Below are 127226 nucleotides of genomic sequence, written 5' to 3'. Positions count from 1 at the left end.
ATAAATATATTTTGCTATCAATAAATATATTTATTATTTAATAAATTTAATAAAAAATAAAAAAAAAAAATATTTAATAAAATAAAAAATAATAAAAAAAAGTCTAATCATTTTTTTATATCTTAAATATTTTGCACAAAATAATTTATATTTAAAAAATATATTTTGCCATCAATAAATATATTTATTATTTAATAAATTTAATAAAAAATAAAATATTTAATAAAATAAAAAATAATAAACTTAATAAAAAATAAAAATTTAATAAATAATTTTTCCAATAATAAATATACTTTAATTCCATTAAAAAAAAAATAATAATAAATAATTAATGAACGTTAAATTTATTGCGTAAAAAAGTCGTTGATCTGACGTAATAAAAAAAGAAGTTGTGTGTTTTATAAAAAGGTAACAAGATGTTACACGCGAAATAGAAGCAAAGCAAGAAATCTCGATTAATACCATACTAACACACGAGTAAGGAAGATGCAATCCTCTCGATCACTTTTATAGCTAGAAAACCTTGTTGTTACATCTTGTATACACGTGTCTTAATGTCACTGAATAGTAGAGTATTTAAAGCTTCTTATAACATATAACACTCAACTTTATCTACTTAACATAATTTTATTATTATTTAAAATCATGAAACATTCAAACGGTTGTTTTTATTATTAATAAATATATTATGATAATTAACTAGATGGCATTGTTGCTCTTCTGATTAATTAAGATTAAAGATAAAAGATTTTATTTGATATGAGTGTAATCGTGACTCAAAGTTATTTATTTCCTTAAAAAATAATCTAGCCTCATTATTCATTATTAATATAATTCAGTTATAGTTTAAAGTGAAGGACAAGCAGTTAGGTGGTTATCGTGGTATTCGTTCCACTCTCGTAGCGTTTGCTGGTCACCTGAAAGAAGTCACTATGGCCAATTAACCATTTGAAGAGCTTACGGTTCTCTCAGCAGTTACTTCCGACAATCTCATTTTTTATTTATTCTTAAAAAAGATCAAAATGTCACAGATAATAGTGACAATAATTATCCTATTACTGTTATTTTTATTTTTATTTTTTAATTGCTTTAAGCACTAGTTATACCTAAAAATTTTTTTGGTTCAAGAGAGAAAATTTAAATCAACAACATTTTTTTTTTTTAGTCAAAAAATTTTTCTCTCACCATATAGAACGATTTTTAATGAGAGTTAATGAAAAAAATCCTTCTAACTATATTAAAAATGTTAATTTTCGAAGAAATATTGGATTTTTAAGTTAATGATAAAGCCTTTGAATAAAATAAAAATAAACCGATGGTATCTGGATGAAACGGACAGAAGATCTGAATGGAAATGGTTAATAGAAATAGATAGGTAGATAGATAGATTGCTGGATAGGTATAGGCACAGATATAAAACATGAAAGGTCACTGATGACATTTAGAATCGGTTAGCTCTTTAAAATGAGGTATCATGGGCAGATATCGAAGCCGGAAGTGACGCTGGAGATCGTTCGCCACGCCTCATTGGAGACCAGAGACTAGAGACCAGAGAACGGGGCTTAGTTTTTGCGCTTGAGCTCGTCATTCTGGGGCGTGCCAAGATACAACCACCGAGAAACCGGGTATCGTTTATTTGCGTGACATCGATTATGCAATTTATGGATATCTGTGTCAAAGTCACACCCTTAATCTTTTTCCTTTCAAGTCCAAATTTTTACTTTATTTTCATTTAGTCATTTTTTTTCTATCTCGCACTTTGCTGTACTAATATAATTAGTTAAAAATATTTGTTAATATTTAACAAATCATTTATTAGAGGCCACTTTTTATGCCTTAACAAATATTTGTTAGTATTTAAAAATATTTATTAATATTTAATAAATGAATATCAGATTTATTAAATATAAAAAAATCATTTTAAATACTAAGAAATATTTGTTTAATTTAATACTAAAAAGTGGTCTCTAATAAATGATTTGTTAACTATTAACAAATATTTTTTAATACAAATAAATCCTTCTATCAGTGTGGGAGAAAAATTTACTTCAAATAAATTTCGAGACGATCCGTTGCATCTACATATACATTGCAGTCAGAAATGTACACTTATTTTTTTAGCTTTTTGGGGTGTAAAATGACAGTTTATGAGTCGACGTCGACAAAAACTTTATTCAAAGAAATTTGAGGTTTCAAGAAAATTATTTTTTTTATTAATTTTAATAAAAGTTCTTACAGAAAAAAAAATTTTAAAATAGGAAAAAAAACTTCTTGATTCAGAAAAAAGTAAAAAATAAAAAATCTCTTACTTCAAAAATTTTTAAACTCAAATAAAGCTCCCAAAAATCATTTTTTTTTTGATTCAATGATTTTTCTTTTAAATCGTTAATTTTTTTTTCAGTGTTTAAAGACAAAAATAATCTTAATATCGATGTTCTAATTAGCAAATTGTCTAACTCGATTTTAGAGAGTCTTATATTTGTACCAAAAAAACGATTAGTTCAAAATTTATTATCACTTTAAAAAACCATTTAATATCATTAGTATTTAGTGAAGGTATAATATTTTGGTTTGAATCATTCAAATAATTTATAATTGGACTATTGCTACATCATAATGTTAAAAAATCACCTTCGAAAAAAATAAGGAGTTAGACAAATTGCTAATTAGACCTTCGATATAATTTTCTTGATTCATAAAAAATTAACTTGAGCAAAAACTATTTAGATAATTTTTAAATTAATTTTCTTGGTCCAATTAAATTTTTTTATGCTAATATTTCGACTCGGATATTACAATCATTAATTAAAATAAAGATATTTTTCTACATTATTAATTAATAATTATGATTATGACTATAAATAATAAAAAGAGAAGACAGCTCATGAAGAGACGTAATTTGGTGCCCTCGCGTGCCGGTTTCTCGTAGCCTGGTAACTCCGCGATGAGGTCGCGACTCGCGAATGCACCAACTCCTTACTTTGCCAGTGTAGTACTGATACTCGAGTTTTATTATTATTATTATATTACATTGCATTATATTAGTAAAGAGCGAATAGAATGTATAAAGCAGAGTGCAAAGTGCAGAGTGAGAAGAAGAGTGCTATATATAATAGTAACGAAGACCTGAGGACTTAGACGACGACGTACACAAGACGGTGAAGAACCATCGTTGCCAGTAAGCTGGTGTAAGTTGGTACTCCAGGATATTTCGTCATTTCCTGCTTCTCACGCGATACAATCTAAATTAACTGTGTTCGCTAGACCTCCTCCCTCGCTGTAGAGTATACTCGCATCTCAGAAAATTTCTTATTTCCTAGCGAGGGCACCGGCTTATATGTATAAATAAATAAATAAATAAATATATGTAGAGTGGAGTGTGGAGTGTAGAGTCTATGTATATATTTTAAAAAATGTACATCAACAAGGATATATAACATATAACCTATGCTCGGCTTTCACAATTCTCCATTTTCGCACCCGACAAGCTTCAACGCACCTCGATTATTAAATCCATCGTAAACTTGTGATTTATATTTAATATACTTGCCAATCATTTTGTTTCGCTAGTTGTATTATGAATTTCAATTTTTATTAAATTCGATGGGAATTTATGTTGAAAAAATTAACGAGATTTTAAAGGAAGAGTTTTAAATCGAGGAAATTATCTTTAAGATTTTTTTGTTTTAGAAAAATTTTGTTAAAGGGAAAGAAATTTCTTAATTGGAAATTTTTTCTGTGAAAATTCTGTATTATCAAAATGAATAGACAGCTATTTTTTAGAATTTTTATCATAAGTATACTGAAAAAAAAATTAATTTGATTCAAGAGAAAAATTTTTGAATCAAGAAAAATTTCATTAACTCGAGAATTTTTCTACTCAAATCATGAATATTAAGTTCTTCAAAATTATACACAGAAAAAAAATGTTCTTGAATCAAGTATATAATTTTGTAGAACTTAATATTCTTGATTTGAGTAGAAAAATTCTTGATTTAAGGAAATTTTTCTTGATTTAAGGAAATTTTTCGTCTTGATTCAAGACAATTACCCTCTTCAAAATTCTATTCTTGGTTCAAGAATTTTTCTCTTGAATCAAGTTAATTTTTTTTTTCAGTGTATACTTGATTCAAGAACATTTTTGTCTGTGTACACACTGATAGAAAGATTTGTTTATAGTTAAAAATATTTGTTAATATTTAACTAATCATTTATCAGAGACCACTTTTTAGTCCTTAACAAATATTTCTTAGTATTTAAAAAAAAAAATTATTAATATTTAATAAATGATTATCAGATTTATTAAATACAAATAAATCATTTTAATTACTAAGAAATATTTGTTTAGTACTAAAAAGTGGTCTTTAACAAATGATTTATTAACTATTCACAAATATTTTTTAATACAAATAAATCCTTCTATCAGTGAATTATTTTTAATAATTCACTGAAAAAAAATTCTTGAATCAAGTAAGTCACTTAAATTAAAACAATGAAAGTGCTTCCAAATATTTTTATTGTTTCCAAATTTTCTTCTTGAATCGAGTTAATTTTTTTTGCAGTTTTTGTATTTATCCATGGGGAATAAATTAATTAAACTTTTTTCTCAATTTAATTTTTAATACTTTCGTTATAAAAGTCCTGAAAATTATGAGAATCTTAAAAATTGAGTTCTTATTTAAGATTTCTTCCTTGAATCAAGTTAATTTTTCCATCAGAATAAAATTATATTTAAGGTTTAAGATTTACACATTTTAGTTGTAATTTCTGATTTTTTACGTGTTTGGATTTACCAAAAGTTTTTTTTGATGTACCGTGATAAAAAAGGTAACAGGTAAACAGATAAAAGGATGTCACGATAATTTATAATTAAGACGGCTGAAAAAAACACATGTAGTAGCGAGTTGCGAGCAGTGAGCGTGTGTAAATTATAATGCGTAAGTGTGTATAGTAAAATAAACGAATAGAAGAAGAAGACAGATGAAAAAGCCTCGGATAAATAATAAAAAAAAAAAAAGTGTGTTAAGAAAAAAAGTATTCTAGTTTCACTCGAGGATTTCGAGACTTCTCATTTGAGCGAGCGGAAAGGTTCTCCGGTACCGTGCCTCCCACGAATACTTCTTCCACGACCCAACAGGCACGCGGTCACTTCCGGTTGCGTATAGAGGTAGCTGGTAGAGTTCACCTGGGTACATCTGAGGGCCGCAACGTCGTTTCACCAGCAACCAGCAAATGAACACGCTTAAATACTTGTACTTGTACTCTTCTCTTTAATCTTTTTATTAAGACTCGCTGGTCACTGGATTAGATTCCAGATGCCTTAATAAATATCAAGAAAAATACCTGCTTACATTTTGATTTTATTTATTTCCTTTTTATGCATCCTTATTTCGACAACTTTTTTACACAAGTTATCTGACGAATCTAAAACTATGGTAATTTTTTTCCTCGGAATCAATTGTCGTTGAATTATAATTTTATCTTCGGATAAAATTTTTTTTTTTTTTTAATTATTTCTTTAATGTTCTTCTGAGAAATTTATTTTAATTAAAAAATTTAAAAAGATTTTTTTTTTAAATCTCAATTTTCTAAATCTAAATCCTGAAAATTTTTTTATGTATTAAAATTAACTTTATAAAAAAATTTATACTTATTTAAACACATAATTTTTTATCAAAAAAAAATTCTATTTTTATAATTTTTTCGTCAACTAAATATTTATTATAAAATTATCTTAATTATAACAATTAATTTAGAAAAGTTTGATTATTTTTAATTAAAAAAAAAAAAAATTTTTTTTTTAAATATTGACTTAATTCCAAAGAATAAATTGTTAATAAATTACAAATGCATTTAAAAACTGACGAAATAATTATTTAAATTTCCAAAAGTCAATTGAATTAATTTCCATCAGCTATAATACATAAATAATAACATAGCTTTAATAGATAATAAATAATATAAAAATAAAATCAGATATCATCATCTCAAATGTTAAGACCACACGGCAGGATGAGTTGATAACTTTCACATTATTGGATTGAAATTCATGGCACCGTAAAGACCAATGCGGAACTAAGACTTTCGGCAAGTCACGTTTGAAGTTATGCTATATATATATGTATACATATTTAACAAAACAAGATATAGATTTATCCATAAGTACATGTGTGAGTAACTATGATTTCTCGATGTACTTTTATTAGATGGTACACTTGATCGGTATTATATGGTTAATCCCCGGAGTTAATAATTCTTATTCCAAGTCACAAGTCAGCATCGCCATCGAATGGTATCTACGGCGTTTACTTACTTCCATTACATTACACTTTACACATTAGCTCATTTACTGAACTCTCACTATCTGTCGATCAGAAGCTTTAACTCGACTAATAAAATTTGCACGTAACACGTGTGTACATGCAATGTAATGATAGTAAGGCTTATAGAGACACGGGGACTTACTCTGAGCGCACATATAGCTTCCTTTTTAATCGGTATATAATACGTGCCTCAGGACTCGCTAATGATCCCTCGTCAATCAATCTATCACTTTTAATTTCAAATCATTTTGTAACTATTTATATATTAGTCACAGGTTTTTATTTTATTATTATTTCTAATGGGAGTTTTTTTTTTTTAATTTTTATCGTTTAGATACGGCCGGACTTTATTTTTAAAATGCCTATTTTAATTATTTCAAGACTAATTAAAATCGATGATTAAAAATTATTGTCTTATGAAATTTATGCGGAGAGAATTAAAGAGTTAAAATAATTATTAACATCTAGTTCTTGCAGAATTTTTTTAATTTAACTCGATAGGAATTAATTCTTCTCAGGTTATTAATTAATAAATCTTAATTAAAGTATTTACCAACCGTATAATTAAATTTACAATTTTTGATATTAATAAAAGCAAATAAATTTTATTTTCAAAAATATTCATAAGCATTAAAATAAAAATTGACTACAATTAAAATGAAAAATATTATGATAATTTACTATATAGAAACTTATATTAAATAATTATAAATTCTAATTACAAAATTTTAAAACTAATTAATTTAACACCGGAAAATTTCGTATTGCAGATGATATAATTTAATTTTAATTGAATTTTTTCCGGGTAGGTAAAGAAAAATGATTAGTTTCTATAAAAATAAAATTGACAGAATCGAAAAATATTTAATGGTGAAAAAATGAAAGAGAATTTCTGTCCAGATGGCATAATGTTTAGCGAAGTAAATTTATGGTATCTTAAATAAAAATTGAGCTTGAGTATCCAAAAGTTTATGGATATCTCTGGTTGATTCACCAGGGATCTTATAAGTATTTCGATATAAAGCAAAACCTCTCGGATTGTCTTACGCTTTGCTAGAATGCCCGTAAATCTCAGATCTGTCGTCGATCTACACGCCGGCAATAAATCCATACGCGGTCCAGCACATAGAAAATAGAGAGAGGAATAATCTTGAAAATCACTCGGTACTACACACGTTGTGGCTGCTCCTCTGAGGGACCGCGCATTCAACACCGAGCTCCCAGTTTAACTTGCATTGAATATCATCAAATAAAGAGAACGAAAATGCGAACTGATAGTGGTTAGGAACCAAGTTATTTTGTGCAAGCTCTTGATCTACATATCCTCCTCTAAGTCGCTGAAATATTTCAAAAAGTGATAAAAAATAAACAAAATAATGTTCTAATTAATCCAATGATCAGGTTTTCAAAATTAATAATCTAATATTAATTTTAATTAATATTCCACAGTGTCTTATTTTTTTTAATTTTATAATTAAGAAAAAATTATCGATTACAAAAAAATTAGCAACAAAATTTTTATGCTAAGAAATCTCAGAATTTTTTACAGCTACAAAGTTTTTGTATATATTCACAAATTTTATTTGTAATGCTGAAATCATTTTTATAAAAAAATAATTGCTCACTTGTAGGATTGAATTTTTCTAATAACAAATTGTTGATTAATGTATTCCAAAAGTAATGCAACAAAATATGATATTAATAATTGTTGGCCGAATTAATCAGGGTGACAACTGAACACTAATTTCAAAATTCCCTGACTTTTCCATGACTTCTCTAAAATTCCAGAACCTAGAAAAAAATAATTGTTATTCAAATATTCGTTATAATTGCAAATTATTTTAAAAATAATTTTTGTATGCTAAATTTCATATCTAATATCCAGAATTGAGTAAAAATTTTGAACTATAAATTATGTTATACTTTTTTGCAGATTTTCAACTATTCAAAAAAGATCAGTTTCTTTCGATTAAATGTTTATAACTTTTGAAAATACAATAACTGATATTATTATTAATTATTATCATTAATCATTGAGAAGTTATACTTCTTTTTTATTATTAACTATCCATATATTTAGTTTTTTTAATATTATTGATCACATAAAAGAAGAAATATAAATTAAGAAATTGAATAACATCAATTAATATTAAACATTATCTACAGATTAATAATTATTATAACGTGAAAGTTAAACAAATATTAATAATAATCGATAGAAAAATAAAAATGACTAATACGATCTCTACAATGTACCAAAAAGATGAATAGAATTAAACAAAACATTGAATCAGAATGTGACTAGTCTAGTACAATAGTAAAGTTTCAAGTCAGCGTCTGTAACAAATTAACCAACCAAAGTAAAGAATAAGTGAGCACAGAGGATCAGTAATGTACTCGGTTGTTGCTGTTGTCTCTCACTTGACTGAACATTACTCTAGTTGAGCCTTTACTTGTTTACTCTTCCTTGTCTGGCAATCCATCTAAATCTAAATATGTATAAATGCAGTGTTACGTATTCTAATACATTTATCCATACATACTTAGAAGCTAATGCTCATAACGTATAGTAGCAAGTGAAGTAAAGTATCGAGTGCAATGCTTAACTTAATACCGAGATTAAGCAAATAAAAGTAAGAAATACTGAGGCTGAGTGCCGATCTCTGGCAGTCTGGTCTCATACCCGCGGTGGCTCCACCTCCCAGGGCATCTGCCGGCACAGAGATCATTTTTGCCGCGTATTTGCAAACTGAATAATAATAAATACGCGGATAAGCGAACGTGAAGAGTCCGCGTTCCGCCTTCACGCAGCTCACTCGCAACGCGGATTGGTCGCACTGATCGCGAAGGGGACGGCGATCTTCGTCGTCGGCTCGCGGACCGCCACCGCGGACCTACTTTATACTTGCTCACCGACGCGTCGTGATACGTACACAATATTCCTTCTCTTTTCCCTCGTATCGTACAGTACGTTCCTCGGTTGCTGCTGCTGCTTACTTATTTATCTCAACTTAAACTTTTTCCTTTTTCCTCTTTCCTCTTAACTTTAGCTCGACGGTTTACCCGCGGTCCCAAGTACGATGTAATGCCCCGGGCTGCACGCTGCATGTGCATGAGTGTACCCGAGGCGCCTCTACTCTTCTTTCGCCGTCTTTACTTGGAGTTTAGCAGAGTTGAGTTGCATCCAAAGACTCACTACTTGGCTTAGCTCCATTATATAGTATGCACCATACAGTATTGATGCCAAGAGCTTAAAAGTCCCTTATATTACTTGCATATACACACAACAAAGTACGATCGGAGGCTGTTTATTTTTTTTATGGCCTCGTAAACCCACAGCCAAAGATATTCTATGCCTTGTTTCCCGGATTTAAATGAAATAAATGAAATTTAAATATTTTTTTTTCTTTCACTTTAGTTTTCCGTAAGGTAATTATTTACTTTAAGGAGCGAGAGGTATTTTAAATCTTGCACAACAAATGTACTCCAAAGTTGAGGAAACAATAATAATTTTTTTTTGTAGGAATTTATTTCTTCATTTTATATGAGGATAAGTTGCGAAAATTTTAAGGTAGAAAATTAATTTTCTTTTTACTGAAGAATTTATAATTTTTTTTTCGTGGTGAGAATTTGAAGACAGTAATTGAGATATATGTTAAGATTTTTATCTTTGATTTTTAGGTAAAAATATTGTCAACAGAAAAAGGTATCTTGATGGTTTAAAAATAGATTTTTTATAATAAATTTTAGGAAATTATTTTAAGAGAGAAAAAAATTTCTGGATGGATTTACATAAATTAAAGTTTTTATTTATGCAAATCTTTTTAAGAAAAATGTAACCCTGATTGATTTAATCAAACAGAATTTTTAGTTCAATTTATTTAATAAATATATAATCAACCATTAGTGTTATAAAAGTTGGAAATTCTTACGACTAATTATTATTATTAAAAATTAAGGATGATAAGGAGATAAATAGATTTAGGTTTAAAAATAGATTTTTTATAATAAAGTTATGGTTAAAATTTTAGGAAATTATTTTAAGAGAGAAAAAAAATTCTGGATGGATCTACATAAATTAATTTATGTAATTTAATTTATGCAAATCTTTTTAAGAAAAATGTAACCCTGAATGATTTAACCAAACAGAATTTTTAGTTCAATTTATTTAATAAATATATAATAAACCATCAGTGTTATAAAAGTTGGAAATTTTTACGACTAATTATTATTAAAAATTCAGAATGATAAGGAGATAAATATATTTAGGTTTAAAAATAGATTTTTTATAATAAAGTTTTAGTTAAAATTTTAGGAAATTATTTTAAGAGAAAAAAAAATTCTGGATGGATCTACATAAATTAATTTATGTAATTTAACTTATACAAATCTTTTTAAGAAAAATGTAATCCTGATTGATTTAATCAAACAAAATTTTTAGTTCAATTTATTTAGTAAATATATAATAAACCATTAGTGTTATGAAAGTTTGAAATTCTTACGACTAATTATTATTATTAATTGTTATTAAAAATCAAGGATGATAAGGAGATAAATAGAGTACAAGATAGAGGATAAAGGTGAAAATAGAGTAAGTAAACGTCGTACGTTTAACAGTGAAGGTATAGTATAAATATAGAGTATCAGAATAATCATGATGTCCATGCAATTTATTTCTCTCTCCCTCTTCTCTACTATGAGGATCAAGATTTAAATTTATTCAAGTTATCTGCTCGGTACACTGGTATCCATTAGCTTGTACAACCGGCGTAGTTTCATGGTTCGTTACAGAAAGACCGACAAAATTCGATATGAATGAAGATAAACTCCATATACATACGATAAAATTATTTACAACTCTCTTTTTTATTTATTTACATATTTTTTACGAGAATCCCACCCCCTCCGAGCCTCCCTCGGTTATTTTTCACCCGAGCTACTTAACCCGATACAATATCGTTGAGGCTAGGAAAATAAAATCGGCAGAACTGGAGCGCTATTAAAGGAAGCGTAAAACTTTAACGAAGCGTTAAACCGAAGAAATGTTGTTTAATGTAATTTGTGTAATTACTAAATGGATAATGCTGAAAAATAACTTTGCTTGAGAACTATTATCATCGGCGATGCATTTCATACCCTGTTGTTTTGATAAAGATATCTAATTTCATTATTCACTTGCTATTTATTTATGTTCTGTATAATTTATTCATTTTTTATCGCTGACATTTCAATTAGCAACTTCATAACTTTAGAATATTCATTTTTTAAGTATTAATTAATAATTTAAAGCTTTTAAAATAATTTATGATACAAAAAAAACATCTCAAAATTTTAAAGAAATTGTTTTTCTTTAATCAAATTTTAGTCACAAGAATTTTTGTTTTTTAAAATATTTTTTTTGAGTCAAAAAAATTCTCTTATGATGAATTTATTTTTCTTGAATAAAAATTGAATTAAAAAACAATTTCTTTGCACTAATTTATTTATTAAGAAAAATAAAAGTTAGTCAATTTTTTGACTTGAGTTTTATATTTTTTGACAAAAAAAAAACTTTTTTTAATTCTAAAATTGAAAATTTTCAAAAATTATAAATGGAATTTTTTAAAAATTTTCTTAGCACATGTTAAATAAAAAAAAATAAACATGATTTCTAAGTAGTAACACAATTAAGATGATTAATACCAAAAGTCATCGATTAGCAACTTCATAATTTTAGAATATTTATTTTTAAACTAGTAATTAATAATTTAAAGCTTTTAAAATAATTTATGTTACAAAAAAACATCTCAAAATTTTAAAGAAATTTTTTTTCTTCAATCAAACTTTAGTCACGAGAATTTTTCTTTTCCAAAATATTTTTTTGAGATATAAATTCTCTTATGATAAATTTATTTTTCCTGTATAAAAATTTAATTAAAAAAATTTTTTTTTGAACTAATTTATTTATTAAAGAAAAATAAAAGTTAATCAATTTTTTGACTTGAGTTTTATATTTTTTGACAAAAAAAAATTTTTTTTAATTTTAAAATTCAAAATTTTCAAAAACTATAAATAGAATTTTTTTTTAATTTTCTTAGCACATGTTTAAAAAAAAAAAACATGATTTCTAAGTAGTAATACAATTAAGATGATTAATATCAAAAGTCATCGATTTCTCGGTTTGGAGAGCACGCTCCAGCCTCGTTACCGAGCCCAGTAACACATAAACAGTACAGCTGAAATAAAAGTACAGATATAGAGCTAGTTGTATCAAACGAAATGAAAGAGGGTATCTATCCTATCTCGGCTTGGTCTAAAGACCCCCGCGGTGATTCATATAAGCCTTCGGCCAATCCACCACACACTTCTTGCTCCATCTCACACTTATATCAACTCTTCTTACATTATATACATATTATTATATTGTATTGTATGGTCTACTCTACTCCTATCCACAGCTAAACATAACACGGCTATCTGCTATGTACAATGCTCTACGATACACACTACGCTGTACTGTTCACTAGGAGACGGCCTTTCTCTTCGTGTGCTAATCGATCCGCTTCCTACGCTTGTAATTATGTAATGTTAACGGCGACCTAAGGATAGACCTAAGGCGTTCCAAAATTCCCCATAACCTCTTGAATTTTTTTTAATGTTATATTTTATGTTTAATATCATATGAAACTCATATGATTCCCATGTCAGTACAAATACTATCCTTACACTCTTATAGTTAATATTAATTATGTTTATAAACAAACAAGTTAGAATAATAAATATAAATTACAGTATCTCACACTTATTGTGGAAAAACTTTTACAATTTTCTATAAATTTTTCATTCTTATAACTTGAAATGTTTTTGTTGGAATATTACAGAAAAGTTTCTAAAAAACTTTAACTTAAAATTATGTCTAAGAGAAGGAAGGTAAAAAAATTTATAGAGACCTTTTTTATAGAAAATTAAATTTCTTATCAAAAAAATCCTTTACAATTTTTTCGTATCTTTATTTTTTAGCTTAGAATTTCAACTTCAAATTTATACACAGAAAAAAAAGTTTACTTGAATCAAGTAAATAATTTTGAAGAATTTTATCTTCTTGATTTGAGTAGAAAAATTCTTAAACTAAGAAATTTTTCTTGGTTTAAGTAAATTTTACTTGATTCAAGAATTTTTTGTCTTGATCCAAGACAATAAAACTTTTCAAAATTATTTTCTTGGTTTAAGAATTTTTCTCTTGATTCAAGTTAATATTTTTTTCTGTGTACAAACAATTGAAATGTTCTTTAATTACAAGAAAGTTTTCAAAGAATTTGAAATTAAAATTACATCTAAAAGGCGCAAACTACACAGAAAGAAAAATTTCTTGAACAAAATTCTTGGCTCAATAAAATTTTCGGGTGCCTGAAGGAAGACCGAAGTTGTGTTGGCCGAAGTAAAAATTTTTTTTAAAATTCTATTCTTGGTGGAGGTAATTTTTTCTTAATTCAAATTATCATAAATACTTGATACAATAAATTTTTATATTTGATCAAGATTTTTAGATACTTTAGGGAAGCGGCGCCACTTAATACAGCTAAGAAAAAAATTTTCTCACCTTGAGAAAATTTTTCTCTTGAATATTTGATACCCATTTTATATTATTTTAGCGTACAATCATACATATTGAATGAAAAAAAATGATTCAATATTATTTGATCTTCACTGAGAGAAAAGTGCATAGTTAACTGAATTATAACATCACAATTATGAAAATATAGTTTTCTGAACTTTTTTTTTGTAGTTACTTAAACTATGCATTAGTTTAAGTAACTATTGATAAATAGTTATATCGACTATATTTTAATAAATATGTTTTTGTTATCGCGTTAAACAAAAAGTTATTAGGTGACTGAAAGGTTTTTACGGACGGTTTTACGGACCGGTTTTTACGGACGGTTTTTTTTCTCAGATAGCTAAACTGGAAGAGCCCTTAGTGCGTAACCAAAAGATCCGAGTTCGATTCCCGGTCCAAGCTATCTGAATTATTTTTTCTGTTTTCTGAGTTAAACTTAATCAAGATGGCTATTAAGCTGATATTTAACTGAAAATAGTTTAAGTAACTATCTACTGAGGTTCAATATAATAAATAATGTTAGGTACAAGAACTGCAATTAAATAGTGGTGATACTATTTAACTAGATTTTCCTAGTTCAGTTGACCATATTTTTCTCTCAGTGTTCCCATTTGACATGTTAATCAATAAAAATATTAATGAAAATTTACTTCTATCTTTATATTTAATTGTTTGGAGCAAGAAAAAAATTTTCTCAAGACAAGAAAATTTACTTCTATCAAGAACTAAATTTTTTGGAGCAAAAGGCTGAATTTTCTCAAAACAAGATTTTCTTGACTCAAATAAATTTTTTTAGATCAAGATACGTATTTTTTAAAGCAAGAGACTTAATTTTGTTGGAATAAGTGAATTTCTTGTCAAAAAAAATTTTTTTTTGCTCAAAAAAATTATTAGAAAGAAAAATATTTTCTTGGCTCAATACCTTTTTTTTTGCCCTCCGGGCGGAAAGTGGCAACTTTCGTCCCGCTGCGCTAAACTAAGTTGCCGCTTTCCGCCTTCGTCGGACAAAAAAATAGTATACACTCCTCGGGAAGTAAATAAGAAAGCCTCAGATCACATGTTTGTTGACCTCGGCTTCGCCTCGGCCAACAATTACATGTGATCTGAGACATTTCTTACTTTACTTCCCTAGGTGTGTAATATACTATTTCTGTGTAGGAAGAAATTGATCAGAACCTATTTTATAGAAAATTAAATCTGCATCAAAAAAAGTCACTAATTTTTCCGAATCAATATTTAACCCAGAATTCAAACTCTGAACTTACAAAAAAAATTTCTAACAATTTATCGTAACTATCTTCCGATTTTCAATCATTTTTTTTTTTTAATGTTTGCTAGATACTCTAAAAATTACCAAAAAAGTGTAGCTCAAAAGTAAGACCCTTGATCCGTTCAGTACTCGGCCTTTTAATACCATTACACACATATCGTGGGTGCGCGGTAGATCTCGTCTCCCTCTACTCTCTCCTCTATCACTCTTTCTTTTGTTGCATCGTCCTGCGGCTGATTTCGCGCCCGAGTGGCGCGCAGTCGCGACGGGCGCCTCCTCGATGACGGACGGCCTTAACTTCTTCAACTCTTAACACTCTACAATATTTACGTCGAACCAGTAATCAAAACAGTGACTAAACAATTAATTCTTTGAATAAAAAAAATTTTTCTTGTTCGAAAATTAGTGTAAAATAATTTTTAATAAATGATTGCTCATTAATCACAATCATAATTAAATTGATAAAATTTTATAAAAGTGCAGTGATCGTTAATTTAAATTTTCAATTTTTATCAGACTTATAAATTTTTTTTTTCCATCTAAACTAATGAGTTTTATCCGAGGAGCGATGAATGATTAATCTCAAGCCCCGATAATTAAATAAAAAAATTTTTGACTCACTGATCGCCTACCCGATCGCCACAGACACACGTTATTATGTCACACTCCCACACAACCGACGGTACATTTTGTCGCGGGTGTATCGACGTCGTTTGACATTTCCGCCGAGATTTAACACGCCTGGATGAGTGTCTTATAGTATTACAACCCAAAAAAAGTCGATTTACTTACCGAAATAATTAAAGACTCAAATTAGCAATTGATTGTGTCGAAAAAAATTCAAATTTAAAAAATATTTCCAGCTTGGACTGTCAATCAAATCACGTGTTGTGTAATCCCTAGTTGTGATTCATAGTGGTAATTTATTTTACATCACAAAATAGTGTCTGAGAATTCAGTGGTAAATTAATTAATTAATTTATTATTATTATTATTTATAAAAATATTATTATTTAATTGAAAATTATAAATTTTTTCTTTATTGGAAGTGAGTGAATATTAACAAGTTTTAATTTAAAATTGAAGGAGTATTATTTGACAGTGGATTTTACTTTTAAGGGAATGAATGAGGAAAAATATTAAAGGTAATTTTTTTTTTATTATGCTGGATTGTATTTATTTATTTTTTTAATGTTTAATGGCTAGATCATTAAATAGGAAAGACGACGTCAGTTAATGCGCGTTCAGACGCAAATAATGAGCTTGAGATTCTGGTTAATAAGACGGACACACGTGAGTTGCGGGAGTACATTTTTTGATAGTAGAATCGACGTAAGACGGCTCGGGAATTTTTATTAAATAAATTACAAATTTTTTTTAATTAAGAAAATTAATTAAAAATTTTCTGAAGGAAAAAATATTTTTTTTAATTACATTAAACATTTTTTAAAAGTACAAAAAGATTCTAAATTATTGAATTTATTTTTGGTAAATTTTTAACAATAATATTATTATTAAAGAAAAAATAGATAAAAATCAGAGAAATAAATAATAAGTTTTTATTTAATTCGATAATAAAAATCGATGTACATATCAAATGTGATTGTCATTACTCATTACAATAAAAAATGATGGTAGTATATACATAAAGAATGTCTGGTGTCAAGGTGTCACATAGCACTACTCGGAATAAAAATAATATTAATAAAAAAATAATAACAATAATAATGACAGTAAGACGAAGAAGAATTAATACAATAAAAGTTTTACATCAGTTAGCAGCTAACTCATCGCAATATTAATTTACTTGTTTAAATAATTGCAAAATTATAATTTAGTATCTGTTATTAGTTTTTTTGATATTCCATATTGGTTGAAAAAGATGTAATGCATGACAAAGTGATAATTAAAATAATACGAGTTGGAAAACTTAGACTGACATTTAACCTGATTTTGTCGTAAATAACAGACAATTAATTAAATTGGTTTTAAAACTTCGTTTTTATTTTTTTTCATGATTTTTTAAGTTATAAATATTTATTAATAAATATAATTAGATAATAAAAACTAACATTAGGTTGTATGAAATTATAAAATTTCTCAAGACATAATCTAATATTGAACCCTGCATTACGCTGAAACTATTACATATATATTGACTATCTGAGGATAGAAGAGGTTGCTTATAATGTTTGAACTGACGGTATACCCGTGAGTACCAGATGCTGGATCAATAATCAATTTTCTTCGGCCCGTTATATTATAGTAACTTTAAATGTCCAATTCAGAAGTCGATAGTCATCTCGATCTATGTTATTATTTAACGTAATGTTCCATTACCAGTTTGTCTGTACACATAGATAAATAATTGCTAAAATCAAATAAATTGACAATTAAATTTTGTTCCCTAATTTTTGATCCACACTGAAAAAAAAATTAACTTGATTAGAGAGGAAAATTCTGAACCAAGAAAATAATTTTTAAGAAGGTAATTGTCTTTAATTAAGACGAAAAATTCTTGAATCAAATAAAATTTAGTTAAGCACTGATAGAATGATTTATTTGTATTAAAAAATATTTATTAACAGTTTACGTCATTTATTAGAGACCACTTTTTAGTATTTGTTAGTATTTAAAATGATTTGTTTGTATTTAATAAATCTGATATTCATTTATTAAATATTAATAAATCTTTTTAAATACTACGAAATATTTATTAAGGACTAAAAAATGGTCTCTAATAAATGATTTGTTAAATATTAATGAATATTTTTAACTATAAACAAATCTTATCAGTGAGCCAAGTAAAAATTTCTTAGTTTAAGAATTTTTTTACTCAAATTAAGAAGATGTTCTTCAAAATTATAGACTTGATTCAAGAAAATTTTTTTTTCTGTGCAGGCAGTACTGTCATTGAAAACTGACGGAGTGGGTACGGATGGATGGTGGATGGTGCTAATTACGTGTGGTGAAATGGATGGCGCGCCACTGAAAGAAGTTCCTTGGATATATGGATACTCATGGGTGGAATTTGGCCGAAATGTGCCAGCGTTATCATCAAGCTGTACCTTCACCAGCCTCGTCCTCAGCTGGAGCTGCAGGAGCCCAAAATTCGTCCCCGAATAAGGATCAGTCTGGTGGGATACACGGTTTATCTAATAATCAACACGTTGAGCAAACAAGTCCGTCCTATTCGCACTATACGTAAGTTTTTTTTTTCATTTCTTAAATGATTAAAAAATAAAGGGAATTTTTAATTTTATTTTTAAAGCCATTTAAAAAAATTTTTTTTTCAATAAAAAATAATTTAGTTTTTATAGTTATTTATTAATATTTAACAAATCATTTATTACGGCTACCCAATTTCAAAACACAATAACTAAAATTTTAAAATTTTTCTTATTAAAAATAAGTTTGCCTGCCAAATTGATGAAAAATTTGATTTATGAATAGAAAATACTTGAATATAAATATTTTTAAGAAAAAATACTTTAAATTAAGGTTTTAAAGTTATAAAAAATTCAGCAATATTAAAAAAAAATTAGGTATAAAAATTTTGCAGTTACTGTGTTTTAAAATTGGGCAGCCGAATTAGAGATGACTTTTTAGTATTAAATAAATATTTCTTAGTATTTAAAATGATTTGTTTGTATTTAATAAATCTGATATTCATTTATTAAATATTAATAAATATTTTTAAATACTAAAATATATTTGTGGGGGTCATATCTTCCACCCACTCCCGGGTAGTTTAATTATTATTATTTTTAATTATTTATTATTATTTATAATTATTATTATTAAATAATATATAATTATTTAATTATCATTATTTATAATTAGTGATATTATTTAATTATTATTATTATCATTTATGTTTATTATCACTATTTAATTTTTATTATTATTATTTATTAATAATAGTTAATTAATATAGTTATTATTTAAGTTGAAGTTTTTCTACAACGATATTAAGTATTGTGTTAGAAAAGTCTTAGTTGTGTCGCATCACCATAAATTATACCAGATTATAATTTACTTGGTGATGCCGAACAACTGATAGAATCTCGTCTGCTGCAAGAGCATTTTTGGGAAATTTTATTTTATTGTAATTGTATTGCAAGTAATAAAATTCACATTTGCAGCTGACGAGACCCTAATAAAATTTATTCTAATAGGATTAATAATATTTAAAATTAGTCGATAAGAAGCTTAAGGATTTTTCCCAAATATTTCCACAAAATATTCTCAATAACATACCTTTTTCTAAAGAGCAATTAAGGGATTAAAAACTCTTGTCGCCTGGCCAGCGACCGGACCCAAGACTTCACTAATTGCTCTCTCTACCTATACCTATATATCTATTTCTCTCTCTGTCTCTATCTATCTCTTTTAACTAAAATACTTCTACTTTTCTATAATTTGAGAATCTATCATGTACATGTATCTACACGCAGAAAAAAATTTTGTTAAAATAACCTAAGATATGTTCTAGTAACAAATGCATTTGTTAACATAGGGATAACAAATTATATGTTGAAATAACAAAATTTAGGTTATAGCAAGTTATTGATTTGTTATAACAACAAAACAATTTGGTTACTATAGCAAAATCTTTAAGTAGATTCGCCAAAATAATTTAGTTGGTATAACAAATTTTTTTGTTGAAACAGCAAAATTATTCTATTAAAATAACAAATAAATGTTACATTAAATTTTATAAGAATCCATAATTTAAAAATATGATATAATCAGTGATATCTGATTTAGAAAATATTTTAGCAACAAATTAGTTTTGTTATTGCAATAAAATTATTTCATTAGGACAATATTGTTAACAAATTGATTTGGTCATTTAACAGACTGGTTTGTCAGTACAACTTGAAACATTTTGTTAATGCGATTAATGGGATTGTTACTACACTGATAGAAGGATTTATTTGTATTAAAAAAATATTTGTTAATAGTTAACAAATCATTTATTAGAGACCATTTTTTAGTATCAAACAAATATTTCTTAGTATTTAAAATGATTTGTTTGTATTTAATAAATCTGATATTCATTTATTAAATATTAATAAATCTTTTTAAATACTAAGAAATATTTGTTAAGGACTGAAAAGTGGTCTCTAATAAATGATTTGTTAAATATTAACAAATATTTTTAACTATAAACAAATCCTTTTATCAGTGTATAACTAAACTCATTTGTTACCAGAACATATTTTTCAGTTATCCCGTCTTTTGTTATTTCAACAAAATCATTTTTATACGTGTACGTATATCAATTCTATAATTTGTGTGTACCTAGAGAATCTTTCCTGTACATGTACCTACGTATATCAATTTTCCATACTTACGTACAAACTAAGTACTCCTACCCTTAATATATTTTCTATATACTTCCATCGAGTACCCCCTACCCCAGGAGAGGTCGGAGACCGAGATGGACACTTGAAAATTTTCAGTTCGACCGAGTGACCCCTAAGCTTCGTATCGCATAATTGTAACTTCACCTCGTTTTAAGTACACGCGTGTATTAGCAATTAAATATATTTAAATAAAAATTACAATTGTATATCTTCGTTTACTTCACTAAATAACTCAACGCCCTTACATCCCAAATATTTATTAAGGATTAAAAAGTGGTCTGTAATAAATGATTTGTTAAATATTTTTAATTATAAACAAATCCTATCAGTATATTTATTAAGTTACAAAAAAATAAATAATAGCGATAATAAAATTAAAAATATAAAAAGCATGTGTTAAAAATGTTCGATAAAGAACTGTCGTGTCAGTATTTATTTATTCAATTATTATTTTGCTATTCCTTTTTAAATAAATAAGGTAGAGATATCTTCTTGTATACATATTAATAATGGTAAGGTAAATTGGGGGGATAAGTATATGATTCGCTGGAGGAGGTCCTGGTAAATCCTGTTATTAGTTCGATTATTAGGGGAAAGAACGATCAGGTAAATTGTAGAGGCGTAACCATGTATTTGGTTAGTGTAATCAGTAATCGGTAATCGCTAATCGTCAATCGGTCTATCTGACATCGGTCATGTTCCCACAAATTTTGAATTCTCACTTTAAAACTTTCACTCTTTTATACGTAGTCTACAAATTTTAGTCTGGTCTTTTAAGCAAAAAAAAATGGATAATTATAATTATTATTCTATTATATCGCCCGGTAATTTAGTGCGCTAATTTTTCACCCGAGTGAATTTACGGCATTCGGAGAAGAAACACAAAACGAGCGTGATTTGTCCGAGATATTAAATGTCCAGGCTCTGACCGATCGTCGGTGAGGTTTGAAATTTAATTCTGCGTGTTAAAACACAAAGTTTCTGATATAAGTTGATCAAGATCTGTGCAATTTTATTATTCTTACCCTCGCACTACCATTTTTTTTTTTATTAATATTTATTTTGTATTTTATATTTATATTAAAAAATTTATTGGCAAATGAGGAGACTTTGAAAACATTAAACACTGGTGTAATACAAACCATAATCGATCGACATGCTAGCACTGTAATGTGTCGGCAAGCCTACGAAGTAATTCTTCGAAGATAAACACTGCTAATCGAGTTTGTTAATTTTCTAAGAAGGCTTTGACATTAAAGATGAGCTTAATAACAATTGTATTGATCATAATTATTGTGTACTAAATTTTCATATTTATTATTCATTCGATGAACTCATATTTTTGTTTATAAATTTATATTATTATTTTAATAATTAGAAAAATAAGTTATTAATAATTTTTTGATAAAAAAATTCGGTATAAAAATTTTTAATTAATTTAAAATAAATTTTATATTTTACATAAATTTATTAAATAAAAAATTTGAATAAAAATCAAGGAATCATTTTTTAATAATTAAAAAGATTTGTTATAAATAATGGTTTGATAAAAAAATTCGGTATAAAAATTTTTTATAATTTAATTTTTTAAAAATTTTATACTTTACATATATTTATTAAATAAAAAATTTAAAGTTTTAAATTTGAATAAAAATCAAGAAATCATTTTTTAATAATTAAAAAGATTTGTTATAAATAATGTTTTGATAAAAAAATTTTTTATTTAATTTTAAATAAATTTTATATTTTACATAAATTTATTAAATAAAAAATTTAAAGTTTTAAAATTGAATAAAAATCAAAGAATTATTTTTCAACAATTACAATTAATATAAAATTAATTTCTCAAGTCGACGTAACTTATATTGATTCATCAGTTACTTAAAAATTTATTTATCACTTATTGTATTATTATTTTGACCCCAAAACCAAAAACTGACGCATTAACTCTCCAAAATATTTATTCAAATTCGTCATGTTGAATAAAATAAACATCGTGCATTAGTCACTCACTTAAAAGTGTCCCAATTTTCTTTCACGGAAAATTTTTATTGTCGTCATTAATTTTCAATAAATAATTCTTCGAAATCAATCAAGCGATTCTTAAAAAAATAAAAATAAACAGAAATTTTCTGAACCAATAAAAGAAAGCAATTTTAATGAAACGACACGTAGTATAATAATAAGTAAAGTATTTAAACGAAAAAAGTAAATGTACTTTAAAAGTCGAATTATTTGGAAAGTACCATCCGGTAGAAATTGCCTCGTTTCCGGAGCTGGATGATGTATATCTGTAGTAGGTGGCATTTTTCATCCCATTTGAGCCGATGAATATATTCAGTGTAGATGTGTAAGTTTATATCTATTTCTATCCGTATCTCGGGCCATTACTTACTTAAATATTAAGTTATCCGTCGTACAATGTAATAGCAACATCCGAGTCCTTATCCTGGGTACATGCGATCAGGTTTTGAATTGCGACGATCCAACTAATATAACGCCTTCGTATTCTCTAATGTATAGTGACTTATAACTATAACTACAACTAGTAGTGCACTAATATAGGTAGATGAACACAAACGGGCGATGGTGGCAACGAAAGGCTTCCGTTATAAAACGCTAAACGTCCCGTTCTCGTATCAATTCCCACAACCATTGTTTTCGGTTTATTATGGAATTTACGCTTACGTTTGCCGTTACCGTTTCGACGCCTTTTTATAAATCACTGGCCATTGTTCTCCGCGGTGACAGTTGCACCGGTGATGCGCGAACTAACCCATCCTCATCTTCATCTCAATCTCTGCTCTTAATTTCGATTATTATCCACTTTTAATTATTTAATTATTGTCTTTTCATTGAACTAGTTTTTTATTTTTTACTCTATTTAAAATTATTACAATTTTTACTTCTAATTAATAATAATTATAAATTCAGAGAACACTGTGAAATTTTTACGCTGAAAAAAAAATTAAATTCAAGAAAAAAGTTCTTGAATTAAAAAATATTTTTCTTCAATTATTTTTTTCAGTGTGTATATAAATTTTATTTAAACTTTATTTTTACAATAATTTGTTTACAAAACCGCCAACTTTAGGATCAAAACTTCCATATTTTTCAATATAACCGAGTAATTCATCCCCTTTGATTTAAAGAAAGAGGAACACAGAAAAAAAAGTTCACTTGAGCTAAGAAAATATTTTTCTTCTTAAGTATTTTCTTGAGAAAAAAATTTTTTTTTTTGACAAGAAATTTCACTTATCCCAACAAAATTAATTTTCTTGATTCAAGAAATACGTATCTTGATCTAAAAAAATTTATTTAAGTCAAGAAAATCTTGTTGTTTTGAGAAAATTCAGCCTCTTGCTCCAAAGAATTTAGTTCTTAATAGAAGTAAATTTTCTTGTCTTGAGAAAATTTCTTTCTCTCTTGCTCCAAAAAATTAAATATAAAGGTAGAAGTAAATTTTCATTAATATTTTTATTGATTAACATGTCAAATGGGAAGATCAAATAATATTGAATCATTTTTTTTCATTCAATATGTATAATTGCACGCTAAAATAATATAAATTGGGTATCAAATATTCAAGAGAAAAATTTTCTCAAGGTGAGAAAATTTTTTCTCAGCTGAAGTAGGTGGCGCTGCTTCCTTAAAGTATCTAAAAATCTTGATCAAATATAAAAATTTATTGTATCAAGTATTTATGATAATTTGAATTAAGAAAAAATTACTTCCACCAAGAATAGAATTGCAAGAAAAATTTTTACTTCAGCCAACACAACTTTGGTCTTCCTTTAGGCACCCGAAAATTTTCTTGAGCCAAGAATTTTGTTCTCCAGTCAAGAAATTTTTCTTTCTGTTTACAATTTGTTAAATTTCTGCCCTGAAAAAAAAATTCGATTCAAGAAAAAAGTTTTTGAGTTAAAAAATATTTCTCTTCAATTATTTTTCTCAGTGTATATATAAATTTCATTTTTACAATAATTTGTTTACAAAACCGTCAACTTCAGTATCAAAATAAATTTCCAAATTTTTCAACATAACCGAGTAATTCATCCTCTTTAATTTGAAGAAAGAAGAACCCTTGGCTCAAGCCACTACCGTGTCTCTAAAATCAAACATAAATGAATAAAAAACAAGTAATTAAAATATATTAATTAAAAATTCAAAAAAAAAATCACCAGTCATTGACCTGAGCTTTAATATTTATGAATATGTCCACTTCACTCCCATATATCTAATAATTTTATTAATAAAAAATTTTCTCGCGACCTCGATAAAAAAGTTTCAAGAAAAATAATTTTTTGTTTCGGATTTTGGGTTAAATATTCAAGATCTCAAGATAAGAATCTTTGAAACATAAAAAATAAAACAAGGAGTAGGTCGACGTGTACGCAGGAGGAAATGAAGACAGTATCTCGATTATCCAGATTGCTGGGGTCAACGATTATTAGTCCGTTCCGGTGTGGCGAGCGTGTAAGACTGAGACTGTAAAAATCAGTCGAGTAGAGTAGATCAAAGGTAAAGCTTTGAAGGATGTGCTTTCTTGGTGTTAGTCTCTACTCGGTTTCTCTAAATTTCAACAAAATTATAAACATACATAATATATAACAGATTTACGATGTGTATCGTTTTCATATATATATATATATATATATATATATATATATATATTTTATGAGATAGTGTGATAGTGTAGGAAGAAGCTACGTCGCCGTCGGAGCGTTAGTAGTGCAGAGGTGAGCGGCCGGGTCGTAACTTCCGCTTACCAACTGAACCGCGTTGGTCATTCGATTTAAAAGTTTAATCAGGGGCCTATGTTATGTGTTATACACTATGAAATTACAGTTCCTGCTGCGGTTACGTACACACTCTGTTCGGGCACTCATCCATCCAGGACTCTGGGTGTGTACCATCTGTTTGCCTATTTTTTTTTTTTTTTTTATTTACGTATAAACACATCATCCCAACACATATCCCATCACCTTTCGAAATCAAAGATCGACCCTATAAATCAGGATCGGCTTCTAGCCATTAATTATTGTTTCATCAGATTTTTATTTCATTATTTATTACTGGGGTTTTTTTGGAGCAACAATTTTTTCCTGGATTTTGAATTGTGCAGGCTGTTTTTGGAGATAATAGAGGTCGTTGGTTAATTAGTTAATATTTTTTTTTCTATTTTAAATTACAATTATTTTTATAAAAATCAAGACAAAAATTATGATTTTTTTTTTTAATTAATAAAAGAAAAATTTTAATCTAAAATTTTTAGATTGAAAAAAAAATGATGACATTTGTACTGAGAAAAAAAAAGTGTAAAAGTTGTTGGAAAAAATTTTTTGGAAAAAAATGTTGGAGAAAACCATAGAAATAATTCATAAAATTAAAAAAAAAATATCAGAGTTACGCAATTAAAGCTAATAAAGCAATCAATTAACGCACAAGTCTAATAAAATAAATCGACGTACAAGTACTAGCTGGTAAATAAGTCGAAAGCACAACGACCCACACAATGTCCTACACGCTAAAAACCCCGGTTTACAAACAGACAAATTAATTCGTCACACTAAAGTACCAATAACACACACGCACATTAAATACATTATACATTATCCATTATAGTGTATTGTATCATTACACGTCTTACAGCCCATTATCACCTACTTCAATTTACGCGGCCATAACAATAAACTACTCGCAATTATTTAACCGATTCCTCGATAGAACTTCTAACACCCCTTTTTTGCTCCCCACTCTTCTGTGGCAAATGCCAAAAGGGTGTAGAAAATAATTTTTTTTGCCAATCTTATTGCAAATATATTTTAAATTTAAAATTTTTCCAAAGCTAAAAGGACCTATGTCTAAAAATTTACGCTATTTTGACATTAAGGATTCTAAAATTTTGTAATTTAGCGTCAGAAATTCTTCTTACAGTTAATTTTTATATCTTTTAGTATTATTTTTATCTAGTTTCATCTCTGTAGAGCTTTTTTTTAAACGTTTTGTAACAAAAAATAAATTTTTATGCAATCTTTTGGCTTAGAAAAATAATCTTGATACTTATTTTAGGCATCAGTCCTTCAAAAAATTTTTTTTATCTGCCCTTTTGGTAAAAAACCAAATTTTAAAGCAATAATACCTCCTTTTGGCATTTGTCAGTCGATATATTTATTATCAGCTATCGCAGCGTATCTAGTTACGGCAAAGTATGACACGATAGCTAAAAATGATTAAAACTATTATATTATACATAAAGCATGCGTAGAACTGATATAAGGATGAAGAAGAGAGATAATAAAAGCAGTGAGTAAAAAATGGCACGCGTAACTCTTTACTAACTCGATAATATATATGAGAAGACACCATGACCATCACCAACAGCTACAGCATCACTAATGTAACAACAGCACAAGAAGTAACAGTAGCAGAGTAGAGTAGAGTTTTATTGAATGAAAATACCGTGACGTTTTTGCGGGCATCAGTATCTTCTGAAGAGACCTTAACAGACTTAAAACCAAACAATGGCTATTATATAGAACACACTACCGTGAGAAGTATATAAGTGTATGTGTGTGTTTTGTATATATATACTTTTTTTTTTAGTTTGTAGACTAATAAACCTGTTGGAATATTTTCTTTGTTATGTCTAGCGGCTTAACATCAACATTATACTCGACAAATATATAAATGTGTCATTAATAACTACTATTGTAACCTAATAACCCATTACTATTATTATTTCTTACTAGATTTTGACCTACCGCATAACAGTTATCATTTTTGATATTTTTTTTTTAATTTTATCAATGAAGAATTAATTTTTTTTTTTTTAAGAATTTTTTTGAAGAAAATTAAATTATAAACTTCAAAATTTGGCATAATAATAAAAAATTCTTGACTTTAAAATAAATTTTTTGAACTTAAGAAAATAGTTTAAAAAAAAAATGAAATATAATTTTTTATGTCTTGAAAAAAAAACAACTTCGGTCTTATTTATAAATTTTTTAGTTCGAGAAAACTTTTTTTCCTTGGTACGCTTTAGTCATTTTTGTTTGAAATTTCTATAATTAATTTTTTTCTAAATAATGAAGCATTTTTTTTCTTAAAGAAAATCTTACCAAAAATAAGATAATAAAAAAAAGTCTTAAAAAATGTCAATATTTAGATTTTTACAAAATTTTTTAGTTCAAATTTTGCTGGATTGTAAAAAAAATTATTCTAAAAAAATTTAAACACAAATTGAAAATTTAACTTGAGTAAAAAATTTTAAAACAATAAAAAAATGTATAAATAAAATAATTTATTTATTCATGTGCGATTATTTGTAAAGATAAAAAAGTTTATTTATTTTTATCCGGCAGATGAAAACAAATATTTGTAAATAAATGAATAAATAGATAGAATAAGTATGAGGTTGTACTGGATATAGTATAAAATGATTGAAACATCTGGTGGTTGTATGATATTATACGATTGATTGTATAATGTATAATGCCTTAAGGACAATCGTGGGAATTCCATTAGATGGCCTTGAATGGTTCATTCATGTCGATCAACTCTTTTTCCTAACGGGGTTGACAGATCAATCGATCGTATTGGCTTACGAAGAACAAAATAAGACGACTTGACGTCTCTCTTAATGTTTTTTTATTTTTGTTCAACATATACACTCGTTTATTCAACTCGGTGTTGTTCGAACTTGCAATTAAGCGTATTTAATAACTTTATTTTATTTAAATATATTAGTCAGCGAATAATAAACAAACAATAACTTTATTTGTTTTGTAATATTTATAGAATGCTGGAGAATTATGACCGCAGTGGAGCAACACCGCCGCCACAAATGAATTACGCGAGCTCCCAGGGTCTTTTGGCTCTTCATAATTCCATGTATCCTGGTGCTACTCGGACCTATGATGTCGACTCTAGCATGGATGGAAATGATGGATCTATGTCTATGGATCCACAAATTATCTCTGTGAGTTTTCTTCGGCTATATTTTTATTTTTAAATTATCCAATTCTTTTTTTTATTCATCAAATGTTAAATTTTTATTATTTCGGACAACTTTTGCTATTTTTTAACATAAATTTGAAATTTTATTTATAAATTTTTAAGTGTGTAATATAAAATTTGATTTTTCTTAAATTTTTAACAGTTTTTTTCCAATGAAAAAATTAAATTATTTTTTTTTTAAAATCAAAATATTCCATTAATAATTATATTTAAAACTATTGAGTTGCAATATTAAGAGAATAAGCAAAATTCTGGAGCCAGTGTATTTAAATGATAAAATGGGTTTTTATGGTTAAATTTGGTATCGTTGGAAAAGTCTTGACCTGGAATTGTGTCTTTTCAATGTTTCGTATCATTCTAACCAATAGTCATTTTACGATGATAAGTATTTAGGCTTCATTTGAAAATGCTCTATCTCTAGATAGATAATTAAGAAATGACTTTGTATCTTGTGAACTATTGGCATTTTTAAAAATATAAGCTCATCCTGATGTTACACATCAAGACCTCTCATTTGAGTACCCACATCAATTTTTCATATATTTATATATATTATATATATGTATATATGAAAAATATATCAAAATGCATGTGGGTACTCAAATGAAAGCTCTTGTTGAGTGTAACATCGGGATGAACTTATATCTTTAAAAATGTCAATAATTAAGAAATGACCTTGTAACTTGTGAACTATTGACATTTTTAATGATATAAGCTCATCCCGATGTTACACTCATCAAGACCTTTCATTTAAGTACCCACATCAATTTTTCATATATTTTATATATTATGTATATGTATATATGAAAAATATATGAAAATTGATCTGGGTACTCAAATGAAAGGTCTTGATGAATGTAACATCGCGATGAGCTTATATCTTTAAAAGTGTCAATATTTAAGAAAATACAGTGCAATTTAACAAAATTCATTGTTTAATAAAGCAAAATTTTATCAATTATAGATATCATTATAATCAAAATAATTTACAATAGTCAAAATTCAAATTTGGTATTCAAAAATTTTATGAATTTTTTGTTAAAATTTTTTCAAAAAATTCTATTAAATTTAATATTATATCTTGATATTTCATCAATCATGATTATAATTTTAGATACCAGGGGTATTAAACAGCCCAGTCCAACAAAGACTGGAAGACATGCCGTGGTTAACATCTGGACCACCGTTAGACTATCAGCAAAGCCTGTCAATGCCGAGTGTCGTGAAGATGTGCCATCCGAGTACCTCGACACAGCGTATCCTAAAGGAGCAACGTATCCGGCGACCTATGAATGCGTTCATGGTGTGGGCAAAGGTCGAGCGTAAAAAATTGGCCGACGAGAATCCCGATCTTCATAACGCCGATCTCAGTAAAATGCTCGGTGAGTTAAGATTTATTATTTATCATTATTATTCTTTATAATGAGACGTATTATAGTAATCTTAATTGTATAAAGTAAAGCAGGATAAAAAATGTTTAATCACTTGCGGAAATTCTCTCACCTCTATGGGAATGAGAAAGTCCTAAATACGTCGTTGAGAGTTTATTAAATTAATTGTCCGACGGAACAGAAATCCGGTGATTTAAACTCAAGCTCCGCTCAGAGAATATATTTATTTTATTTTTATAAATTTATATATGGGTAAAGGAAGAGAGACTTTAGACTTTGTCTATAATAAAAGTACATACGCCAGCATTAAGTGCAGTATTTATTTTTATTTTATAAATAGGATAGTAGTTTTAGCGCTTCTTAAGGCTCGCGACGCTTTCCATCGGTATTGGCTATAATAGGAGTGAATGACGGATTTTAAAGAGGTGTTGGAATGTTAATAATTAAATAAACAATACTTCCGGGTTTGTTATAAAAAAAAAAATTATTTAAAAATAATTCTGATTTTTTTTCAATAAAAAAAATTTTTGTTTCAATTATAAAAGTCTAAATTTATGAAATAATTTTTTGTTTATTTATTTAGTAATTAATTATTATGAAAAAAAAAAAAAAAAAAATTGACGTCATCCTAATAATTATAAAAATGAATTACAAAAGATTTTTTATCGTTTACTAAAAAAAAATGTAGAATTAAAATCAATTGAGAAAACAAAACTAAAGATAGCAAACACTTGACTAAAGAAAAAAAAATATTGACAAAATATTATAATCATAAATATTAATATTGAAATAAAAATGAATAATAAACAAAATAAATCCTTGAAAATAAACACATAATACAGTGAACCGAGTTAAACTCGTTATAAATCCGTCAACGATCGCCTTGACTGGTTCGTTATCGTCGTGGAGGGTACACCTTGGATTATCGGCAATTGGCATCCGCAACATTGCTGGTGTATTGGTCATTTCCAGCCGGTCGACGGCCAGCAAATTGTAATTACTGTCACAGTTAACTTTTCTCTAAGCTAAAGACCAATAACAATTGCATTAACAATAATTTTATAATCATTTAAATTGTAGAATCATTTTTAAACTATTAGACATAACATAATTACAAATGATAATAATTCAATTAAAAATAAAATTTCTTGAACTAAGAGAATCATTTCAGAGAATTTAATCGATTTATTATAAATAGAAAAAATTTTTAACTGATACATTTTTTTGATTTAAGAAAATTTTTGAGCTCAAGAATTTTTTTTTTAATAAATTTAATTTTTTTTTTTTCAATATACGTGTTATTTTTTATATAAAATAACATTTAATAAAGAAATAAATAATTTTTCAATTATTTTATAAATTTCAATACATAAATTTAATTTTCTATAAAAAAAAAACTCGATTCAAAATAAAAATTCTTGAATCAAGAAAATCATTTAAAAAATTTCATCGATTTATTATAAATAGAAAAATTTTTTAACTGATACATTTTTTTTTATTTAAAAAAATTTTGGAGTTTAAGAATGTTTTTTTTAATAAATTTAATTTTAAAGAAATTTTTTATTTCTTTAATAAAGCAATAAAAATTTTTATAAATTTCAATACAGAAATTTAATTTTCTATAAAAAAAAGTAAAAAAAAATAGTATTACACATTTAATTGCCATTTCTTATTCCAAATTCATATTCTCAGCGTAAGCGGTAATCGCTGAGTGCTTTATCTCGATACCGGCGAGTAGAGCGACGAACGATAAAATGTAGGATCGATAAAAAAATGATTACACATATATATTAGGCGATCGGTTTGATGTTATTGGCATGACGCGGCCACGCCGATCGCTATGCAAGTCGAGTGCTCAGTACACTCATTGCTTTTCTTAGTTTTTTGCTCTCTCAGTTTCGCATTGTGTCTATCCCCCCTCTCTCTTTCTCCCGTTTTTTCCTCACTTATACTCACGCCGTCTTACTTTTATCAATTTTTTTCCTGGCAACCGCTGTATGTACTATTATATGGCAGACACGCTGCATACTACATATTCATGCACGTGCCATACGTCGATACTCTGCACATAATATTCATATAAATATATTTATATTAATGTATAAATTACAAATGTATGATAGTCTCAAACGCTGACCTGCGTCGCTTATATTAATTTCTGCAGCTTCTTCTTTCATTTTATTTCTAGTCATCAATTCTTTTTATTAATTATAATTATTTATATGAGTATTAGTATTCAGAGCTGAAAATTCTTAAGAAAATTATTACATAGTTTAGGCAGAAAGAATTTTTTAAGAAACTTCAGCGAAGACTTACTCGTATGATACGTTAACGTCTCGGTATTGGATCTTATATCCGGCGACACGCGTGTTCTTGCATTTTTATTAATCATCTATAGGTATATGGTGACCGTTACATACATTTTCTTTTTATTTTTTTTAATATCAATTTTTTTTATTTCAATCATAACAAACTTACTATTCAACTTTACGCGGAAAAAATTTCAATTCTTTTATAAATTCTAAAAAAAAAATTGTTAATATTTTACAAAGTAAAATATAAATTTTTTTGGTGTAGAGAAAAAAAAATTTCTTGGTTCAAATAAATTTTTTTCTGTAAGTAAAAATGTAACCCTTCGATATTTTTAACAAAATTCTTGGCTCAAGAAAATTTTTGGGTGCTTGAAGAAAGACCGAAGTTGTGTTGGCCGAAGTAAAAATTTTTCTTTAAATTCCATTCTTGGTGGAAGTAATTTTTTCTTAATTCAAATTATCATAAATACTTGATACAATGAAATTTTATATTTGATCAAGATTTTTAGATATTTTAGGGAAGCAGCGCCACCTAATTCAGCTAAGAAAAAAATTTTCTCACTTTGAGAAAATTTTTCTCTTGAATATTTGATACCCATTTTATATTATTTTAGCGTGCAATTATACATATTGAATGAAAAAAAATGATGAAATATTATTTGATCTTCCAATTTGACATGTTAATCAATAAAAATATTAATGAAAATTTACTTCCATCTTTATATTTAATTTTTTGGAGCAAGAGGCTGAATTTTTTTTAAACAAGATTTTCTTAACTTAAATAAATTTTCTTGGATCAAGATACACATCCTTAAAGCAAGAGAATTAATTTTGTTGGAATAAGTGAAATTTCTTGTCAAAAAAAAATTTTTTTTTTGCTCAAGAAAATAATTAGGAAGAAAAATATTTTCTTGGCTCAAGTGAACCTTAAAATAAATTTTGAATACCGAAAATTATTGATGATATTTACTAAAAAAAATGTACTTTTCATAAAAAAGTTTATCTAAAAATTAAACAATTTCCTGGGACGATAATTAATAAATTATTCAATGTAATAAAATTACAAGCCGGGTCAGCTTTAATAAAATTAATAACAAGTCCTCGCCATAGATAATAGTAATTATAATTAAAATTTTTCCAAGCTAAAATAAAATGTCTAGACAAGTTAGTTAGCCGATAACGTATCAGTGAATCGGTCCCATAAAGTTAAATCTCGTCTATTATTGGTCCGTCTAATGAAAAATCAATAAGATGCCAGAGATTGGCAAGATCGGGACGTAATTTTCTCCGGTTGATCGGCTTGGAGCAATTTTGCGCGAGGCGCGACGGCCTAAGACCAGACTCATATTATATCAGCAGCATCCACTCTTCTTATCTCTTTCTCTCTTCTTTTGAATTATCCGAGACGACCCGATCTTATGCACTGCAAGGTCATACCGGAAACTCCTTGGGCCGCAATTAAATTTATTTTTAATCATCAAAAAAATCATCTGATGATATCAAAAATATTCAAATTATAAAAGCGATATACCTTTTGATAGTTGAACCGAAAATAGAATCCGAGATTGTTATGTCGAAGGATAAATTAAAATGATACGTGACAGTTTGTTACTTATACGACACGCGTACGAGTAGAGCAAACCAGTGTGTACTATATATATATATTGTATATAGGAGCGCGTGTAGAGACCACCTACGACAAATGTGCCAGCAAATAATATTATACCAAGTTGAGTATGAGTCGACTTAACTCGTATACTATATACCAAGCATGTATTCCGCGTACAGCACACGTAACACGTCACGATTTAAAAATTATAATAACAATAATTGAGGAGAAAAAATTTTACAAAAGGGGCTTATAGTGAACTACCTGATATCGTGTTTTAGTACCTCTGATTAGCTTGTACTGGTTATATACAATCATAAGTTGTTGTTTGGATTTATTTATTATTTTAATGAACTTTGAACTTGTCAATTTTATTGGCATTTTTTTTAAAGATAAGTTTATTACTCATAGAATTGTCAGGTAGCGCCGCCTACATTTGACAAGTCAAATTATTTTTAGGTGTAGCAAATTTAATTCTATCAATAGCTTCGAGTAAAAAATTGATATTTTATACACAGACAAACAGGTTCACTTGAGTCAAGAAAATATTTATCTTCCTAATTATTTTCTTGAGAAAAATAATTTTTTTTTTACAAGAAATTTCACTTATTCCAACAAAATTAAATCTCTTGCTTTAAGAAATACGTATCTTGATCCAAGAAAATTTATTTAAGTCAAGAAAATCTTGTTATTTTGAGAAAATTCAGCCTCTTGCTCCAAAAAATTTAGTTCTTAATAGAAGTAAATTTTCTTGTCTTGAGAAAATTTCTTTCTCTCTTGCTCCAAAAAATTAAATATAAAGATAGAAGTAAATTTTCATTAATATTTTTATTGATTAACATGTCAAATGGGAAGATAAAAAAATATTGAACCATTTTTTTTCATTCAATATGTATAATTGCACGCTAAAATAGTATAAAATGGGTATCAAATATTCAAGAGTGAAATTTTCTCAAGGTGAGAAAATTTTTTTCTCAGCTGAAGTAAGTGGCGCTGCTTTCCTAAAGTATCTAAAAATCTTGATCAAATATAAAAATTTATTGTATCAAGTATTTATGATAATTTGAATTAAGAAAAAATTACTTCCACCAAGAATAGAATTTCAATAAAAATTTTCACTTCAGCCAACACAACTTCGGTCTTCCTTCAGGCACCCTAAAATTTTCTTGAGCCAAGAATTTTCTTCTCCAGTCCAGAAATTTTTCTTTCTGTGTAATTAAATAAATGAAAAATGTGTGTTATCATTTTGCCAATAAGCAGATTCGGATAAAATTTATTCGGAGGAAATTAAATCTTGATGTGAAGAAGTCAAAAAAATGGCGGATTTGCAAAAATTAATATGGCGGACTTATTTTAAAAAATTAAATGCCAGTAATGAACTTTAAAAAAAACGAAATATATTGACGTCTGAGGTGTAACAAAAAAATAATTTCAATATCGTACAACTAAAATATGTTTGCAGCTAAAAAACTCGAGACAACGGAAAAAGCACCTACGCAAATTGCTTGAAACGAGCTGGAATTTTCAATAGACTCGCTGTAATATTCGCGCGTCAAATCACCCGTGAAATTCAAAGACCGAGCGCCAGGCGTCTTCTGCCCGTTAAAGGGACAGACTACGTACATTTACGAGGCATTCTCAGCACACATATGAATAGGAGTACCAGCTTGAGGGCTAAAAGCCCCCTTAGTCTCGTGCCCACCTATTCGTAAACCCCGACTATTTCCCTAAATACAATAATCCAGCAAAACCCGACACTCATATCTCCTCCCAGGTATTTCACACGCAAGCTATTTTCCATTTTTAAGAAAATTTTCCGCTAAACACCGGCGTTTTCACATTACTAATTTTTATCTCTGCTCGAGTGGAGCGTTATTCGATCCTATCCCGAGCAGAGCGACGGCAAACGTCATGTTTAGCTTCAGTACTTAATATTAACTCGGCATTGTACTTTGTAGTGTAGAATATATATTATATTTGTTGCTCTATTACCTTGACTCGATACAAAATGTATTATTATTACATATTAAGAATCCTGAATTCGGTCCTTTCGTCCTAAGACCTCTACTCGCTTACATTATTGTCAGAAGATCGCGAGTTTATTCCGACTAGTCGGTTCGTCGCGTTCTAGGTGGGTCTAAATGTGTCGGTACGGAATATAAGTTAAGGGTGCGGCCGACTCAGTCTTTAACCGACTCCACCTCATTACCTGGCATTCTATGCAGGCACCAAGCTTATTATTGCCTTTTGCCTTGCTTATGCTTTACTTGTGTCCCGAGCTCTCTTATATCATTTTTATTTCCACACTCTTACTCTGTAAAATGCTCTTCTACATATATTCAAAATCATCAACATCATCATCATAATCATCATTAACATCATCTATTTCTTCTTTTATTTTTATTGCTTACAATTTTTTCTCTCATCTTTCATTTCGTGGGTTTTATTATTATTATTTTGTTTTAAATAATAATAATCGACAATTTAAATTAAATTAAATATAAATTAATAAAAAAATTTATTTTTAGATTTTAATAATAACTAGCAACCTTGCAGTCACTATGTGACTGCCGTGACTTGTGAACTATAAATAAATAAAATTTTGCTTTATTAAATTAATGACTTTTGTTAAATTGTAATGTACTTTTTTAACTATTGACGTTTTTAAAGATATAAGCTCATCTCGATGTTTCACTCATCAAGAGCTTTCATTTGAGTACCCACATGCATTTTGATATATTTTTCATATATACATATATATAAATATATGAAAAATTGATGTGGGTACTCAAATGAAAGGTCTCGATGTGTGTAACATCGGTATAAGCTTATATCTTTAAAAATATCATTAGTTGACAAGATACAATGTCATTTCTTAATTATTGATGTTTTTAAAGATATAATCTCATCCTGATGTTACACTCATTGAGACCATTTATTCGAGTACCCACATGGCATTTTTTATATATTTTATATTTATGGTATTTGTGAAATATATAAATATATGAAAAATCGATGTAGCTACTCAAATGAAAGGTCTCGATGAGTGTAACATCGGGATGAGCTTATATTTTTAAAAATGTCAATATTTCACAAGATAAAAGGTCATTTCCTAATTATGTATCTAGATATCAAATTTAATGTATGTAACGATACCAAATTCAATCATAAAAACCCATTTTATCATATAAATACATTGGCTACAAAATTTTGCTTATTCTCTTAATAATATAGATAATTGATAAAGATAGATAGTTATAGATAAATATAGATAATAATACTAATAAATTTTTTAAACATAAATTATTTTGCACGAAATATTGAAGATATGAATAAATGATAAAAAACCTTTTTTGTAGAAAATTTACTCTTCTATAAAACAGTTCCTCATTAACTTTTCTATATTTTTTATCTTTCAGACAAAATATCAATTTAAACTAACATTCAAAATGTTTATTATTGTTATTGTTATTATTACAATTATAAAAATATATATGTATATATGTAGAAACGGGCACCTTGCACAAGATTCGACGGAACGACGACGACTTTCGACTCCACCTCTTACTTTTCCTCTATATATGTTTAAATATATATATATATATATATATATATATATATATATTGGATCCTCATTTTATATGTATGCGCAATTATTGTGCCCGATCTTGTCTTGTGCCGGTTCGTTACTGCCCCAAGATCGACCTAGCCGTCTTCTCTTATTTTCACTCGACTCTCGACTCCGCTCGTATGGAGTACCCAAGGTATGGTACATCCACATCCACATCCACATCCGTACCTTCTTATTCCTCGGTTATAAGAATACTCGCCCCCTCAGTACAGACCTATCCGCGGGCCATTTATTGGCTCACTCTCTTTTCTATAAAATACATACATGTACAATCTTCCGAGTATATTAACCCATAGATGATGCGATAACCGATCTTTGTTTTGTTAGTCTTCTTTTCTTGTTTTTTTAATTATTCATTTGTCAATTAATTTTTTATTCATTTTTTTTTCTTTAATTGGCCAGAGTTTATTATAATAAGCACTCGGGAAATTATTTATTTCATTTTTTTTTAAAAGATTAATTTAAATTTTAGATTTTTTACAAATCTTTATATCAATAAATTCTTTTTCTAATTTTTAGTGCTTATAAAAAATTTTTTAAAGTTATTAAAATTTTTTTTATTGTGTAATATTTATAAAAATTAAAAAAAAAATTTTTTTTTTCTAAATTATTAATCGGAAATATAAAAGTAAAATTTTTTTTTATTTTGCAATATTTATAAAAATTAAAAAAACAAATTTTTTTTTCTAAATTATTAATCAAGACTATAAAAAGTAAAATTTTTTTTTCTGAGAAAGAATTATTAAGAGCTTAAAGTGGTATTCGGTGAATATTTGAATAAAATAACGAGGAAGATATCAATAATAATAGAGGTATCTTTGGGCTTATGGGGCACGGGGCACGGGTTTAGCGATATAACGGAATGAAGGAGTTGCAGAAGACTGGGAAAGAGTATAAGTGAAGTAGTATAGAGCCAGCCGGTATGGTACCGAGCAAGGTAGAGGAGCGAGTCGAGATAAGAAGGCATAAAAGAAGTTGAGAGATAAAACGAAATAAAAGGCAAGGAGGCTCGACGAAGAGGGTCCAATGCAACCCGCCCAACTTGAGTCGCCCACTGTCACCATTAATAATACGTCTCCCGTGCCGTGATGTATCTCATCTCTCGTGGCTCGTGCTAGCACCATTTCCTTTCCTCTATCTCTCACTCCTATATCTCATCATTTATTACTTTTTCTTCTCATCTCTGCTCAGACTCCTCACTCTTTACGCCTCACTCTGCTCATCCTTTTTTAATTCTTCTATTGCTATGCGTACTTGACGCTCCCGTATCGACAAACACCAGAACTAATGCTACTTTTTACTCTTTTGTAGTGGAGGTGCGTACTCTTCATTTCACGTCTTATTAGATTGCTCTATTATTTATTTTTAGTGTCATTTTAGATATTCTAATATTACTAATAACAGCTTGAATATTTTTAAATAATTATTGATACACAGAAAAAAGGTTCACTTGAGCGAAGAAAATATTTTTCTTCTTAATTATTTTCTTGAGCGAAAAAAAAATTTTTTTTTGACACAAGAAATTTGACTTATTCCAACAAAATTAATTCTCTTGCTTTAAGAAATATGTATGTTGATCCAAGAAAATTTATTTAAGTCAAGAAAATCTTGTTTTGAGAAAATTCAGCCTCTTGCTCCAAAAAATTTAGTTCTTGATTGAAGTAAATTTTCTTGTCTTGAGAAAATTTCTCTATTGCTCCAAAAAATTAAATATAAAGGTAGAAGTAAATTTTTATTAATATTTTTATTGATTAACATGTCAAATAGGAAGATCAAATAATATTGAATCGTTTTTTTTCATACAATATGTATAATTGCACGCTAAAATAATATAAAATGAGTATCAAATATTCAAGAGTAAAATTTTCTTAAGGTGAGAAAATTTTTTTCTCAGCTGAAGTAAGTGGCGCTGCTTCCTTAAAGTATCTAAAAATCTTGATCCAATATAAAAATTTATTGTATCAAGTATTTATGATAATTTGAATTAAGAAAAGATTACTTCCACCAAGAATAGAATTTCAAGAAAAATTTTTACTTCGGCCAACACAACTTCGGTCTTCCTTCAGGCACCCGAAAATTTTCTTGAGCCAAGAATTTTGTTCTCCAGTCAATAAATTTTTCTTTCTGTGTACTTGTTAATATTTTTTAAATTTATTGTTATTATTTACCGAAAAGAAATAAATTATCTCAATTTTATTATCAAATTTATCACTTTCAAGAAGACATTTATAAAAAAAACATGAAAAAATTTTTAATAGCCATATCAGAACATTTAGTATATCCAAATATATGTCCTCAAATAAAAATTAGTCATACATAATTTATTATATGAGCAAATTTAGTATTGAAAATTCCCGAGAGATGGCGCATGGTCGCTCAATATTCTCCTAAGAAGAGAGTTAAGTTTATAAATAAATAATAATTTTTTTTTTTACTTTTCTAATAAATTTATTTGACATTGATTTTTATTTTAATCAATGACTGAATAAATTATTCTTTTTTAGAACATATTTATTTAAAAAAAAATTATTATTATTTCGTTTACTAATATGTATGAAAAACAAAAGTAAAATGTTAAAAAAGTTATGAAGATGTAAAAATGTAAAAATGCATTTGGCTTTTACACAACTATCAAGTATTGAGTCAGCTTAACTTATGTGTACACATACGTTCCCTGGATATCGGTATATACAAACATAAACATAAACAGTTGCCAGAGCCGATTCGACCTGTAAATCACGCGAGTATCTCTTAGTATCGGGTAAAGGCACGCGGGATTCCTTGTCCGCGCAAAAGGCCGCGCGCGTCGATCCTGGAATTCAGAAAACTCAGCTCGGAGATTCTGAAAATGTCAACTGTAGATGTTTCTCCAGTTGCAGAACTATCTTTTTATCTTTCACTGCTCCTCGTCTCTTTTTATTATTTTTACATTTATTTATTTCGTCAGAGATTGAATTCCTCGGAAATGTATCGTAATCCGCGGCTCAAAATCAATATCAACATATCTGTTGCCTCTTTTATATTTTTTCGAGTTAAGTTCAATTCACTTTACCTACATATTACATTTAATTCTCGCAAATGGTATATGTAATGCTCAATTAAATTCATGTCTACGCTCTGTCTCTCACTCAAATGTCACTATTTATTTATGTGTAAAATCAATTGGTTTGCCATCGGAAAAATAAATGCAAACACGAGGTAACCATTTTTACTTTTTTCTTTCCGTAACATTTAACCTCTGTTTAAACTTAAGAGCTCAAAAAAATAAAATTATAATTTACAAACGCGATAACTACTTATATTAACATTTATTTAACTTTACTTGTCGTGAAATTAATTAAATAAATTTTTTTTATCTTACAAATAAATTTTATCTATGTCCTATTAATTAATTAATTTAAAGTAATAAATAGATTAAAAATTTTTTTTCAACCCCCTAATTACTAATTTTCACTCAATAAAATTTTAACTCGACAAATTTAATCGAAAATCAAAAAATTAATTTGAGCTTAAGGATCGAGTATTAAATAATACAGTAATAAATATAAATAAAAGGTGCGCACAGGAGAAGTATGAGCAATAAGAGTTTATATTAAAGGGAACTCTCGGACTGATTCATCGTCACACCCGCGCATTTTCGTCCCACCATCGGCAGTGTCCTCGTTAGGTATTCTAATACACGCTGCATTTGTAGGTAATTTTTATTAAAACTTCTACAAAGACACTACACTGGACAAGAAATAGAGAATAAGAGATAAAGAAGTGGAGAAGAGAGTAACCCGCGGTTTATTCAAAAGTTTAATGCATGCTTTAAGTTTACTCCCAACGTACCGGGGTCTTTATTTTCGCTCTCTGTTTGCACACCAATTTTCGTCGTTTTTGGAGCGTAAAAAATACCTCACAGGTCACGATAATTGAAAAAATTGCGTGTCATGACCTGGACAATTTTATGCTTCTTTTATTTTGCTTGAATATATTTACATATATAAATAAATAAATTATTTTATTTTAAGGCACGGATTTTTTCGAGGGGGAAAAATTTGGAGTTGATTTTGGGCTGCGTTAAATTTTTTAATAATTTATTGAATAAAAAAAAATAAATGAAAACTTTAATGATTTATTATTATTGAAAAATATTGTTTTTGAATCTCCAAAAATTAAGAAACTTACCCCGGTAAAAAATAAATTTAATTTGAGTTTAATATTAATAAAAAGGTCTCCAAGATCTGAGAGTCGGAGCACAAAGTGAAATATAAAATAATGGTCCGTGGCTGGTACGGGTAAGGGGTCCAGGCTGGCTAAAGGCACGGGCGCACCCATATCTACGCCCCCATAAGCCCAACATGTGCAGCCTATACCGTCCCGGTGCATACGACTGCAATAATGTACATATAAAACATATAAAAACATGTATACTTATTCTTATTATATTATACAAAGTGTACGCTGCTCTTGATTGTAAGATTTACTTATAATTTTTTCAATTACCCTCATATACCTCCCCTAACATCCACAGTCCACATATATTATTTATCTACTAATATATAATATGAAATAACTTTTATATCATTTTGTTCCACGCACTCAGTACTTTACTGGTAAGAATAACTCGTAAACTACAATATTTTTTTAAGTTTTCGTAGATTTACTTCCTTGGTTGTAGAAAATTTTTTATTTTGGTCAGAAAATTAGGATTTAATAAAAAAATTTTCAATTAACTTAAATTTACTCAAGCCAAGAAGAATTTTTCTGCTGAGTCAAGATTTTTTTTTTTAATTAATCATAAAATTATTGTATATTTTTCATTTAATAAATTTTTTTGCAATTAAAAATTTTTAAAAATTGTCTCAGTAAAAAATTTTTCGTCATTGTTTAAAGTGTAAAAATTTTTGTGTAGAATTTCACGGTGACCGTCTTTTATTTATCATGCAATAATTACCTATGACAAAATTTCTCATCAATAATTTCTTATGCAATATTTTATCCTAGTAATATTTTCTCATGGCAAAAATAAATTTTCTCATACCAAAACTTCTCATTGTTCATAATTTAGATTATTAATTAAATTATTTTGTTTATATTAAAATTTTTATTGTTTTTAATATTTATATTCAAAAATGTGTCATAATGTTATAATTAGATTTATAATTGATATTAAATAAATATTTACTTATTTTAAATAAATAAATCAATTATCTTAAATTATGATTAATTTTCGTCAGATTAATTTATGTTGTGATAAATTTTGCTTTAAGAAATTATTGTACTTAAGATATTGTTATAGGAGAAATTTTTGCTGAGAAATTTTGATGCAGGTAATTTTTCCGGATTAATAAAAGCGGGGAGCCGAATTTCACATTTTCATGTGTTGATTTAACACACTAGAATATAAAATTAACATTAGTTTGTGTAAAAACAGTCAGTAACACACAGAAAAAAAATTAACTTGGATCAAGAGAAAAATTCTTAAACCGAGAAAATACTTTTGAAAAGTTTTTCAGTCTTGGGTCAAGACGAAAAATTCTTGAATCAAGTAAAATTTACTTAAATCAAGAAAAATTTCTTAGTTTAAGAATTTTTCTACTCAAATCAAGAAGATTAAAGTCTTCAAAATTATTTACTTGATTCAAGTAAATTTTTTTTTCTGTGTACAAATATTTGTGTTGAATTTGACAAAAATTTTTTTACTCTGTGAAATTCACAGACATCTGATAAATTTTAGAATTCTTTTTTACTAAACAAATTATTGTAACAAAAATTAATTTAATTTCAACATAAAATTTTTTAAATAACATTGAAAAAAAAATCCGACATTTATAAATCAAATATCTGTGACCAAAAATTACAGGTAAAAAATGGCGAGGTCTGACCCCTCAAGACCGACGGCCATACGTCGAAGAAGCCGAGCGACTGAGGGTGATCCACATGCAAGAGCACCCTAACTACAAATACCGACCCAGACGCAGAAAACAGCCTAAAAGACTGTCAGGAGGAGCTTCCTCGCCTCCGACAATTGCGAATTCCGCAGGATCTAGGTCGACGCCGAGTGGAAATTCAGCATCTGCATCAGCGGCTCGTCATTCGACGTGAGTAAACCGATTAATAAGTGGCAATTATTATTATCATTGCAATTATTAGCATCCAATGGCCTTACCTCAGCTCTTCGTAAGAAAATGAAACAATGACGAACTGGTATGTGGATGTCCAACTGCACGCATCGGAATATTTATTTATGAATATTTATTTACTTATTCAAAGCATCGGTTTTTACTTTTAATATTTATCACAAGTAGTTGAATTTTTAAACCCCCTTTGATTATAATTTATTTAATTTAACCATCATTCATTATTTATTATTTTAATTTATTATTTATTAATATAGGATGTGTGTTGTATTGTTTAGGAAGATGGATAATTATCAAGGAATGTCGCAGCTACCGTGGGGTGGCCACTCGCCGATTTCTTCGATATATCACCAGCAACAGAGCATGCAGGATTATAAGTCTGAAAATAATTCTCTATACGGCAGTCCTTATACGCCGATCGTCCATACACCTGACATATCACCTGTTGCGAGTCCTGAATCTGAAGGTATTTATTTTTTTATTTATAAATTTATAAATAAACAAATGAGGTCGATGCCTCAGTTTTAAAATATTTCATTTGAAGGTCAATGATCTTTTTTGAATAATAATTTAATTGACGCATTATATTGTTTATTGAATAAACTCTAAAGATAAGCTCTTGCTTATCGGTATAAATATTTATCCAGTTTAATATCGAGGGTAATTTTTCACAATTTTCTTTTTAATTGAAATTTAAAATATGAAATTTCATATTTTTTTTTAGTTACGGAAAATATTGTCTAGAATTGTATAAAAATTTAAATTAAATTTTTTATTTTTTTATCGGAGTTTGTTTGAAATAATACAACTGTTCAAATGTTTACAATTAGTTTTTTTTTATTTGATATAAATGTGTGAGATTAATGTCTCAGTTGTTTAATTTGTGAGTCAAAGACCTGTTTTTAAATAAATAAATATACATATTTATTAAATAATTTTTTTTATGCTTATTTTTACTAATTTGGACATTTATTTTATATTTTAAATTTTTGGAGTAGGATAAAATAGAAAGATTTTTTAAAAGAAGAAATTATGAAATTTAAAAATTAAGTAAAAAGTTTTTAAAATTACTTTCAAATTTAGAAAAATAAAAATTTAATATTAAAAAAAAATTTAACCATGAGATGAGACAAAATATAATTTTTTAAACACTTCAAAATTTCAAATCAATTTTATTACAAAAAAATAGCTCTAAAATTTTTGGGAGAAAAAATTTAAAATGAAACTAAAATTACCCGACAGCGCAAAATTTTTATTTTTTTTTTATTAACTGAATTCGCAATAAAATAATATTTTTAAAAAATTGCACGTTTAGTTTTTCAAATTTTTTACAGGTGGAATTTTTTCTTTTAATTTTTTTGTAATAATTTTATTAATAAAAAAAATTCTGAAAATTGTTAGCTGTCTGCTAATTTTATTTTCATAATTCAAAGAGCAAAATGAAATTCAGCGCTAGAATTAAAAAATTTTGGAAAATCCAAAAGTGCACTCCTCATAATCTCATTATTCACAATAAAATTGATTAAAATAAAATATAAAAAGCAAAATAATAAAAAACTGAAAACTCTGTTATGGTTTAGTGGAGCCATAATTCTAAGGTGAGAAAAAAAATACTATAATAAAATGCATAGATAGATACACAAAAAAATTCACAGTCATATATTAGTTTTTTATAAATAACTAGAAAATCGAACGCGCTTGGCGCGCTTCTGTAAAGATGTTTATTATCGACAATTTAATTAATCAATATTTTTACAAATTTAACTTATTAATATTCGTTAATATTAATATTAACAATTAATATGGTAATCGTTCCCATGGTAACCGTTGCCATAGTAACTGTTGCCATGGTAACCGTTGCCAAAGTGGTCACCATAGCAACGAAAAGCGACAACAATGAAAACGTCACATCAACATTTTAATGAAGGATAATTTAACGACAATAAATTGAACGCTTATATTAATTGAGAAAGTCCTAAGTGTGTTACTTTAGATAATAAAAAAAAAAAATTATTCCGGTACGATCATTTTTTCGAGCAATTTCCCTGTCACATATCCCAATCCCTAAACACAGCTACATGGACGTCCAGAAAAGATTATTTTTAATGTTATTATTTACTATGTTAAACAAAATAATTGTTATTGAAATATATTTTATGTGCCTGACAAATTATTTGACTTGATATTAGTACGCTCAGATTAATCTATAAGTGCGATATAAATAAAAAAAAAAATCACTTTCAGTTTCGAGAAAACTGCTTTTTTTGAAATGTCGAGAGTAGAGCACTATCTCAACGCTTCGCTTATGAGGCGTGTAAAAAAAAATTAATATACAGTTAAAGTAATATTATACTATGAATATAAATTTATATTTGCGTTTATACATTAAAACAAACGTGTAAATTTAAAGGAGAAGGAACACACCTTCAATCCTCTCAAAACACCGAGGCTGAGAGAGAATTAATGGACAGCACAGCTAAACAGCATAACGATTTACTAGAACAAAGTAAACGTTACTCGTATATGAATACTGACAATCAATTGCACGCTGGACACGCCGGCGGCACAAGCATATCTTCCTGTCAGAATACCGGTGGTTATACGGATACTTTGACCTATAAGAAATCGGTGAGTCATTCAATTAATTATTCCAACACACCACACGCCACACACTACTCGCCGAAACATCCAATATTGATATTCAATCATTCATTCACTCCGATCGAACTTTCATGCTTATTATTCTCGTTCTACTCAAACTAGAAAGAAACACCCTTTTATTTATGAATCGTAAATTTTTAATAAAAATATTTATTCTTTATTTCGTGCTTCTAGATCGGGTACTTGAATTTCGAGAGGCAAACAACGAGTATCGCCGCGGTGGGGATCGCTAATGGCATGATGGTCTCCTGTAATAAATTACGGTCTGGTTTCGACAACGTCGGATCAGTCACGGGGACCTTCTACCCTCCCGTGGCTTCGCCTCATGATCAGACGATTCATTTCAACAATCCTCAGCCTTCCAAATCTACTAATTACTCGATGCAGTCCAATGTCGAGAGTAATTACAACCAGGTTCAATGCTCCAATCGTCAGCAGAATGTTAATATGAGGAACTCCAATGAACAATGTCCGAGTGAGTCTTATTTTTATTTTTACTTACACTTTTTCATACAACAAACTACACAAACTACTTATTCTTTATAATTATGGTCACTAAATTTTTTATATAATTATTAGTAATATAATTTTTATCAAATTTCAAATTTCTTTTCATTTTTCTTCATTAATAATTTAACAATTATTTTACATCTCTTGCGTTGCTTAATGGTAAAAAATACCAATTGATTGATCTTGATCAAAATTTTTATTTTTAAATTAATCATTTTTATATTTCGAGGATATAAAAAACCATTAATTTTTTCTTTCAACCCACTCTATCTCAGTGAAAGTTGAATTTGTTTCGATAGTCAATATAGACACTTATTTTACTTCATACCTTCAAAAATTATGAAGCTGAAATAGAGATCTGAAAGTTTTGATTTTCTTCTGAATAGAAAAACTCAAAAATTCTCAGATATTTGTCAATTTTGGTACCATAAATTTTTTTTTTTTTTTTTTTCAAAATTAAAGATCATATTTTTGAGTAAATCTTTTAAATTTAATGGTTTGGGTACTAATTTCACTCATATTAAAATTTTCTTCTGAAAAAAAAAACTCAAAAATTCTCAGATATTTGCCAATTTTGGTACCATAAAACTTTTTTTTCAAAATTAAAGATCATATTTTTAAGTAAATCTTTTAAATTTATTGGTGTGCGTACTAATTTTACTCATATTAAAATTTCTCTCTGGCATTCAAGAAACTATTTTATAAAACTTTCAATTTTTATAGTCAAAATTTTCAATTTAACAGCGAAAAATTGGAATATAAAAATAGTTTTTCACTTTTTTAGTTTAAAAAAAAATTTTTAAATCCAAAAGAGCTTACTAAAAAAAAAATTAATTTTCCATTATTTCAGTAAATGTTTACATTCCTAAAATCATAAAAAAAAATTAATATTCACTCTTTTGGCACTAGTAACACATGACTAATTTATGACATTAAAGTTAGCAGTCACTTGATAATTTTTTAATTTTATTTAACAGAAAAATTTTTGACAAAAAATTATTTTTTAAAAATTGCATTTTTTAATTTTTTAAATTTCTACATGTCAATTTTTTCTTCTTTTTTTTCTGCCATAATTCATCTGTTGAAAAAATTCTAAAAATTATTAAATATCTGCTAAATTAATTCTCATCTAATCTATAACATTAAAGTTAGCAGTCACTTAACCATTTTTTAATTTTACTTATAAACACGTTTGTTCAAAAAAATTGTTCTAAAAAAATTGCAGTTTTAATTTTTTAAAATTTCTACGTCAATTTTTTATTCTAAGTTTTTGCTATAATTTATTTGGTACAAAAATTATTAAAATCATTAAATATCTGCTAAATTAATTTTCATGACTAATTGAAAAAAAAATCATATAATTTTCTCACTTTATTAACTGGAAATTGGCTTTCTTCAAAAAATTCATCCGGATTCAAACAAAAATTGAACACCCAAAAATCTTTGGATCCAAAAACTAAATCTTAAAAACTTATAGCAGTATCCCACCGATACCAAATGCCCCACCACCAAGACTACCCCGACACAGGGCAGAACCAGCACATGCTAGGTCACCTCGAGCCGATGGCGGAGGAGGATCAGCAGGAGCTGCAGTTCGACAAGTACTACAAGTACCCCTCGCACCCCTCGATCGCCCACTCGAGCATGATGTCTCAGAACCTTTTGGACAGCAACCACAACTACGCGAGCGACTTGCGCTACTACTCCCTGCACCCCAGCCAACTGGACGTCCTGAACAACCAGTGTATCGAGGAGCGCAAGGACAACCACTGTATCGCCGTCAACATTGGACACACGATAGAGCAGTACCACCAGAACGTTGACATGATTAAGTACCAGGAGGCCCAACATCAGCACCAACAACATCAACAACAGCAACAACAACAGCAACAACAACAACAACAGCAACAGCAACAACAGAATCAGCAACAACAAAATCAGCAAAATCAACAAAACCAGCAACAAAATCAGCACAATCAAAATTTGGAACAAGCGACCAAGACCGACGATGATTTCAGCGTGATCCTTGCAGATGTCCGTAAGACTTGCTACAGTAGTTAGTCGAGACCGTAAATTTGTTTAATTAAAGGCCGGAAGTTACGCGAGGGATTTTTATTTTATCTAATGAAATGAAATATAAAATGTTAAGAAATTGTTAAAGAAATCTAGAAGAGTTTCTACTGCATGGTACTGCACTAAACTCCGTAGTAATATAAAGAGTAATGTTATGTATGTACTCGAGGTTGTATTACTGTTGTTACGCAGTAGAGTTTATCTCTAGATCTCTCACCTAACGAATTTCGTGGTATCTTCTGAGGAAATAATAGTTTCCTGCTGTAAAAGTGCTGCCTTAATTCTCATGCTGTACAAGATAAGATGTATTTTTATTATTATTATATTTTTTTTATTATTATTATTATTATTGTTTTTTTTTTACTCACTTACCAACTTTTTACTCTACTTATTTAGTAAATAATTCTACTCCTATTGCATAGGCGTTAATTTTTAATCGAAATTAACAGATAAACTTAAATCTTTTGATCTCGACGTGGGAAAGATTTATAATATTTTTTAACAATGGGTAATACGGATAAATATTTTTTTTTTTAATGGAGTTGCTCTTGAGCAATCGAGGAAATTGTGTAAACTTTTTTTTAAGTACTAAATTATTTCGTTTTTGAGTACTTAAAACGGTCGATGTAAATTTATAATAGATATTTTTTAATACTGCACTTGCGGTACTTATTATTTTTAATTATTATCATTATTATAATTATTAATTAATTATTAATTATAATTAATAATTAATAATTATTTTTAATTATTAATTATTAATTGTAATTATTAATTATTAATTATAATTATTAATTGTTAATTATTAATTATAATTATTAATTGTTATTTTTAGAGTTATTGATATTAGATTATTTGTAGTTATTTTAAATTATGTGCAATGGAACAATTGTATGGTCTTATTAATTTTTTAATTAGAATATTATGACACTATTTTTTTTAATGCACTATTTATTTATATATTTTATTTAATTACAATTTTATTAAAAAATCTTTTTTTTACTTTTTAAATTCGTTGTAATTTTTTTTTTCGTATAAAATAGATCTCAACAATTTGTTTACTTAATTAACAAATAAATAAATTTTCAAAGTGAAAGTTTATAAAAATAAAATTATTTCTTTAATTGTAAATAATTAAAATTTTTTACTGTAAAAAACTTTCGACTTGCATTTAGTAGTTTAAAAAAAAACTATGAAGATTATAAATATTTTATAAATTGTTTTTTTTTTTATATTTGATATAATATAATAATAATAAATAAATAAATAAATTGATGTTAAACATCGCTAGACAATTATTAAAATTAATATTACTCGTTAACGACGTATGCAAGACAATACAGACTTAAAAATAATGTATATCTATAATATATATATTATACATAAAGTAAAAAATGAATGAATAAATATATTTTCACGAGTAAATCCTGGTTTGTCAATTATTTTTATTAAAGACATATAAAAAAATATGTATATATGGTTACAACAATGTATGTGTAAACGAAAATTGTTACATAATTATTATTACATATATTTTATAAATCATTTCGTGTATATTTATATATTTATATATTATATATGTGTATAGTTTAATAATATCAATAATTAATTTTGTTCTCCGGCGATTAATGGAAAAAAATAGACAGTAAGAAGAAATTTCTACAAACAAATAATTTTTGAGTAAAATGTTTTTTTTTTTTTTTTTTTTTTTCATTAAATCTATTAAAAAAATCCCTGCAATATTAATCCTATTTACATTTTTTATTTACAATTTTAAGTATTGCTATTTTTAATATAGTTTTCTTCATTTAGAATTTCATATAATAATTTTTATTTTTATTGACTTCACATTAGTGTCAACAAAGTGACAAATTTATAATTTTTTTTTATTCGCTCGTCGATAATAAAATCATAATCAATACCAAAATCGAATCACCAAAATTAGTATCAAATTATCCAAGAACACGAAAAAAAAAAAAAAAATAGAACAATTACATTATATAATGTAACTTGGCGCTTCGTTATGAAAACTGGAAAAATTACAGTTTCAGATTGTAATTATTACAGATTTTATAAGAATTACACTGTAGAATGTAATATTTACATTGAAAGTTCTAAAAATGAACATTCAAGGTTTGAATTTAGAAAAATGTTATTTCGAACTGTAATTTTTCTAGTTTTTAATACGACGGGACACTTTTTACTATTTATAATGTAATTTTTCGAGTTTTCTTTTTTCCGTGAAATCATCTATAAATTCAAAAAATTTATATACTTCACTGGAAATTATTACAAGTATGAAATGGACAGATTAACAGTCTTGTTATAAATGGCTCGCTAATAATGGCTATCTAATTATTATGACTTTTTTTTTCTTTAAAAACAATAATTAGATACTTGAAAATTATCACTGGAAATATTCATCACATTTTATGTTTAAATTCAAATCATTCTTTAGCCAATTTAATTTAAAAAATGATATGGAATGTTCAAAATTTAAACAATTTTAATTTCCTTTAAAAATTTTTGAAGCTAAATAATTATATAAAAATTTTAATAAATGCCTAATTAAATCTTTGATTAATAACGATAAGTGATATGATAATAATAAATTTTTTAATAACTCTAGTGTAGAAAAGAATAAAAAAATATTGGAAAAACCCGCGTAAAAAATGAGTTTGTAAGTAAAAAAGTACTCACAAATTAACAAAACCCCATACATTACCCAGTACAATTTAAATTCAAGTATAATAAAAATAACCATTAATCGGTTATTGGTTCTTAGTCATGGTTCGCAGCTAAGTCGAAAGCATTAAATGCTCAAATATATTTTTTAAAAATACATTTGCCTTTAGTGAAATAGATTTTTATTATTAAATTTTATCACTAGTAGGATTGTAAATGTCAATCATCCCAAAGACAGTTTTGTTTCTGTTTAGCTTGATAAGTAAATATATAATATCTCTTGCAAGTTTTTATACCGCATCTGTACGGTGAGACAACTTTTTTCCCATCGTTTTTACTTTTGCAAAACTTTAAACCACATGGATACCAACCGATGCATAATTCAAGGGAACACGAACAAGGGACTGACCAAGTTGAGGTATCCGCGCATTTGCTCATTGCATTTGATCTCGATGTTGAAATTACAGAATTATTTTTAATATTATTATTATTGCTACTACTACTGCTAATATTATTGTTATTAATAATATTATTACTGCTACTACTACTGTTGTTAATATTTAAATTTTGTATCATTGGTGATGTAAAATTACGAACCGCAGAAGTAATGAGTGACTCTGCAGTCCCGGGTCTTTGAGTCCAGAGTTTCAAATCTTCATTCCGTGTAAAAGTAGACTCCGCGGCTTCTGAGCAAAATGTCGAAATGTGCTTAGATATCACCAAAGACTTGCTGATATCTATGAATAAATCCATTGTATAATTAGTGTAACCGCGATCTTCCTCGGCGACTCTGACTGTTCCGGGATTCTTTTGTCTCAGCTTGGACATCGCGTCCGATGATATAAAATCCGTTTTATAGAAGTGATTTACAAAACACAATACTTGCAATTGATTTTGACCACGCTCTACTTCCCCTAATATTACTGCTCTTATTATTTGTACCTCCTAAAATATATTATTAATGTAGATTATTATAAAAATTTTATTTTTATTTTTTGTGATCATATTTTTGAATTATTTGTATAAAAAAAATTATGCAAAATTTTTATAATAATTTCATTATAGTTAGCAATCACTTTACCATTTTTTTATTTTGTTTAACAAATAAATTTGTTCCGAAAAATTATTATTAAAAAATTGCATTTTTTAATTTTAAAAATTTTTGCGTACTAATTTGTTTTTTGGCGACAAAAATTATCAAATAAGGTAAAAGACCCAGTTATTGACACTCGCCTAGTTGTTTGACACTTGCAATTTTATTCTAATAAAAAAAATTAAATGTTCTTAAAAAAAATAATACTGAAGTTAGCAGTCAGGTGACAATTTTAAAAATTTTTTTAACAAATCAATTACGATAAAAAAATGCTTCTAAAAATTTTTACTTGTAATTTTTATTAATTTTCACATGTGGAATTTTTTAACATTTTTTTTATATTAATTTAATTACTGTAAAATTCTAAAAAAATTTTTAATATCTGTCAACTTCGGAGTCATTAAAAAAACCAATTTTCTTAAAATTTATAATTCAAAAATTATATTTATTAATTTATTAGAGTTGATTTGTTTTTTTTTAATTCAAAAAAAATCGCAAGGGTCAATAACTGGGTCTTTTTACCTTATCTGCTAAATTTTCATTTTAGAATAAAAGTTTTTTATCAAAATTTATGACACTAAAGTTGACAAACATTAGAAATTTTTTTCATAATTTTAAAACAATGAAATTACTATAAAATAAATTAAATAAAAAAAATTCCACATGTGAAAATAAAAAAAAATCTATTAGTGGAAATTTTTAGAAGCATTTTTTTTATTGTAATTGATTGATTATAAAATAAAAAAAATTCACAGCTGTCAGTTAATTTCAGTATCATCAAAATTCACAATGACATTAAACTTAGCTGTCACTCGACAATTTTTTAATTTTATTTAACAAAAAGATTTCCAAAAAATTATTTAGAAAAAATTTCATTTTTTTTTTTTTAAATTTCTAAATGTCAATTTTTTTTGTCATAATTTGTTATAAAATTTTTAAAATTATTCAATATGTGCTACATTTATTTTCATAAATCCACAAAAGTATTATAAAAATAAATTAAAAAAATTAACTTACATTTCTGAAGTCAATTAATTGTGTCACCAAAGTTCCATCAGATCTTTGAAACTCTAGAGTAATAGTATCTTCAGTAACATTTGAAACAATTGTCTCTGGAAAAACATCTCCACCCTGAAAATAAAAAATAAATATTTTTAATTTTATTCAAAAAATTAACTTTTATTTAAATAAAAAAAAATTATTAAAAAAAACCTCTCATTTTTCTCAAGCTGTCATTCCTATTTTTTATTTTTATAAAAATTTACTATAGTATATTATAATTTAACTCAATTTATAAATTATTATTTTAATAAATTATCTTAATATTCTATCGATTAGAAAATTCAATAAGTTGTCAATTGTCTAATGCTTTATAACAAAATTGTAAACTCCGAAATAAAAAACAATTTATTAAAATTAACAATTAAAAATAAACTGTCTTATTTTATTTTTATTAACAATTAATTATTAAAAATAATTAAAATTTTTTAAAAAATAAAAATGACAGCTCCAAAAAGTAAGGTTACGTTTGACGTTTAAGCTGTCAAAGAGAAACTTAAAAAAAAAAAAACAAACTTACCTGATTTTTGACGTTTATCGAAAGCAAAGTAGTGCAAAGTCCGCAAGAATAAAACAATACCAAAAATATTCCAAAGACTTTGACAAGTTCCTTCATTTTTTATTGATGCGACCCATCAATCAATCAATCACTTAATTAAATAATTATTATTAATATAATAATAGCAAGAATAAAAAGAGTAGAGCAATAATAAATCACTGATAATAATTAATAAAAAATAGTCGCGGTAAGCGACAAGTAAAAAAATTTACAAAATTACATTTATGTACACGCTTTATTATTACAGTCCATAGTTCGCGTACTTGTCATTGTCATGTATAGAAACAGTACTTGTATCTTGTGTAGTTGTATGTACTTGGACTTGTACTCCGCTTGACTCCATATTCCGCTCACAATAATATTCTGACGCTCGTGAGCGCTCGTAAATGTTCGGCTCGGAGCTATTATCACAGTTTTAAAAATTTTAATTACCCAAAATTTTATATTTTCACCAAAAAAACTGGAGTTTAATAATTAAAAATAAAAATTTATGTACTTTGTAAAATAAATTAATTACTGTTAATTTTTATTCTATTGTCAGTGTAAAAATTATTTTAGTTTAGTTTAATTGTGTGGGATAGCGCCACTATCCAGTGTCATTTGTTATTGATTATTTTTTACTGATTTAAAAAATAGATTGTTGCTATTTATGAAATTCTATTATAAGTACTCTATTTTTTTTTTTATTAGTATAGCAATAATAGTCATGATAATTGGAAATAAATGTGGGATTGGTTTTATTGAGACATTAATTGGAGAAATGTCAATTGAATGCTAAAAATGTCATTGTTAATTTATTTATACTAAATGTATTAATTATTTGTTTTGTAATTTATTATTAGGATAATTTTTATGATGATACTAAAGTTAGCCGACGTTCAAAAATTTTTCTATTTTTTTTAACAATTAAATTGCAAGTAAAAAAATTATTTTAAAAAATTGCATGTATAATTTTTCAAATTTTCTACATGTGCAATTTTTCTTTTAATTTTATAGTAACAATTTTTTTAATAAAATTAATTATAAAAATTTTCACATGTCGGTTAATTTAATTTTCATATTTTTATGTCATCTACAAAATTTTAGAATTTTTAAACTATGACATTAAAGTTAGCAGAATTTTAATTTTTTTTTAACAAACAAATTTAGGTTGAAAAATTATTTCTAAAAAATTGCATTTTTTATTTTTTTTAATTTCTATACGTCAACTTTTTTTTCTAAATTTTTTTGCCATAATTTATTGACACTGAAGTAAGCAGATAATAATAAAGTTATCCGACATTTTTTATTTTTTTATTTTGTTTAATTTATTAAATTATAACTAAAAAATATTTTTAAAAAATTGCACTTATAGTTTTTGAAGTTTTTAACAAATGAAAAATTTTTTTTTTTTACTTTTTTGTAATAATTCTTTAATAAAAAAATTTTTGATTTTTTTTATTAATTAAATTACAACTAAAAAGATATTTATAAAAAATTTATAAAAATTTTGAAATGTCGGCTAAATTAATTTTCATTAATTTATTTGTTAAAAAAATTCTTAAAATTATTAAATATCTGTTAAATTTTTAAACTTCATATTTTATAGAGAAAATTAAAAAAATTTAGTGAAATTTGAAAAATAAACTACAATTTGTAGATGAATTTTTAAAAACATAAATTTCTTTATATTGTTGCATTTTTTTTATTTAAAAAATATTTTAATAATTTTTTGTTTTTTTTTTTTTTTGTAGAAATATTTAATTTTCTTACTAGAAATTTTAAAATAATTAAAAAAATGTTAATAACTGTTTTATGAAATTAAATAGTTGAGTTTCTGAATAACGCCTTGATTTTTAAATAATTAATTCCTTAATTTAAAATAAAATTTATTAAAAAATTATCAAAAATTTATTAAAAAATTATCAAAAATTTATTAAAAAATTATTAATAATTTATTAAAAAATTATGAAAAATTTTTTTCAATAGAAAAAATAATAAATTTTAGATAAAAAATAAATATTTATCATTGTTGATAAAAAATAAATCCTTGATTACAATTTTGCGTGTGACTTTAGTAGCCCATCGGAATATATAATATTCCAGAATTAAATCACACGTGTGCAGGACGTCACATTCATATGACGTTATTACAGCGGCTCACAAATCATTCGTCAATATAAGCGACTCTTGAATCCTCGGTTCGTCCAGTACAGGCTATTTATAATTTTGGGAATCGAAAATTCAGAGTTAATACATGCGAGCCACCGAGAATTATTTATGTCGAAAAATATCGATACTTATTTCCAAGGTCCTGAAGTCGAAGTTAATATTTTACGATCTCTTAAAATTGCCCTATTCAAGAAGAAAAATATTTTAAGATTTTTTTTTTAATAATTAATAAGTGCAAAAATGATAAATAAACTAGTAAAAAAAATTTTACCGGTTTTACTTGACGCTCTCGATTCCGGAGTGTCATTTCTAAAAGAAAAAACTAATTAGAAAGAAAAAATTCATGAATGAATGAATATTCCATTAACAAGTACAAATAATGACAAATAAAACCAATACCGTAATTGGGCTCGTAAAATTTTAATGACCGGTGGCGTTGGCGGTCTCTCTATCGGCGTTAGATCATAAGTTACGAGATGAGTATAAACTGGAATCTGGGATATAATAATAAAAGACATATTAACATTACCACGCGGAGATTAATTTTATTGATGTACTAATTAAATGGAAAATCAATGATCGATTTAATAAAATTACTCTCTTAAAATGAATCAGTGGAATTTCACTGTTTCACAGCTATAAGTATACCAAGTGGTAAACTTATAACTGTGAAATATTGAATATATCACTAATTTCCAGTGATTTTCACTATTTCAGATTTAGAGAGTAGCAATTTATAAATTAGTTCTGCCTTTGACTTATGACTATGATTACGATTGACCTGATTGAACTTACATAGGGCAAAGAAGTATCCATGACTGGACGGTTGATGTATTTGATGTGATTATTATCGGAGCTCCCGGGTTTATCTAACTTTGGATTATTTTCGCCATCACTCTTGTTCGATAAATTTTTTTTTGAATTATTTATTTCCGTGCCTAAAAATATGTCTTCCAATGGGGTATTATAAGAATCGATACTGCTATTTTTACTATTCATGCTTTATTTTTGTAGCTTAATTAATTATTTATGCTCATGAAGTAGATATTATACTGTCTCTTTATACCCTTTGTTATGCTTTATTAGTTTAGGGTTACTTATATGCCCTTATAAAGGTTATATGTATAATGTAACATGTAAACAATGAACCTAGCAACCAAAATTTTTGTTGATTCTTATTTGAAATAATAATAAAATTTTTTAGTTTATAATATTTTGACTGAAAAAATTAATAAATATCTTTTTTATAAAAAATTTAATTTGCTACAAAAAAATTCTTTTATCATTTTATCATATTTTAGATATTTTGCCCAAAATAATTTATCACTCGTAACCGTGCAGTCACTATGTGACTGCCGGGACTTTTGAACTATAAATAAATAAAATTTTGCTTTATTGAATAATGACTTTTGTTAAAATGCACTGTACTTTCTTAACTATTGATGTTTTTGAAGATATAAGCTCATCCCGATGTTACACTTATCAAGAGGTTTCGTTTGAATACCAACATCAATTTTTCATATATTTTATATATTATATATATGTATATATGAAAAATATATGAAAATGCATGTGGGTACTCGAATGAAAGCTCTTGATGAGTGTAACATCGGGATGAGCTTATATCTTTAAAAGTATCAATAGTTTATAAGATGCAGTGTCATTTCTTAATTATTGACATTTTTAAAGATATAAGCTCATCCCGATGTTACACTCATCAAGAGCTTTCATTTGAGTACCCACATGGAATTTTTTATATATTTTATATATATATGGTATTTGTGAAATATATAAATATATAAAATATATGAAAAATTGATCTGGGTACTTAAATGAAAGGTCTTGATGAGTATAATGTCGGGATGAGCTTATATTTTTAATAGTGTCAATAGTTCACAAAATACAAGGTCATTTCTTAATTATTGACGTTTTTAAAGATATAAGCTCATCCCGATGTTACACGCATCAAGAGCTTTCATTTGAGTACCCACATTAAATTTTTTACATATTTTATATATATAGTATTTGTGAAATATATAAATATATAAAATATATGAAAAATTGATGTGGGTACTCAAATGAAAGGTCTTGATGCGAGTAACATCGGTATGAGCTTATATCTTTAAAAATGTCAATAGTTCACAAGATAAAAGGTCATTTCTTAATTATATATCTAGAGATAGAACATTTTCGAATGCAGCCTAAATACTTATCATCATAAATTGACTATGAAAAGGAACAACTCCAGGACAAGACCTTTCTAATGATACCAAATTTAACCATAAAAACCCATTTTATCATATAAATACACTGGCCACAAAATTTTGCTTATTCTCTTCATAATGTAGATTCAAAAATGTGTCATCATTCTTATGATTATTGAATTAGAAATATGCAATTTCTCTTATTTTTATTTAAATTAATATTTTGTCTTAAAGATCAAAGATACGAAAAAATCAGAATCCTTTTTTTATACAAAATTGAATTTCCGACAAAAAAGGTCTCTTAATATTTTTATAGCTTCAATATTTCGCCTAAAATAATTCATTTTTCAAAAATTTATTATTAAATTAAAAAAAAAATTTCTACTAATGTGTATTTACTTTAATTTAAATTATTGACTACAATTCAAAATAAAATAATAATAACAACCCTCAGAATTACATAAAATTAAATAAACTCCATATTATCAGTAGATAATAAACCACAGTAACAAAGAGAAGCTTACATAAGAGATCACTTTTCAATCATATAATAAATATAATATCTCCACTATTTTCCTTCATCGCAATTAAATCCCGCTCCATTTAAATTAAAATTACTGTTACTCAAGTCCTCATAATTACATCACAATTTTCTAATTATAAATTACCATTCCTCATTATCTTTAAAATTCCCTACAACATCAACCCATCATCAATTACCATAAAAAAACTAAAAAAAATCCAAAATATCAATAGATAACACATAGAATACTGATGAGCGAGGTGTCACGGCCATCGACCAGGGCATCGACAAAGCTCTCCTACGTCATCATTGTAAAAAAAAAGCCTCCACTCTAGTAGCAAGTAGTTGTGTATTATACTGTGTACGATGCGCTAGATTTACTCTATACTATGTGCGCGGTATTAATTCCCATATCTAGTTTATACTAGACCGCCATCTCTTCACAACGACCGCGATCGTCACGCCGAGGATTTGAAAAAATGGTCAAAAGCTCATCAAAATATGTCCTCCCTCCCCTAAAAATTTGAATAAAAATTTTTCCAAAAAATTATCATAAAAAAAAAAAACAAATTTGTCGGAATTTTTTAGAAGCTTGCAAAAATTAAATTGTAACAAAATTATAGTCAAGTTTTTTTCGGAGCCGTGCTTGCATACTTGTAGTTATTGATACAGATAGTACAACTGTAGATGTAGATATAAATGTGGCAGTACATGTACAAACATTATATTACATTGACTGTTAGCTGGCAGTAAAACGTAACTCGTTTTATCGATCCCGTCCGCGTCGACGTGGGCAGCCATCTTTACAGCGATAGTACCTTCGAAAAGGAGGGTCTTGCGCACTGTGAATTTGATCCCTCTTCTTGTACTCTCCTCTTACTCTACATCCCCTCGTGCACCATCGTCATCCACCATCACCATCACCCTCTAGGAGCATTGATACTCGAGCACCGCAACAACGGATACATTTTCCGTGCGTTACACTGACGTGCTCGATACTCACTATTTCACATAAAAATGTGTTTGTTATAATAGTAAATTTGTTCTGCTCCTCGAAACATCTTTCTCCATGAAAGATAACATTTTTTAAATAATATTATTATAAATACGAACAAAAATAACCGTACTACACACCGTTTAATAAATTTATTGTGCCAGTGGATCATTTTAAATCGTTCAGTGATTTTTCCGCGTTCGTCTTTGACGTGGAAAATATTTTCCATTTTTTTTTAACTTATATCTACCTACTCAGTAAGTACCATTTATTATTACTACTAATCTTTAAAAAAAAAAAAAAAATTATTTCCTAATTTTTTAAAAATTTATTTTTACCCGCGAATTTTTCCACAGAAATTCTTTGGAAAAAAAAATGATAAATTATCTCCATCTTTTAACTCCAAAACGAGGATTATGTTTAAAGTAAATTATTATTACGTTGGGTGGGTTCTCACTGGGGTCAAAGCGATCGATGCACGTTCAGTATGACTATTTGATTTGTATTACAGATACATTTTAAAATAAATTATACTTATTTTCATTTCATCTTAGGATTAGTTTTTTGTAGATCGGAGCGTTGAAATTACGCGGGGAGTTGGGGGTGGGTTTTTGAGAGAAGTGTATATATATTTCTATATATATGAACAGGAATATTAGTGTGGGGGTTGTATTGGTATTGTGAATTAAAATGATATTCATGAAAGAAGGTATCGATTTTTTTCTATAATGTCGAGATTCTCAAGTGTCTTCTAGAATCCATGCCAATTAGGTTGAAGCACTATCTCTCCGCCCTCGAGCTCCGTGGTGTGGTGCATCAATGTATGATGAATGTATGGATGTGTGTGCTCGACAATAAAAAGAAAAGTGTCTTGGATAAGTACGAATAGACATCAAAGCTTAATAAATTGAAACATTTTACGTTATAAATGGTGATGATACATTTCGTACGCTCTCTATTTTTATCTACTTTTTTATTATCTACGCTTTTATTTACGAATAATACCTTGCAATCTATGATTTTATACTAGCTTTTTATCAAGTTATTGTCTACTTTTTTTTCTGTAATGAGTGCGATTATTTTGCACTTTTAAGTCTTGGGAAAGTGTTGGGTAATGTTATTATTAATCTCCACAATTTATTGAGAATTTAAAAAAAATTTTTTTAGAGGTAATTTTTTTTAATAAAAAATTTTTTTCTGCTAAATTAAAGATTAACTATAAATTTTTTAATTTATATAAAAATTTTTTGTTCATTTTTTAACTAAAAAAAAAAATTTTTAATTAAAAAAAAAATTAGTTTGAAAAGTTTTGTTTTTAAAATTTTTAATTTAATGAAAAAAATTAATATTAAAGCTAAAATTTATGAGAGTAAATTTTTTTAATAAAAAAATAAAATTAGTTTGAAAAGTTTTGTTTTTAAAATTTTTTATTTAGTAAAAAAAATTAATATTAAAGATAAAATTTATGAGAATAAATTTTTTTTAATTAAAAAAAAAAATTTTTTTTAATAAAAAAAAAATTAGTTTGAAAAGTTTTGTTTTTGAAATTTTTTATTTAGTAAAAAAAATTAATATTAAAGATAAAATTTATGAGAATAAATTTTTTTTAATTAAAAAAAAATTTTTCAATGGTTAGAATACGGTTTTTTTTTTCTAACCACCCACGTAATAATTATAATATTCATAAAACTCAGCAAAAGATAAATTGAGATTTAATTTCTTGCGACATAAAAAAATTTTTAAATATAAAATTGTTTTTTCTATTCAAACAGAAACTTGATATTTTTTATAATAAAAATAATAATTATAATACTTTTGTTCGTAATTATAAAATAAAAACATTGAAGAGGTTGACTCTTAAAAAATGCGAAAAAAAACTTTACTTACTCACGACTTTCTCAGTACAAAGATCTAGAATTTAATAATAAAATAAAAAAGTAAAAAAATTCCTGGTATGGAATTGAGTGGGACGTTATTAATGGTGTCGGATCGATTTTTGGAATTTGTGTCATATGGGGTGAGCGCGTCTAGAAGCCCTACGAGCTAGAGCTCCAAGCACACTTAGTATTTTTGTTAGCAAGGACTCTCGCTTTTATTATATATTTAGGGAGCTGACCCATTAAAGAGATTTCGTCCCCTTTTTTCCGAAACGTTTAAAGATCTCGATTTTATTAAACCATAAACATTATGTTTGTTTTCTTAGCTGAGTCTTTTATTTCTCGGGTGTATATTATCAATAAGCCGGGACAGAGTAGATCAAAGAATTTATGAGCTCAATGAATAGCAATTGCGTTTATTGAAACGCATAAAAAATTCCAATTTTCCGAGTGTAAATTAATTCTCGGTGACAGAAATCACGCACGCGTTTCGAACTAAATGTTGCATAAGTTTCTTTGACCGCAGGTGATCAATTTACCAGGACAGAGTATGAGATAATTATCAGACAATTACATAAAACAGTTATAGTTTATAACAGACCCGGTGATTATGCGCTGTTGCTGTAATCTCTTCTTGACTTAGACTGTACCCGGCTCTTCTGGCATTAAATCATCAAATACCGGCGCAATAAGTAATCTCAACCGCTTATTTATTCATCAATTTTCACTCTATTCATCAGAACTAACCCGATATTTTTTAAAACTTATAATTAGTTCTTGTTTAGAATTCGTTATTTTATTTAACGAGTTAAGGTTGTAAAAAAGTTTTTATGAATTATTTTTATAACTAATTTCAATTATTTTTATAACTAATTTTTGATGTTTTATTTCAATATGTTCAATTTTTATTTTTTTAGATTATAAAATTGTACGGAAAAAAATTATTACAGTTTTAGATAAGCAGTAAGAAATAATAATTTTTTTTTTTTTACATTTGCACATTTACTTTAATTATTATCGTTTAAATTTTTAAAGATTTGATTAATTATTTTCAAATAATTGATTTTAATTATTAATTTAAAGTGAATTTATTAAAGAATAAGTTATTTTAAAAGCATACTCCTTATTAACTTGGTCAATATTGATCCGAATGGCTTTATTCGTTCATCTTTGCATGTATATTCAAACTATCTATATCGCTATATCCGTGTATATATATATGAAGCCTGCATGTATGTAACATATGTATTCTACATTATTTCCTCTTTTCCATCTCGAGCTACCAAGATACTAGATAAAATAAATCACCACTTTTATCGTCAATTTATAGAATTTTCATGTAAAATAATAATAATAATAATAAATTTATAAAAAAAAATCTCAGTCCGATGAATAAAGTAATTGCATAAATGACGTTATTACATTTGATCAAATAAAAATTTTTTCTTTCGAAATTTTTATTCAGCAATTTACTTTAATTCAAATACTCTATGCACATTTTTTTCATTAAATGAAATTAATAGGGCCAGGAAGTTGGCGTTTTTTCTTTATTCAAATTTGAGGTTAAACATATGAATGCTCATTTAAACAACTGCGAAAGCCCTGGCCCTAGTAATTATCATACTTTTTGAATAGTGAAAAAAAAATTATTTTAAATTGAATAAATTATATGAAATAATAAATTTTATTGTTACAAAGATTATCTTGAAAAAAAACTTTATCTCTGATTGTTGTATAAGATGTAACAAAATTAAGAAAGGTTGAAAATTTAAATAATCTTGAATATTTTAATCTTAAATGTTCAATGGTTTTATTAAAAGTAATTTTTTTTTAAATTAATAGTTGTTCCGATAAAAAAAATCATTCTGAAGAGTTTTTTTGCCTTAAATTAAGCAAAAAAAAATAGGTCAATTAAATTATTTTTTATTCAAATAAATTTTATTCGATTTAAAAATCCTTTTCTTAATTTAAAGTAATTTTCTTGGTTCAATATTTTTTTATATCGATATAAAAACATTTTATAGTACTATTAAAAATAACTATTATTTTATTTTGAAAAAATTAATAATTATTAATAAAAAAATTCATTTGATTCAAAATAAAAAAACTTGACCGAAAAATGTCTCATATATTTTCCTTATAAATATTTTGACAGAACGAAAAAATAAAAAAAAATTAGTCCTTTTTATTAGAACATTAATTTCCTTCAATTCGGCCACCAGTCAAAGCAATTTTAATGTAAATATTCAATGGTTTTGTTATTAAAAGTAACTTTTTTTTTTAAGTTGAAATTAATAATTATTCCGATAAAAAAAATCATTCTAAAGATTTTTATTGCCTTAAATTAAGCAAAAAAAATTCTTCAATTAAATTATTTTTTATTAAAATAAATTTAACTCGATTTAAAAATTTTTTTCTTAATTTAAAATAATTTTTTTGATTCAAGATTTTTTTTATCGATGAAAAAACATTTTATAGTACTATTAAAAATAACTAATTTTATTTTAAATAAAAATGAATAATTATTGATAAGAAAATTCACTTGATTTAAAATATATAAAAATTGACCAAAAAATATCTTATAATAATAAAGAGTTTTAGTTGCACGACTTTCGTCTTTTACAAAGTTTTTACATATTTTATTTCTATATATTATTTTTCTTTACATATAATCTTTCTATTCTTTTTTTCTTTTCTCAAAAAATATCTTAAATATTTCTTTTATAAATATTTCGACAGAACGAACAAATAAAAAAAAATTAGTTCTGTTATTAGAACATTAATTTCCTTCAATTAAGCTACCAGTCAAAGCAACATGTAATGTAATGACCTAATGACGTAAATGTCATGCTTGATGTCAAACGATTAATTAATAAAATAATGGTCGACTTATGACGGCAAAGGGCAAAAAGTAAGTCGAATAAAGGGGTGGCTAGGAAGATTAAGATAAAAGTAAAACTGTGGATTAGAACAACTGTATGGAACAAGTCCAGAGTATATTCCACACTACTGGATATCTCTGATACACAATACAAGATACAGAAGGTCTTGACTATTGAGAGTTGCTGGAGAGCGAAAAAGCCCAGAACAGCGATAGTGGTGGCCGTAAAGTTGTTATTGTAATCCCCCAAGTGATGAAACGTAATGCCAGTGCCCACGCATGTGTCAAGGTCGAACTGAGCTGTCTTGAAGGACACCAAGGATGGTATAAGTATATTTACTCGTCGCGTCAACCGAGAATTCGACTTATTAATGTATAAAAATACTTTTGTCCGGACTATTACTTGTTGTTTATCGCTATCACTATTATTATTATTGATAATTCGGGTAACTTCGTTCTCGAGTTAATAAACCTTTTCTTCCACGTGTCTTTTGTTGTCCTTACAAATTTTTTTTTTTTTTATTAATTATTGGTGATGGAGAAAAAATTGAATTGAAGCCAATATGACATTTTATCTTCTTACTCTCGTTCGTTCATTTATATATTGTTATATACGTATATATATATATATATATATATATATATATATATATATATATATATATATATATATATATATATATATGTATATATATATATATAATATAATATAATATGTACGGTCTTTTGTTTCGACCTCGCTAACTGAACTGCAGTGTTGCTTCTTATTGATTTCATACTCCCGGCTGTTCACTGATAGTGTTATTATTATTATAATTTTTAAATTATTATTATTGTTACAAGATTAAATTTTTGCTCAAAGGAAATTTTTTTTTTTTAGTAAAAAAAATCTTTTAATTGCAATTAGTGCTCTAGTAAATAATTAGTAAAGTTTTAGGTACATTTTTAAGGATTTAGAAAATATTTATGAAATTAATAGGATTAATTATATTTTTATTTTATATAAAAAAAATTAATTGTAAAGGGAAAAAAATGATTATAAGAAATTATTTATAATGTTTAATATTTTCTGTAGAAAAAAAATATTAAGTTTTATTATTAGTAATAGTAAAAAAAGTACAGCAATTTGTACTGCTGATAGAGATAGTGCGGAGATTGATAGTGAGAGATTAAGCTCAAAAAATGCGGAGCCGAGGAATCAGTAGAAAAGTCTATAGCGCGTCAGACCTTGCGTCGCTTTTTTTGACGCTTTATGTTATTTTACTCCCACGGGTTTGAAAAAATATGAGGATTTCTTGAGATATAAATATAGATTATTTTTCCAATTTTACTTTTCCACCCTCTTCATTGTTTCTTTTAGAGCCGACAAATTTTATCCATATGCATGAGATCAATTCTAGACAGTGAGATTTTTTAGATTTTTTATTCAGCAATTTTTTTTCTGCTTATTTTACGGTTTCTTTAAATTTTAATAGCTGATTTATGAAAACATAATAAATAATAATAAAAGTAGTGATGGGATGAAGAATGGGGGATTCGTTCGATATTATCTAGATCACAGTTACATGAAAAAAAAATCTGATAAGTGTTTAAATTATATAGTTCTCAACTTGGAAAGCTCACGTTTTCAGCCTTACTTTTTTTTTACGAAGCTTCTTATCGTCAATCATGGTTTTATATATATATATATATATATATATATATATATATATATATATATATATATATATATATATATATATATATATATGGACTTTTTTTATCATATTTTTTTTCATCATACATTTCCATAGTCACGAAATAAATCCAACTTCTTTGATACTTTTTTTTTTTTTTAGTCTTTTAGTTGAGTTGGCAAATTTTACTGCCAACTCTCATAAATTATTCAATATTATTATTATTATTATTATTATTATTATTAATATTACTATTACTAGCAACCTTGCAGTCACTATGTGACTGCCGGGACTTGTGAATTATTAATAAATAAAATTTTGCTTTATTAAATAATGACTTTTGTTAAATTGTACAGTATTTTTTTAACTATTGACATTTTTAAAGATATAAGCTCATCCCGATATTACACTCATCAAGACCTTTCATTTGAGTACCCACATGTATTTTCATATATTTTTCATATATACATATATATAAATATATAAAATATATGAAAAATTGATGTGGGTACTCAAATGAAAGCTCTTGATGAGTGTAACATCGGGATGAGCTTATATCTTTAAAAATGTCGATAGGTCACATTATACAAGGTCATTCTTAATTATTGATATTTTTAAAGATATGAGCTCATTTCGATGTTACACTCATCTAGAGCTTTCATTTGAGTACCCACATGTATTTTCATATATTTTTCATATATACATATATATAAATATATAAAATATATGAAAAATTGATGTGGGTACTCAAATGAAAGCTCTTGATGCGTGTAACATCGGGATGAGCTTATATCTTTAAAAATGTCGATAGGTCACAATATACAAGGTCATTCTTAATTATTGATATTTTTAAAGATATGAGCTCATCCCAATGTTACACTCATCATGAGCTTTCATTTGAATACCCACATGAAATTTTTTACATATTTTATATATATGGTATTTGTGAAATATATAAATATATAAAATATATGAAAAATTGATGTGATTACTCAAATGAAAGGTCTCGATGAGTGTGACATCGGGATGAGCTTATATCTTTAAAAATGTCAATAGTTCACGAGATACAGGGTCAAGACTTTCTTAATGATACCAAATTTAATTATAAAAACCCATTTTATCATATAAATACACTGGCCACAAAATTTTTCTTATTCTCTTAATAATATAGATTATTATTATTTTCAAAAAAATTTAAGTAAATAATTACAAATTAAGAATTATCTATATGTGATGCAATTAAAAACTATTTTAAGGTGAAATGTTTAAACTATAATAAAAATTATAAGAGACTTATTTTATAGGAAATCTTTAAAAGATTTTAAAAGATTAAAAATTTTTCTCATTATCATTATTTTATTTCCATAATAAATGATCAAGACTGAATTTTTTAGCATGATCTTAGAACTTGTCGAGTATTCGATAATACTCTCAGTTAAGTGCCTTCCAATTTTCTAAACTACAACATCCAATTTCCGAACTTTCAAAACTTCTAAGACCGATTAAGTCTTTCCTGAATCTCTTTAAACTTCTCGACTAACTTAAATTCTTTCAACATTCACAAAATTTTAACCAAAACTTTTATTTTTATATTTTTTTTAACACAAAGATAAATTTTCAATTATATAAAATTAAAATAACAAAAATTTCGTAATTATTCAAAGTTTCAGTTAAATTAAATGTCAAGAGCTATTATGTATTAATCCCAATGGAATAAACTCCGCGAGAGAATTATATCAATTCAGGAAGTTTAATTTACCGAAAATCCGACAGAGTTAATTTAATGTTTAGATTATAAATTACCGATCTTAAATATTCATTGGGTTAGTTAGTGATTTTTGCTTTGATAACTATTTTAAATGTCGCTAGTTTACTTATTCAGCAAACACCTGCGGTATCTAAATGTTGACCAAATGTTTTATGGACTATATCCTTTTGATAATAACCATACAAAAATGTAAATATTATTTCCCCTGGTATTTAATTATTACTAACAAGAACAGCTGTCAATAAAGAGGGATCCAGACAATTAATTAAAAATATTGATCCGTTTGAAAACAACTTATGCGACATTATTATTTGACAGGTAACTTTTGCCGGCTCTAAAAAAATTTGTACTACTTTTTTTAGACAATATTTGTATTATTGATTTTTATTATCCCATTTATTTTATGAATATTAATTTAACAGATATTTAATCATTTTTAGAATTTTTTTAACAGATAAATTATGGTAAAAAAATTATAAAAAAAAATTGACAAGTAGAAATTTTAAAAAATAAAAAATCCAATTTTTTAAAAATAATTTTTTGGACTAAATTTTTTTGTCATATTTATTTTTAATACAACCGAGAATATTTATAGAATTTTAAGCAACATAATTAAAAAAAAAACTTCAGTTTATTTTTATTTTTTAACAGCAGAAGTTTAAAAATATTTTCTCTGATTGTAAAATTTTATAAAACTTGTGATTTTTCACGCTATAAAAAAAGAAGTCTCATTAATTACCGCAGTAAAGCACTCAGTAAATTGAAAATAAAATTACTGAGAGGTTGTAAACTTAACGAAATAAATCGGGAGTTTTATCCAGCCCGTAGATAAAAAAATGTGTTGTTGAAAAAATTCCCTTTGTGCGATAAAAGCGAATTGGAAATAAAAGATAAAAATACGAATTTAAGGAATTTAAGAAACTTGAGATAAAATACGTGGGAGAGGATTTTCCGCTAAAGGTCAAGTGAAAAAGTTCAATCTATTTAAACAAGCAGTTGATCTATTTCAATTGAAAAATTGTTTAATTATTCAACTTAAAAAAAAAATTATCAATATTTTTTAACAAATCATAAAAATAAAAATACGAAATATTAATTGTAAATTAGTCTCAATTTCCGGGGATTAGAATACTTACAGGAAAAGTTTAAGAGCTGTTATCCGAAAGATTGAAGATGAAAGATGCCCGGATTATGATTATAGAGTTAATATTCATTTCCTGTAAGACTTATCCGTTATTTTATTTTTTCATCTCTCATTTCTATTCCGGTTGGAGTTCTCGAGACTGAAAGCTCACCTGTGCCTTGTGCTTTACTCTGCGGTGACCTGCATAGCGAATTCCGGGCGGTCGAGTTTTTTTATTATTATTATTTCTTCTTTGACATGTGTGTTCGCGAATCCATATCTCTGGGCTTTAGAAAAATTTTTATCATACATCGCTCGAGGTGTGTATTTGTGTCGCGAGTATTCATATGGAGTACCGTGTAAATTTTTAAAATTTACAATTAAAAGTCTTATTTTTTCAACCAAGCGAAGAAGTTTTTTTTTTTTTTTTATAAACCATACACGGAAAAAACAAGATTTAACTGTTTTTCATCCATAGTGAAAAAATTTACAGATGGTAACTACTTCTATATAGATTACAGTGGGTACAATCTTCGTTGAACGTAGTTCAATCCAAGATGAGACTCAGTTCAACGAAGATTGTACCCACTACAATCTACATAAAAGTAGTTACCATCCCAGAGTCAGAATAATAAACCTACATTAGCCTACAAGACAATTTTTAATTGTTTTTTAATAGTTTATTTATGTAAACAAATAATTAAAAATGAAATTGATTTAATAAAATACTTTAAATTAAATTGAATTAAATTAATTTATAATAAAAGCATAATTAATTAAATTATTACAATTTTTTATTAGAGTTTTTATATGTTCTTAAATTTAATGTATCTATTTAATAATAATACAATATACTCAATAATTTGAAATTATTCAATTTACAAATTTAATTTTTTTATCAATAATTTTTTAATTACTATTTAAGTATTGGTATAAGTGCTCAATAAGTTTCAATAATTTAATTAAAGAAAAATCTGTGCATCAGTACTCCTGTTAATAGGACTTTTAAAGGGTGACATATTTTGTCCCAGATTTCTGCAACAAATTCCCATTTCTTTTCTACAAATTATTACCAGATCGGCATTGCTTTTTTATCCAACTAATGAAAATAAGTATATATATTTCTGGCATCACCTTTATGTAGAATCATTAACATTTGTAATTATATTGATGAAAACTGTGATGCCTATGATTTCATGGGCTACAATCAGAATTCTAACCGTAGCGCCAACGTACTTGCAACTCTTTTAATGTCACTAAGATAATTATAGTCATCTATCTATTTTTTCAAATCTTAGACAATTTCTATTACTCATTTTTATATGGTACAATGTAAATTATTATATATATTTTTGATTATATTCCAGACAAAATGTATAAAAATTAATGAATTATTTACTTATTATAACTTTGAAATCTTGCTTGTACTACGCTTTTTAGTTACTAAATTATATTAAGATATAATTTGTGTAAACTTTACAGTGACCCTGTTATTGGCTTTACAGCTGTTGGGTCTCATTATATTGAAATAAATAAATAAATAAATAAATAAAGTGTATTTTGTAATATTACATTTGATCAATCAAAATATTTACAGATAAAAATATCGATCAAATTAATTAAAAATTGTCATGTAGGCTCATTATTCTAACTCAACTGTAAATTTTTTCACTATAGATAGAACTAGGTTCCATCCGAGATGGAAACCAGTTAGATCTTTATTTTTCCGTGTAACAGAATAGAAATAATTATGAAAAAAAAATTTTCAATGATTGAATGAAAATAAAGGAAACAAAGAAGATAAAAATTAGAGTTTTATCACTCGCGGAACAATTAAAATAATTCAGATGTCACTTTATCGCGTTTGACAGTTGAGAGGACTACGATTGTACTTGTTAATATTGTGTGGTCGAGTGTGGATGTGAGTGTGAGCATAGTAAAGTGTTTTGAGGGGGGGTCCAAGGTCGGTACCGATATGAGAGCAAATAGAATGCTCAAAGTTTCCTTCGACAATCACGATTCCACTTATTCTCTTCAATGCTTCTTACTTGCAGTTCGTTGTTATAAAATTTATTTTATATATATATATATATTTTTAGAGCTATATATCAGTCAATTTTCTCGAGTAAGTACAGTGAAAGTGTGACTTTATTGAAAAATATTACTGTTAACTGTGGAGCGATTGGTTTTAGTTGACAATAAATTTATCGTCCTCGCGATGGATAAAATGTAATTGAAAATAAAATCTTCATTGCTCAATTGCATTTCACAAATATAGGTAACTTAATTTGTAGTATTTTCTAAATTTTTTTAGAAATAATAATAATTTTTATTAAATAAGAAAAAAGAAATAATTTAATTTTTTTTCAATCATTGAATTTAATCCGTTTTACTGTCATCTTTTATCACGCTTTTTATGCATCTGTGAGTTTATTGATTTATTTTCTCTGAACAATAAATAGAATAAATAAAATAAATTTATTCTAAAGGTATTCATTTATATTTGATAAAAATTACTTTTTTATTAAATTTTAATAATTATTTTTCAGTAAGAAAATTGAGCTCTATTTTCAACAATAGAGCTAATTGAGCAATTTGATTGGTTATATTGCAATCGACAGCTCTAATCAACTTACAGTTGATTAAACCGTCCAATAATTTTCAAGTGATTGCCCGAATTTCAATAGTAATTTTTCTTTAAAATTAAAAATTGACAGCTACTAAATTCCGACATTAAATTTATTGAATAATCAAATATTTCAACTGGAAAAAGTAATCCTTGGATTGAATTAATTTATTCAATTAAAACTTCGTTGAATTATTAAAGTTAATTTCAATTTATTTGGAATATTGTGTTGAATATTAATGAATAAAAATAAAATCAATAAAATGAATAATAACGCAAAGGAAAATGATCAAAGTTAGACTCAATAAAAAAAAAAATTAATTACTTTTCAACTTTATAGCCTTCAACTTCATACTTCTTCTTGTTATATTTTTCATCATAAAACTTTCAAACTGTCAAATCATTGTAAATCAAATTGATATTTGTGTTTTGAAGTGTAAAATAAATTTTTGATTTTTTAGAAAATGCCGCCATCGAGTAAAGAATCGGCTAACGTAGCCGAAAGCTTGGCTGCTGAGGCTCCAATCAACACACAAAACCCAGCATTAGCGATGCCCAGTACAACACTTAGGATAGTCGCATCTAGCGAGGAATTTATTACTGGTAAATATAATAAATATTTACGTGAAAAAAGCATTAAAAGAAATGTTAATTTTGCATTAAAAAAAAAAAACAATTTAAAATTCATATAAATTATTTTTCCTCGAGTTTTTTATTTTTACATATCGCGTTACAGATTCCATAAGGGTGTACAATTTTTATACGCCCTTATGGCACCTGGGAACCATAGGAGCGTATAATAAAAACCCAATTTTTTTTTCTAAGTCCAAAAATAATTTTTAGCTTGGAGAAAAATTTTTTTTTTCATTTTTGCACACTTCATACAAAAATACGTTGATTGCCAAAAAAAAAATTTTTTTTTGGGAACCGACGTATTTTTTCGTGAAATGCGCAGAAATGCAAAAAAAAATTTTTCTTTAAACTAAAAATTTTTTTGGACTTAGAAAAAATAATAGAATTTTGATTATACGCCCTTATGGTATTTGGATATTTATTTCCGTAAATTTACCAGTTCGGCTGCCCAATTTCAATACACAGTAACTGACAATTTTAAGATTTTTAAAAATTTTTCTTATTAAAAAAAAGGTTGCGCGTCAAATTGATAAAAAATTTGATTTATGAATAGAAAATACTTAAATATAAATATTTTAAAGAAAAAGTACTTGAAATTAAGGTCTAAAAGTTATAACAAATGTAGCAATATTAAAAAAAAATCAGGTATAAAAATTTTGCAGTTACTGTGTTTTAAAATTGGGCAGCCGAATTTATCTTTATGAATATGAACTGAATACCAATATGTAATTTTTAAAAATTTATATAAATAAATTTGACGGTAATTTTTTGTAAATTCAACATAGAATATTTTAACTGTGGATAAAAAATTATTAACTGTGGATAAAAAATTATTAACCAATACTGAAATGCTTTTTAGAAACATTCTCGGAAGCTCCAACAGAATCAACGGCAGCTAAAATCGAAACAAAGATAGAAAATGTCGGAAAAGAAATAACAGCAGCTACGGGAATTCCAACATGGGGCTTAGTAGCAATTTTAATTGGTAATGTTTTTTATTCTTATTATATAATTAAAACGATGAATACTTACAATTTTAATTACAAAAAGCTAGCTGATATTGAATTTAAAATAAAGTGGAAAATTAATGAAAAATTAAAAATTACCAGCGGTGGGAGCAATAGTCCTGGGGGTCTGCTTCTGCTGTATAAGAAGATGTTTCCGCAAACGCCGGTCAAAGGACGGGAAAAAGGGTCTTAAGGGTGCAGTAGACCTGAAAGGCGTTCAGCTCCTGGGAGGAACGTACAAGGATAAGGTTTGTTATTCGGGTTTCCTTGCTTTGAATTAGTCATTAGAGAATCCAATTTACCCTCGGTGGAATCCAATTGCATTTGCGCAGGTACAGCCGGATATGGAAGAACTTACGGACAACGCTGAAGAGCCAGATGAGGCGGAGAGCAAACAGAGCGAGGTCAAACTTGGAAGACTACAATACAAGGTACACTCGTGAATTTTAATCCGTATGAGTTTGAGCACCAGTATATGATTATACACCTATTCTACGAGTCATGTATTTGTTAAGGACCTTTGTAGTTAATGTCTTTTTTTTTTAATTGTGATATAATAATTTTGTAGGTCATGTTTAAAGAATTTATTTTGTTAACGCCGGAGATTTTTTCCAGCTTGAATACGACTTTAATTCAAACAGCTTGGCGGTGACGGTGATCCGGGCCGAGGACCTGCCTGCTCTAGATATGGGCGGAACTTCAGATCCCTATGTAAAAGTTTACTTACTTCCGGATAAGAAGAAGAAGTTTGAGACCAAAGTTCACAGGAAAACTTTGAGTCCTGAATTTAATGAAACGTTTACATTTAAGGTGAATTTTACGTAATTACTTCATTTAAGTTATTGTGTATTTGCTTTTACTCAGAGAGAGAGAGATTTTGAATGTAGTTAATTTTAGTTTGATTTAATTATAATTTTAATTTTTTTGAGTTAAAGAAAAACATTAGACTATTTTTGGCCACCTTAGCACCGTTTTTGGCCATTTATTGTTCAAATAAACGATAGAAATGAATTTTTATTAATAAAACATTACAATCTCAATTTTTTTTAAATAAATTTTTTAAAACTCAACAAAAATATGGTTATAATATTATAATTTTTTATAAATTAATTAAAATATTAACTAACCATATTTTTGTTGAGTTTTAAAAAATTTATATTAAAAAAAATTGAGTTTAAAATAGTTTATTAATAAAAATTCATTTCTATGGTTTATTTAAACAATAATTAGCCATAAACAATACTTCTACCCTATAAATAATTTTATTATTTAATAAATTATCAGTTTTTTAATATTATCTGCACTGATAGAAGAATTTGTTAATATTTTATAAATATTTATAAATTATTAATCAATATTTTTTTAGACTCGAATAAAAATTCAACTTTAAAATATTTAATAAATAAGGTACATTAATAATTTCTCATAAAAATATAGATTAAATAAAATGAACATTAAAAAAATAATTTTAATTATACAAAAATTTTTTTTTACGGTAAAAATTATTAGTATATTTTTATTAGAAAAAATTATAAAATTATTTATTAATATTAATAAGTATAATTTTATTCCAAAAATTATATTTAATATATAAATGAATTATTTCCAAACATAAGTTTATTAATAACCCATAAATTCTTCTATCAGTATAAACTCAAAGTTTCACATTATGTAACAACCCCGTAAAATTTCTTGCGATCAATACAAGCATAAATTACAAATAATATTAAAGGCATTAATCATAAATACCACAAAATTTATCCTGTAACAACCCTCGAATTTTTCACTCAATAAACTATAAACTACCGGTGATTTTCTTGGCTGTTGAATTGCCTGAAAAATTTAAATTAAATTCACAAAACGTGACTTGTATTTGTGAGAGCGACCCAGAACAAGAGTTAATTTCCCGGAAAGATTTACCCAAAAAATACAAAGCTCACAATTTAGCTTTTAAGAAGAGTATTATGTGTTAAAAAATATTAAAGTATTGATTTTTAATTTAATTTTTATTAAAGAGTGTTCCGTACGCCGATGCAATGAACAAGACCCTAGTGTTTGCAATCTTCGACTTCGACAGATTTTCAAAACACGACCAAATAGGAGAAGTCAAAGTACCGCTATGCCAAATAGACTTAGCTCAAACGATCGAGGAGTGGAGAGAGCTGCAGAGCGTTGAAGGAGAAGGCGGACAAGTGAGTAATCCTTTTATTAAGTGTATCTATCTATCGCAATTTACCTTGCTTTTGAATTTATATTTACATTGAATGTCTTGTTTATTTATTTATTTATCTCAATAGCAATAGTAATAATAAATAACTTTGTTGTAGGACAACAAACTTGGTGACATATGCTTCTCTCTCCGTTACGTACCGACAGCTGGAAAATTAACAGTCGTAATTCTGGAGGCCAAGAATCTAAAGAAGATGGATGTCGGCGGTCTCTCAGATCCGTATGTTAAAATAGCGCTTATGCAAAATGGAAAGCGGCTGAAGAAGAAGAAAACTTCTATCAAGAAATGCACATTGAATCCTTATTATAACGAATCCTTTACATTTGAAGTTCCGTTTGAGCAGATACAAGTACGCATTTCAATAAAAAATCTGAAAGGCGGTTGACCTGTAGGCCATTTCTGGAACTTCCCACTTCTCTGAACTCAAAAATCTTCCTACTAGTTGATTTTTGAGCTCCTCAAGCTCAAAAAATTCAAAAGTTATAGCGAAAAAAAAAATTATTGAGCAATTTTTAAATGGCTATAACTTTTGAACGCTTGGTTCGATTTTGATTTAATTGGCGCTATTTTTAAGCACAAAAAATTTTTATCAGGTCTTGAGTCGATAAATCGAACACAGAAAAAAAGGTTCATTTGAGCCAAGAAAATGTTTTTTCTTTCTAATTATTTTCTTGAGCGAAAAAAAAATTTTTTTTGACACAAAAAATTTCACTTATTCCAATAAAATTAATTCTCTTGCTTTAAGAAATACGTATCTTGATCCAAGAAAATTTATTTAAGTCAAGAAAATCTTGTTTTGAGAAAATTCAGCTTCTTGCTCTAAAAAATTTAGTTTTTGATAGAAGTAAATTTTCTTCTCTTGAGAAAATTTCTCTCTTGCTCTAAAAAATTAAATATAAAGATAGAAGTAAATTTTTATTAATATTTTTATTGATTAACATGTCAAATGGGAAGATCAAATAATATTTCATCATTTTTTTTCATTCAATATGTATAATTGCACGCTAAAATAATATAAAATGGGTATCAAATATTCAAGAGAAAAATTTTCTCAAGGTGAGAAAATTTTTTTTTCAGCTGAAGTAGGTAGCGCTGCTTCCCTAAAATATCTAAAAATCTTGATCAAATATAAAAGTTTATTGTATCAAGTATTGATGATAATTTGAATTAAGAAAAAATGACTTCTACCAAGAATAGAATTTCAAGAAAAATTTTTACTTCGGCTACCATAACTTCGGTCTTCCTTCAGGCACCCGAAAATTTTCTTGAGCCAAGAATTTGATTCACCAGTCAAGAAATTTTTCTTTCCATGAAGAATTTTAAATTTATCTAAAAAAAAATGATTATTTGGAAATTTTTTACTATAAATTAGAGATCTGATGAAAACTCACATTCTCAAAATCGGACCAAAATTTATGACTTCCTACTTTTGAAAATTAAATTATTAATTTTCACGGTGGGAAGTTAAAAATCTTTCTATGTTAGTTAAAAACTTTTTTTTTTATTTTTTTTTTTTAGATAATCTTAACAAAATTTATTTCTTTTTTCGCAGAAAGTTAATCTAGTAGTAACTGTGGTAGATTATGATCGTATTGGTACATCAGAACCAATTGGAAAATGTGTTCTTGGCTACAATGCAAGTGGTACTGAATTAAGACATTGGTCAGACATGTTAGCATCACCAAGACGACCAATTGCCCAGTGGCATACGCTCAAGGATCCTGAGGATGGTGATAAGAAAGACTAAGAAAATTAAAACCAAAAACAATATTAAAGAAAAAAAAAAAGGTAAATTTTTTTATAATTATTTTATCTAAATGAAATACTTAATTTTATCTAACAAAAGACTCCGCTGTAAGGTAAAGTATCCAGTAGTTGAATAGGTTTCAAAGTAAAACGTGTTTGACCCTATTTTTAATATATAAAGATGTAATTATTAGTTCAAATTAGTGATTTTCATGAAAATATAAACAATTTTGAATTGATTGAAGCGCAAAATAACAAAGATAATTTAATATTTATATTTTGACAACGGTTTTAAAATAGACTTTGAAAGGAGTAGTAGTTGAACACTCCGGGAGCAGTAATTGAACTAATAAAATATATGGCAATAGGCACACCAAAAATTTTCAATGTTTTATTGAAGTATCAAAAGAATTATAACATATTATTGAGTAATATTAAAAATAATACTATGAATATTTAATATGTTCATTTAAAAATAAAAAATATTTTTATTTAATTTTTTAATTACATTTTTTATGAATAACAAAGCAAATTTTTAATTATAAATCAAAAAAACTCAATTCAAAGCGTTCAATAATTTTTAACTACACTAATTTTTAGCTACAAAACTTATTTAATATGCAGTAATTAATACAAATCACAATATTGATCACTAGGCTGTAAATCTATTAGAGATTAGAGTACTGTTAAAATTATACGGCCCCAGCTTGTTCAAATTCTGAGTACTGCTTTTAAAATTTAGAGGTATAGTTAGACGCTAAAATTTAATCTACAAATTATAGTTTATGTCTTTACAAAAAATATGTATTATTTAAAAAAGACTATTTCATTGGATAGTACAATTTTTTTTACTTCAAATGAAATCGACGTTCTAATTAGAAAATTTTCTAACTCCATTTTAGAAAATTTTCCATTTGTACGAAAAAACAATTAGTTCAGAATTTATTATCACTTTAAAAAACCATTTAATATCATTAATATCTAATAGAGGTATAATATTTTGGTTTGGATCATTCAAATAATTTATAATTGGACTATTGCTACAAAAAAAAGGTCAAAAAATCACCTTCTAAAAAATAAGGAGTTAGACCAATTGCTTATTAGACCGTCGATGTACCGTTTTTTTAACTGATTGTTCAGTTTACGGTTTAGTAAATTTTTCATGAAAAAATAGCATCTATCGGCTATTCTCGAAATGTAAATTTTTAAGTAAAAAAAAATTAAATTGTTTTGATTTATAATTGAAAAAACTTACAGAAATCAATTACTGTATCATTGAATAATTATAACATGTGCATATTACTCATAATAAATATACGGATTTTTTATTACAACAATTCGAAAAGTCTGTTCCCATTTTTATAAGTGTTCAAGTACTGGGTACTTAACTTTCTAATTTATTTATTAAATTTACTATAATCCTCTGTACAAAGAAGATTAACCTCTTAAAAATTTTAAAGAAAAAATATAATAAAAATATTTCGAGATAAATAATTATCCGTTACATGTGCAGAGGATTAACTTAAAAATGTGAAAAATAAACCAATAATTTTTTTTCAGGCGTAAATTCGCTTCATCTAAAAAAAAACTAAACAATAAATAAGAAACAAAGCTCTAAAAAAAAAAAATAACCCAGTAGATAACGATTAATTTACAAAAGAGTTAACAGAAAAAAAAAAATCAGAAAAATTACCATCTAATAAATAATAGCGTTAAACTATATTCTGATGGAGTGTAGTATCTTGTATATACACATATATATAAATAAATATATATATACATATATATTAAATATAATATATAATATATACAACAATAATATATTATCTATTATACGTTTTTTCTGTAGAGTCATATGAGATCTTTGATGCTGAATTAATTGATAAATTGTTAAATTACATATATATGTATATTTAAAAAAAAATCCCCGCACATTTTTATTTTTAAAGATTATAATTTTTATTTAATTGTTAATTGATCGATTTAAAGCGTTAATGAGAATGCATTGAGTATATATTGTAGATTTATTGTTAAAAATTCGTACAGATTTATTTGTTTTCAAGAGTAGAATTATAATAATTATTATTGTAATATTATTATTAATAAAATAATTAAAAATTGTACTCTTGTATACAATGTCTTCGTACGCTACAATAATAAACAATATTATTATTAATATTTAATTAGACTTAATTATTATTATTACATTAATATTTATTGTATTGGTCGTTCGCGTTTTCGAAGCAGAATTTAAAAATCTAATTATTTGTATCTATTATAAGTAATTTATTTATTTGTAATTTTAGCTGATAGTACATATAATGAGATGCTTAAAATTATTGTAACTATTTATTAATAATACATGTTTTAAAAAATATGTATGAGGAATAACAAACAACGATAACTTGTAACTTGTAACTATAACCTAATAAAAGACCAATTTTGAAAATTAATCCCGTAGCTTCGAGACGCGAAAGGTCCCTGATATTTAAATTTATAATAAAACAGTAATTATATTAATATTTGTATGTATATTATAATTATTCAATATTTTTTTTTCGCCGTAAAAATGGCGTTCATTTTTTTTTTAAATCGCTGAAACAAAATGGAGGATTAATTTTGAGGTTTTATTTATTATTATTATTATTTATTTTGGGAGTAGTTACTATATACATATAAATTATTAATTACTATATTCATATACTACAAAAAATGTAATAAATGTAATTGTTAAAAAGAAAATTAAATGCAAATTCCCTATCAAAATTGAAAAATATTAAAAAAATAATAAAATAAGAAAAAAAAATAATTAACAAACCAAATGGGCCTATTCAATCTGTTTACGCTGTTTAACATTATAAAAATCATTATAATAAACAATAATAATTAATAATAAAAATAATATTTTTTTTTTTATTTTCCAATCACTTTTTTACTTTATTTTATTTTATTTTATTTTTTTTTTTATAAAAGTGTAAATATGTTTTTATTTTATTCAAATCAAAGGAAATCAACATAAAAACCTGTTTCCTTTTTTTTAAGTTGATAAATTCTGAGAAATATTTGAATTATGCTAAAATATTTAAAGTCGGCCTTTTTTATGCGAGCCTTCTGCTCCCGAGAAATAAACTGAAACAGCTGGTATTGAGTATCTCAGATACTGATATATTAATTCGTATATAAAGTCCGAATTCTTAAACCAAAAAAATATAAAAAATAAAAAAACGGACAATATTACTTAAAACAATACATGTATTACGAAGTATTCAAAAGAATAAAATAAAATTACATTATAATAATAACATTGAAGTAAAAAAATGCATATGCGGTTTTATCAACGTTGCAATCGTTATCACTATTAATGTTGTTAACTATACAAACATTGAAAACAATACAATAAGAAATACATGAATCGTATTTAAAATATATTTAAAATATGTGTATGACGAAGTAAGGAAGAAGAATAAGAAAATAATATTAAAACAACCGATTTTCTTCGCACTACTTTGATAGGCGCTTTTATCTCTGCAGCTTTACAAATTATCATATTCATCAGTAATTGAATGCTAATTATATTAATTATTAAATATCATTGTCATTAATATTAAATAATAATTAATTGCTCCTTTTTGTTTATTATCTTCATTAAAAAAAATATATTCATTTTTAATTTTTATTTTTTATAAATAATTATATTAATAATAATTTTTATTTAAAAAATCATTATTAAAAAATTTGTAAAAATTACAATTATTATGTCATTAATATTAAATAATTAATTGTTTATTTTCTTCATTAAAAAAAATATTAAATGTAAATTTTTATTTTTCATAAATAATTTTTAATTAAAAAATAATTATTATAAATAATTAAATAAAATTGTAAAAATTACAATCATTAATATTAAAGAATTAATTTTTTTTTTGTTTATTTTCTTCATTAAAAAAAATATTCATTGTAAACTTTTATTTTTTATAAATAATTATATTAATAATATTTTAATTAAAAAGTTATTATTATAAATAATTTTTTAAAAAATTAAAAAAATATTCATAGTAAATTTTTATTTTACATAAATAATTATATTAATAATAATTTTTAATTAAAAAATCATTATAAATAATTTTTAAAAAATATAAAAATTACAGTGTATAATTTCTTCCAATATTTCGTTAAAAAATATTTTTTTTCAAGTTAAAAAAAAAATTGACTAATGATATTTAATAATTAATAACGTATAAATGATTATAAATAGTAATGACGATAACTATTAAAAAAAATCATTAATAATAAGAAAAGTTGACATAATCATTTTATCAAATAAAAATTTTATAATTTTGGTTTTGTTAGTAACTAAACATAAATAAACCGTAGTTAGTTATCTTACGACTGTATTTACTTAATAACTAATAAATAATGTATTACAAATAAAAAAAAAAATAATAATAATAATTAAAAAAATAAAAAGCTTTACAATTGTTAGAATAGCACGAAGACAGCGGCGTCGAGCGAAATTAATCGAAGCAACCGCCATTATCATAACACCCCCGCTTTAATCTAAAAAAAATTTATTTTTATGCACATTAAAGTTTATTTACCCTCTACGAGAATTGTTACGTCCAGCTTAAAACTAATGTTACTCACAATAAGTACCTCAGTGTAAATTACGGCACTACTCGTGTATATAAAAGTCGGTTATTTTGTTTGGGTATTTTATTAAAGTATTTATATAGATTAAATTGATGAAGAATATTAATAAAAAAAAAAAAAGATATTTAATTAATAAAAATAAAATATTTAATTACACGTATCTGCACGCATGTACCTTCACTAAATAAATATCTATAGAGTGCCTTTAATTAATTTTCATCACTTAGTTTTGCGATTTATTTTCTCGATCCATCGACGTCACTGTCCTCGACGTCGACATTTAATAAAAAAACTAATAATTCAAGATAAAAATATTCAACTAACAAAAATATGACATAGAGTACTAAATAATTAATATTAAATATTAAACATTAAATAAAATAATAACTATCAAACGTATGATTGCGGAAAATTATTAATAAAACTACTTCTGGTTTTTTTTTTACCTCACCTCATTAAACGATTGTCATTATCACTATTTTTATTTAATTATAATTATAATATCGCATGTCATTAGAGTAGCGAGTAAAGTCATTAGAGACAAAGGTTAATATTATGTCGGGGGTGTGTCGTTGATCGACTTGTATTAGTAGTTTAAATTACCGAGTGTAAAATTGTAGAGTAGATTGATAGACAAACGGTAGAGTCACATATAACTTTTTATTTTTGTTTATTGATTTTTTAATTGATTGTTATTCATTTTTTATTTATTGTTAATAATTATTGAGTCGAAATTTATCGGTACTGATGGTCGCTCAAGAGTACAGTGATTGGAAAATACCTATGATTTTTTCTAGGTCATTTTTTATAGCAATTAAATACCATTGAATCAGGCACTTCGATCATAAATGCACTTGATCATATATGTAATGATTATTTATTATATAAATAATCGTTTATAAATATATTATACATAAATAATAGTCTCGGGAAGAGCGAGGTAAAATTTTTTGAAAAAAAAATTTTTTTTTTTTTAAGTTTTAAATTTGCTGACTTTTTTTTAACAGAATAAAATTTTTTTATAATAAAATTTTAATGAATTAATATTTTATAATAAAATTTATGATTTTTTGAAGACTAAAAAATTTTTTAATTTTTTTTTTTGATTAAAAATTTTTTAAAATTGAAAATAATTTAACCCCGCCTCTTCTTATTGATATTTATAAAGTAAAAACTAGAGTGCCTTGCTGTATTTTTTAGCGACGATCAGAAACCGACTGAAATTTTTATAAATTCATGGTATAAAGATTACTTTATCATTATTCAGAACATTGATCATTTACTCATTAGTCATTAACCATAATTTGATCACTAAATTATTTTTAAAATTGATAAAAAATTTAATAAGTTAAATTAACAATCATGGTATTTAAAAAAAAAATAAATGGGAGCTGCGTATGCTTTAAAAAGTGATTAATTATAGTTATTTTATTAATTAATAAAATAATTATTATGAGAATGTGTATGTTTTAATTATTTCATTGTCATTTTAAGGTTTATAAGTAGATATGTTCATTATATTAAATACAACATATATTTATGATTATTAATTTTATTATTAATATTATTGTACTGTAATGATGATGATTATGTAATAAATATTGTTGTTATCATAAAAATTGTTTATGAATTAAATTTTAAAACTATTTTTTTAGCAATAGTTCAACTTTAATTACAATTTTTCAAGTAATATCAAAAATTAATACGACGCCTTATATTTAAATTAAAAATTTTTTTAAATGAGAAAAAAAAATTTTTAATTAAAAATATTAAACATTTATACATAAACTTTAATAAATAATCGTGTTTTAATTTATTAAAAATAAATCGATTACAGGAGAAAAGAAGAAAAGAAAGGAAAAGCAAAATCGGAGAATAGATTGATTGACAGAAGAAAAATTTTTAGTTTGATTTATATTTGGTTGTTTATCAGCAAAACAAACTTTGTTGACACTTCGACACGCTTGTTTATAGCAAACATAGTGATAGAGATCTCCAAAAATAATCTAATATATGCATGTGCTATTAAATTCAATATTTAGTAATAGTAATATTAGTCATCACCTGACCTTATAATATTATTTAAATCAAGTTGCTTACGTTGCGTATAAATGAAACATTTACGCAAGTGCAACGAATAAGAGCAATAATTCAGTAATATTAAATGTGAAAAATGTGTTCTACTATTTCAAATTTTAGTATTACTCTATACAAAAATCAACACTGTTGTTATTTTTGTATAAAATGTTTATTATTTATAAAGTATTATCAAATTGGGACAAATAATGATCAAAAATGAATTTTTGACATTAAATAAATGGTAAGTCATTTTTGTTTCATTAAATTCATTGAATATTGTCGTAAACATTGTGTTAAGTATAATTTTTTCTAGTGGAACGGTTTAAAAACTTGCAAATGAAGAATAAAGAATAATTCTTGTTAATGATGATGAATTTTTAAATCATTAAAATGCAAGAATTTTGTCTACTGTTTTTAGTTTTTTGTTTCTTAGTATCGTCGGCAATGATCGAAGAAAAAAAGGAAGAAAATTTTTCTAAACTATCAAAAATTCTGGTGAGTTATTAAAGTGTTAATTGAAATTTATTTTAATGTGTGATCATTTTTTCTGTAGGTACATATTATAACATCTTACGAAAAAGATTATCACGCTGCTGTCATTAACAACCGGACAGATAAAAGTGTAAGTAGACACTTGGGCAACTTAGAATCAGTTGCTGTTAATTTTCAAGATAATTTATTAGTATCGAAATTTGATAATAATATCACATATGGTAAAGGAAAAATTGACTTATTTATTGGAACTGTTGAAAATTCGGTTGACGAATTAAACAAAATTCTGCGTCATCTTAAATTTTCTCGTTGGTGGAACATAATGATGCCTCATTTTATAATAAATGGGTCGGATAATGGTTGCAAACACGCCTCTACTGCTCTGAACATGATTTGGCAAATGAACATACTGAATTGTTACTATATATGTTTTGATTCTGAAGGAAAACCTTTTATCTATACTTTTAATCCGTATTCAAGTCGAGCTCCTCGTCAATGGAAAATAGTCGAAGAAATATCAAATGCATCATATTATCTGGCTATTTATAATCGGCAGTATGACAGAGGTAATTTTTTTTTTAATACAAATATGTGTTAATGTAAATGACAATCGTACACTAAAAAAATTAGGAAAACGGTCGACCCTAAAGACCATCCCTGCAACTTCCCGCTAATTCCGTTAATACCTGGCCGCTTTTTTTGAGCTCTCCGATCTCAAAAAGATACCTTTTCTAAGCTTTTGAGCTCTTTGAGCTCAAAAGTCTGGTAGAAGTTTCATAGAACACTATTTTTTGAATTTTCAAACCGCAATAACTTTTGTATGAATAAAGAATTTTTAAGTTTCAATTGGTCAAACTAGAAATTTTGGAGTAACTTCGAAAACAGTTTTTTCGGTTTTCTTTCGTTCGCGATATCTCTCGAACGAATCAACTTATTTTGACCGGATTGGCGGCGATCGACGTAGTTTTTCAAGGTTGAGCGCTGATTAGTTTTTGGAATCGATCAGTAGAGCCGTTTAAAAGTTATCCCAAAAAAACCACTTTTGAAAAAATTTTTTTTCCTATTTTTTTATTAGATTTCTCCAAATTTCTCAAAATCTATCGGTGACCTCAAGGACGTCGAGATTTGATGAAAACTCGATTTTCAAAAAACGGGGTAAAACCAATAACTTCCCGATTTTTCGAAAATCCGATTTTCTTATCGAGAAGTTAAAAAATTTACTTGAATCAAGTAAATAATTTTGAAAAACTTTATCTTCTTGATTTGAGTAGAAAAATTCTTAAACTAAGAAATTTTTCTTGGTATTTAAGTAAATTTTACTTGATTCAAGTTAATTTTTTTTCTGTATTTTTTGTTCTTTTCATGACCTCTTTGTTATAATTTATTAACCATTTACAGACGATATCTGCAAGGGTTTTAATTTTGATGTAACCAAGTATGTTGACAAAAGCCAGATAAAAATTAATATCCCATCTGAAAAATTAGAAGCTTTACAGAATGGAGAGCACATTATTAAAGGGATGACGAATGTTTTCAGTGTCAATATTACTTAAATATCACATTTTTCGTACTCAATTTATAAATACTTATCTAATAACAGTAACCGCACACACGTTTTGGGGTGCACAGAAACCTGCGAATACTCGATTAAAAAATATTGGATGGAAAGAATTAGCTATCTTATAATCCGTGACGGTGTATACATCTTATCGAACAATGAAAGATATTCATCAACCTTAGAAAAAATCCATATATCCTTCGACTTATCACTAATTTTAGGAACAATTATTATTTCGATCATTACTTATTTAGTTCTTCTATTCGCGAATTTGAATCGAACGTGTTCATTTTCCACATTTGAAATAATTCGCTTGTGGATTAGTGTTTCATTGAATACCAGAATGAACTCTCAGCCTTTACGAATATTTTTCAGTTCTATAGTTATTTACTTTTTGGTGATGCATATAACACTTCAAGGAGATCTTGTGGATCGCTTATCAAAATCAAAGTTACGAAAAAACGTTGATTCTCTATCGGACTTACGAAATAATTATTATCAGAAAATCTTTACAGTTCATGACGTAAGTACAGATGATTTTGAACACGAAAATATTGAAATTGCAAAAAAACTTATCACTACACCATATAGTTATGGAATGTATGTGAAAAACGTTATAAAGGACCCATCAAGTGTTTGCATTGCATACTATAATTGGTTATGGTCAGAATTAAGTAAAGATGAATTTTCTGAAAACGAGCGAAAAAGTTTGCACTTATCGAAATATCCGATAAGCACTCGTCCTCGCGGTTATATAATTCCTGCTAATTGGACATTGAAAAAAAAATTTAACAACTTCCTTATGTCTATAGACAGTAATGGAATGAACACCAAAACGGAAGCTAATAAGTTTGTAGGAACTATATCTAATTTACAAACATCTGAATATGTTGCGAGCTTCAAACCAATTTCTCTAGATTCTGTATCTTTATTTTTCTTCTTTTGGTTTGCTGGAATAACACTAAGTTTCATCTGTTTTCTCTTCGAAACTTTTGATGGTTTTAAAGAATATATATTAAACTGTATTGGAGGTTGGCAATGGCCTGATCGGCTCGGTACTCGCTTTTCGAAAGAGTGGGACCCGGGTTCGATCCCAGCACGCACCAATATTTTTCAGTGATTATAATTAAAAATATGTGCGTTACGTTACGTTTCCAGCCTCTGGAAGTGGCAGAGATAGCCGGGCAACACACGTCTGACTTGGGTGATCACACATTTTAAGCAACAACTTGAATGGGTGACCACTAGTCAGCGTTGGCTAGCGCGAGGGATCTCTGCACACTAGGAGAGGGGCCTAATGCTCCAGTGGTCGATAAAGAAGAGTTTCTTATCAATCACTGTAGACTTAACCCAGCTCCGACTGTACTAACATGGGTTTTCTCTGTGGTTTTCCCATGTTACTGTTCCAATAGCCGAGTGGTGAGGATCAGGGCAAATGCGTTACAGAAGGCACAAGTCGGTCCACAGCCGCAATGATAAGGCAAAGTTAAGGCAGTAACTAAGCAGAATGATAAGGCTTGGGTGTAAAAGGGCGTTATTACGCGTGTATACTAGAAATCCGTATATAAATATAAATAAATATTAAACTGTATTGGTAAAAAAAAAAAATAATAAGTGTGTGAATTATTGAAAATAATTAAGTGCAAACATAAAGATACAGATCTCAAAAAATGACTTATCATTGCATTACTGCTCTATTTCTTAATGTTTGTCAAGCTCAAATTCAATATACGAATGTACTCTGAACTTTGATGTTTAATTGTAATAATAATAAAAATAATAATGATGATAGAAATTCCTTATCAACATATCATTTAAATATTTACTTACCTTTGTTACGCACCAATTAAGCTTACACGAATGCTCACTGCGTAGAAACAATTAAATCGTAATACTGGACGACATAAAGTGTCTAGAACTTGGTCCTACAATTTCAATTTTTGTACGAATATTTTAAAATCAACTTCATATTATTGTGTTGTAGATAGTTAATCAATTGTTCAGTAATATTAAACTGAAATAATTAATGATCAAAAATGAATTTTTGACATTAAATAAATGGTAAGTCGTTTTTGTTTCATTAAATTCGTTGAATATTGTCGTAAACATTGTGTTAAGTATAATTTTTTCTAGTGGAACGCTTTAAAAACTTGCAAATGAAGAATAAAGAATAATTCTTACTAATGATGATGAATTTTTAAATCATTAAAATGCAAGAATTTTGTCTGCTGTTTTTAGTTTTTTGTTTCTTAGTATCGTCGGCAATGATCGAAGAAAAAAAAGAAGATAATTTTTCTAAACTATCAAAAATTCTGGTGAGTTATTAAAATGTTAATTAAAATTTATTTTAATGTGTGATCATTTTTTCTGTAGGTACATATTATAAAATCTTGCGAAAAAGATTATCACGCTGCCGTTATTAACAATCGGACAGATGAAAGTGTAAGTAGACACTTGGGCAACTTAGAATCAGTTGCTGTTAATTTTCAAGATAATTTATTAGTATCGAAATATGATAATAATATCATACATGGTAAAGGAAAAATTGACTTATTTATCGCAACTGTTGAAAATTCGGTTGGCGAATTAAACAAAATTCTGCGTCGTCTTAAATTTTCTCGTTGGTGGAACATAATGATGACTTATTTTATAATAAATGGGTCAGATAATGGCTGCAAACACGCCTTTACTGCTTTACAAATGATTTGGCGAATGAACATACTGAATTGTTACTACATATGTTTTGATTTCGATGGAAAATCTTTTATCTATACTTTTAATCCGTATTCAAGTCGAGCTCCTGATCAATGGAAAATCGCCGAAGAAATATCAAATGCATCATATTATATGGCAATTTACAATCGAGTGTATGACGAAGGTAAATTAATGTATTTTTATTTAATCCTCTTTTTCTTTCTCTTTGTTCTTATTATCATTTAGTTATCATTTATAGATGATATCTGCAAAGATTTTTATTTTGATCGAACCAAATATGTTGACAAATTCCTGATGAAAATTGGTATTCCATCTCGGATGCAGAATCTTCAAAGTGGATTAGACGTTATTTCAGCAATGAAGACTGTTTTCAATCTTTCTCTCATTAATGTGCATTTTTTATGTAATACTAATGATCATTTAAGGTTTGTTATTTTTCATTCGGATGAATTAGACATTTTATGGTGTTCATATTTCAATCATAAAAAACGGGAGTATGACTCACTAAAATCTAGCTATCCTACAAGCTTTGAAGGTCTATATATTTTATCAAGCAATCAAAAATTACTCTCGCCCCTAGAAAAAATTTACAGTTCCTTTGACTTTTCACTAATTCTAGGAACAATCATAATTACCATCATTACCTATTTAGTAATTTTATTTACAAATTCGAATCGAAGCTATTCATTTACGACATTTGAAATAATTCGTTTGTGGATCGGTGTTTCATTAAAAACCAAAATACATCCTCAATCTTTACGAATATTCTTTAGTTCTATATTTATTTACTTTTTGGTAATACAAATTACACTTCAAGGAGATCTCGTAGATTGCTTATCAAAAACAAAGTTACGAAAGAACGTAAATTATCTATCGGATTTACGAAATAATTATTATCAGAAAATCATCCTGAAAAATCATGTACCCTTAGAAGTTTTTGATGAAGAACTAATTCTTAAGACGAAGATAAAAATATATAGTAAAAATAATGTTACGTGTATAAATAGTGTTGTTGAAGACCCATCAAAGATTTGCGTCATATATCATAATGATGTATTGTTAGAGTTAATGAGAAATAATTTTTCTAAAAACGCTTTAAAAAGTGTGCATTTGTCTAAATATTCAATAAGCACTCGTCTTCGCAGTTATAGTACTCCTCCCGACTGGCCATTGAAAAACAAAATCGACAACTTTTTTATGTCTGTTGAAAGTTATGGGTTAAACTTAAAAACAGAAGCTAACAATCTTGCACGTGTTATGTTTAACTTACAAACATCTGAATATGTTACGAGGTTCAATCAAATTTCTTTAGATTCTCTGTCTTTTGTTTTCTTCTTTTGGTTTGCAGGAATAATATTAAGTTTCATCTGTTTTTTCTTCGAAACTTTTGATATATCCAAAAAATATATATTGAACTGTATCTGTGTAACAAAGAAAGAAATATGTAAATGTGTAACCAACATACTGAAATTTTTAAAAAACGTTAAAAGCAAAATAGTATTGTTGAGCGTGTACTTGGTTGAGCAAATACGCGTGCCTCCGGATACTACATACGTAGACCAGTAAAATAAGAAAACCCTCTCCAAATTCGTCGATAATCGACAAATCTAGCTGTAAAATATTAAATAAGACACCTATTAAATACTTAAATTATTAAAAATAATAAATACTAAATGGACTTGGATTAAATCATTGTATGGACTTAATTAATTATTCAATGATAATGTTAATAAATGACTCAAGCAAAATTAACACTGGCGGTAAGACAATCGTTTCCGATTTTTCAGAGGTTGCCTTTCTATGAATAACACAGATTATAACGCGTGCCTAATGCCAAAAAGGCGTATTACAGCAGTTAGATAGGGTTTTATGCCAAAAGGGCGTATAAAAAAATTTTTTTTTGCCATTCTTTCTAGGATCGCTTGAAACGTAAAGATCTGCAGAAAAAAATTTTTGACGTACTAACGCCAAAAGGGTGTATCTTAAGATATACGCCCTTTTGGCTATAGGAAATTATCTATCTAAAGCCAAAAGGGCGTATAAAAAACAATCAGGATTTTTTCAAAATTTCGAAAAACAGTCTTCAAAATTGTCCGAAGAAGGTTTGTATAAAAAAATTTTTAAAAAGTCAACATTTTCGATAGTAGTAACTTCAAATTTTCATCATCTTGGACAGACCAATGATTAAAAAAGCATATGAATTAAAAATTTTTTCGGTAACTAGAATGTTCATATTTTTTATAAATTTCTTTTTTTTCAGACGAAAATGTAAAAGATTCACGTATAGAATATGCAGGAATTGTACCCCAATAAACTTTCCGTATTTTGATATTAGTTTTTTCTAGTATTTTTTAACTTCGGATTATTATAATAATTTCTTGCTCACTATAGCTGCAATAAATTATATATTTTTGATAATTGTATACTTTTAGCGCGAGCGTAGATATGCTCTACTCGCCTAAAAATTCAAACCACTGATTCCGTTGCGTAAAATTGGAGTTAAAATCCATAATATGTCTGTATAGAATGAAAAACACCTTAACGGGAAGTTAAAAATTATACGCCCTTTTGGTTTTAGATCACTAAATTTTCAGTGTTCTAAAGCCAAAAGGGCGTATAACTTGAGACATACGCTCTTTTGGCTTTGGAAATTTTATTTTCATTTTTAGGCTTAGAACATGTTTCCAAAACGATTGGCACCAAAAAAAAAAAATTATACGCCCTTTTGGTTTTGCAAAGCCAAAAGGGTGTATAACTTTTTATACGCCCTTTTGGCATTAGGCACGCGATAATTTTTAAGGTATTTAACTGATTTATCTGTTATTTATTGATAATAATTGAGAGCACGCACATAGAGATAAAGATCTCCAAAAATGAGTTATCATCGCATGACTAAGTATTCAGTTCCGTTATCGTTGAATTCAAAACACATATGTGTGCTGAAATTTAATGTTTAATTTTAATAGGGAAGACTTGTCATCATATTATTACTTTACTTTTTAGTTAGTCCACTACAAATAAATTAAGCGTACACGCATGTGCATCACACTAAAACAAAGACTTAAATTACGTAGAGTGGGGTGATATTAGGTATGACGGACTTTGTTTCATCATTTCAATTTTTAGTATGAATGTACAAAATTCAACATATGGTACAAATTCATTAAATATATGGCAAGCCGATTGTTTTTTTTTTTATTCTTTAATGTATTAATTTTTGACGTAATTATTAACTTTTTCTATTAGCACGTTTTGGAAACTTGCAAATAAAGAATAAAGAACAATTCTTATTAATGATAATGACTTTTTAAATCATGAAAATGCAAGGATTGTTGCTACTATTTTTACTTTTTCGCTGTTTCTTAATATCATCAGCAATGATTGAAGTAAAAATGGAAGATAATTTTACTAAATTATCAAAAATTCTGGTGAGTCATTAAAAGTGTTTTTTATTTTATTTATTTATTTTTTGGTAAAAGTGTATCGTAATTTAGTTGCCAAAAATAGAATTATAAACTTAACTTATCCTTAATTATAAATTATAATTAATAGTTCTTATCTAATTATTATACTTCTTTTTTAACTATTTATTAGAACATATCAATGTTTTCATATTATTTGATAATTGATCATAGATTTTTAAAACTTAAGTCTCGTATTAACTACACTCTGTAAATATAAATTTTTATACTCTTTATAATAGTAACTAAGAGCATTTAAAATGGAAAACTTTGATTTTTAGAGAGGTACTATTTAAATTGTATGAACTTATTTTGTTTATCAGTTTAATAATTTTTTGTGCAGGCACATATTATAAAATCTTGCGAAGAAGATTATCACGCTGCCGTTATTAACAATCGGACAGATGAAAGTGTAAGTAGACACTTGGGCAACTTAGAATCAGTTGGTGTTAATTTTCAAGATAATTAAATAGTACTGACAAATTGGGACTCTATAAATTATAATAAAATCATGTATGGTAAAGTAAAAATTGATTTATTTATCGCAACCGTTAAAAATTCGGTAGAAGAATTAAAGGAAATCCTGTATCAACTTAAATTTTCTCGTTGGTGGAACATAATGATGTCTCATTTTATAATAAATGGTTCGGATAATGGCTGCAAACACGCCTCTACTGCTCTGAACATGATTTGGCAAATGAACATACTGAATTGTTACTATATATGTTTTGATTCTGAAGGAAAACCTTTTATCTATACCTTTAATCCGTATTCAAGTCGAGCTCCTCGTCAATGGAAAATAGTCGAAGAAATATCAAATGCATCATATTATCTGGCTATTTATAATCGGCAGTATGACAGAGGTAAATTTTTTTTTCTAATACGAATATGTGTTAATTTAAATGACAATCATACACAAAAAAAAATTTACTTAAATCAAGTGAATAATTTTGAAGAACTTCATCTTCTTGATTTGAGTAGAAAAATTCTTAAAATAAGAAATTTTTCTTCATTTATTAAGTAAATTTTACTTGATTCAAGAATTTTTCATCTTGATTCAAGACAATAAAATTTTTCAAAATTATTTTCTTGGTTCAAGAATATTTTACTTGATTCAAGTTAATTTTTTTTTCTGTCTTTTTTATTATCTTCATCATCTCTTTGTTATAATTTATTTACCACTTACAGACGATATCTGCAAGGGTTTTAATTTTAATTTAACCAAGTATTTTGACAAAACCCAGATAAATATTACTATCTCATCTACAAAATTGGAAGCTTTACATAATGGAAAGCACACTACCAAAGTGTTGGACAATTTTTTCACTGTCAATATTACTAATATATCATGTGCGAACCTAATGTCTGAACTCTTTTATGATACAATGAAGCATCCAGAAGTTTTATGGTGCACAGTAATCTACGATTTGTGGACTGAAGCATATTGGATGAAAAGAATTAGCTATCCTACAATCCTTGAAGGTCTATACATCTTATCAAGCAATCAAAGATACCTCTCGCCCTTAGAAAAAATTCACACATCTTTCGAGTTTTCACTTATTCTAGGAACAATCATAATTTCGATCATTACCTACTTAGTTCTTCTATTCACAGATTTGAATCAAACATGTTCATTTGCCACATTTGAAATAATTCGTTTGTGGATTGGTGTTTCATTGAATACCAGAATGAACTCTCACCGTATACGAATATTCTTCAGTTCTATACCCTGATTAAGAAATCTCATTTGGAATGATTCGAAAAGACGCGGGTTTAATCATTTCAAATCATCCCAAATTGTCAGGATGATTTGACTTTCAAGCATAAATTTTACAACGAATCATTTTATATCATATCAAATAATAAAAAAATGTAATATTATTTTATGATTTAAAATGATTTGAAATGATTTCAACTTCCAAATCATTTTGAATAATATTGAATGATAAAATAATATTATAATTTCTGGTTTTCTAGATGATTTAAAATTATTTGAAATGATTTCAACTTCCAAATCATTTTGAATAATATTGAATGATAAAATAATATTGAAAATTCTGGTTCTCAGATGATTTAAAATTATTTGAAATGATTTCAACTTCCAAATCATTTTGAATAATATTGAATGATAAAATAATATTATAATTTCTGGTTTTCTAGATGATTTAAAATTATTTAAAATGATTTCAACTTCCAAATCATTTTGAATAATATTGAATGATAAAATAATATTGAAAATTCTGGTTCTTCAGATGATTTAAAATTATTTGAAATGATTTCAACTTCCAAATCATTTTGAATAATTTTGAATGATAAAATAATATAGAAATTTCTGGTTTTTCAGATGATATAAAATTATTTAGCATAATTTAAACGTTCGAATCATTTTAAATAATATTGAATGATAAAATAATATTGAAAATTCTGGTTCATCAGATGATTTAATATTATTCGAAATGATTTCAACTTCCAAATCATTTTGAATAATATTGAATGATAAAATAATATAGAAATTTCTGGTTCTTCAGATAATATAAAATTATTTAGCATAATTTAAACGTTCGAATCATTTTGAATAATATTGAATGATAAAATAATATTATAATTTCTGGTTTTCCAGAGGATTTAATATTATTTGAAATGATTCCAACTTCCAAATCATCTTAAATAATACTGAATAACATTAAAAGCTCGTTTGGGTAATTTTAAATTTTATAAATTTCTTTTAATATTTTCGATCCCAGAGTGATCATAATCATTTAATTGTTATTAGTTTGATAAATAGAATGGTAATGAAGGTGTCGTTATAGGGATACAAAAGATTGAATTGTCATTGTTACATAGGTATAATCTTATTTTTTATTGAACCTCAAAACTATTGAGTTGTAGACATACATAGTCAGTCATAGAAATCAAAGATAAATTTTCTACTCTAATAAATACCATTTTTGATACTATTTTTTTATATCTATAATTGTAAATTTATTTTCCCACTCTTTTATAACAAATATATGTTCAAAAATATCAAATTTTTTCTACTGCAGCTACTGTTACCTTTACGTAAACTTGATCATGTCGATTATAAAAGCAATGAATCTTAGCAATTTTATTGTTATCTAAGTAGACTGTTGTGTTGTTTGTTTTATTGCCTTTAGTATAAAGTGTACCATAAAACACTACACTATTATAAATACATCGGGTATAAATTTGTTCCTCTTCTGGTATTACGTTTTTAACATCATTTTTGTATTAATAAAACCCCATCGTTGGTTCTGATACAATTTGTTATTTCTTTTTTTATCTAATATCGCTTTGCAAAATTGCCAAGTAGTTTCGTTTGAAGCCGTCGAAAGTTGACCTCTGAACATATTGTCCCGTAAACACCGGTTCGCCATTTGATTCATGATCCCTTTAGGACTTGTGACTTTTCTTGTCATATCTCATAGTTCACGGAATAATATGTCCTTCTTGGTACTTTTTTAAGATCCTATATCCTCCTACTACATTATCTCCATTTAAAAGTTTATTTGCAGATTTTGAATCTATATTCTTTTCATTATTCCATGTATCCTTATTTTAATTCTGGTTATTCGTTTTATCGTATTAATTGATAAACTTGAATTGATTCCTACCAAGACCAAATCATTATTCATTTTTATTTCGTGCAGTGCTTTGTGTATAACCGTCTATTTTTGTAACTATTCAAATAGTGCCTATTCTGTCTTAAATATTTTTCTTTTCAGTATCAAATTATTTTTGAGGTGAAATAATATTTAACTACAACAGATATTTTTCAAAAATTATCATTATTTACATGGTAGTAATTATTTTAGTCAAAGTAATAATAAAAAAAATAATGACAATATTATTTTTGATGGGTTGAACTTACTCATATGATTCTGCTCGTTTGTATCTCATGATATATTTATTGTTGTTCATTTATTTCAGATTTTTATATGTATTACCTTAAAAATTCACCATACATGTCAACTTTAGGGAAACTCGAAAAAGACATGGAATTTAAAAAATTATATACATACCTGGGAAGGTACATTTCTAATGTAAAAAGGTCAAAAATTGAAAGAAAAATGGAAAAGAACAGCAAGAAAAAAGTAGAAGAAAAAAGTAATGACGAAGTAGAAGAAGAAGAAAAACAGGGAAAAAAAAGAAGAAGAAGAAGATGAAGAAGAAGAAGAAGAATCTATAATTCCCAGAACAAGAAAAGTAAAAAAGAAAGATGAAGAAATTTCAGACAAGGAACTGGAAGAACTATTAAAAAATCAATATATTGAGTCAATGGAAAATGAAGAGAAAGATTATGAAGAAGCAAGCGATGAAAGCAATAGTAAGATGTAACAAAAAATTACTAATAAAAAGTTTATTACTAAAAACAATTATGATGTTGTGACATTATTTTAATATCTCTTATTAATTTCCTCAATTTGATGTCTCCTAATTATAGGTCCTAATCATAACTATTAAGTTATCCTTATAATTGAATAGTAATTTCTTTTATAGTTTTCGATAAATTCCTTGTATTTTTAATTATGAAATATTATTTTCTGATTCTAGTATAAAAGATGTCAAATGCTTGAATTATTCCAAAATTTTTTTAAATATTAAATAAGGACTTGACAATTTTAATATTATTTTTTGATTTAATATAATTAAAATAATTTAATTTGATAAATTATTTCTAATAATAATGTCGAAAAAATAATTTAAAATTAATAGAAATTAAATTTCAAGTTATTTTGAATTAATTTAAATCATAATTTTACAATTTTTAAGTATTTAAAATGAGTAATTTTTAAGTATTCAAAATGAGCAATTCTAAATCATTTCGAGTTATTTTAAGTCATAAAGTTATGGTTCAAAATTATGGACAGCTAAGAATTTTGAATCATTTTAAATAATTTCAAATAATATAATTATGATTTAAAATCATATACTACTAAAAACTTTGAATAATTTTGAATAATACAATTATGATTCAAAATGATTCAGAACTAAGAACTTTGAATCATTCTGAATAATTTTGAATAATAAAATTATGATTTAAAATTATTCAGAACTAAGAATTTTGAATCATTTTGAATAATTGTGAATCATAATTTTGTGATATCATACAATATGAAATTATTAAAATTTTTCGAATCATTCCAAATCATATTTCTTAATCAGGGTATTTATTTACTTTTTGGTGATGCATATAACACTTCAAGGAGATCTTGTGGATCGCTTATCAAAATCAAAGTTACGAAAAAACCTTGATTCTCTATCGGACTTACGAAATAATTATTATCACAAAATCTTTATAGCTTATGACGAAAGTATTTTTGAATATGAAAATATTGAAATCGAAAAAATAAATGATCAACAGACTCGATAGAGTCTGGCGCCAAGTTCCGTTCTCAAGCCAGACTACCGACTGTGTATATACCGTAAGCAGAACGGTTTTTTGAGGTTACAAATTTTTTTTCAAATTTATTTTGATTTTTTTTTTATATGATATTTTATAATAGTAGTTCATGCTTTTTATTACGCGTATTACTTGATTATTATAAATTATCTTTATAATTTCTATTTAAAATTATTAAAAATAATCAGCACAAACTATAGCGACCCAGATTTTTAGATTTTAACGTTTTTCTTATGTAAAAAGTGGACGGCCAGAGACTAAATAATATAAGGATGCATGCTAATCTTAAATAGATGGGAAACTACAGTGAAAAAAAGATATTTGACAGCTTGCAATTACACACGCCAGACGGCGCAAGAATAACTTTTACATGAACTATAGCTTAAAGGGGATAGTTTGCCACCGGAAATGTATTAAATTTAAATTGTCAATTTTTATTATAATTACAAAATATACTGAAATCCGAGCAAAAACAGTTTCACTGTAAAAAAATCGCGCCAAGTCCACGTTCATAAGACTATTAAGAAAAAAAAATTTTATTTCTTTACAAAAAGATATAAAATAAAAAATTAAAAAATCCAAGTAACCGATATGGTTGTATATGATTTTCGGAAATTAAAAAAAATTTTTTTGTAAATTTAAAAATTAAAAGAAACCAATTTTGGAACGTACTTGGTGTGCATGATTGTGTACTTTAATTTTTTTTAAAAGTCCTAGTAGATAGATTTTAGGAATTTCATAAAAAGTGAAATATTTTGTAACCACGCACACTAAATACGTTCCAAAACTGTTTCTTTTAATTTTTAAATTTACAAAAAAATTTTTTTTAATTTCCGAAAATCATGTACAACCATATCGGTTACTTGGATTTTTTAATTTTTTATTTTATATCTTTTTGTAAAGAAATAAAATTTTTTTTTCTTAATAGTCTTATGAACGTGGACTTGGCGCGATTTTTTTACAGTGAAACTGTTTTTGCTCGGATTTTCTATACCTTAATTATAGTGACTGTGTGAAATAAGTTATAAATGACCCATCAAGTGTTTGTATCGGATTCTATCGTGAGTTATTGTTAGAGTTAATGAATAATAATTTATCTAAAAACTCACTAAAAAGTTTGCACTTATCGAAATATCCGATAAAAATTCGTCCTCTTGGTTATATAATTCTTAGCGATTGGCCATTGAGAAAAAAATTTAACAACTTTCTTATGTCTATAGACAGTTATGGGTTAAATTTAAAAACAGAAGCTAACAATCTTGCACGTATTATATCTGATTTGCAAACATCTGAATATGTTACGAGTTTCAATCAAATTTCTTTAGATTCTCTGTCTTTTGTTTTCTTCTTTTGGTTTGCAGGAATAACATTAAGTTTAATTTCTTTTTATTTCGAAACTAGAAGTTAATATGCGCGCGTTAATGTGCGCACATCACGAATAAATTGACTTTGCATCCATCCATCTCAATTTTATATTAAGACTTTTGATGTATACAAAAAATATATATTGGACTGTATCTGTGTGACAAAAAAAAATATTCAAATGTGTAAACAACAAACTAAAATTTAAGAAAAAGGTTAAAAGCAAAAAGTAATTATTCTCCATGCCAAAAAAAAAAGATAATTAAATAAATGATTCATAGTGATTACAAAAAATACTATTTTCAGTGTTGTTAACAAAAAATTTCACTTTTCTTAATTATTAAACATGGCATTTATTAAATATTAGCTTACTCATATTTATTATGTAACAATATAATTAAATAAAAATGTTCTATTTAATAGCCAGAGTCTCATTAATTTAATGAATTAATTCGAATAAAATTTCAAAAAATTTTTCGTTTAATTCTTATCAATTCTATTATATTTACAAAAAGAATGAATTCATCGCAAACAATAGTCAAACTCGCCCCCAATAAATACAGATAAAAATCATAAATAATTATTTATTATTTTGCTGTTATCTGACTAGTTATTTATTTGTACAACGTCCAAAATAAATGTCAGTCAAACACAATAAATAACAACTTATTCAAGCTTAATGCATCACATTCTTCAAGCTCGAATTTAATCTACGCTTTATGCGCTTCAATTAAATATCTAGTAATAATAAGTGTGAAAAATTTTGTTTCTTTATTTCAACTTTCAACATGAATCTAAAAACATTAACTCCGTTAGTATTGTGCTCAACGTTATTAATCTGCGGCGTGATATCAAAAACGCAAAAACTAGAAGTGGAAAATAAAGTTTCGACTTTATCCGAAATTGTGGTGATATATTATTAAAATTTATTTATTCTAATTTATAGAATTACGTAGATACCAAGTTTAAATAACTTACTGTTTCAGAGATACATCTTTAAATCTTGTTATGAAGATCATAAAACAGTTGTTATTAATAGATATTCAGATGAGAGTATCATCAAATCAGGAGATAGCATGGAAACTTTTTCCGTGATGCTGTACAACGATTCATCGAATCAAGATTACGACCCTCGACTCAAAACTACAAAAGTCGATTTATTTGTCGTGACTATTGATAAATCTATTGATGAACTTGAAGAAATCTTACGAAAATTCAAATTATCTTTGTGGTGGAACGTTACTGTCCCCTATTTCGTCCTCGGTGGATCAAAAAATAGTTGCGGAGACGCGCATATAGTGTTGAAAAAATTTTGGAAAATGAGTATCCTCGACTGTTACTTTATTTGCATCGACTCAGATCAAAATCCGTTTATTTACACATTCAATCCGTACTCGAACCGAGCAACTGATCAGTGGAACCCCGTTCAAGAAATAATTGACGGATCTCTCTATATGGCAATCTTTAACCGACCGTACAAAAAAGGTAATTATGGTCAGATATTTTGGTTAACATTAGTTACAATTTCAAAAAATCAAATCAGGATGTAGTATCTAGAAAAAAAGGTTCACTCGAGCCAAGAAAATATGTTTATTCTTAATTATTTTCTTGAGCGAAAAAAAAATTTTTTTTGACACAAGAAATTTCACTTATTCCGACAAAATTAATTCTCTTGCTTTAAGAAATACGTATCTTGATCCAAGAAAATTTATTTAAGTCAAGAAAATCTTGTTGTTTTGAGAAAATTCAGCCTCTTGCTCCAAAAAATTTAGTTCTTGATAGAAGTAAATTTTCTTGTCTTGAGAAAATTGCTCTCTTGCTCCAAAAAATTAAATATAAAGATAGAAGTAAATTTTTATTAATATTTTTATTGATGAACATCTCAAATAAAAAGATCAAATAATATTTCATCATTTTTTTTCATTCAATATGTATAATTGCACGCTAAAATAATATAAAATGGGTATCAAATATTCAAGAGAAAAATTTTCTCAAGGTGAGAAAATTTCTTTCTCAGCTGAAGTAGGTGACGCTGCTTCCCTAAAGTATCTAAAAATTTTGATCAAATATAAAAATTTATTGTATCAAGTATTTATGATAATTTGAATCAAGAAAAAATGACTTCCGACAAGAATAGAATTTCTCGAAAAATTTTTACTTCGGCCAACACAACTTCGGTCTTCCTTCAGGCACCCTGAAAATTTTCTTGAGCCAAGAATTTTATTCTCCAGTCAAGAAATTTTTCTTTCTGTGCAGACCAAATAAATTTATGTTTTCTTTTATTTATTCCAATAATATTTCAAGGTTGCCTGATGAAGTCAGAATTATGCTGACGAAATGTTGCTAATTGGAGTAAATAAAAGAAAACATAAATTTATTTGATCTACTACATCCTGATTTGGTTTTTTGAAATTTTGTAAAACTTAGACCTGAGAAAATGAGTATTAGTTACAATTTAATAATATATGTATTTATTATTCAACAGAAAGTGTCTGTGAAGGGTTTACTTTCGATCGAACAAAATATCTTGACAAAGCCACTGTAAATGTAATCTCTCCAAGTAGAGAAATTCATACTTATCACTTGATAATTAAAGAAGCATTGAGAGGTGTGTTTAACGTCTCCATATCATATGATTTAGACGATTGCAAAGAAATTTATATAACAAAGCGCTTCCTAGATATTGAAAAAAAGGGTGACATAACACAGTGTTTTCGGTCTTTCGTAGATTTACCTCACTTTGCAAGCTATCCGATTAATTCTTACGCAGCTTATGCTTTATCGAATAATTTAAGTAACATAACTATTACTAGAAAAATTCGAATCGATTTTGATTTATCAATTATTTTGCTATTATTTATCAGTGCTATAATCACCTATTTTATTATTTTTTATACCAGCTTCCCTCGAAGTTATTTATTTGCTTTATTACAATTTATTCGTTTGTGGACAGGAATCCCATTGAAAATAAACATTAATTTTCTTAGTATTCGCCCACTTTTCTATTCAATATTTATCTTTTTCATTATTCTGCACGCTATTTTTAAAGGGCAGTATATAAAGTGGCTGATAATTTCTGAATCGTCCACAAATATTGTATCTCTAGAAAAATTGTCTAATAATACTGACAAAAAAGTTTTTATATCTAGTGGAATAAATACAGGTAACGATTTAAAGTACTGGTTAATGGGATACTGGAATTTAAATAATTTAAAGTGCGTTGAAGAAGTTTTGAGGGATAAATCAACCGTATGTGTCGTAGATTTCATGACACTGTCTCATCACCTACAATTAAAAAATTTAACGGGAGAAAATCTGAGAAATTTATATCTTTCTAAGTTTCCCATGACATATCCCTTCGTTTATGCTATTCGTCAAAATTGGCCATTGAAAGATAGGTTCAATAGATGGCTTATGTCCTTAGAAAGTTACGGAATCACTGACAAAATAATGGATAATGTTCCGTCTCAGATAACTTACAATTCACAGACTCGAACTTCTCGATTTATTAAATTAAATTTTCAATCTCTTACTTTAGACTCATTGTCTTTTGCTTTTTACTTTTGGATAATTGGTATAACGTTAAGTGCTATTTGTTTCATTTTTGAAGCTTGCATTATATCTAAAACACTTATCATAGAATATGGACTTAATGAATAAGAAATATTCATAAAACCAAAAATTATCAACGCAGTAAGGTAAAAGCCCCCATTATTGGCACTATAAAAGTGATCATGAATATTTGAATTTTTTTATCGTATCTCAAATCAATATTGTCAACTTTTTTTTATAGAACACCTTAATCACTGTTTTTAAATATATGATTTAATTAATTAACTTAAATAGCAATAAATTTAATTATTATTATATAAAATTTAAATCAACAAACCGAATGTAACCATTGATCCCATTCTTGACAGGTCTTTTATTACAAAACTATCAATATTGCACGCCTCATAGCGCGAAGCGCGTGAGGTTGTGCTTTATACTCGACTCGTCAAGGTCAAGCAATTTTGTGATCTTTAAATGCCTCTATCACAACCATATTATACTTATACAATGATATAAGTAGATGTACACCGAAAAAACACTTAAATTAAACCATCTTTTACTTTCTAAAATCATTTCATGATGCTATTTTGAAAAAAATTTTACGTGGACGTCCGGATGTCACCCCATTTTGGATGTACCAACGATTACTCCCGAACAAATTGATATTTCAAGACCGAACCTTTTTTATTAGTTTAAGAATTCGATGAACTGGCTCCGTATTTCATATCAGTGGCCTAGTTTACGTATTTTTTTTTTTAATTGAATTTTTATTAAAATTCACTACGATACAACCGTACAAAGCCAAACGAACTTTTCTGATTTGTCACGTGAAAACTATGGCGCCACTTGATCAAGCTAGATTTTTTTAGACTGCGTGCGCATATGACAAGAAAAAATAGCGCCGATATTTAAAAAAAAAAATAAAAAATACTCTGTAAGAAATTACTTAATTATAATTTTTTTTTTAATCAATTACACAATTAATTTTTTTCTTAAAAAATGAATGAGCGTTATGAGGCGTGCACTTTTGGATTTTCCAAACTTTTTTTTTATTTTTTATTATTCTAAAATTCGTTTAAGACCTAGTTTTTTTATAATTTTTATCCGGTTTTTTTTAGCAATTTTTTCTAGGCTCAAATACTGTGATTCTTATAAAATCACATGGCAGTTTAAAAACATTAATACTTTGATATGTGTTTTAAGGAGATTAGATTACCTTACATTATGGCCTATGTAGTTAGTTGACGCAAGTTAATTTTTGTCTCATCATCATTGACATCCGCTACTTTAAAATTAATTTTAACTTGATAAAGTATAAATAAATAATTATATGGTTAACAATTACATAAAAAAAAAAACTTTGAGAAATCTGGATTTGAAAATAAGATTTTTCTTAAACGATATTGTTGAGAAGTTACAAACGTATAAGCAGTTTTGGCCTACTTGAAAAAGTGAATTTTTTTTTTTACGGTAAATAGTTTATACCTTGGAATTAAATTTTACTATTTTTTAATTTTAAAAATATTTAAAATTGCCATGAAATAATAAAATTAAATAGGGTGTCAATAATAGGAGCTTTTACCTTATAAATCTAAAGATAATAATTGATTTTTTTTTGTTTAATAATTCCTGTACTATATTAATATCGGAAATGAATAAAGAAGCAACCCAAAATAAATTACCTACATTATTGAATATTGTGGTGAGAAATTAGATCGTAAATATCGATATTTACCGATTTTTATTAAAAATATTAAAGATTTGTTTAATTTTTTTTAGATTCATTTTCTTCAAACGTGTGAAAAAGATTATCAAACAATTGTTCTTCACAAAGATGTAAGTGAAAGTATGATTAAAAGCTTGAGTGGATTAGAAAAAATTGCCGTCGTTCTACAAAAAGATTTACCAATAATTGAATTCAATTTTTTGCGTAAAAACAAAGTCGATTTATTTATTGTCACCCTTGAAAATTCAGTTAAGAATCTCAACCAAATTCTGCTTGATCTTAAAACTTCTCTTCGATGGGAAATTATGATACCTCACTTTGTATTGAACAATATAGAAAATGGCTGTAAGGACGCAAAAGCGGTTTTAAAAATGGTTTGGCAGCAAAAAATACTGAATTGTTACTATGTATGTTTTGATTCTGAAGGAAAACTTTTTGTTTATACTTTCAATCCGTACTCAAGCCGATCTCCTTATCAATGGCGAATGGTTGAAGAAATATCTAATAAATCAATTTACATGGCAATTTACAATCGACCATACAATGAAGGTAAATTGGAATATTTTCTATAATTAAATAAAAATTAACTAAAAATTTTTAATTATTCACAGCTGACATATGCGATGGTTTCAATTTCGATCGCACTAAGCAACATGATAAAACCGCAACAAAAATTTTAGCTAATAAAGACTTTGTATTTAATGACAGCTATGAGCTCTCCAAAGCAATAGAGGTTTTTTTTAATGCTTCTCTTACTAAAATTACTCTTTGGGATTGCGATCCAAGTCTAGAAGAATATCGTTCTCAAAAAAGAACAACTGACTTCGTAATGTGCCTGCAAAATTACGATAGAATAACAAAATTGGACAATTTGGCAGCCACCTATCCAATATCTATCAATGGCCATTACATCTTTTCAAACAATCAAAGATACCTCTCTCCCTTAGAGAAAAAGTACAATTCTTTTGGGATTAATATTATTATAATAACACTTTTGCTATCAATCATAATTTATGTAGTAATTTTGAACATGACTTCCTTCCGAAGCTATTCATTTCCCATCGTTGAAATACTCCGCTTGTGGGCTGGATTTTCGCTGAACACCAAAGTAAAAACTCTACCCCTGCGGATTTTCTTTACACCAGTATTTTTGTTCTTTTTGGTTATGCAAAGCACGCTTCAAGGAGATCTAGCAGAATTTCTTTCGAAAACCGAACTACGAGAAAATGCCGACTCAGTAACGGACATACAACGTGATTATTATAAGGAAGTTTTGATCGTCGATTACATGTTGTCGAATAAGCTAACTTTTGAAACAATAAAGTCCAAAGTTATAAATTCAAATGAATCATACTGTGTAGAGACAGTTATTGAAGACGAATCAACCGCCTGTCTGATAGCGGATCATGATCTAATGTCTATACTAAAAACCAAAATTAATTCTACAATTTATCTGCAAAATTTCTATGTGTCTAAATATCCTTTAGACGCTAAGAATTTTGTGTATTGCGCTCGGCGCGATTGGCCGCTAAGAGAAAAATTTGATATATTCCTTATGCATTTGGAAAGTTTTGGAATCAATCGTAAATTACTTGAAGGTACACGTTTTCACTTGAGAATCAAATCTAATTTACAGAAATCGAGATACGTATTGAGTTATCAACAAATTTCTTTTGATTCACTATCATTTGTATTTTTCTGTTGGACTATGGGAATGATTTGCAGCATTCTTAGTTTTATTTTCGAAACATGTATTTTGTCTAATAGATGTTTCTTTAAATTGAGTCTTGTTGATAAGAACAAGATAGTAGTTGAAGATAAAAAGCTGAAGATATTTTATGGAAATAATAAGCAAAAAGTATTGTATTTTAGAGATGATCGAAAAATTACGAACAATATAAAAAATCGAATGATAGTCATCAAAAGAAGCCCTCATTGCGGCATTGAACATATTTAATGGTTATAACGTTTAGTTGAAACAAATGTAATCTATAATATTAAGAGAATAAGCAAAATTTTGTGGCCAGATTATTTATATATTATTATTATGCTTTACTTGTACACCTCTCGGTTTTTACAAGGCTGATTCCTCTTTTTCTCCTAGCTCTACGCTTTTTCTATTTCTCATATTGGACCTCAGCAAATCCCACCCGACACTTCATTTCTACTTTTAATTTTTGCGGCTGTGGACCGACTTGTGCTTTCTGTACCGTATTCACCCTGAACCTCACCTTCTCAGGCTGTTGGAACAGAATCATGGGGAAACCACAGAGAAAACCCATGATAGTACAGTCGGAGCTGGGCTAAGTCTACAGTGATTGATAAGAAACTCTTCTTTATCGACCACTGGAGCATTAGGCCCCTCTCCTAGTGTGCAGAGATCCCTCGCGCTAGCCAACGCTGACTAAAGTGGTCACCCATTCAAGTTGTTGCTTAAATGTGTGATCGCCCAAGTCAGACGTGTGCCGCCCGGCTATCTCTGCCACTTCCAGAGGCTGGCAACGTAACGTAACGCACATATTTTTAATTATAATCACTGAAAAATATTGGTGCATGCTGGGATCGAACCCGGGTCCCACTCTTTCGAAAAGCGAGCAACGAGCCGACCAGGCCATTGCCAGCCTTAGATTATTTATATAATAAAATGGGTTTTTATGGTTAAATTTGGTATCGTTGGAAAAGTCTTGACCTAGAATTGTACCTTTTCATGGTTTCATATCATTCACACCAATAGCCAATTTATAATGATAAATATTTAGGCTATATTCGAAAATGCTCTATCTCTAGATACATAATTAAGAAATGACCTTGTATCTTGTGAACTATTGACATTTTTACAAATATAAGCTCATTCCGATGTTACACTCATCAAGACCTTTCATTTAAATAGGCACATCAATTTTTCATTTATTTATATATATTATATATATGTATATATGAAAAATATATCAAAATGCATGTAGGTACTCAAATGAAAGCTCTTGATGAGTGTAACATCGGAAGGAGCTTATATTTTTAAAAACGTCAATAATTAAGAAAGTACAGGGCATTTTAACAAATATCTTGTGAATTATTGACATTTTTGAAGATTTAAGCTCACCCTGACATTACACTCATCGAGACCTTTCATTTGAGTACCCACATTAACTTTCTATATATTTATATATATCATATATATGTATACATGAAAAATATATAAAAATGCATGTGGGTACTCAAATGAAAGCTCTTGATGAGTGTAACATCGAAATGCGCTTATATCTTTAAAAACGTCAATAGTTAAAAAAAGTACAGTGCAATTTAACAAAAGTCATTATTTAATAAAGCAAAATTTTATTTATTTATAGTTCACAAGTCACGGCAGTCACATAGTGACTGCAAGGTTGCTAGTAATAATTATTGTATCTGATGTAAAAATAAATTTTTAGTATTATCATGACAGTTAAAATTCAAATTCGCATCTTTATGTTAACTTTATTTTATTACAATAGAAAATTATTCAATATCGATAAATTATTGTCTATAACTATTACATACTAGACCTACCCTGATAGCCAGCGCTTTCTTAGAAAATAGTTAACTTTCACCAGTTACAGTTAACTCAACATCAAGTTTGTGGTAATTCTTCACGGAATAACAGTTGTGTAGGCAAATTGACGAAAATCTATACGGCTGCAATTTGAATACAAGTTAACAATCAAATTTGTACTTAAATTTCCTTTAAACTTTACTAAAACTTGACTGAAATACTTGCAAAGCAAGTCTTGACGTCAAATTGCAGAGCAACTTATAAGAAACTTAACTGAAACCGCTTGCTTTTCCAACTCTTTCCGTCAAGTTGGCTTCAAATTACGGCAGTAGATTGACGGCAGTTTCAGTTAAGGTGGCTATCAGGGTACTCTATGAACCACAATCTAAAAGTATAAAAATTAATTATAATTGATATTAATATAATAATGAATCATAAATAAAAATCTAAACTATTTAATGTATATCTACAATAAAAATGTATAAAATATAATTTATAATTAATTATTCTATGATAATGTTGATTAATTGCTTAAGCAGACTTAATACTGGCGGTAAGACAATTGCTTCCGATTTTTCGGGAGTTGCCTTTTTCCTGGATGTCCTCGGGCGTACGGTTTGCGTGCGTTTGTTGACAGATAATAAATTCCTCGAGCGCTGTGCAAAATTTTTCATCCGGTAATTAATTAATCGTTTAATTTGAAACAAAATAAATAATAACTTACATGTGTGGGGTATCCTCTCCCATAAGAAGCCATTCTTCGTCTTTTGGGCTGCACCATCCTGTCAGATAGGAAAATAAATTTGCACATGGTGCTGCCCAAAATCCCACCTTCGTTGTTATTGATTCGATATAATACGGCGTTACTTTTGTGTGATCGCACGCCAGAGTTTCTGTAATTTTTAATTAAAAATTTTTTAATTGTCTAATTTTTATTAAGATCATAAAGTAAAAGAAGAAAATTACGTAAAATAGAAGCAGTCGCACATCCAGGTTGACTGGAACCACCATTTACATAAAAATCCGCGTGCCCGTTTGGGCCCCACTGGCCCAGAATCCCAGCACCGGTGTGGATGATATCGACAAAGTGAGCATCCGTTTTGTCCAAATCCCTCGAACGGTTTCCGTTCATGTAAAAAAATATCGTCGGATCTAGACCTGAAAGCCGTTTCTAAATTCGTCAGCGTGAACTTGTGGCATTTTTGAGAGGCAACTGTCGATATTGAGGGCAAAGAGGGGATTGAGAGGTGATTAATTACCAGTAATCCGTCCCAGCTTGTCATCGGGCAAGTGGTTCGCCACCAAGCCGGCTATGTGAGCACCAACACTGTAGCCCAGCATGTGGATATTCGCGACCGGTATCCCACGAGGGTGATCCCTCAAGTACCTCACTAACTGAGCAATACATTGTGAACAGAAATCCGGTCCCCACTGCATTTGCGACAGACATGGCTCGCGGACTAATGATCCGTAGTCGACGATTATTATGTTGTAGTCGCCGCGCTTGAAATACGCTTTAAATTTTTCAAAATTATTATTATAATCATGAAAAATCAGTAGTTAATTACAATCTATTATATTAAGAGAAAAAGAAAAATTTTGTGTTCAGGATAGTCATATGATAAAATCGGTTTTTTTTAGTGAAATTTAGTGTCATTGCAAAGGTCTTGATATGAATTTATGCCTTTTCAAAATTTCATATCATTCTCACCAATAGTAAATTTATTATGATAATCATTTAGGCTGGATCCAAAAATTCTGTATCTCTAAATACAAAACTAAGAAATGACCGTGTATCTTGAGAACTATTGACATTTTTAAAGATATAAGCTCATTCCGATGTTGCACTCATCGAGACCTTTCATTTGAGTACCCACATCAATTTTTCATATATTTTATATATTTATATATTTCACAAATACCATATATATATATATATATATATATATATATATATATATATATATATATATATATATATATATATATATATATATATATATAAAATATATAAGAAATGTCATGTGGGTATTCAAATGAAAGGTCTCGATGAGTGTAACATTGAGATGAGCTTGTATCTTTAAAAACATCAAAAATTCAAAAATGACATTATATCATGTCAACTAATGATATTTTTAAAGATATAAGCTCATCACGATGTAACACTCATCGAGACCTTTCATTTAAGTACCCACATCAATTTTTCATATATTTTATATATTTATATATTTCAGAAATACCATATATATAAAATATATAAAAAATGCAATGTGGGTACTCAAATGAAAGCTCTTGATGAGTGTAACATCGGGATAAACTTATATCTTTAAAAACGTCAATAGTTAAAAACGTACAGTACAATTTATCTAAAAAATCATAAAATTATTTTAACCAGTTATTCTTATGATTTAGAAAAATCAATACTTAAATTCTATTAACAATCATTAGATTTAAATTTTCATAAAAAATTTTTTTTCTTGAATAAATTCTCAAATAAAAATTAGATTAAATTTAATAAGATCTAAAAAATGTTAAGTCTAAAATCAGTCAATTATTCTTTTTTATTTAAAAATTCGATTAAAAAAATCTAATTTAAATTTTTTGGATATAATTTTATAAAAAATAAAATGTAATAATAATTAGAATTCAAAAATATAAAAACGTTAAATAAAATATTAATAAAAATTTAACTGAATTCATTATTAAACCTCATCTATTTACCAATCTTAAATCATTAATATATCATTGAATATTACAAGTGAAAATAAATTAAAAGCGTTATAAAGATTGACTATAATAACATACTCCTCTATCCATAAACGCGCTTAATAACATAAATGAAATAATTACATATTATAAATTTCCCAGTAGTTAAATATTTCCTAATACTTAATAATAATATAATAAGTAATAAGTAACATAAATGAGATAGTTCTCGCAATCGCTAGTACTCTCACTAATGAAACTAACTAACCGGTCGACAACCTTATCTATTCCTTCTCCTTTCACGCACGATTTCCGGCATTGCCTTATAATCATTTTCATTATAATCATTAATTCACAATAATATAATCATAACCACGCCACGTAGCTCCCAAATTAAATAAAAGTTAAATCTAAATAAAATTACCATAATAAAATAACAATACTTATCCTCACCATTCCTCAGATCAGTGCTCGGCGCTAAATTTCTTCCGCCTCCAAATCCGTGGATTATTATTTTCGTCGGATGGGACCGGTCAAACGTCGTGTATTCCAATGACCGGCGATTTAGGACGTCAAGGAGAACTGGATTTTTTTGAGTCGTTCTGGTAAAATATAACAGTAAATAAATTCTTTACTTTTTCGAATTAATAACATTATTTTCTATATATAATTTTTTTTTTTTTTTTTTTTTTTTTAATAACAAGAATAAAAATAAATATATGTATACACAGAAAACTTTCTTTTATAATTTATTGCAGTAAATAGAATGTCAATTTGACGGACATTTTTATTTTAAAGTTTAAATTAATCCTTCCGAAATTATTATTTAAATTTGAGTCTATTTATGACATAAGTCGTGAGTACTTAGTGAGAGTAAGTCAAGTACTTATTATTTAGACAAGTACATTTAAACATGTACAGAAAAGCCCGGAGAAAGGTGAGTTCATCAGTATTGAGGTCACTTTCAATTTAACATACGTTGATCGTGATCTTGAAATTAAATGTTTTCTTTTTAATGTTTGTTTTTTTAATATGTTTTTTTTTTTTTTTTACTAACACTATAATTGTTATTAGTAAAAAATTAGTTAATGTAATTATTCTTATGTAAAATTTTAAGATATAAAAATTTAATAAATTTTAATAAAAATTTTTTATTAAATAATTTATATTTTTTATACTTTTAAATTTTTTTATTAATAAATATTTAACTTAATTATTAATTGTTATTTTTAAATTTGAAATTAATTACCTGGTATACAAATAAAACTCTATTTGTGGATGCGGGCAAATAAAGGGAGGCTTCGCACAAGAAGTACTATTGAAGAGATCTTTCAGAGTTTTATTTTGACCGCTTACAGTTGCTAAAAATTAAATTTACTATATTATTTAAATAAATAAAATATTTTAATAAAATAATGATTATAAATATAAATTGTAGAGTATATGTGAATAAATTGGCATGCAAATTAGTGAATAAATTAATTGAAACTTTTACAGAATTAATTTATAAATATAAATATATATATTGTTATTGAAAAGCGGAAAAAATTCATTGAGATGTAACGAGACGAGGATTTTTGCCCTTGACTTATCGTCCTTGTCTTTGTCGCCCTACACGCGACTCACTGAAGATAAGACGAGACAAAAAGCTGGGAAAGGAAAAGGATAATCGCGAATGAGGCAAAGGTCACTCGGATCGGTGTCAGGCTTCCATTGAATTTATATTCTGGTTATAATTAATTGAATGTTTCATAATAGTGTACTTTGAGCTTTTAGTTTTATGATCATTATTATGAATTATTATTTCATTTTCTTTTTAATTGTAAAAATTTATTTTTTCATAAATTTTTCTTCTAAATTAATTTTTAAAAAATTTTTTAATTTTTATAAAATATTCATCTTGAAAAAATTTTGTTAAAAATCATTAAAAATTTTTTTTTCTATTAATTTTGATAAAATCTATTAATTTTGACAGAAATTCAAATGTAAAAAAATTAAAGAGGGAATTTATTAAAAAAAAAATTTTTAATTTTAAAAATATATTAATCTTAAAAAAAATTTTGTTAAAAATTATTAATTTTGATAAAAATTCAAATGTAAAAAAATTAAAGAAGGAATTTATTAAAAAAAAATTTTTTAATTTTAAAAAAATATTAATCTTAAAAAAATTTTGTTAAAAATTATTAAAAAATTTTTTTTTTATTAATCCTAATAAAATCTATTAATTTTGACAAAAATTCAGATATAAAAAAATTTAAAGAAGGAATTTATTAAAAAAAAAAAGTAAAATTTTTATAAAATATTAATCTTAAAAAAATTTTGTTAAAAATCATTAAAAATTTTTTTTTTAATTAATTTCGATAAAATCTTCTATTAATTTTGATAAAAATTTAAATGTAAAAAAATTAAAGAAGAAATTTATTGAAAAAAAAAATTCACAAAACATTTATAGAAATAAAAATAAAAATAAAACTTACATGTTTGGAAAAACAAAAAAAATGTTACAAAAAGAAGATGTAGAACAAAAGTGACCGCCATGTCCGGCACTCCCGGCGTATGTGATATAACATCGGACGTGTCTGGTATCACCGATGGTAAAAATATTTTTTTTTTTGGACGTGATTCTTTAACGTTTGATGTCGCGGTTTAAAATGTAAACTCATCAGGGATCCAAGAGAATTTAGAAAGTACAAGTATATTACGATGGGAGTCCCGGCATTTCCCCTATTCGCGGTCCAGCTCTTACGCATGCGCAATCGATCAATTATTTTAATCAAAACTCTTGTTGGCAATTCTTAGGATTGAAAAATCATAAAATTATACACAAAACTTTTGATTAAATTGAACTGTTTAATTTATATTTATTTTGCGGTAAATATTATTAAGTAAATATTAATCTTGATACTGATAAGGAAGTACGCCGTCTACTATTTATATAGGAGCCCTCCCCGTTCAAAACTTTGAATCTTTATGCAATCGTTATTTTATTGTTGGTTTTCTCAAAATGACGAGACGTTGCGCTTCATTTTTTTATTTATCATTTATAATTATTTGTTGTCATTTTATTGTTTGCATTTGTTAACTAGCTGTGTGGGAAATGAAAAAGTATGCATTTTTTATTCTTTGAATTTTATGCAACAAATGTAATGATGCAAAGGATGATTAAATGGATTTTATATCACGCACGGACAATAATCATAATACTGAGATCCAGTGGAAAGTAAGCGGATGAACGCGATGGAATGTAATTAATAATTAAAAAATGCATTTAAATACTAGGAGGACATGTCATTTGTCCTGAATAAGCGAGCATGGTGGTTATTAGTGTCGAAAGTTTTACGGTAAATACAAAAATATTTCATTTAATTACAGGAGTCGGGTTTTATCAACTCTTGATTTACGCATACTGAATTCCATTATGTCATTTGGAACGTTGCGTTGTTTTTTATATGCAAATTATTCTTTACTAGCAACCTTGCAGTCACTATGTGACTGCTGGATTAGTGAACTATAAATAAATAAAATTTTTATTTATTAAATAATGACACTTGTTAAATTGCACTGTACTTTTTTAATTATTGACGTTTTTAAAGATATAAGCTCATTCTGATGTTACACTCGTCAAGAGCTTTCATTTGAGTACCCACATGCATTTTAATATATTTTTCATATATACATATATATAATATAGATATATATATATAAATATATGAAAAATTGATGTGGGTATTCAAATGAAAGCTTTTGATGAGTGTAACATGGGGATGAGCTTATATCTTTAAAAATGTCAATAGTTGACAAGATACAAGGTAATTTCTTCATTATTGATATTTTTGAAGATATAAGCTAATCCTGATGTTACACTCGTCAAGAGCTTTCATTTGAGTACCCACATGCATTTTAATATATTTTTCATATATCCATATATATAATATATATAAATATATGAAAAATTGATGTGGGTATTCAAATGAAAGCTTTTGATGAGTGTAACATGGGGATGAGCTTATATCTTTAAAAATGTCAATAGTTGACAAGATACAAGGTAATTTCTTCATTATTGATATTTTTGAAGATATAAGCTAATCCTGATGTTACACTCATCAAGAGCTGTCATTTGAGTACCCACATGCATTTTGATATATTTTTCATATAATTATATAATAAATATATAAAATATATGAAAAATTGATGTGGGTACTCAAACGAAAGGTCTCGATGGGTGTAATGTTGAGATGAGCTTATATCTTTAAAAATGTCAATAGTTGACAAGATCCAAGGTCATTTCTTAATTATTGATATTTCTAAAGATGTAAGCTCATCTTGACGTTACACTCATCAAGAGCTTTCATTTGAGTACCCACATGGAATTTTTCTATATATTTTATATATATGGTATTTGTGAAATATACAAATATATAAAATGTATAAAAAATTGATGTGGGTACTCAAATGAAAGCTCTCGACGAGTGTAACATCGAGGTGAGCTTATATATTTAAAAATGTCAATAGTTCTTAAGATCCAAGGTCATTTCTAAATTATGTATCTAGAATTAAAGCATTCTTTAATGCAGCCTTAATACTTATCATCATAAAAGTAAGAAATTCATTTTTTTTCATTTTATCATTTTGAATCAAGTAAAATTTATTTGAAAGAAATTTTTTAGACAGAAAAATTGTCTTAAAAGTAATCTAATTGAAGATTTCTTTAATTTAAATTTCTTGTATATTTTTATCTGAAGGTTTAATCAAAAATCTTTATCTTAAAAATTGAAGAAATAAGATTTTAATTTGTTTGAAAATACAAAAAAAAATATTTGCGTTCAAAAATGACTTTGATTTGAGATTTTTTTCTTCAGTCAAATCAATTTTTTTATCAAAATAATCATAAGCTACTTATATATACCTAAAAATAAATTTGGTAATTAAAATTATTGAAGAAATAAAATAGAGGTGGATTCATAAACTTTTAATTTAAAAGATTTTTCTTACACTTTATTCTCAAATAATTAATTTTAAAGGTATTATTTAATAATACACCCAGATTACAATGTACATACATATTTTACATAATTATATGATGTAATAATTAACAAACCATCCAGTATATTTTTTTTTTGATTAACGATTAATTTTCATTATTTTATTATTTATTAATTACTTTTACAAGTCAGTAAACATTAATCATTAATCATTCGTCATTACAATAATAAATATCAATTTTATTATTAATAATAAAATTCTACTTTTGACGTTAGTCACTTTTCAAATAATTAGTTTTATTGTCAATCAGCAATTGAAAAATTTAATATATATTTGCAATATCGAAGGCAAGAAGAAGTTGCTAAGATTTATATTTTATTATTATAATTATTATCTTTTACCAAGCAAAAATTTACCTCTACTGACATACTCAAAAGCTTATTATACATTACTTCATAATTCATAATATAACATTTACTATTTTGGTACGCAAGACCTACGTATTTATTCACTTTCTTCGTTTGAAATTCTGCAAAAAAAATTTTATTCTAAAAATTTTAATTAAAAAATCGTCATTTGAAACACTGAAAAGAAAAAAATTGTTTTTTATTGTCCTTAAAAATTATTACTTTCATAAATATTTTGTAATTAGATTTAACTCCTTTATTGTCGATATAATTGATACATTTTATATTAAATATACCGATAAAATTCGTATCAATTTTTTTTATTAACTATTTTATAATTTTATATATTTATTTATTTTTTAATTTCTCTTTTAATTAATTAATTAATTAAGTAATAAATTGGTAAACTAATTTATCAATATATACAATAATCAATTAAGCGAAATAATTATTCTATATAACTAATAAAAAAAAAATTATTTAATATTTAGAGATATGATTTAGTTTCACGTACACACACTACAGAAATTACACTTTACCTCATACAAATTAAATCAATAATAAAATTAAATAAAATTATCTATTTAATCCAGAGATATATTATAAATAATTAACGTTTATGTACAAAAAAAATTTCATTTATTCAACAATTGCAACGTAATTATAAAATCTATAATAAAATTAAACTACAAAGCAATAGACTAAACTAATAATTAATTTAAATAATTATTGTTATTAATTATTTATAATTATAATATTAATAAAAAAAAATCTTTCGGCACTTTACACACAAGTATATTTTATTGTCATAAAATTATTATTTTTTTCTTAATATATATATAAATATATCAGAATTATTGTTCGACAGCATCAGCACTTAGCTTATTATCATTATTCTTATTTTTATTTTATTATTATTGTTATATTTATTTTTTTTTTGAATTAAAGATATATTTGTATTTCGGAGATCAGGGAGACTATCAACTTAAATATCTCAACACTATTAGGCCTGATACTACACTCCATCTAATGATAATTATTTATAGTTTATTTATTTTCTTTTTTATTATATTTCTTCATCGATCTTTCGCAGATACTTTTCTTTATTTCATCATTGACATTTGGAGAAGTTTTTTTATTTATTTAATATTTTATATTCTTATCTATTTTATTATGCCAAGTTTTTATAATACAGAACAATGCGCGTAAATTTGTGATGAAAAAAATTGAATTATTAATTTATATTTCTTCTTAAATCATTTTTTAATTCAATTTTTCCAATTACTTATTTAACCCTAGACTGGTCAACAAACGCGACCTAACTTTGGTCAAGTGATAAAGGATTTACCGCAATGCTTTTAGAGCGTAGTGTTGCCAGTTGACACAAATATGAATTAGTTTTGAGATTAATACAAATTTGAGATTAATTTGTAGATAGAGATTATCACTTTCGATCCTGCTTCAGAATTTTAATAGACTTAAGAATATTTTATGTGTTGAATTTATCCTGAATATTCTTAAGTCTTTGTTAAAATTCTGAAGCAGGATCGAATATTCTACAGGTCTACTAATTTCTACCTATAAATCAATCTTAAATTTAAATTGATCTCAAAACTAATTCATGTTTGTGTCACAATATGAATTTCAATCTTAAATTCATTTTGAATCAGAATTTTTTTTGCATTTGGAGAAAAGCCCCGCGAATTGCCACTAATTTTTCTAAGAAACCTTTTTTTCAGCAATTTAAGGAGGTATTGCTCAAAATCACTTTTCTTACAATATTCTTCAATTTTTTAATACGCGTACTTTTAAGTGTCCTCTATACAAATAAATTTTTTTTAATAGTCCTTGCGGTGCTAATTTTCGAAATATTAGCAATTAAAAATCGTAAATTTAACATGTATTCCCGATCCTGACCGTAGTTAGAGTGAACATTTTATTGAATATCAACCATACTTTTCTTAGGATTTTTTTGAAAAACTGAGAATATTTAATTGAAGTTATAACAAGTATTTTTTATCAAAAATAACACAAACGAGCGGTATTCATTTTTTTTTTATAAGAAATCTTTGAAGTTAGTGACTTTCGATATTTTACGTGAGTGGAAGTAAGTGAGCGATAGTCTATAAAGAGAGGCAGCAGTAGTGCGTGAGAAAGAAACCAATAGCCCTAACCTATTGGTGTCTTTCTTGGGGCAATACCTCCTTAACGTTATCGAAGATGGTTAAAAAAATTATTAATATATTCTAAAGTGTTCAAGGAACAAAGTCAAATTTTTTTGAATAATTTTAGTAAATATCAATGGTTTTCTAACGTAACCTCGTATCTCAAAAATGACAATTTTGGAGATGAGGTAAAAAATAGCTTATAAAAAATTAATATTCATCTAAAAACAATATTTATCAATTGTTTTTTCTAAAAATTCTATCGTATTTATTATTAATCTAGTTAATATTTTTTTTCAGTAACGTGTTTATAATTAATTATTAATTTTTCAGTTGAAAAATTAATAATTAATTACAACGCTCATACGTTGACCAGTCTAGGGTTAATATCTCAAATTTGTTTAAATTCATAAAAATTTAGAGCGTTATATATATTTAGCCAGATTCCGCCTGAGCGCTTGCGAGAAGCGCCGCCACCTAGCGGCGCAGAGCCGAACTACAAAAAAAATAAATCCTTTTCTATAATAATAAATTTACACACATTGCTCTTAAAAAAGAATATCATTTAAAATAATTAGATATATATCTAAATAATTTATTAAATATTGGGCTTTTATAACATAAAATTTCTACCTAACAAAAATTGATAACCAAAATTTCTATTTTTCTAAATAAATTCAATTAAAAATTAACAAATATAATTAAACTGTTATGTTATCAATATTATGGTTAAAATTTATATATAATTTATTATATTAACACGTCTCATCATCAATATTATTATTTCCAAGCATTAACATTTCAATAATTACTTTTTAATTTTTTTAATTACTGTATTCATATATTTATATTGCCATAATTTCATACAACAGAATTGATACGCGTACAACGCACTCTTTTTTATTTTTTTTATTAATATATTTTTTCAATAATATATATACACATATATACATAAATGTATATGCATATATATATAAATTTATTAATATAATTAATAATCGACAATACTCTATATTATAACGGTCATGTATATGAATATTTATATATTTTTTTAAATTATTTAAATGCTTTATTACTCGATTAAAAAGGTCTCGCGTAAATTGACTAATTTCTCATCATGAGTTCGTTTGTTAAATTAATTTTTTTAATTAAAAGTTAGCTTCTTTTTTTAATAATCGGACAAAAATTTTATTTTTTTTCTATTACCCTCATTTTTTTACTTTCGAGTTTCAATAACTTTCATATGTCATATTTATATTATATATTTCTATTTAATCTGCGTAAATATGTTTCAAAAATCCGTTTTCGTTAGTTACTTTTATTATACTTAAAAAAAAAATATTTAAGTAATATAATTATTGAATAAACTTTCATACGGTTCGATACTTTCGTCTTTTAAAATTAAATAAGTTAATACCTAAAAGTATCAGCCAATTGTGCTTGATTTTATACTTGTATTGTTATTGTCTCCACTTGTATTTATTAACATCCATCATTTATTTAAATATAATATAAATTTCAATTTATTAAAAATTTATTTCCTAATAAATAAAGTTTCCATATCAAATGTGCTGTAATCAACACGTGCGATTAAAAACAAGTGCATTTTTATTATTAATAATTATTTTGATTACTCAATTCCATATAAATAAATAATCCATTTTTTTTCTTTATATTATTGTCAGTATAAGTTATATAAGTATAATTATTATCATTTTTTTTAATTATTTGTAAACTATTATTGTTGAAAATTTAATCAATCAATTCCTGATTCGAATTCTATTAACACGGAAAAAAGTAAACTGTAATATTCACTCGGATTCCGGTTAATTTTTATAGTTTCAAACAGTACAGCGGACATCGGGCTGGCAAAAATATAAATATTACAGAACTTAAGAAGGGTTTACTCATTTTTCCTCTCTCTCGCCCTCTATTGGACAAACGAAAGTATCTCTGTCGTCATACTTGTACAACAAATGGAATCTTAAAACGCATTTTATGCATAAATAAATGAAAATTTTCCAAAAAAGCGCTTCGCTCTTCGATAGATAATTTAATTATCTAATAAGAGCGAAGCGTTTTTTTTTCGAAATTTTATCACATACATGAAAAAAACACGTTTGAAAATTAACTATAAACCGCTTTTAATGTAGAAAGTGTAATAGCCACAATTTATAATTAAATATCGAAAATAAGTGATTAGTAGTTGTCAATATAGTAAATAACGACTCTTTCATCTTAAAAAATTACAGTTTCAAACAGTAAAAATTGCCATTTCAATATATAGTCTATACTATGGGCAGAAGTGAAAGGTCTCGCACTCGAAGAATTTAACATTTGAAACAGTAAAAATTCTACTATTAAAATATATATTTTACCTGTCCAAGCAAATCAATAATTATAGTTTGATTTTTAGAGTTGCGTTTAAAATTAACCATTTTACTTTGTAAATATTGACGTTGCTTGTATAGAAAATTTAGTAACTGTAGTTTATATTTTTTACATATCATGCGATCATTTTTTAGGTACGAAATGATAAATATCAAAGTCAAAATTCTTAATTATTATACTTTAACATTTTGGACTTTCACATAGCGAATATTACTGTTTGAAATAGTATTTTCTTCCATGTAAATAATAAATTGTAGCATTTAAATGATAAATATTATAAAGTGATTGTTAAAATCACGATTTTACTGTTTCAAATGGTAATTTTTTCCAGTTGATCACTACTTATTATAAATCGACTGTTATTGATTACAGTTTTTCTCTATTCCGTGTACAAAACTTAATGTAAAAAGTGTAAAAGCCACAATTTATAATTTAATATCGAAAATAAGTGAATAGTAGCTGTCAATATAGTAAATAACGACTCTCTCATCTTAAAAAATTACAATTTCAAACAATAAAAATTGCCATTTCAATAAATAGTCTATACTATGGGCAGAAGGGGAAGGTCTCACACTCGGAGAATTTAACATTTGAAACAGTAAAAATTCTACTCTTAAAATATACATTTTACCAGTCCAAGCAAATCAATAATTATAGTTTGATTTTCAGCGTTGCGTTTAAAATTTACCATTTTACTTTGTAAATATTAACGGTGCTTGTATTAGAAATTTAATAACTGTAGTTTATATTTTTTACATATCATGCGATCATTTTTTAGGTACGAAATGATAAATATCAAAGTCAAAATTCTCAATTATTATACTTTAACATTTTAGACATTCACATAGCGAATTTTACTGTTTGAAATAGTATTTTCTTCCATGTAAATAATAAATTGTAGCATTTAAATGATAAATATTATAAAGTGGTTGATAAAATCACGGTTTTACTGTTTGAAATGATAATTTTTAGCAATTGATCATTCCTTATTATAAATCGACTATTATTTATTACAGTTTACTTTTTTCCGTAAATTATTTAAATTACCAAAAAATTTTTTTATCAATCTTTTTATAAAAAATAATTATTTATTATTATTATCGTTATTGTAAATACTTTCTTCGTTGGCTTTTAGCACTATTATCTGTCCTCTTAGGTATTTTTTTTTTTTCAGAGGAAGTAAATATATATATTATTCTTTTAAATTATTTTATACTTTCATTGTTTTCTTCTTTGATTTTTAAAATTAAAGTCTCAAAATTTTTCGACTTAATTAAAATTAATTATCTTCTTAAGAAGAAATAAAATTAAAAATAAAAATAAAAAACCTACCTGATGAATAATTTAACAAAAAAGGACTAAAAATACTTGTAATTTATTCCCACTGCTGATGCTGCTGGGTAACATCATGAGAGTGATCGTCGATCGTAGGCGGCTGGACTTGAGTTTCATGAACATCGCTTGCGAAAGGATTTGACGAATGAAAGGGATTCGTATTGTTTGTCGTTGATCCGTAGTTAATTACTGGTTGGCTGCTATACGAGCTGGCTTCTGTTTGTCCGCCGTCGTTCCACCCTGCATTTACGTCTATTGATGGTTGCTTCTGTGACGGATTAATTATTAGTATTGTTATCGTTAATATTTATTAATAGGTCACAGGTCGATTAGGTAATTGAGGTATAGTACATAACACTTACAATGAACTCGGATTGCATAACTTTGGGTGGTGGTGGGACTGGTGGCTTGTTTTGACCGAGATCGTCCAGTGGGTTCCAACTCCCTTGCTCCTCCAATGCGGGATCAGCCCAGGGTTGCAATTCTCCGGAACAGAAAATTCCGTAGAATGTTACGCCGAAAAAGTGGACGCATGCTGCCATTATAAAGACGTTCCTCCAACTTTCTCTGTCCTTTAATTGAAAATTAAATTATTTTGTATTGTAATATTTTGAAATTTATGTTCATTAAATTTTGATTAATTTTTTGATTTATTTTATATGAATTAAATTTGGAAGAAAATAATTTAAAAAAAAAACTACAGAGAGTTTAATTTTAGAAAAATTATTTATAATGGATTTTTTTTAAATTTTTTATATGAAAATTTTAATAAAAATTCAAAAAAATTGAATTTTGAAAATATAAACTTTAAAAAAAAAATTTGCATGAATAAAAATTTATTTTTAATATTATTTTATAAATTCAAATTTTTAAAAAATCATTTTTAATTAATTTTCGATTAATCTTTTTTTATAAGACAAAATTTTAAAATTTTACTTCAATACAAATTAAAAAATGTAAAATTTTAAAAAGACAACTTAATAAATTTTCAAAAGAAATTCTTTTTATATAAATCAAAATGGATTTTCAACATTAGCCTGTAAATTCAAATTATCTTATTAAGAGAATAAGAAAAATTTTGTTTCCAGGATAGTCATATGATAAAATCGGTTTTTTTTAATATAATAAAATAATTAAACATAATTAAAAATGTCTTTTTATCTTGTGAAATATTGACATTTTTAAAGATATAAAGTCATCCCGTTGTTACACTCATCAAGACCTTTCATTTGAGTACCCACATCAATTTTTCATATATTTTATATATTTATATATTTCACAAATACCATATATATAAAACATATAAGAAATGCCATGTGGGTACTCAAATGAAAGGTCTCGATGAGTGTAACTTCGGGATGAGCTTATATCTTTATAAACGTCAATAATTAAAAAATCACATTGTATCTTGTCAACTAATGATATCTTTAAAGATATAAGCTCATCTCAACATTACACTTGTCGAGACCTTTCATTTGAGTACCCACATCAATTTTTCATATATTTTATATATTTCACAAATACCATATATATAAAATATATAATAAATGCAATGTGGGTACTCAAATAAAAGGTCTCGATGAGTGTAACATTGGGATGAGCTTATATCTTTAAAAACGTCAATAATTAAGAAATTACATTGTATCTTGTCAACTAATGATATTTTTAAAGATATAAGCTCATCTCGATGTTACACTCATCAAGACCTTTAATTTAAGTACCCACATCAATTTTTCATATATTTATATATATTATGTATATAAATATATGAAAAATATATGAAAATGCATGTGGCTACTCAAATGAAAGCTCTTGATGAGAGTAACATCGGGATGAGCTTATATATTTAAAAATGTCAATATTTAAGAAAGTACAGTGCAATTTAACAAAATTCATTATTTAATAAAGCAAAATTTTATTTATAGTTCATAAATCACGGTAGTTACATAGTGACTGCAAGGTTGCTAGTTAAAATTATTTTCAATCAATTAAAATATCTGAGAAGATTCCAAGTACAAAAAAATAGTAAATGATCAATTTTACAAAAATAAGATAAAATAATCAAATTAAAAAAAATCATGATAAATATTATAAAAAAAATAATATTTACCTTATTTTTAGTAATAGTATCGACGAAGAAAGGAACAAGCAATCCAGCGATAGTTCCAATACCATTCGACATCCCCATCAAAATACTAGCATACCGTGGAGCGATGTCAAGGTGATTGACATTGAAACCAGAAATAGCGAACCCGCTGCAGGCCACCCCGATCGCCAGGGCGATCGTAGCACCAGCTCCGTTGTTGTGAGTGGTCGCGTTTGCAACCACTAAGAAAAAGAGCGCTTCCATCCCGAACCCTCCGCAGTTGAACAACTTTCTTACATTGGTCGTAGTCATTATTCCCGTCTTACGCAAATGATCCGCCAGCAATCCACCGCATGGTACTATTATCGTCATTAATAAATGAGGCAGCGAGCCAACCACTCCGGTCTAATAAAATTAAGTCAATTTTATTCAAACGACTCTCAAGTAACTTCCTTAATTACTATTATAATTATTACCTCAACTAAGGGCATATCAAATGATTCATGCATAAACCGCGCCTGGAACAGCACCAGCAAGTAGAAATTCCACGATCGACAGAAGTTTGCTACTATTATAGCGTAAACCGGCATGGAGGTGAAAAATTTCTTCCATGGGGTTGAGGAAAATGTGGGAATCGGTTGAGTGTTCAGTCCTTTTCCCAAAGAATCTTCTATGTAATGCAATTCTCGGGCGGAAATGCAAGGATGTTTCGATGGCCGCTCAAATGATAACCAAAGCCAAAAGCAGTACCATATTAATCCACAAACACCTAAAATTTTTTTTTAATTTTTAATAACCAAAAAAAAATTATTTTTTACATTAAAAAAAATTAATTTTATTTAAGAAAAAAAAAATTTCATTTAAGAAAAAAAAATTTATTTTAAATTCTTGAGTAAAGAAATATTTCAATTTAAGAAGAGGAAACTCTTAAAAATTATTTTTTTGCCCTCCGGGCGGAAAGTGGCAACTTTCGTCCCGCTGCGCTAAACTAAGTTGCCGCTTTCCGCCTTCGTCGGACAAAAAAATAGTATACACTCCTCGGGAAGTAAATAAGAAAGCCTCAGATCACATGTTTGTTGACCTCGGCTTCGCCTCGGCCAACAATTACATGTGATCTGAGACATTTCTTACTTTACTTCCCTAGGTGTGTAATATACTATTTTTTGTTCAAAAACTCTTTATTGAAATATTTTAATTTTTTTGTAATATTTAATTGTTTTGTAAAAAAAAAAATTTTTTGCATCAATTCGTTCTTTTAATTAATGATTTTACTCAAAAATTTTACGTTTAATAATTAATAAATAAAATAGTTGAGATAAAAAAAAAGTTCAACTAAAATTATTTTAAATTCTTGAGTAAATAAATATTTTAATTTAAGAAGATAAAACTCTAAAAAATTGTTTTTACATTAAAAAAAAATAATTTTATTTAAGAAAAAAAAAATTTCATTTAAGAAAAAAAAATTTCAATTAAAATTATTTTAAATTCTTGAGCAAAGAAATATTTTAATTTAAGGAGAGGAAACTCTTAAAAATTATTTTTTTTGTTCAAGAACTCTTTATTGAAATAATTTAATTTTTTTTTTAGTATTTAAGTTAATTGTTTTGTAAAAAAAAAAAATTTTTTTTCCATCAATTCGTTCTTTTAATTAATGATTTTACTCAAAAATTTTACATTTAATAATTAATTAATAAAATAGTTGAGTTACTTTTTATTATTTTGTATTTAGTTAAAGTTAAAAATAATTACAAATATCATAATTATTAAAGAAAGTATTTTTAAAATGAATAGTAAAAAATTTGATAAAAATTGTAAAAATACGGAAAATAAAATTACCGTAGAAATAAAAAGATGCTTGCCAACCAAACGAACTGCTAAGTAAAGCAGAAAGTGGCATTCCAATAACAACTGCCGCGTATGAACCGCAAAAAGCGAGAGTTGCCAGTCTTGATCGTTCTAATGGCGGTGCCCAGTATTTCCAGATACCGTGACAAGCCGGATAAGTTACTCCCTATTTAGTAAATAAATTTTACTTATAAATAATTAATTCATATAAGGTAAAAGCCCCAATATATGATCATATACTGGTACATGATCATATAATAGGGCTTTTACCTTAAATTTTTTTCTTCATAAAAAAATTTCATAAAACTGATAATAATTACTTCAACAAGTCCTTTAAGAACTTGAACACACATATCAACAGCAGCATGAACGGACAAAGCACCAGGTACAAGAAGATTAAGGAATGAAGAGGCAGCAATAGCCATTCCAAAAATTCTGTTGGCAGGATAGAGTGAGGCCAAAAATCCTCCAGGCACCTGGGTGACAAGATATCCCCAGAAAAATGAGGAATCCAGCAAGCCCTCGGTACCCACAGTCCAATTAAACTTGGGCTGTCCGTCGCTGTTTGTGTCGTTCTTCATTATCAATTTAGCCATACTCATGTTACACCTCATTCCGAAAGAAATAACAAAACCTGAATTCCCAAAAATTCAATTATAATAATTATGGCCACTTTAGTTAATTATTAATAATAATTAATATATAATAGGATAGATAAAAAATGAAACAAATTAATTAAAATGGGAAATATATATTGAGTAAATGGATTACCTAAGCATGCGAGGGTGGCGATCGTGTACCTCTTGGATAAACAAGGACACTCGGGCATACAATATGTGTCAATGTGACGTAACGGCGGTCTTTCAGGTTCTGGCAGCGAGTCGAGGGACCCACGGGGCTGCAAATCACGGTCTTGCTCGAATCCCATGTTATCCTTAGCGCTCTCATTGTTCGGCATCGCAAATTCCTCATATCCTCGCTGGTTTCTTCTCTCGATACGCATTCTACCGAAATTTCATCAATAAGTTCTTAAT

At 26.6% G+C, this 127226-nt stretch overlaps 8 protein-coding genes across 19 annotated transcripts in view; 4 read left to right on the top strand and 4 right to left on the bottom strand.

Moving 5' to 3' along the window:
- Positions 1-15454: 15454 nt before the first annotated feature.
- Positions 15455-49037, top strand: LOC123259167 (putative transcription factor SOX-15). Of its 4 annotated transcripts, none has more exons than XM_044719466.1 (10): positions 15455-16151; positions 16310-16335; positions 18092-18394; positions 28363-28543; positions 29696-29963; positions 43373-43610; positions 43928-44115; positions 46060-46277; positions 46485-46785; positions 48298-49037. In XM_044719466.1, exons 3-10 carry the CDS (start codon positions 18201-18203, stop codon positions 48879-48881), a joined length of 2172 nt encoding a protein of 723 aa, XP_044575401.1. In that variant the 5' UTR covers positions 15455-16151; positions 16310-16335; positions 18092-18200; the 3' UTR covers positions 48882-49037. The 4 variants fall into 4 exon arrangements, with proteins under 4 accessions (XP_044575401.1, XP_044575400.1, XP_044575402.1 ...); XM_044719465.1 differs by having other exon boundaries at positions 16277-16335; XM_044719467.1 differs by lacking the exon at positions 16310-16335.
- Positions 49038-51756: 2719 nt separating this feature from the next.
- On the bottom strand, positions 51757-54676 carry LOC123259197 (out at first protein). Its single transcript, XM_044719534.1, has 3 exons — positions 54251-54676; positions 53689-53802; positions 51757-52523 (listed from the first exon to the last, which is right to left on the bottom strand). The coding sequence occupies exons 1-3, from the start codon at positions 54344-54346 to the stop codon at positions 51798-51800; spliced, it is 936 nt and encodes a 311-aa protein (XP_044575469.1). The 5' UTR covers positions 54347-54676; the 3' UTR covers positions 51757-51797.
- Positions 54677-56284: 1608 nt separating this feature from the next.
- LOC123259212 lies at positions 56285-57631 on the bottom strand. The gene is made up of 4 exons (XM_044719553.1): positions 57236-57631; positions 56840-56934; positions 56712-56749; positions 56285-56623 (listed from the first exon to the last, which is right to left on the bottom strand). The coding sequence occupies exons 1-4, from the start codon at positions 57437-57439 to the stop codon at positions 56613-56615; spliced, it is 348 nt and encodes a 115-aa protein (XP_044575488.1). The 5' UTR covers positions 57440-57631; the 3' UTR covers positions 56285-56612.
- A 2450-nt stretch (positions 57632-60081) lies between these two features.
- On the top strand, positions 60082-77757 carry LOC123259185 (synaptotagmin 1). 2 transcript variants are annotated; one of them, XM_044719512.1, is made up of 9 exons: positions 60082-60418; positions 72574-72715; positions 73605-73730; positions 73855-74000; positions 74091-74183; positions 74368-74562; positions 75768-75944; positions 76080-76331; positions 77535-77757. In XM_044719512.1, the coding sequence occupies exons 2-9, from the start codon at positions 72577-72579 to the stop codon at positions 77727-77729; spliced, it is 1323 nt and encodes a 440-aa protein (XP_044575447.1). In that variant the 5' UTR covers positions 60082-60418; positions 72574-72576; the 3' UTR covers positions 77730-77757. The 2 variants fall into 2 exon arrangements, with proteins under 2 accessions (XP_044575447.1, XP_044575446.1); XM_044719511.1 differs by having other exon boundaries at positions 74085-74183.
- A 7066-nt stretch (positions 77758-84823) lies between these two features.
- Positions 84824-94518, top strand: LOC123259170. 8 transcript variants are annotated; one of them, XM_044719478.1, is made up of 7 exons: positions 87827-88568; positions 88641-88822; positions 88881-89385; positions 89461-89647; positions 92469-92650; positions 93027-93546; positions 93872-94518. In XM_044719478.1, exons 2-5 carry the CDS (start codon positions 88718-88720, stop codon positions 92497-92499), a joined length of 828 nt encoding a protein of 275 aa, XP_044575413.1. In that variant the 5' UTR covers positions 87827-88568; positions 88641-88717; the 3' UTR covers positions 92500-92650; positions 93027-93546; positions 93872-94518. The 8 variants fall into 8 exon arrangements, with proteins under 8 accessions (XP_044575410.1, XP_044575411.1, XP_044575416.1 ...); XM_044719473.1 differs by lacking the exons at positions 92469-92650; positions 93027-93546; positions 93872-94518 and having other exon boundaries at positions 89461-90911; XM_044719480.1 differs by lacking the exons at positions 87827-88568; positions 88641-88822; positions 88881-89385; positions 89461-89647 and having other exon boundaries at positions 92510-92650; positions 93872-94165; positions 94298-94518.
- Positions 94519-104660: 10142 nt separating this feature from the next.
- On the top strand, positions 104661-106766 carry LOC123259172. Its single transcript, XM_044719483.1, has 3 exons — positions 104661-104721; positions 104799-105294; positions 105357-106766. Exons 1-3 carry the CDS (start codon positions 104671-104673, stop codon positions 106700-106702), a joined length of 1893 nt encoding a protein of 630 aa, XP_044575418.1. The 5' UTR covers positions 104661-104670; the 3' UTR covers positions 106703-106766.
- A 1421-nt stretch (positions 106767-108187) lies between these two features.
- LOC123259194 (phospholipase A1 member A) lies at positions 108188-113765 on the bottom strand. Its single transcript, XM_044719529.1, has 7 exons — positions 113458-113765; positions 112230-112341; positions 111434-111582; positions 109534-109788; positions 109241-109432; positions 108999-109167; positions 108188-108930 (listed from the first exon to the last, which is right to left on the bottom strand). The coding sequence occupies exons 1-7, from the start codon at positions 113516-113518 to the stop codon at positions 108816-108818; spliced, it is 1053 nt and encodes a 350-aa protein (XP_044575464.1). The 5' UTR covers positions 113519-113765; the 3' UTR covers positions 108188-108815.
- Positions 113766-122035: 8270 nt separating this feature from the next.
- Positions 122036-127226, bottom strand: part of LOC123259171 (vesicular glutamate transporter 1) — an 11402-nt gene continuing 6211 nt past the window's right edge. The window contains exons 3-9 of the mRNA XM_044719482.1: positions 126964-127196; positions 126513-126826; positions 126184-126358; positions 124824-125116; positions 124372-124752; positions 122624-122833; positions 122036-122529 (exon numbers count right to left, since the gene is read on the bottom strand). Coding sequence (XP_044575417.1) covers positions 122302-122529; positions 122624-122833; positions 124372-124752; positions 124824-125116; positions 126184-126358; positions 126513-126826; positions 126964-127196 — 1834 coding nt within the window. The 3' untranslated portion in view covers positions 122036-122301. The remainder of the gene's footprint in view (positions 122530-122623; positions 122834-124371; positions 124753-124823; positions 125117-126183; positions 126359-126512; positions 126827-126963; positions 127197-127226) is intronic.

This window comes from Cotesia glomerata, linkage group LG2 (genome assembly GCF_020080835.1).
Source record: "Cotesia glomerata isolate CgM1 linkage group LG2, MPM_Cglom_v2.3, whole genome shotgun sequence".
Classification (NCBI taxonomy): domain Eukaryota; kingdom Metazoa; phylum Arthropoda; class Insecta; order Hymenoptera; family Braconidae; genus Cotesia; species Cotesia glomerata.
This window is presented reverse-complemented; position numbering and strand designations above follow the sequence as displayed.

Bases quoted from the DNA above. Each gene is read 5' to 3' on its own strand.
- LOC123259167 (XM_044719467.1), top strand. From the start codon at position 18,201: ATGGATACTCATGGGTGGAATTTGGCCGAAATGTGCCAGCGTTATCAT. The intron at 29,964-43,372 runs GTGAGTTAAGAT...CAAAAATTACAG, and splicing joins CGATCTCAGTAAAATGCTCG to GTAAAAAATGGCGAGGTCTG. The intron at 46,786-48,297 runs GTGAGTCTTATT...AAAAACTTATAG, and splicing joins CTCCAATGAACAATGTCCGA to CAGTATCCCACCGATACCAA.
- LOC123259197 (XM_044719534.1), bottom strand. From the start codon at position 54,346: ATGAAGGAACTTGTCAAAGTCTTTGGAATATTTTTGGTATTGTTTTAT. The intron at 53,803-54,250 runs GTAAGTTTGTTT...TTTTATTTTCAG, and splicing joins CGATAAACGTCAAAAATCAG to GGTGGAGATGTTTTTCCAGA. The intron at 52,524-53,688 runs GTAAGTTAATTT...AATATATTTTAG, and splicing joins AATTAATTGACTTCAGAAAT to GAGGTACAAATAATAAGAGC.
- LOC123259212 (XM_044719553.1), bottom strand. From the start codon at position 57,439: ATGAATAGTAAAAATAGCAGTATCGATTCTTATAATACCCCATTGGAA. The intron at 56,935-57,235 runs GTAAGTTCAATC...ATTATATCCCAG, and splicing joins TGGATACTTCTTTGCCCTAT to ATTCCAGTTTATACTCATCT. The intron at 56,750-56,839 runs GTATTGGTTTTA...TTTTTCTTTTAG, and splicing joins ATTTTACGAGCCCAATTACG to AAATGACACTCCGGAATCGA.
- LOC123259185 (XM_044719511.1), top strand. From the start codon at position 72,577: ATGCCGCCATCGAGTAAAGAATCGGCTAACGTAGCCGAAAGCTTGGCT. The intron at 72,716-73,604 runs GTAAATATAATA...AATGCTTTTTAG, and splicing joins TAGCGAGGAATTTATTACTG to AAACATTCTCGGAAGCTCCA. The intron at 74,184-74,367 runs GTACACTCGTGA...GATTTTTTCCAG, and splicing joins TTGGAAGACTACAATACAAG to CTTGAATACGACTTTAATTC.
- LOC123259170 (XM_044719475.1), top strand. From the start codon at position 84,848: ATGCAAGAATTTTGTCTACTGTTTTTAGTTTTTTGTTTCTTAGTATCG. The intron at 84,953-88,880 runs GTGAGTTATTAA...TTTTTTCTGTAG, and splicing joins CTAAACTATCAAAAATTCTG to GTACATATTATAAAATCTTG. The intron at 89,386-89,460 runs GTAAATTAATGT...TATCATTTATAG, and splicing joins CAATCGAGTGTATGACGAAG to ATGATATCTGCAAAGATTTT.
- LOC123259172 (XM_044719483.1), top strand. From the start codon at position 104,671: ATGAATAAAGAAGCAACCCAAAATAAATTACCTACATTATTGAATATT. The intron at 104,722-104,798 runs GTGAGAAATTAG...AATTTTTTTTAG, and splicing joins CTACATTATTGAATATTGTG to ATTCATTTTCTTCAAACGTG. The intron at 105,295-105,356 runs GTAAATTGGAAT...AATTATTCACAG, and splicing joins CAATCGACCATACAATGAAG to CTGACATATGCGATGGTTTC.
- LOC123259194 (XM_044719529.1), bottom strand. From the start codon at position 113,518: ATGGCGGTCACTTTTGTTCTACATCTTCTTTTTGTAACATTTTTTTTG. The intron at 112,342-113,457 runs GTAAGTTTTATT...TTTAATTTTTAG, and splicing joins TTTTTTGTTTTTCCAAACAT to CAACTGTAAGCGGTCAAAAT. The intron at 109,789-111,433 runs GTGAGGATAAGT...AAAAATTTAAAG, and splicing joins GAGCACTGATCTGAGGAATG to CGTATTTCAAGCGCGGCGAC.